Source organism: Onychomys torridus, chromosome 22, assembly GCF_903995425.1.
Source record: "Onychomys torridus chromosome 22, mOncTor1.1, whole genome shotgun sequence".
Taxonomy (NCBI): domain Eukaryota; kingdom Metazoa; phylum Chordata; class Mammalia; order Rodentia; family Cricetidae; genus Onychomys; species Onychomys torridus.
In genome coordinates, this window is record NC_050464.1 from 38,689,774 (window position 1) to 38,798,734 (window position 108,961).

The 108,961-nt window shown below is 51.3% G+C and overlaps 2 protein-coding genes across 3 annotated transcripts; one reads left to right on the forward strand and one right to left on the reverse strand.

Moving 5' to 3' along the window:
- Positions 1–21,346: 21,346 nt before the first annotated feature.
- Foxn4 (forkhead box N4) lies at positions 21,347–38,454 on the forward strand. Of its 2 annotated transcripts, XM_036171527.1 has the most exons (10): positions 21,347–21,405; positions 22,008–22,096; positions 30,704–30,849; positions 32,415–32,539; positions 32,660–32,779; positions 33,246–33,373; positions 33,863–33,959; positions 34,815–35,022; positions 36,876–37,268; positions 38,198–38,454. In XM_036171527.1, exons 2-10 carry the CDS (start codon positions 22,011–22,013, stop codon positions 38,452–38,454), a joined length of 1,560 nt encoding a protein of 519 aa, XP_036027420.1. In that variant the 5' UTR covers positions 21,347–21,405; positions 22,008–22,010. The 2 variants fall into 2 exon arrangements, with proteins under 2 accessions (XP_036027420.1, XP_036027421.1); XM_036171528.1 differs by lacking the exon at positions 21,347–21,405 and having other exon boundaries at positions 22,011–22,096; positions 32,669–32,779.
- A 9,198-nt stretch (positions 38,455–47,652) lies between these two features.
- Acacb (acetyl-CoA carboxylase beta) lies at positions 47,653–101,620 on the reverse strand. Its single transcript, XM_036171672.1, is given in 42 exon segments — positions 47,653–49,002; positions 49,608–49,744; positions 49,871–50,041; positions 50,591–50,745; positions 52,048–52,160; positions 52,584–52,761; positions 53,544–53,679; positions 54,296–54,392; positions 55,802–55,898; positions 56,928–57,048; positions 57,813–57,956; positions 59,064–59,174; positions 60,403–60,523; positions 61,522–61,619; positions 63,220–63,489; positions 63,661–63,783; positions 66,447–66,602; positions 67,464–67,667; positions 68,324–68,479; positions 69,477–69,692; positions 70,487–70,528; positions 70,755–70,811; positions 75,139–75,246; positions 75,335–75,434; positions 75,693–75,830; positions 76,829–76,947; positions 79,458–79,547; positions 80,088–80,201; positions 80,307–80,420; positions 84,042–84,166; positions 84,267–84,355; positions 85,156–85,256; positions 87,055–87,243; positions 88,127–88,273; positions 90,991–91,125; positions 92,870–93,020; positions 94,329–94,474; positions 95,704–95,785; positions 96,834–96,937; positions 97,017–97,167; positions 99,003–99,166; positions 101,465–101,620. Coding segments are annotated over 42 exon segments (5,553 nt in total). The 3' UTR covers positions 47,653–48,875.
- Between the last annotated feature and the right edge of the window lie 7,341 nt (positions 101,621–108,961).

Consider the following 108,961-nt stretch of genomic DNA (forward strand, 5'->3'; position numbering starts at 1 on the left):
TGGGACCAAAGGGATGCATCCTTCTGGGTCATTCTCTTCCCCTCCACTTCAGAAACAGAATTTCTCAATGAACCTGGAACTCACCCGTTGGGCTGGCCACTGTGCCCCAGGAGCCCTCCTGCTTCTGCCTCTTGGCCCTGGGGTTAGAGACCCACATCCAGTTTTGACATAGGTGCTGAGCATCTGAACTCAAGACCTCACAATTGAAAAGCAAGCAGTTACATCCACGGAGCAGTTGCGCTAGGCCACCAGCTCAAGCTTTTAAAAGAGAAAAGACCATTCCTTCTGATCCTCTCCACTCCTGTGTGTGCGCACAGGTGTGTGTGTGTGTGTGTGTGTGTGTGTGTGTGTGTACATGTGTAAATAGCAGTATGATAATGGTTTGCGTGCTTTGTAGCTCTGAAAAGCAGCATGCTGGCTCTTCACAAACAAAACGCACCTTCGAACGTCACATGGGTCACTAGAATCCACGGCCAGCAATGCACTCAGGAACTACGCCTATTTCTTGGTAACTTCACTGGATCACATTAGCATTGTCCGGGTCCACTGTGACCTCTGGTTATAGTATTCATCCTAAGGATTATCACCACAGCCATCAATGTTACCACTTAAAGATACTTTTTAATGCATGTATGTGTGTGTGCACACGAGTGTGCATGTGGAAACCAAAGGGTGGCCTCAGGTGTTCCCCTTGGAAACACCAACCATCTCCTTTGAGACAGGGTCTCTCACTGGCCTGGAGCTCAACAATTAGGTGCAGCTGGCTGGCCAATGAGCCAGCCCCAGGGTCCCTTGCTGTGGGATGGTCTTTCTGTATGACCAGGCTGTGAATATGTATTGCTACTATTGGTTAATAAAGAAGCTGTTTTGGCCTATGGTAAGACAGGATATAGCCAAGCAGGAAATCCGGGAGAGACAGGGAGAAAGGCGGAGTCGGGAAGATGGTGCAAGTCGTCGCCAGGGGAGCAAGATGTAATAGAACACATGAGACACATGGGGATGCACAGATGAATAGAAATGGGTCAATTTAAAATGTCAGAGCTAGCTAACACTAAGCCTGAGCCTAGACCAAACAGTTTGTAATTAATATTAAGCCTCTGAGTGATTATTTTATAAAAACGGCAGCTGCCCGGGTGGGACCGAGAAACTTCAGTCTACAATCCCTCCCGTCCCCACCCTCAGTTCTGGGGTTATGGGCATGCGCCCTCACCACCAGCTTTTCTGTGGGTTCGAGGGATCCGAATGTGGGTCCTCATGTCCAAATGTGGGTAAGCCCTTTATTGACTGCACTGTCTCACAGCCACAAAGTGGAATGCTTTTGAGGCATCAGAAGTAGCTGTGGCCAAGGTTTACCTTAGGCTTTCTGTCATCTGAAGAGCAAGGGGCCTGGACGCATTCTGTGCTTTGAGGGTCATGAATCAGAGCTTTGGTCCTTGGTTTGGCAGTGATACATTTACAAGGAGGAGCCGCTGGGCGGCAGTGGGGCATGCCTTTAATCCCCGCACTCAGGAGGCAGAGCCAGGTGGATGGATCTCTGTGCGTTCAAGGCCAGCCTGGGCTACAGAGCAAGACCCAGGACAGGCTCCAAAACCACACAGAGAAACCCTGTCTCGGGAAAGAAAAGAAAAGAAAAGAAAAAAGAAAAAAAGGAAGAGCCTAGTGGTGGCCCTTGGGTCACTGGGGGTGATACCCTCAGAAGGGGTTAAGGACTTTCTCAAGGGGGGCAAGAGGACCAGGCTGGAAGGTCCCCAGTGCTTTGGTCTCTTCTCTGGCAATGTGATCTTCTCTCCTGAACTTCCAGAGGCATGGGCTTTGTTTTATTTTTTAATAACGTTACCTAGCCTCTAGTATTCCATTATAGTAGTGAAAAACTAATAGCATCAACTTGGAAATGTGAGTAATTCTAATTGCTAGGAATGCAAGCATGACCGTGATCATTATTATAAGGGTTTTGTTTTTAATATCTGAGCAGATCAGCAGATACTTTCTGAGCCATACATACAAGGCATCATGGGAGGTACCTGGTCCCTAGAAATTTATAATCTGTGTGCGTTGTGCAAGCCTGTAGATGTGTACACATGTTTGCCTGTGTGCATTAGGTGCCTTCCTTTATCACTGTCTTCATTGAACCCAGAGCTCAGGGACAGGCTTTCCTGGCTGGACCATGAGCTCTAAGATCTTGTCTCTCCCCTCCCTCACCTTTTAAGGGAGGCTAGTGAAAGCAGGATTCATTGGGAAGTCACTTAGTGTCCTCACTTCCCTAGAGGAGATGACCCAGGCTTGCCGGGGCCTGGCTCTCCTTCCAAGTTTCCTGTGGGAACCCATTTTCAGTTTTCCTAGTGGCTTTACCCAGTAGGTCTGCATAGCAAGGATAATTGGACCACAGGCCTGAGTGCAGGTGTCTGAGGTTCTGCACTTGGCTGTGCTCAGGGAGGTCTTTTGCTACAACCCTTGGCATTTCTATAAATACCCTTGGGCAGAGACAGTCGAGGCCCGATGGATTAGGATCCAGGCCCTCTGGAGGCTATCCTGTATTTTCTGTTTCTCTCTCCTCTAATCCTAATATTTCCTGCTGCTCCTACTCAAGAGTACTCTAGGGAAATGTAGGGGTGAGAGATGCCCCCCCTCAGCTTCCACATAAGATGTTTATCTTGCCACTGAGGTCGACTGGAAGGAAAGACCCTACATAAGGATTTTCACAGCAGCTACATAAAAACACACTGGCCCACTTTAGACAGAGCTCTGCTTCAACAGCAGCCCATGGTATGGAGCGATGGAAGTCACCTTTATGCGGCATCTGCTATGTTGGGACAGAATGTACTGGGGCCTTGACAATGACAGACACTTCTTAATGATCAGAGGGGGTGGGGTGAGCACAGCCCCTATTTTCCTGTTCAGAGCTTGGCCTGAGGTGGAGCTCTTTGGTGCAGGTAACTCAGGGTTCTTCTTTATATGTAACTCTGGGCTGGTGAGATGGCTCAGCAGGTAGGGAGCTTGCCTGATGCTGCGTCCAAGGTTCCATCCCTGGGGTCCACATGGTGGGAGAGAAGAGCCAACCACTACGACTTTCTTCTGACTTCCATGTGCACGCCGGGCACACACACTCGTGATGCACACCGCCGCCCCCCTCCATAAATAAATAAAATCTAATTTTTGAAAATGTAATGTTTTTCTTTGAGGGCTATTTTAATGAAATAATCTCTCTCATGAAGATCCTTTGCTTGAGGCATAGTAGTTCTGTTTCATATCAACTACATCTTTCACTGGATTCAAGTAAAATCAAATGGTTGTTAGAAATAGCTCATCCAAATCTTAGAAATGGGTTGACTTTCTGTCCACAGCAATTCACAGCAAGGGCGATGGGCCCTGAACATAGTTGAATAGTGAGTTCTGAGTTGGGGAATCGTGAATGACTTTTTTTTTGTTTTTGTTAACCTGGAACAATTCTTTAATCCTAAACTATTAGAAATGAGGGCCGGTAAAATGGCTCAGGAGTAAAGGCACATGTCCCCAGCCTGATGGCCGAGTTAGATTCCTGGGACCCACACGGTGGAAAGAGAGAACTAACTCCTAGAAAGTGTTCTTTGCCTTCCCACATCTGTTGTGGCATGCACATTCATGTTTGTGCACATGTCATGGAATGTAAAAAAAAAAAAAAAAAAAAAAAACATATTAGCTGGGCAGTGGTGGCACACGCCTTTAATCCTGGCACTTGGGAGGCAGAGGCAGATGGATCTCTGTGAGTTCGAGGCCAGTCTGGTCTACAGAGTGAGTTCCAGGACATCTAGGATGGTTACACTGAGAAACCCTGTCTCAAAATACAAAACAAAAATACATATTATCAATTAAATTAGGCACACCACAAGCAACTGCGAAATTAAAGGTGACGCCCGCTCTGACACCTGTGAGGCTTATCCGATCCCATTATTTACTGTGCCTGTCACACACCCTTTTACTGCCTTCAAGGGAACCCTTACTAGACAAGGGACAGAAGGGCTTGAAAGAGCTGCATTAGGACCCAAGTACTCAGGACAGAAATACCTCCTCTCCATCATATGCTCGACCCACGAAGCCACAGATACAACCACGTGGTACAGAGCATACGCTGTGCCGACCGTCTCAACCTCGCTCAGAAATTAAGGCATCAATTAGGCTAAAGAAACCTGCAGGGCCAGAGTGTGGGGACTTTCATGTTCTGTTTCCACAACTCTTGTGAGTCTATAATTATTTTCAATAAAATTTAAAATCTGCTAGGTGGTGGTGGTACACGCCTTTAATCCCAGCACTCGGGAGACAGAGGCAAGTGGATCTTTGTGAGTTCGAGGCCAGTCTGGACTACAGAGCAAGTTCCAGGAAAGGCACAAAACTACACAGAGAAACCCTGTCTCCTCCCCCCCCCCAAAAGTCAAAGTCTGTTGCCTCTGGCCTGCCATGTTATAAAGTCAGAAAATATGCTGGAGCCACAGCAAAGCGTGGGCTGGGAACTCAGTGGCTCACCAGACATGGGTGCAAGTCTCCTGCTCAGTGGCTGACACAGGTTCCCAACGTCTTACCAGTTCACTGGGAGGGACCAGTCAACTGTCCCGACCCCTGAACATCACAGAAGGGCATAGAACAAGTACTTGGTAGCTGCCAGCACCTCGGCACATCGCTTGTTCCCTTGGCTTGTCTGTCAGCCGCAGCCTCACTAACACACGCGGGGGTGTGCAGGAGACCCCGCCTTACAGGGGGGTGGTGCTGTGACCTCCACACGTGCACCTGCACGCACACACATTACATATATACCTCTCAACCCAACCAAAGACATTTTAACTGTGTCTTTATCCACTTTAGACAATGAATGGTATTATCTGTGAAGACAAAAGGGTTTGGGGACCAAGGAGGCAATTTCCAGGGTTGAGAAACATGCTTGCTGGTAGAAGCTTGCTGGGACTGGGTTACTCCAGACTTGGTTCATTCCGATCCCCACTGTAGCCCTACGCCCTGGTTTCTGGTGACAAAGGCTCATTTCTAACCTTGTTCTGGGAGGGACATGGGGGACGTTTCTCCTAAGAGAATCAACACGGCTTGCTGTGTTAGGGACAGGCAGGGCTACTGCCTCTTCCCGAAGCCAAAGGTCCTCATGCAGTTTCAGCTGCAACCTGACTTTTTCAAAGGGAAGCTGGGAATCCACAAAGAAGGAGAATTTCATTTAAAAAAACAACGCAGCCACAGGGAGCCAAGTCGTACGCTTGCTCAGGGATGTATTTCGGGCTGCAGATGTGGCTTGGTAGGTAAAGCCCTCACTGTGCAAGCTTGAGGACCTGAGTTCAAATCCCCACAACTCAAGTACAACCAGGTGAGGAAGGAAGCGCTCATCTGTGAGTCCTGAGCTCCTTCAGCAATAGAGGAGACAGAGACAGAACAGACCCAGGAACTCACAGCCCAACTGGCATAGTGCATGCAGTGGGGAAACCACAGAAGAGACCCTGTCTCAAACTAGCTGAAAGGTGAAAGCTGACATCCAAAGTCCTCTGACCTCCCCATGTGTGCTGCATATACTCAGAACTCATGCGAGCGCGCACACAGCCTTCACATTAGACGCTACCTGTAACCTTGTTTGAGGATGTGCCTATCTCTTGCACTTCTGTGAACTCTCCACTCTACTAAGCAGCCGGGCTTTCTTCTCCCACTGAAGCAGGCTCCTGCCGTCACCACACTGAGATGTTTCACAGCGATGGCACAGAAAGCCATCCCCATGCACACACCTGGGTGTTCAGCCACATGACCTCAAGGCTGGTATCATATGAGTGCTGGTTGCCAAGGCAACAGTATTTGATGCTATAAGAAATGGATCATTGGCTGAGTGGATCCATGACAGGCTGGTTGTAGCTAGTGTTCCTGGTGCGGGAGGCGCCTGTGGGGGGCTACTAAACTATTCTGACTATGTATGTGAATGTTTCTGTGACCCCCCACTTTGGTCACCTAGGAAGAGACAGCCCACCCATCAATCATGTTTTCCAAATAGATGTGCTGAGGTCTTTCCTTGGGGAAGAAAACAAACAGAAAAACCACCCTTGAAAGTACACGTAGAATTAACTCCTAGACAAAGGTATCGGTTTACACTGAGGCTGTCTCTGCCCTTGGTTTTTGCTACTGCTGACCCCGGCAGTTCCGAGTTGCTGTATTTAAATTCAGTAGTGTCTCTGGGGTAAAGAAATGGCAGACACTCCTAGAGGAGGAGGCCACCATCACTACGGCTCTTTAATGAACGGTAAGTAACATAGCACTTCCATCCCCCAGACACGCCAGCCACCTTTCAAGTCCTCAGAAATGACTTGGTCTATAGTCCCAGCACTGGACAGTATGATAGTGACCACACTGTCATCGCAGAAAGTTATGCTGTCTCCGGTTTGAAACAAACAAGAAACTCTACCCTGTCTCCTCCACTTTGGTTTTAAATGGCCACACGTCCCTCGGGTGATGGAGATGCATCTACCTGATGACCTCAACCAAAACTTTTCACCAAACAAGTACAGAATTTCACAGGCTAACCCAGTTCTTTTTTGCCTACTGGAAGCCCAGGGGGACTGTCCCTTAGACCTGGTGGAAGAGAGGTCCCCAGCCCCCATGGCCACCTTTGAGCCCATTACCTTGGATTCCATGGTGCTCGGAGGGAGAGTTGTTAGCAGTACCCTGCTGAGCCGTACAGAACTTGCCTCTCAGCGGCTAGCTCTCCTGTGACATGTGACACTCAGCATCAAGGTCCATGGAGATTCTAGAAGGGCAAGTAGAGAATAGTGAATAATTCACAGTGGGAGGCAGGGACTGCACCTGAGGCTGCCCGCCCTGAGGACACATAGGCCCTTCAAGGTTATAAGAACTGGAAACTGGACTCCCATCAGATCACATTACGACCACTGCTGACCTCTGATTGGTCTCTCAGATGACTGCTGAGACCAGCTAGGGCCCTCCCTGAGCAGTGATGTCTACACCCGCAGATGCTGGCTGCAGTTAGCGAGGATGCTTGTTGGAAGGGGGCCTTTGTGGCTCCGGGTACCACCTCTACTACCCAACTCACACAAGACAGGCTTTCTGTCTTGACTGGATAGCAGCCTTGATCATCTTCTAATGGTGAAGGTAGTGATGCTCATGGTCTCCTTTCCCTGTCCTCACAACACCCCAGTCACGTGATTCCACCCCTTTCCTGTCCTGTTTGATTCAGTCCTAGCAAGTGACTCTCCCAGAGCACAAGGTCAAACGGGGCTATCGGGAAACAAGGACACTTCCTTAGAGGCATCCAGGGAAAAAAAGGGCCCAGCTGTGAATCCTTCCTCCTCTTGGTTGGTAGCACAGAGCATGCGACCCTCACAGCCATCCATGCCACTAGAGCAAACCAGCCTGCCCCAGTCTGCTCCTCTGTGGCTGTGAGAAACAACCACACTAAGTAAGCTTGGGGAGGAAAGGGTTTCTTTTAGCTTACAGGTTACAGATTCCAGTCCATCATCGATGTAAACCAGAGGAACTGAAGCCAAGACCACTGAGGGAGTACCTGTTTCCTGGTTCACTCAGCTGCCTTATACAGCCCAGGGATGGCACCACCCACAGTGAGCTAGGCCCTCCTAAGTCAATTAGCAATCAACACAATGGCCCACAGACACACTCACGGGCCCACCTGATGGAGGCCAGTTCCTCCACGGACCAGCCCTCTTCCCAGATGTGTCTAGACACGTGTCAAGTTGACAGAGAAATCTGGCCCAGTCTAAGAATGAAGGCTTTATAGGGGGATCAGCACTGAACAAAACCACTTAGAAATCAAGACGTGGACCTGATGCCCCTGTGAAAATGCTAGATCAGATTGTACCTGAAGCCCATCCTCTCTCGGGCATTTTCAGTTTTGTAAGCCAGATTGCAAACCTCTGATACACTGACCAACAGCTAACTTCAGACAGACCAACATCCCATCTCAGATGTAACCTGACAGTGTGCACGTTACAGATGGAGAGCATGGATGTAGAAGTAGTATAGAACACGTCATCCCTGCTGTCACCAGGGGTCCCTGACCAACTCCATTCTCTCTTCCGCCTCCCTGCCCTTGTTTGTGCACACCTGCCGTGTGGGCTGGCGTCCACCCAAGTTCAGGTGTTTACAAATAAGTAAACATGGTCTAGGGGCTTCACACTGTATGACTCCCAAGGACAGGCTGGGTGGGGGTGTGGCTTAGTCAGGCAATTGCTTACCCTGCAAGCACGCAAACCCAAGTTCAATCCCCAGAACCCACATTTTGACAAAAGCTGGGAATGGTAGAACTTTTGTTGACCCAGCACTGAACCACAGGAAGATCTGATCCCTGTGTCTCCTCAGAGAAGTCCGTCCGTCCGTTCTACCCACGGATGGACCAGCATCTACGCTGCAGGTATTTCAAAGATGACATTTTAAAAGGCCGCTAAAGCGTGGATTGTACCAGGCCTTTTCTTTTAGGCCACCAACCAGCTCCTAAATCATGACACAGAGACTTATTATTAGTTTTGAATGTTCAGCCTGGCTTAGATTCTTTTCTGGCTGGCTCTTTTAACTTAAATTAACCTATTTCTCTTTATCTACCTTCTGCCTCGGGACTTTTACTTTTCTTCCTTCTGTGTCTGGCTGGCTCCTGGCCCCAGGGGTCTCCCTCGTTCTCTCCTCCTTCTCTCATTCCTTCTTCCTCTCTTCCTTTAAGCCTAGAGCTCTCTTCTTATTGACCTCTCTGCCCACCAGCCCCGCCTATCCCTTTTTCTGCCTAGCTATTGGCCCGTTCAGCGTTTCATTAGACCAATCAGATGCCTTAGGCAGGCAAAGTGAAACAAATGTAACACGTCCTTTCCTGTTAAACAAATGTAACAGAAACAAATGTAACACACCTTTGCACACTTAAAATAATATTCCACGGAGTTGGGGATTTAGCTCAGTGGTAGAGTGCTTGCCTAACAAGCGCAAGGCCCTGGGTTTGGTCCTCAGCTCCAGAAAAAAAGAGGAAAAAAATATTCCACAACAGCTGCTCTCACAGAAGTAGAGGTTGGGTGAATGGCTAGGGGAGGCTTGGAAAGGTGTGTGGAGAGGGATGGAAACAGGAGCCAATGGGCTCAGGGTATCTTTGGGGTCTCCGTAACACCTTAAGACAATTTTCCTTGACATCAAGTCTCGGTGTACTTTGGAAAGTAGCTAATAGGGGGAATTTTGAATGTTTTCAGCAGGAAGAAATGAGAAAAAAAAGTTTGAGGCGACAAATATGCCCATTACCATTATGGCATCATTACACAAGGCACTCGGTTTTTAAAATGTTTCACTGTACCTCCAAGATACTGTGATTACTTATCAGTTTTAAAGAGCAGAAAAGCACCTGGAAAACTGCAGCTCCAAGGGGGATCTTATGCCCTCTTCAGGCCTCCATGGGTACTGCACATGGTGCACACAAACTCATAATAATCAGGTATGTGTACGTGTGTGTGTGTGTGTGTGTGTGTGTGTGTGTGTATGTGTGTGTGTGTGTGCGCGCGCACGCATGCACATGCATGTGTATGTGAGGAGCTGCTCAGCAGCCTCACGGCCAGTGGTACTTTGGAGGGGGTGTACAAGGAGGCTGGTGTTTGAGTGCCTGCCAGGCTTGGGGCTCTGAGTTCCTAAGTCTGGAGGTGACCAACTGCAAAGCCACTGTCTTAGTCATTCTTCAGTTGCTGTGAAGAGACGCCACGACTTTTGCAACTCATAAAAGAGAGCATTTGATTCAGGATTGCTTACTTCAGAGGTGTAGTCCATTATCATCACGGTGGGAAGCATGGCAGCATGCAGGCAGGTGTGGTGCTGGAGAAGGAGCTGAGAGCTCTACATTTGGATCAGCAGGCAGCAGGGAGGGAAGGAAGGGGGAGCGGGGAAGGGAGGGAGGGAGGGAGGGAGGGAGAGACCCCGCCCTGGCTTGAGCATTTGAAACCCCAAAGCCCACCCCCAGTGACACACCTCCTCCAATAAGGCCACACCTCCCAATCCCTCTCGAGTAGTGCTGCTCCCTGATGACTAAGAATTCAAATCTATGAGTCTATGGGGGGGGGCATTCTTATTCAAACACCACAAGGAAAAAATTTCAGATCATGAGATACATGGGGCTTATTTTTAGCAACCACATCTAGCACACACTGAAGGGAAAAAACACTAAGAGCCACTAGCATAATATAGTGTGATAAGTTACTTTAAAAGGATGAACTGTTTATTTCTGGAATGCTCCAGTTGATATTTTTCTTTTTTTTCCCCCCTTAGGTTTTTTTCCAGACAGGGTTTCTCTGTGCAGTTTTGATGTCTGTCCTGGATATCGCTCTGTAGACCGGGCTGGCCTCGAACTCACAGAGATCCGCCTATCTCTGCCTCCCGAGTGCTGGGATTAAAGGCGTGCAGGAAGAACACAGAGACAAAAGCCAGCCATGGTGTTAGAGGGTCTGTTCTGGCCTTTGTCTCCTGAGGAAGCAATGTGACAAAATGCCGTTCTTGAGTCCATTCACCAGTGTGCTCTAACAGGGGCCCTTGTCGCCAAGGAGGCTCAGGCAGTGTGTCTGAATGTTTGTCAAAGTGTGTGGGGATCTTGGGGCCCCTCCTCACATGGCCAAACTCAGAGCCCCACCTAAGGGGACACTACTCCCACAAAACCTCAAAAGGCTTTACATTGTCAGAGAAGGTCCAGTGTGTGTCTGGGGGACAGAGGGCTTACAAACAAGAAGGGTTAGTTGAAGATATACAGCACACGGTCAAAATGGGATTTCCTCAACATCACCCTGCTCTTTGCAAGGAAAGCTGTCTTTTGAAAACTGAACTTGGGTACAAGCAGAGAGAATTGCATTATGTAAATTAGTCCAGTCTCAGAAGTTTGTGTTTTCTCCCATCTGTGGGCCACATTTTATACAGATACGCAAAATCACATTATGTATTTGATATGAAAGTACAGTGAAATGTCTAGAGAGCAAAGGGAGCTAATGAGCAGGGACAAAAAGAGTGTGGGAGATATGTTCAACATATAATGCACATTTGCATGAAAACTCAAACAACAAATCAGGCTGAAGATGGTTCAGATGGCACCAGCTGCTCTTGCAGAGGACCTGGGTTCAATTCCCAGCACCCATATGGTGACTCCCAACCATCTGTAATTCCAGTTGTGAGGAATCTGATGCCCTCTTCTGGCCACTTGTGGTACAGCATGCATGTGGTACAGGCAGAATACCCAAACATAAAATAATTATTTTTAAATAAAGAAAAAATTATTAAAAGTAATTATATAATATAATAAAGCTTTTATATATTTAGTCATAAAATTATTTGCTCTCTTCAATGGTTCAGATACTTTCATCATAGAATATTAGTATTCAGTTTCATTAAATATTTTAAATAAACATTGAAATAAATAAATAATTTAACTATCAGGGAAAATTCAAAGCCCTTACTAGTGGGAAAGCCGAGCAGGGTGGCGCATGTGGGGCCACACTGAAGAGGCTGAGGTAGAGGACTGGAGCTTGAGAGCAGCCCAGACTCCATAGCCAGACCCTGTCTCTAGGCAAAGAAATAAACAATGGCCGTGGCCTCTCCAAACTGGATTTCCTACTTCTGCTGGGCACTGCTGGTTGGGCCACCAGAAGAGCAGTAAAAAAAAAAAAAAAAAAAAATCTCCAGAGTCTGTGGCTCTGGAAGAGTCACGTGTTTTAAAGTTAATTAGTGAAAATAGGTTCCTTTCAACAAGGAAGTTGGATCCATCCCACGATGCCAGGCCCACAGCCACTTCTAAATGATACTTAATTGAGCAATCTGTCCAACTGCCCAGGGTTGTGATATTTTATTTGTGAGTTCTTAAACAATGGCGACGACTGTGCCTCGAAGCGCAGGTCTCAGGACACAGACACGGGCGGGCCGACCGCAGGGCTGTCTTTAGCCTGACTATCCTGAGTGACAGAGGAGAAGAGCTGAAAACGGTGTGAGTTCTTGGAAGTCCCCAACTGCCATTTCACTATGAACTTGCCAACAGCAAATATCCAGGCATGATCTGCATGTTGTTTTCTTCCAGAACGATGGGCCCCAATTAAAAATAACGAGGCCTGGCTCCAGCCACCAGACCCAATTAGAGGAATTCAGGCCTCCTGAAGTCCCTTCATTTTTTTCTCTGACAGACGAACTGGGACAGGGATCTTGGCAGGGGTCACTGAGGGAGGCCCGGCAACAAAGTGTGGGTCACTCAAGCTTCGCAAGCCCTTGTGACTCCAGTTATTAAATAAGGAAGTAGGAAGTCTTCTGGCTTGCAGAGCTCTGGAGTCACCCCACAAGGTGTGTACCCCTCAGCCTCCGGCACCCTGCTGCACCAGATGCACACAGCCAGATGGTGTCTGCACCATGGAGACTTCTGACTAATGAGCACAGTGTCGTTGAAAGCTCTGACTTGGTTAGGGAGGTGGAGCCACCAACTGCCCCAACCTGATCGCTGTACACCGGCGTCATGTCATCACCTGTGCTGGAGATATACACACTTAGTACTGTCAGTTAAAAAACTGCCCGAGGGCTGAGCGCGGAGAGCAGTGGGAAGGCACGAGCCTGGCCAATGTGAGGTTCTGGGTTCAGCAGCAGCACCCCAGGAATAGAGAAGAGAAAACGATATAGTCAACCCTGAGCTTGCACCCCCAGGACACCTTTTCCTCAGTGAGCAAACACTGCAATTGTTATATCATTTACTTTAAAAAAACAAAAATTAGGCGGAGTGGTGGTGGTGCACGCCTTTAATCCCAGCACTTGGGAGGCAGAGGCAGGTGAATCTTTGAGTTCAAGGCCAGCCTGGTCGACTTAGAGAGTTCCAGGACAGCCAGGCCTATATAGAGAAACCCTGTCTCAAAAAAAAAAAAAAAAAAATTATTGTACTGGGAAAATTCCCAAATTTACCATCTTTAAAAATGAGATATGATCTCTGTGAGTTCAAGGCCATCCTGGTCTACAAAGTGAGATCCAGGACAGGCACCAAAAACTACACAGAGAAGCCCTGTCTCGAAAAACAAAAAACAAACAAACAAAAAAATGATATAGCATAGGCTGGTTTTGAACTTGTCATCCTCCTGCCTCAGCCTCGTGAGTGCTAGGGTCATAGGCCTGCTCTGACATGCCTGGCCTCACACCTTCATCAGTGTGTAGTTCAGGATTGTTACACACTTTCATGTTCAGTGGAGCAGCAGAGTTAGCTCAACTTATAAGTCTGAAACATCATTCTAGCCCACAGGAAGATCCCTCTTGTCCCTTCCCATGACCTTCAGAAGCCACTATTCCATTTCCTGTCTCAATGACCTCGATTATAGGAACCCCATATCACTGGGCTTATGTATATTTAATGCATATTTCAAACTGGACAGGAACAGACTTTCCAGGGCAGGCAAGATGGCTCACGGGTAAAGATGCTTGCAGCGAAGCCCAGCAACCTGAGTTCAGTCCCAGGACCTACATGGTTAGTGAGAGAACTGCCCCCCCAACCCCAACATCCACACATGTGCTATGGCACACACATACACACAAAATACATTTATTTTTTTAAAAGACTATCCAAGGAATGGATCTTGACATAATCAAGATTACTGTGTCATTGGTTTCTGAGGCAAAGGCTTTGCTGACTACTCTGAATGAGACATCATCAAGACACGTTTGCAGGGCACCGCTGGCATTAGCCTGAGATGCTTATAGGCGTCCCTTCAAGACAGGGCTGTAAGCCCCTTCTGGGGAGGTAATTAATCGGTCCAGGAGAAGGGATACTGCCGTTATTCCTGAGCTAGCCCAACACTGTCCCAAATCCCTGGCTTCGGGGATAAGCAACAGTAACATATTGGCAAACTGTCGTGTGCTATTTAACCGTGTTGAAAGTGAACTCTGGGGATGAAGAGGGCCTCCAGATCTCAGACTCCAGATTGTTTACATGTCCTCTGAAACTCTCTATCCTATGTCAGGCTGATCCCCTAACCCTGTGACAGGGAGAGGGGAAAACAGCAAGTCCCCAAAGGGTTAAAACTTTGTGTCCCTGAGAACAGGTAGGAAGCAGCCCATTTCCAACAGAGGGTACTATTTCTACTGCTTGGAATAAAAATGCTTGCTGGGGCTAGAGAGATATCTAAGTAGTTAAGAGCACTCGTTGCTCTTCCAGAGGACCCATCTGCAACTGTAAATTCCTTGGCATTTCTGATGTTGAAAATGTGTGTGGCACGCTTGGACACAAAGCCTTGAATAATCACCTTATCGTCAACTGGAGTTCCCACTTCACGGAATCCTAGGCAGGGCACCCTTAGTCCTTCACAAGGATGAGCATCCGGCTTCCTGGTCCCACTTCAGGCATTTCAGTGAATTATTTTATGTGTATGGATGTTTTGCCTGCACATATGTCTGAGCCCTGTGGGTGTCGTCCCTGAGGTCAGAAGAGAGCATCAGTTCTCCTGGGACCAGAGTTACAGATGGGTGGTAGGGACTGAACCCCACCTGCTGTAATTTATTGAAATTCCAGCTGACTATAAGATGATCTATATTCAATCAAGACTGTGTCCAAGCACGCCACGCTTATTTGCAACATCAGGACTTTTCAGCTGGGGGGGGGGGGCTCAGCTGGTTGACAGCTTCAAAATCAGGTCATTATCCTCAAGAGTCTTCTTTAGCTCAGACACCGATTAATTTCCAAGGCAATGACAACCCCACCTCCATCTACAGAGTGCAGCAGGGACTCTCCACAGACATATCTACCACATTCTCATGACAGACTTCTCCACCATACTGCTTAAACATTCTGATGCACTCTAAAGAGTTACAGCTAAGCACACCCAGAGAACAGAATGCTTTCCACACATTCACTTGAGAGATTTCAGAGCACACAGAATGGCTGGAGACTAGTAGTGCAGCAGGAGATGAAGCTGACATTCTTAGGGACTGGAGTGTCCTGAACAGGTCAGCACTGGGCCCTCCACCGTATTCTCCAGCCTGAGATGGGGAGGTCTTTTAGTCCGTTACACCCATGCATGTAATCAGCGATTGTTCCCATTGTAAACTCCAGATTCACCATCTGTATGCTCCAAAGGGCTGGGGGATTGTTAATACCCGGTCCCTGTGGGATTAATCTGCAATTTCACACTAAATGATTTTTAAGTATAATTTGTTACAATGAGACATTACCACTTCTAAAACAAACAGCCCAGCTGGGGGACTGCCACTTTGCAACAACGAGGAGGCTGCCAAGTGCTACATCCAAACAGTTCCCATGCTGCTGTTTACCTTCACTTTGGAAATACATGGAGAAGGATGGAGACAGCCAGCCTAGACCTTGGGAACAGGTTGTTAGTGAGGGGACTTTGTTCCAGGAGGGCACTGTCAGAGGGGACTCTGTTCCAGGGGAGCACACTCAGAGGGGACTCTTTGTTCCAGGGGAGCACTATCAGAGAGGACTCTTTGTTCCAGGGGAGCACTATCAGAGAGGACTCTTTGTTCCAGGGGAGCACACTCAGAGGGGACTCTTTGTTCCAGGGGAGCACTATCAGAGAGGACTCTTTGTTTCAGGGGGGCACAGTCAGAGGGGATTCTTTGTTACAGGGGAGCACTATCAGAGAGGACTCTTTGTTCCAGGGGAGCACTATCAGAGGGGACTCTTTGTTCCAGGGGAGCACTATCAGAGGGGATTCTTTGTTCCAGGGGAGCACTATCAGAGGGGATTCTTTGTTACAGGGGGGCACAGTCAGAGAGGACTCTTTGTTACAGGGGAGCACTATCAGAGGGGATTCTTTGTTACAGGGGAGCACTATCAGAGGGGATTCTTTGTTCCAGGGGAGCACTATCAAATTAAGAAAGAGCTATAAGGCTTGAGAAAGAGTTCTACTTGGTTCTTTAAATCCAGCTAAAGGTTGTGTGGTATTTGAGGGATCACACTGCTCACAGTGTAAGTACCCGTTCAGATGGTCTGTTGAACAGTGAACTATTAAAGGACCTTATGGGCAAAGGAGGAGCCCCCAATCAGTCAGTGATATTAGAGAACAGGCTCCTGGCAGGAAAATCGATTTCTTTTTTATAAAACACACCTGTCTCTACTGGGTTACAACATTGTCTACGTCGGAGGTTCTCAACCTTCCTGATGCTGCGACCCTTTAGTACAGTTCCTCATGTTGTGGCGACTCCCAGCCATAAAATTATTTTCGTTGCTACTTCATAACTAATTTTGCTACTGTTATGCATTGTCAATATCTGATATGCAGGATCATCTGATATCTGACTCCCAAAGGGGTCATCAGGGGTTGAGAACCGCTGATCTATGTATTTCAGATATAAGCAGAGAAAGAATGCCATCCGAGGCTATTTCCAGGTGCTTTCTTTGGTTCCCACGTCCTATCTTAGTGGCCCATACATTAAAAATGCTATTTTCCTCAACTGTCTATGGTGGGTTCAAGGCAGTCACATGGCAGCATTGCAAAGTAGTTTGCATAGTCTCGAGTCCACTTCTGAAAGCTACACCCTAGCTGATGGGTGAGACATGGCTCCCCAGTGCCCAGCTGCACCGTCAGCAGCTGAGCTGCCACCTCATACAGAGAGGCAGGAGGGAGGCATGTGCTATAGCGCCCCTTCACCGTCCCTAAATACTGTCAACAAGAAAGATGTGACATAGCAAAATCCACAGAGATTCAAACCAGAGGCCTCTTTCTCTTTCTCGGATGGGTGCAAATATACTGCCTTGTGGTCTTCTCAGGAAGACCCAGGCAAGGGTACAAAGTACCTGGGACACCACAGGGCAGGATAAGTTGGGGGGGGGGGAATGGAATATGAATTCAGTGATGGTCACACTTTTGTCTCATAGACTCAGAGGACGTGCATGTGAGTTGCGTGCCAGCCGTGCCCAGAGCGTGAGTCTTGAGGCAGAAGCAGTAGGTCCCTCGTGGTAGAAAAATCACACCATGAAACACACACCAAGCAGCTAAATGAAATCCTTTACGGAATTCGGAGGCAAGACAGTTGTCCCCACTGTTGACAGCCAAACGTGTTTCCTGGTGAGATCTGAAGGCAGAAAGCCAGAGCACCTCCCAGCACAGAGCCATGGTGACATCACCCTGAAAGAGCCAGCCCTCCTGGTATCAACGCTGTGGCATGCCTTCCTGGCTACCTCAGCGAAACCCCAATTTTATTGGTTGAGAAAGTTGAGATCCGGACTGGAGAGATGGCTCAGAGGTTAAGAGCACTGACTGCTCTTCCAGAGGTCCTGAGTTCAATTCCCAGTAACCACATGGTGGCTCATAACCATCTGTAATGAGATCTGGCGCCCTCTTCTGGCCTGCAGGGACACATGCAGACAGAACACTATACATAATAAATCCAAAAAAAAAAAAAAAAGAAAAGAAAAGAAAAGAAAGAAAGAGAAAAAAAGAAAAGAAGTCATTGTGTTTAAAATCATATTTTTTTAAAAGAGAAAGAAAAAAAAGTTGAGATCCTTCCCAAAACAAAGACTGGGATGGCTGCCTTTGCCTGGTAGGCTCACACTGCAGAACCACCCAGAAATAACTCCCTCAACACTAAGAGCCCAGGAAGTATTAGGTGCCCCTGTTCAGCCTCCGTCCTGCAAACTGAGGGTTGTCACTCTTTCAGGAAAGGCCCAGAAAGGAAGGCCATCTCTGCTTGCTCGCTCGGCAGGAGATGCCAAGGCATGCTATTCACTCCCTCAAAGCACTTCCAGCTAAGATTATGCCACACAACCCAGCGTGTCTGTAGAAATTTGGGAGGTGTCTCAGAAGTTTTCAGGACCTAGTGACTGCCACTTAGCAGTCTAATAATGGAGATGTGCATTCAGAAACAGCCACCAAGAGACAGCCAAGATGAAGCTGTTTTGATTGTAGGCACCTACTATAGTTTCGATGTTGATTTTAAGGTTGAGCCAAATAGGCTAACTGCTCAGTGCCTTAGGTGTTATCACAACCAAGACCGTATTCGCTGAAATTACAACATGATGTTGGTTCCCAAAGCATTTGCTCTGAACTCCTCTTTATTTATAAGGGGAATCTGCTTCCAGTGTGCATGTACTTGGTGCTGAACTTCAAGGACCTGCCGCAGTCTATCACAGAAGGTCTGATCATACCCATTTCCAGCCTGTGAATCACTCAGTTGCTGCGTCACAGCTCAGGCCAGGCAGACACACAGGCCAGGGGTTTTCACACCGACCGAAAGACTCCTCATTCAACTCAGGGTCTTAACGTTTTTTTTTTTCAAGTCCCAGGGGAAACCCCTCCCCCTTTATTTTGTTCTTTAGATCGTAAGGAAATAAAATCTCAAAAGAAATACACCCCAAAGGAAAAAAGACCACATAAGAATCCTGGGACATACAGATTGATGATAACAACCAATGAGGTTATTCTAATCTGAGAAGGAAGGGAAATTCTTCAAACTCAAACAGAAGTTCCAGCCATTTGCCCCACATTCCTTAACAGGATTGATTTTATAAATGACCTCTGCCTTGTCATGAGATGTAAACAGGACAGCCACTGAACTGGGTCTAGGTGGAGACAACAGGATTTCATAGAGATGAAATAACACTGAAGTTAGTATCAGGCCCTCCAGTCATGCCCCAGGGGATGCTGACACACGGGGGGGGGGGGGGGGAGCAAGAGCGATCAGCGCCCTCCTGTCCTCCGCCATCTCCCCCCAGAAAAAGTCCATGCTTCAGTGTTCGAAGGCTGTTTTCCGACATTTGGCAGTGGTCTTCCTGGGCTACCGAACCTTAAGAAATCAGATTCAAAACCCACCGTCACGATCAACTGTTGAAGAGGATGCTGAATAGTTTGTTTCCACTGGGAAACTTCTCTGGTCGCCTAAGTAGATTTTGTTTCTAACAGTTGACAAAGCCAGGAAAAATATACCCGTGGCTCTCAAGCACCGGTGCATGACACAGCTTTAGGGGCTGTGACCCTGGGCGGTTCTGGGTGAAGGAAGATCTTAGTAATTCCCCTCACAGGCACGCCCTGCAGTTCACTTAGCTGAGCAGCTCAGGCAGCTCCTGGGTGGGAAGAGAGAGAATTGGTCCTGATGTTGCAGCTCAGAACGCTTGGCAAGGGGAAAGTCAAGATTGACGGATTGGCTCATGACCTGTCAGGAACCTGAGCCTCTCAATCGAAGAAAACCTGCTTTGACCTTGCCGGTGAGTTAGTATCGTCAGCTGCTCAGTGAGAACGCTGTCCAAACCCGTTTCTTAGGATAAATGAATGTTCCTAGCTACCACTGAACTGGCTATGACCAGCTCAGACAACAACAATCGACAGCTGGGGCAGGGACAAATGCTTTTTCCCAACCATGAGCGCCCTAAGCTTGCTCAGAACTGACCATCAAAACGTAAGACACACAGCCCCAGATTAGGACAAACAAAACCCACCTACCCTGCTCCTCTCTGCTTCAAGACTTCCCTCTCTGGGAGGCCTTACGGGGCTCTTGCTATTGAAGAATCTTAAATGTGCAGCAAAATCAGACCCAGTCTAAGGCTTGGGGTCCACTCCCCACGTGGGAAGCTGAGGGGTCAGGTGAACTAAGAAAGGCAGACTCAAGATGGGTCACCCCATCCCAGGTGCCTGAACTCCCCTTGATTGTAGAATCTGCCCTGACACTTGTTAAAGAATAATTGTCCCCAGTTCATCCCTCCAAGGTTCCAACGTCACCAGGTGACTGAGAGCAGAGAGATGCCGTAAAGGGAGGAAATACATTAGTTTAATAAAAGAGTTTCTGCATCATCCTAGCAGTGATGTCTGGGTGTCAATATTTTTACCAACTGATCCCCAAGCAAAGAACTCAAAATTTCTATTCTTTAGTTTAAAACTATGACAGCTCCCAGCCAAAACTTAAAACAGAGAAGCCAGAGTTTTCAAAGACAATATTCTCGTTCTCTCTCTCTCTCTCTCTCTCTCTCTCTCTCTCTCTCTCTCTCTCTCTCTCTTTCTCTCTCTCTCTCTCTCCTCTTCCTCCTCCTCCCTCCCCTCCCTCTCTCTCCACCCCTGGCCTTCTTTGCCATAGCAATTTCCAGGTTTCACTGTTAATGACCACACCAGCCCTCAGAACACAGAACTTCTTTCCCAACTCCTCTAAGGAGCCATATCCCATCTTACTGGAAAGCAGGATTACCCCAAAGGGAAGTTAAGACACCCACCAATGCTTGGGATGCATACAGGCAAACAGGTGAATTAGTCGTGGGCCATCTGGGGACGTTCAAGCAACACAGACCACGTGAACTCTTTCATCTGCCTTTGTAACCAGCCCAAGTCCAGATTTTAAACGTAGGTCAGTCGGAGAGAGGGGGAAAGTGAGAAGTTTCCCAACCACAGCCTAGCTCAACATCTGGAAACTACGTTTCTCCCCAGTAAACGAAAGCCCAAGCCATCGGATTTACTCTGGGCAGAGGAGGAGGAACCGAGGGCACACGGGTGCCACAAGAAAGCCGCGGCCAGGTGTCAAGGACATAACCACCAGGGTGTCAAGGGGTGGGACATGAACAGGATGGGACCGAAACCCTGACTCTGCCTGAACTTAAGGGCTCCCGGGTCACAGTGCACACCCAACATGGGGACAGTCAGAGCTGGCTGGGGGCGGAGATGGCTGTTCCGTGGGCAGCAGTGCCACCCGAGCCCACGCAAGGGTGCACCGGGTGGGAGGCATCTTCAGGTGGAGAGGGCCCTGTAACCTTCGACCACCCGAGCGACGTTCCAGAGAGGTGTGGAGTTGCGGGAGTCCTGTCCCAGGGCCTCCTGCGCTGCGCGCCACCTTTCCCGCGGCGGGAGCGCGGGGGCGGAGTCCGGAGCAACGCGGGAGCCCCGGCGGGCCACGGTCCCCAACGGCCTGCGCAGTCCCGGGCCCTGTCGCGGTCCCCTGCGTGGCACGGGCTCAACTTTCTCAGAGCCACAGGTGGCCCGGGAAGAGTCCCGGGGATGGTGGTTGGGGACGGGGGCCAGTACAGTGCGTGCTCCTCTCTCCCCTCCTCCGCCCGCCAGGTCCCCTGTCCACAGCATCTGCATCTCAGCCCTGCCCATCATCCTCACGCATGCTCGAAAAGTTGGAAGAGGGGTGTCTCTCCCCCCACCCCACTCCGTAACCGCCCCACCCTAGGCCCGGGAACCCCAGGGCGCAGGAGCCTGAGCTACTGGGACCCGCCCGCTGAGATCCCCTTGACCCTGCCCTGTAAGTGACCCCTGGGGAAAAGGAGGGGAAAGAGAAAGCCCCCCAACCCCACCCCACCCCCGGCACTCTACCGCGCATGCTCAGAGCTGGACAGCTCCAGAGAGGGAAATTTAAAAACGGTTTGAGCTCCGACGGTGGCCAAATTGTGGACAGCGAGGGGCGAGCGCAAGGGAGACCCCCCTGCCGCAGCGCCGCCCCCAGCGCTCCCAGGACCCGCTCCAGGTACCACAGCGCAGCCCGTGCCGCGCACCCCATCCGACCCGCCGGAGCCCCAGCGGGGATGAAAGCTTCCCACGCCTGTTTCAGGCCTGGCTTGGAGGACTAAGGGACGCCCCGGGAATCTTATTGAATGCCGTGTTTGTGGGTGGCCGGGTGGATGGCGTGGTGCGTGGACTGGTTTCCCAGCACCCGTGTCTGGAGTCTCCTCCAAGGCGGGAGTCCCGCGGATGGTTCCCCGGATCCATCAAGTCCCACTTTTCTGATGATCTCATTTTTAAGCTGATCATAGCTGAATAGCGGTGGAGAATGGGGCTTGGAAGCAAACGGAGTCCTTGGGTGTTCTTCGATTTTGCCAGGGCTCCCAAAGCTCTACGTTTCCATTTAGGAGCTCTCCCTCCCCCTCCCCTGCCCCCCTCCTCCTCCGCCTTGAATTTGAAAGAACTTGGAATTTCACCCATTCTCCTCAGTTGGCTCTGAAATTCCTGTAGGATTTTCCCGGGATTGTGACTTTGTGAGTCGCATCCGACTGTGGGAGACTGTGGGTCTCGGCCCTGACCACATCGGTGCTAATGGGAACTTTGTTGTGTCTTTTTCCCCCCTCTAAGGAGATGATAGAAAGTGACATCCCACCCAAAATGTCAGGGATGATCAGAAGTTCGGGGCTCAGTCACCACCGCGCTCCGCAGGAATACAGGTGAGAGGCCCTGTCTGTGTGATGGCTGAGGCGCCTGCAGCCTGGATGCTCGAAAGTCTCAACTTCGGAGTGGCTCTTTCTGCTCTTGCGTGTCCCCTCTAAGGGAGAGTCTCTCCTGGGTTCCACTGTGGGCAGCCTGGTGACAGCAGCAGCTGTCACTTCCCACCCAGTGACCCCAGCAGGGCAGGGGCGCTAAGAAATGTCCCCCCAAACGCATTCTGGAAAAACTGGTTTCCACCCTCCGTGGGTGTTCGAGGTTGTAGGTCGGTACTCATGAGTTCTTAGCCGCGCTGTGCTTTGTGACCTTTAGCCAGCCCATTGCCCCCTCCAGGCCTGTTTTCTCCTCATGTAAATGAAGGATGCTGTTGACTTAGATGATTGCAGGGTCACTTTTGATGGGCCAACTAAATGAAAGTGAAAGGTCTTTCGAAACAGAATCAAAGTCCAGGTGAGGGTTGGGGAACATGACCAGCCTCGCCTCTTTGTGGGAAAGGTGTTGGAAGTTCAGGGGGGAAAAAAAAAACCAAACCAAACCAAAACCTTCTTTACAGGTGAGAGAACCAAGGCCCAGAGAGGAAGGAGCTCAGTCAAGTGCCTTTGGGAGGGAGGGAGGGAGGGAGAGGAGGGAGAGGAGGAGGAGGAGGAGGATCGGCCAGGAGTGCTCTGCCTCTCTTCCTTGAGATGGGGTAGCCTGACCTGGTTCCCAGGGCCCTAAAGCCAACACCATGCCTTGGTGGAGGAGTGGGGCCGGGCTGGGAGCTACCCTGGGAGGACAGGCTGTCACCTCAGATCAACCCTGTTTACCCAGGGGCTGTCTGGCCTGGGGGCCACTGCTGAGGCACCAAGCAGCCTCCAATTAGAAGGCTGCTTCTGGACACAAAGGAGGCCAAGGATTCAACAGGCTCTGTGTGTGTGTGTGTGTGTGTGTGTGTGTGTGTACGCGCAGAACACCTAGGCCCAGGTGCAAAGGCAGTTCCTGTACCCATCATTCCCAGCCTCTGCTGAGCCCACCACTCAGGGGAGAGAACTGAGGCCAGCATCACACAGCCTAGGACCCCTGGACTTCCTTCTTACTATTAGAGGTAAATAATCATGAGTGGGGGCTGTGCGAACATCTCTGGCTTGTATAAACCCAGCTTCTCTGGCACTTTCTAAACCTCAGTTTCTTCATCTGCAAAATGGCAACAAACAGCACCTGCAGCATGGGGTTGCTATGGCAACCAGCCAGCCTCTCTGGCTCCGCCGCTTGCCCGTGGTATGAAGACACCCAGCAGGCATGGCACATACCGGGACAGCTCTACCATTGCTCTCCAAGGGGGAAGACTTTGAGAGGGTCTGTTCTCTCCAGGGCTGGATGTAAGAGCTCAAAGGCATGGGTTCTGATTCTACCTCCACAGAGTCACAGAAGGGTCAATGAAGAGAGCAGGAGGAACAGAGACTGCCAGTCAGACATATGCCAGTTCCTAGGCCTTCAGACAGACGGGTCCTCTGTCTGCAGACTCCTGTCTTTAAAGTGAGCAGGACTGGGGTGTCAATGAAATGGCTCCATAGATAAAGGTGCCTGTGATGCACGGAACCCTAAAAGGTGGAGGAAGCAGAGAGTTGTCCTCTGACCTCCACATGTGTGCTGGGCTATGAATGTTCCCCTGAATAATAATTAAAAAAATTAAAAATTTAAATGGGCATAATTAGGCTGCCACAAGGATTAGTGGCAAAGCTCGGGCTGCTTCCAACTGAGCCACGTTGGAATGTGTGGGTGCCAGAACCACAGAGGGCCCTTGGGGAGTGTGGAGATGGAATCCCTGAATCCCTGGGATGCACATGTGCCACCTCAAGGAGGCTCATATGAGGCTCGGACTTCACGTCCAGGCCAGCGCAACCCAGAAACTGCCTGCAGCACTGTGCACTGCCCAGCTCTAAATCCAGGGGAAGACAGACAGAGGGCTCCCATGGTGGGGGATGGCCGGTATAGCCCACTCGCTGACCAGCTCTGATCCAGAGGTTCCTGGACCCAGCCCGGCACACCCTTCCCACCTGTGCTCATTCATCCCCTCGCACGGGACAGCTAGTGCATCCAAATGGCAGAATACCTTAACCTTCACTTCAACTGAGGCCTCCCGCTCTCAGGCTGTCACTTCCTCGGCAGCAGAGTCATAGCATAAATGGTGACCAGCTGTCCCCAAACCATCCTGTGAGGGCGGCGTTCCTCTACCAATCTGGTAAGGGGCTGACTCGAGGGATCGGCCAGGGTGAATGCTTTAATAAGATGATGTGGAAGTGACGGGCCAAGTGGGGTCTCAAACCTGAAGTTGCCACACACCGCATGAGCATTGTGCTCCTAACCCCCCATGCGCCACTAGTAAAGAACATATTGCCTCGCCACCTTGTGACACCCCCACCCCCCAGACAAGTTACTGCCCTCTCCGATCCTCTTTGCAAAATGGAACCTCTGAGAACCAATCACGGGGGTGGGGGGTGGGGGTGGGGTGTTGGTTGGTCATGCCTGCTTCAGGCCAGCAAGGCAGTGAGCCAGTTTGGGATAGTGCTTGCTCCTGGCAGGGAAATTTTCTAATTACTCTGTGCAGGGAGCCTTTGCTTCCAACAACTCCTATTTTTCTCCCTAAATAATAGCCCAGGAGAAGTTTATGGGCTTCTCATGTTGGCTCCTATGTCTCCAGGGACTGCTCTGTGGATTGGATCTCCCAGGCTGTGAATCCGGACACCTCTTGGGGGGGGGAGGGGGGGACGGGCATGCAGGCCACAAGCAGCTGCCTGGTGCTCCATCCCCCTGGGGCTGATTTGGCCGTTAGTTAACTTTCAATGCCCACATTCCGGGAGGGGAGGGCGTTGTTGGCTGCTGCAGCCAACCGCCCAGTTCTGGGGCAGCTGTCAGGGGTCAGTGGCGGAGGTCTAGACAGCCAGCAGTCACTTATTAGTCCCTCTTCCTAGTAGCTGACCCCAGAGCAGCCAGAGTGCACAGCTCTGTCCCTAAGCAGCCTTGAGTGAGCTCGATAGCTCTAGCTGACTTTCTTCTTAGCTCAGAGGGTGGGAGGGAAGCCCACTCCCAGAATGCTGAGGAATAGAGTTCTTAAGTACCTACTGGGTACTAGATGCTAGTCCCAGCAAGTGCACTCCTCATGGTATCCCTTACAGCGATGACCCTGGCTTCGTCTCCAGCTGCAGACAAGAAAACTAGGGTCAGACAGCAGCGCTTGTCCACAGGCTTATACTCGTGGAGAGGAGGGAGGGGAAAACCCTGAGCAGATAGATGCCTCAGCCTTGGGAACTTAGTTCAAAGAGGTCAGAGGTCAGACCCAGCACCTTCCCTCTGCTGAGTGAGAGGTGAGCAAGAGAGACACGCCGCCGGTGTGATCTCAGGTCCATACCCACTCATGGTGCTCCATGGAGAGTCCTTGCCCTGATCACTGACTTCCCAAAATGTCAGGGTCTGCCCTTAAAAAGGAAGTGATCCTGGGAAGGGAAGTGCCCCCACCTACCCCGCTCCCCTCCACACAGTGGTTTTCTTCAAAGGACAGAGAGTGGCTAGTTCAGTGTTGACTGGATGGGTGAGCAGACAAAATACTTCATAGTCATGGTCAACTGTACATAGCCCCCACCCCCACCCCACCCCTGCTGTGTGTGGGTGTGGACCCTTGAACCTCATAAGGGGAGGCACCACCCACTAGCCCTAACCCCTAGGTAGACTTGCAGGAAGCATTAACATCTCAACATCTTTACATCCTCCCTCCTCAAGGTCGTGTATTGACTAGCAGCCCAGCTACTGTATAAACAAGGAAGAGAAGTAGCCCTTACTGAGGTCCAGCCTTGCTGCCCTCCCAAACACATACACATGTGTATGTATACATACACACGCACATGCATGCGCACACACGCACCCCAAGTCCCAAGTCAGCTATTCTTCTAGAGGGGAACACTAGCCCCTTCTCCCCCCAAATCACATCATACCATAGTATACCACTCTTGTCTTCCAGGGGATTTTGAGCATGCTAAGTGGCATTTAATTTTCCTTTTTTCTGTCAACTGTTCTGAAGGCTATCACAAAAGCTATGTTAGCTGGGTAAACACGACCCTCAGAAGCTTAATCCTGGAGACTGGAGACAGAACCGTTTGTGCAGATGTAACAGTTTCTCACCAGCCACAGCCCAGGAGGGGGGAGGGGTAGGTGAGGCTTTAAGATCAAGGTGAGCTGTTGCCATGGGGGATACCTGGGTCTGGCCCCAAGGGAGTAGGAGCTGAGCATCTGGAAGGTGGGGTGCACTTATACTGAGTGCCTACTGTGTGCAGAGACGTGTCCTGGGCTCTGTGGCTCTTCCTGTAGAGGAGCCAAAGGCCCTTGCTTCAGTAGTGAGGGCTTCTGGGGTCACTTGCACCCAGTAGAAGGCTCGGCTCCTGTCTTAACCTTCTCACCTCTAGACCCTCAGTGTCCCCAGAAACCTGGGTGTTGCCTGCCTTAGCTGGGGACTCTAGCAGGGCTCAGGAGGACAGAGGTTTGTAGACAATCATAGCACTGGTTTTGGGAGGTCAGAGAGATGGCAGGGAGGTGGGTTGCACACACTGTGAGCGAACAAAAGGCCTAGGGGCCCCCCCAGAAAACACAGCAACACAATGGAGACATTGGAGGCCGTACCAGTGACATCCACCTTACCCAGGGACTCACAGTGTCCCTGCAGCCTCGGGGCCCATCACACACTGCTCCTGGGTCAGAGTGAGGCCAGCCAGCCAGAGGGTGACTCAACCCCACAGGACAAGGTAAGTGGGAGTCACCTGCATGTAAGAGGCTGAGCACTAACTACAGGTGCCTGAGTCCCATCCCCAGGGTGTAGTGATGGCCAGCTGGCAGCAGGTGCATGGGTAGTCAGGTGGGAGGTGGTGATTATGTGGGAACTAGATGTGTCAGTGGGATATAGAGCCCTGGATACCCCATCAGAAGGCTGGGGGGAAGAAAGGAAGGACGCTTTGCCTCTAAGGCTGTCATCCCCATTATGCAGATGTGCAAACTGAGGCTTAGAAAGGTTCAGAAGTGCATGACTTCGCCCAACAGGAAGGGTGAGGCCAGAACTTCATCCCAGAGCCTGTCAATCCCAGGGACAGAGACTCACAGATGGAGAGTGGCAGAGGGGCGCTGGTCTTGGGTGACTTTTTCTGCCCCCCTGGGAACTGGCAGGCATGTGGGCATCAGGGACAAGGTGACCCCAGGGTTTCTCCTGAGAATCAGGGGAGACAGTGGACAGGCTTGCAAGGCCCGAGGCCAGGCTTTCACTGTCTTCTCCTCTTCACGTGCCCCATCTTTGTCCGGAGAGGGAAGAGTTACTCTGAGCTGCCACAGAAGCTTGCTCTCTGACTCCTCTCTCAGTGCATTGCGAATTTCCTCTCACAATGGCAGGAGAGATGCCCAAACTGCCTCTCTGCCACCCTTACAGACCAGCTCTGTGGGTCTGAGGTACCGTTATTCTCACCTGCACCCACTTTACAGTTCGGAAGACCAAGCAAGGTTAGGGATTAAGCGTTCTCCTGAGGGCTGGTGGCAGGAGGCCAGAGCGGTTCCCAAAGTCATGAGTCTTTCCTCTAGAGACGTCCTGGACCCATAGTTCACACTCCTTAAAGCCCTGGGAGGAAGCGAGGCTGGGCAGGGGTGTCTTCTACTATGGGGGTTGGTGAGGAAATTTGGAGGGCCCTGTGAGGAATGGTACCCTGATGTGCTCCTGGCCTGGACAGTGAGGATAGTCCAGTCTCCTTTGTCCTCCCATGCATCTGTCCCTGGTCCCTGTGTGATGAAGAGAGGAGGGGACAGGGTTTGGAGCTAGTGGACTCCTTCCACAGTGCTCCGTCAAGGGAGCGCAGCAGCGTTGGCTGGGCTGAGCAGGGCTGGCACACTGAGACAGACATTCTGGCTAGGGGTTGGGAGAAGGAAGGAGCAGATGGCCTTTCGCATGCCTGAGGCAACAGGGGTGTCACAGACCCCTAAAACGAATAGCAAACCCCCAAGAATGGAGAACAGGGCCCAGCTTGTACCAAAAGGTGACTGCATACTGTCTCATTTGGTGAGAATGACAAGTATAGCAGAGACCAGATTTAAGTCCTTGTCACCTCAATTGCATGCAAGGGGACTTTTACTGAGCTAGCCTCAGTTTCCCCGTCTGTAAAGTAAGCTGCTCTGCTCTGTAGCCCTCCTGGTGCTCAGAGACAAGGAATTCATGGGGACAGAGGGCAGCTTAGCAGGGCCAGACCCGACTGACACTCCCATGTCTTTCTTGGAGTCAGTGACCTGGGCTCTCAGCACACAGGGTCCGGGTCCTGAGTGAGCCCAGGGAGGGCTAAGTGTAGAATGGTGAGCTACAGAGGAGCAGTGGGGAGCACCGCAGAGCTGAGGCACGGGCGACGTGGCTGTCCACAGACAGAAGAATCCTCTGAGAGGAGCCAGGAGCCCTAATGATCCTGCCCTGTCCTGGTTGAGACTGGGACCACAGTGTTTCTCCATGACACTGGCTTCCCTGGACCATTTTAGAGCACAGTCAGGGGACCTGTGTGGGACACCCTGGGTGAGATACCCAGAAGGCAGTTAGGATGGACTCGGGAAAGTAGGAAAGGAAAGGGCGGGGCCCTCAGCGAACAGCAGAGGCGGAAATGAGGGCCCAGGCTGTGTTGTTGGCAGTTGGGCACACTGTGGTGGCCACAGGAGAAACCAGGGGGGACAAAAGAATGCAGGGAAATGAGACCCACCACCAGGACAGCACCACCCGGCCCCACACCTGCTTCACTCCAAGCCAGGCAGCCCAGGGACTCCGTTTCCCCATATGTAAAATGGGGACAGCACAGGGCCAGACTTCAAGGGTGTCCCCGTGAGTGGAAGTGGTTAGCGGCAGCGGTCGGGCTGTGTGTTCGCTGTCTCTGAGCCTGTAATGTGAATATTGGTACTAACGGCCGAAAAAGAAATAAATGGTCACAGGGCTTGTGTTGGGAACCAGGTGCTGTGTTTCACAGGCTAGATGCTCATAACATCCTGTGACAAGGACAGTTGTCTGTGATTTTCAGATGAAAAGTTGAGGCACAGAGAGGTTAAGCAGGTGACTTGAGGGAAACCAGGATGAGAATCCCAAGCTTGAGGCTCTGCACGCTGCTTCCTGGATTCACCCCTGGCAGGTTCTAGACCAGGTTGGTGTCCTGGAGCCTGGCGGAGTTCCCTGCCTTGTGAAACTGACAGCAGGGATGTGCCTCTCCCTTCCCCTAGTCCTAAGCAGAGTGGCATGGGTGATTGGGAAGGCATGGGGCTCTCACAGGCTTCCCTGGGAGGCTGGTTGGCTCTGGGGTGAAGGCAGGAGAGTGGGGTCAGCCCCTCCCCTTGACACCATAGTCTCTGGGGGCCGAGGGGACAGATGGCATGGCCCAGGCCAGGGCCAGGACTGTCAGTCAGAGAAATGAGTTATGAGCCGACCAAAGGGGTGGCGGTCGGGAAACCACAGAAACAATAGCATTGAGACTCAGAACAATGCGGGCCACGTGCCACAGGGGCAACAGTCGTTTGTGGCACAATGGGCCACCGGGGGGGGGGGGGACAGCAGCCGGACCAACTGTTGCCACTGACACGGACCAGCCAGTTTTCAAATGATTTCCAGGCCCTGTTTTCCTATGAGGCAACCAATGGCCACGGTAGCGGAGGGTCACCTGATAGCGGCTTCGTGGGCTGCTGGCCCAGGCCTATGACAACTGAGCAGTGGTGGTCATGGCAACTGTGGCTATAGAACACAAGGGAGCAGAGATGAGAAGAGAGGGAGTGAGCTTGGAGGTAACAGGAATGTCAGGAAAGGAATGACAGGCTGGTGGGCCACATAGGAACCCCCCACAGATGCGGGGGAACCTAGAGGCTGTGGTTCTAGGACACGAGGCCCCCCTCACCCCACTCTTCCTGAGGCCTGTCTCACATTGCTTTGAACTTGAGTGCAGGATGTAGGTTGTGGCCTCTTGGCAACAGAGCAGACAGCTCTTGGTACTGAGGAGATCGGGCTGGGGTGTGGTATGGGCATCCCAGTACAGCCTACACAAGATGCCATCACAAAGCTGTTGGCCACATGGCACGTGGGACTTCAGGGATACCAGAGTCATCCTGCCTGGCGGCTCCTTTCTGCAGAAAGCGATATGTGTGCTCCATGTGTGTCTTTGTCAGCCTGCTAATGACTGTAGGCTTCATGGTGCTCCAGCAGCTGCCTGGGTCACCACACTTGGCCCTGACCAAGTGACTCATTGTGCTGAACCTCAGTTTACCATATGTAAAACCCTTTTTACATATGCACATACCTTATTCAAAGTGTTCGGGACAGAAGTGTTTTAAATTTCAATTTGGTGGTTTGCGGAGTACTGTGGTACACCCAGTGAGCCATCTTTGCAGAAGGACCTGAGACAAAAGATGGAATTCATGGGTGTCTTGTATGTCTCAAATGGCCAGCAGGAAGGGATTTATAGGCACTGTTTTCATTATATCCACCTTTGGACGGTGACCCCTCAAATGATCCAAGGTGTGGAGTTTTCCACTGTGGCAGGATGGAGGTGCTCACTAAGTTCTGGATTTTGAGGTTTTGGCTTTTGGAACAGGCTCCTGCCTCCCATGGGTGATGATGACCTTCCCGGGGACCTTCAGTCACTGTCATGGCTCACAGCCGTGGACGTGCCTCGGCTGCAGCAGATGGCAAGCGGGCGGATAGACGTAGGTGGCCCCAGTGTGCTCCATCCACACCCAGGTAGGCTCAAGGGGAGGAGGGGACCCTTGGCCCTGCCACTAGCCTGCTGAGTGGCCCTAGAGAGGTCCCTCTGTCCCTCTGATCTCTCTGTCTATATCTGTAAAATGGGGGGATTCCCTCTTTCTGGGAGCAAGTCCACACTTCCTTCGTGATATGACCATGGGATGTCTCACACTTCAGCAAACTTGTGATGGGCCAAATGCAAGCTGAGGCCCGTCCTTCCAAGTGCTAAAGTGGGGTTTAGATTTTTCTGAAGGCCTAAAGCCTTTGCTGTCTGACCCTTTAGGAAACAAGGGTACTACTGCCCTCTGTTCTAGAAGATTCTGAGGGAATCTTGGCACCTAGTAGGTGCTCTGTAAATGACAGAGAGTTGTAATCAAAGAAAGTGGACTAAAGACAGTGTTGATGGAGAACAGCAGAAAAGCCACAGCCACGTAAGAACAGAGTGGAAGTAGACATCAGGGTCTGGCAGGATGGCTCTGTGGGCAAATTTTTCTTGAGCACTGTGCACAGCAAGCGGCAGTTAATGAATGTCTTCCATGAAGGACCAGGAAATATTTACTTTTGAGACAGGGTCTCCCTAAATATCCCAGGCTGGCTATGAACTCCAGATCCTCCTGCCTCAGCCTCCCAAGTGCTGGGATTACAGGCACTTTCTGCTATACCTTTGCTAGGAATAGATTGTTTTAGACTTTTTAATTCATAAAGTATATAAGTCGAAGTAATTCAGTACTGATGTTGATGGTGAAAACCCAGCCACAGACTATATGTAAACAAATAGGTCAATAAAACTTTATTGACAAACCATGTTATGGGCCAGGTTCAACCCACTGGTCAGTTTTCTAACTCTAATCTAGATCCCTATAAGGCAGCTATGCAGTACTGGGATGATTTTGCCCCTCCAATCAGATTCCTCATCTGCAGGGTATATCCAGTGGTCCATACAGGAGACATCTTAAAATTGTCAGGGTTTGGTACATGGTAAAATAAGTCAGGGCCTAGCAGCCTCTTATAGGTCACTTTTACTTGATTAGAGGTGGTGCAATGAGAATCTGTGATGGATTAGTAATGTCTGTCACAGACCCAGCACTGGAAGCAATTGCTAATCTTTGGCAGTCTAGCAGAGCTCAGAGAGGAAGAGGAGGATATTCTTCTATCTAAATCTAGAGCTCTTAAGGAGCCATAAAGACTTTGAGGAAATGAACAATAGATTGTTTTAGCTCATAAAGGACAGGAGCCAAGGTAGTCTCTCATCATCATCATCATCATCATTGGCTCACATTAATTGGGATTTTATCACGTGCCCAATCATGTGCTAATGCTTGGTAGGCAGCATCTCATTTAACCGTCACAACTTTGTAAATAGGTAAGGGGTCAGTAGAAATGGGGACGCTGAGGCTGGCCAGGTGACGCAGGTTATAGGAACCCCACTGCTACCACCACATTCCGGAAAGTGATTTGGAAGCACTTGCTGTATGCCTGGTCTTGGGGTGGAGGGTGGCCCCCACCCCCCACTGTGGCCACCATTTCCAGCTAACAGCTTTCTCTGTACTTTCCTCCTACAGGTGCCTTGGCTGGGGCAGCCGACCTGAGTGTGGGTACGACCCCACGTCCCCTGCTCCGTGGCCAAGCTGCCATGGCTCCCAGAGGCATGCTGGGTTTGGGCCCCATAGGCAGCCACAGAGCCAGCGTAAGTTCTACTACATGGCTGGGAAAGACAGTGTGTGTGTGTGTGTGTGTGTGTGTGTGTGTGTATGAGAGAGAGAGGGAGAGAGAGAGACTATCCCTCCCTGACCTTCTGTCTCTCCAGGCTGAGCAGATGAACCAGTTACCCATAGGAAGCCAGTCATCCTCCGGTCCACCGGAAATACCACAGCTGTACTCCCCTCCCACCCAACTCCAGTTTCCTCTGCCTCCAGGGTCCCAGCAGGTACCACACGCTCAGGGATAGACTATCTTGAATTCACTCACTTGCACCCCAGGCTCGCACGCATAAGATCTCCTCCATGCCTGTGCCGTTGACACCGTTCCTGCCTTGGTGGGGACACGGGAGCATCTCCTGTGTTGAAACCCCTGCAGCTAGAAACTGGGTTGGAGCCGGGCGGTGGTGGCGCACGCCTGTAATCCCAGCACTCGAGAGGCAGAGGCGGGTGGATCTCTGTGAGTCTGAGGCCAGCCTGGTCTACAGAGTGAGTTCCAGGAAAGGCTCCAAAGCTACAGAGAAACTCTGTCTTGAAAAACCAAAAAAAAAGAAAGAAAGAAAGGAAGGAAGGAAGGAAGGAAGGAAGGAAGGAAGGAAGGAAGGAAGGAAGAAAAAAACTGGGTTGGGGCTTGTGAGTCACCTCTCCTCTGTCTCACCTCCCTTCTCTCTCTGCTGCCTGGCCCTTCCTGTGAAGTACCCTCCTGCAGGCCTCTATGGCTCTCCATTTGTAGCACGGCCTTCCTACCCACAAGCCCACGTGACTGCACATCCATCTCAGGAGCTGCACCCCAAACACTACCCCAAACCCATCTACTCCTACAGGTGAGGTCTGACGACCCAGAAGGAGGGCACAGGGGCTGCCACTGGGGCACCTTAGGCAGATAGGAAAGGTGACCTGGCTCCCAAAGGAACCCCCAGGTGGGACCCACTCTTGGGAGGGACTGGCATGTGGTCAGCTGACCCTGCATCAGACTGGTTCTCCATCCTCACGGGCTGGATGGCTTGGCCTCTGTGAGTCTCTTTCTTCCGATTAAAAAGACAGTTATAGAATGGGGGTGTGTGCCTTGGGCTTTGGGAGTGGGGTGGGGGAGGGAGCATCTTGGAGGAAGTCTCCATGGGAGTGAGGTCAAAGGGCAAGAGGGATTTCTCAGCTCACTGCAGTGGCTGAGCTGGGAGAAGGGTAGGGAATGGTCAGGCCCAGGCCCAGTGTGGAGGAAGAGCTAACACTAGGAGTGTGGAGGGTCTGGTGCCAGCAGAGGGGGCCTTAGGCTGTCACCTGAGGCCTGTGTGTGGCCCCACCTCCGGTCCCAGCTGTCTGATCGCCATGGCCTTGAAGAGCAGCAAGACTGGCAGCCTGCCTGTGAGTGAGATCTACAGCTTCATGAAGGAGCATTTCCCCTACTTCAAGGTAAGGCTCTGAGGCGGGGTGGGGTAGTGGCGGAGCCCCTTGCCTCTCTCTCCCTGGGCCTGCTAGGATCCAGGGCTTCCTCTACACTACACTGAGCCCCACTCAGCCCCCCAGTTTTATCATGCCTCATAGGAAGGATGGGTGCAAGTTACAAAGAGAACAGGGCTTTTGAACTGGGTTCTGATGGATGAAGCGGAGCTCGCCGTGCGCCTTGGTGTCAAGAGCGGACGGAGGGCCCAGCCTAGTTATTCAGCACAAACTCAGAAAGACAGCGGGATGCCAAGCACCTTCAGCAAGAGCCTTTGCTGACGGGTTCAAAAGGACTTAGGAAGAACTGTCCATTGCTGGAGCGTGGTTGGCCAACAGCCACCCTGTAAACTTCAAACCGCAAAGAACAACGGGCATCTAGGAGTCCCAGATCACAGGATCATGGGCCTGGGCAGTATCCCGAGTAGAAATGCTGGACTGCATGGGTTGGGTGAGCTGGGTCCCTGTGTCCGGTTGCCTAGCAACAAAGCGGTGAGCATTTGAAAGTGATTTGCATTGAACTTACTGGGCAGCTACATAGCCCTCAGCATCGGTCCCCACTGATCCCTACCCAGTGGGAGAGGAAGAAGGGGCATTCCTGAAGCCCTGGGCTGTGGTCCAGCTCCAGGTCTGCAGCTCCCAGGGCAGGGCCTCTTGCATGCCACAGCCCCCAGTCTTCCCTGTCATCGCCACAGCTGGTATTGTAGACGGAATCCCCTGTGTCCTGCCGTGAGAGGCAGGAGTTTGAATGTATCCAGACAGGTAAAGATTTGCTAGGGTAACAGGGGTCACCCGAAGAGTCTACCAGGTCTCCGTGTGTCTCCACAGACAGCGCCCGACGGCTGGAAGAATTCAGTAAGGCACAACCTGTCACTTAACAAGTGCTTCGAGAAAGTGGAAACCAAATCCAGCGGCTCCTCCCGCAAGGGCTGCCTGTGGGCCCTGAACCTGGCGCGCATCGACAAGATGGAGGAGGAGATGTATAAGTGGAAGAGGAAGGACCTCGCGGCCATCCACCGCAGTATGGCCAACCCGGGTGAGCTCCCGACGCACCGCTCACATGTACCCGCCACCTCCCTAGCCTCCCGGGGCTCCCTGCCCCTGTCTAGAAGCCGGCAAGTGCAGGGGCCTGGAGAGAAGTGTGAAACGCTGTCGAATCTGCCATCCCTGTGTTTCTCACTCCACAGCTCTAGGATGGTCTCAGACTGGGTGTTAGAAATAATCAGAAGGCTGCCGGGCGGTGGTGGCGCACGCCTTTAATCCCAGCACTTGGGAGGCGGAAGCAGGTGGATCTCTGTGAGTTTGAGGCCAGCCTGGTCTCCAAAGTGAGTTCCAGGACAGGCACCAAAACTACACAGAGACACCCTGTCTCGAAAAGCCAAATAATAATCATCATCATCATCATCATAATCATAACAATAATAATCAGAAGGCTGGAGAGAGGGGCGGGTGGCTAAGAGCACTTCCCGGTCTTACAGAGGATGGAAGTTTGGTTTAGTACTCACGTTGGGCTGCTCACAACTGTCTATAGCTTCAGATACAAGGCATCCAGCACTTTTTTTCTGGCCTCTGCTGTGGCACACACATGTGGCAGAGAGAGAGAGAGAGAGAGAGAGAGAGAGAGAGAGAGAGAGAGAGAGAATATGAATGAGAATATCTTACATAAAAACTGACCATGGCAGCGTGTGTCTGTGAGGCCTGTCCTGGGGAGGCAGAGATGGGAGGATCCCTGGGGCTCACTGGCCAGACAGTCTAGCCAAAGTGGTGACTCCAGGTTCAAGGGACAGGGCTGGGGTGGGGCAGCGGGGTAAGGTTTTGGCAGAAACTACCAGGAAGGCCCAGCACGGCGCTCGTCCCAGGGCTCCTGGGCCTTGGTCTCAGCTTGCTGTGCGATGCTGGGCTGGTCGTCTGGCCTTCTAGACTCTCATCTCTAAAGGAGCCCGGTTAGATCTTAGGCCCCTTATGGCCCAGTATCGGCATTGTGCTGCATCCAAGGAGACAAAGGCAACAGCCAGACAGGAGTGATTCCCGGGGCTGGGGAGATGGCTGAGTGGGAAAAGACGTAACTGCAGTGTGAGGACCCGTGTTCGGATCCCCAGAACCCAGGTAAAGCGGACATGGTAGTGTGTATCTGTAATCCTAGTGAGCCTTTGGCAAGGTGGGGTGGTGGAGAAGGATGTGAGCTGACCTTGGGAGATCTTGTCTCAAGAAAGCCAGAAGGCAAGGACCCACACCTGAGACAGTATTCTGATCTTGACATGGACTCTATGGTGCACATACATGCACACTTTTTTTTTCTGAGACAGGGTTTCTCTGTGTAGTTTTGGTGCCTGCCTGTCCTGGATCTCACTCTGTACACCAGGCTGGCCTTGAACTCACAGAGATCCTCCTGCCTCTGTCTCCCGAGTGCTGGGATTAAAGGCATGCGCCACTGTTGCCCGGCTACACGCACATTTCTTAGAAGAGTGATGTCTGTGCTTTGCTTCTTTCCATTCTCACAGAAGGGGATCCAGCTCTTAGCCCTCAGCAATGGTTTTTTTAGGGAAGGTCTCGTAAGCATTAATGTTCTGGCTGTCTCATGGTTCCTGCCTCAGCTCCCTCTTGAAGGACTGGTGAGAATTCAGTTAAAGTCTTAGGGCCACAGGTCTGTGCTGTAAGGTCCTATCAGGGGGTTATTAGGAGTTCATGGCAACTCCCGTTCCTTGAAGGCCTTTTAATGGCTTGGGATGGCACCACATCTCCATAGTAACCCTGTGCAGAGTGTATCATGCCATCTCACAGAAGAGGAGAATGTCTAAACCAGTCGCTAAATTCTCATGGGTGGTACACAGGGACTTGGGGCCTGGTGACCGCAGGGACTTCTGAGTGACATTTCCTACTTGTCTCCAGAGGAGTTGGACAAGCTCATCTCAGACCGTCCAGAAAGCTGCCGGCGTCCTGGCAAACCGGGGGAGCCTGAGGCCCCCGTGCTGACTCACACCACCACAGTGGCCATGGCCCGCAGCTGCCTGGCCACCTCCCAACTCCCACCAAAGCCACTGATGACCCTGTCCCTGCAATCAATCCCCCTGCACCACCAGGTCCAGCCCCAGACACGCCTGGACCCAGACTCCCCGGCACCAGCCCAGACCCCACCACTTCATGCCCTACCCCATCTCAGCCCAGGGCCTCTCCCTCAACCAGCCATGGGGAGGCCTCCTGGGGACTTCCTCAACATCAGCACTGACATGAACACGGAGGTGGATGCTCTGGACCCCAGCATCATGGACTTCGCTCTACAGGGTGAGGTGTAAGAGACAGGGGTTGGACGGTGTTAGGGGCGGAGATGGGAGCCCAGCAGCAGCACTCTGCCTGCCCCCACCCTTAGTATCATCACTATAACAACCACCCCCACCTACTAAACACTTAATAAGCACCTGCTGTATACCAACCAAGCACTTCCTAGGTGTCACCTGCCACAGCCCCAAGGCTCTGCCACCCCTGGTCCTCATTCCACTGATAAAGACAAGAGAAGTGGAGTCACCAGCCTAGGACCCCCGGCTACTCACTGGCAGATCTAGGATTTAAGACTACTATCTCAAACTGCTTCAGCAGTTGCTTCAAAGTTATGCACGCTAGGTCGGGGGGTAGGGGTGGGGTCACACTGTGGCACAGTGCCCCCCTTCAGTTGGTTAAGGGTGAGAAGGTGAGTACATGACATCCAAGAGCCAACCAGGGTACTGTGTGCTTCAGGAAGGCTCCCAACTCATCCAAACCCTGACGTGCACGAACCTGTGTGTTCCAGCCCTGTGCCCTGCCCCTCAGTAGCTAACAGGACCCTGTCACAGCCCAAAGGCACATGCCATGTCCCTGCCTCCCTCTCCCTGGACCAGAGAGAGTCAAGCTGGAAGGGGAGACAGTGTTGTCCTCCGGGCTTGGATGTCGGAGGTGCTGCCCAGTGAGAACCAAATACTTTCCGTTCATTATCCCTGGCCTCACCTGAGAGGTGGGTGTTCGGAGCGACTCCATCTTACACGAGACCAAAGTGGCTTTCCCAGGGACACACAGCAGCAGGAGGGAGAGCAGGATTAGAACTCTGCTTCCGCTCCTCGTAACGACACCAGGTCTCGGCCATCACGCACGGTCTTTGCTCTCGTTCCCTAAATAGGGGACTTGAACTCAGGGCTATTTGGCCCTTAGCCAGCTCACCCTAATGCTTTTGTCTTTGCAAGGTAACCTTTGGGACGAAATGAAGGAGGACAGCTTCAGCCTGGAGACGCTGGGGGCCTTTGGAGACTCCCCACTTGGCTGTGACCTGGGGGCCCCAAGCCTGACCCCTGTCTCTGGCAGCGGCGATCAGTCCTTCCCTGATATGCAGGTGACAGGTCTCTATGCTGCGTACTCAACCCCAGACAGCGTGGCCCCAGCGATGGCCACCTCTGCTCAGTACCTGGGTACTCCAGGGAATAAGCCCATAGCTCTGCTTTAGGCCGCTGGTCTGGAGGAAGGCACCGTGGCCCCAACAGTGTCTCCAGCTGCCGGTTGACGAGGAAGTCACGATGCTTAGTTCCTCCTGCTCCCCCCCATGCCACCACCAGCCACTTCTGGGGCACCCAAGTCAGAAGCATGGGAGGATGTCAAGCACCCCACCTCCCCTTCTTCTGCAGGGTCTGAGACAGGAGCATGGCCGTGTTGAGGTCTGGCTCCCGGCAGGCACTGGATGGTTAGCGACCTACCTGGGGACACAGCAATGTGTCAAAGAGACACGGGAGAGAAAGCTCTAAGCACACATGCTCTCCCAGGAAAGCAACCTCTGTCTGTGCCTCCAAGAGTGGCCCGAGGCTGGAGAAGGGTTTGGTCAGTCTTGGATCTGCCTTGGAAGTGAGACAGTTGACCTCTGCTCTGGGGTTCTGCCCACCACTCCTGGAGTTTCCTGTGCTGACCACTGGGACCATGTGTAAATTTATTTATTTTTATTGTGACCCCAGCTGAGGTTCCTGGAATGAGACTCTGGGCAGACTTCCCACCCCTCAGCAATCCTGACTCCCTAGCCACCCCGAGTTACATCTCCAGCCTGCTCAGGCAGCCCCCAGGAACCCCCAGCAGCTCCTGGGAGCCCTGCCATTCAGAGAATGAGCAAGCACTTTTGCTACTGAGAAGCACCTGGCCATTTTCCTGCTAGGTCAGATCTTTTCCCCAGCGTTTAACCATGACTCACATCTACTCCTGGGGACACCCAGGAGGGGAGGTGCCATAGCAGTGAGTTTGGAAGGGATCCCAAACTGTGGGGCTGACAAGAGGAAGAAAGGACAGGGACCTGTCTGTGCCAGGTTTGGGCTATCCATGACAAGAAGACGTGAACCTCTAGCCCTGAGCCCCCTGAGCCCCAAGGAGCAGTACAGCGTGGTATATTGGCTCTGGCTGCCCTTTCTTGCCTGTATCTTTTCTTATATTGCATTCTTGTTCCACGACTGGTTTTTCCAAGTGAGGGTTCTGCAAGCAGATGGGTCGTTGGGGAGAGGGATGAGGGCCATCCTCACCTGCTCTTTTCCACCTTGATGTTTTGTCTGACCCCATGTCTGGGAGTTCACACCCTAGGGCCAAATGTTCAGAAGGACCAGCATGTGGGCCAGCTGTCTGGAAGGGGCCATCTTTCAGGCCTTCCCCTACCTCCGTGGGTACATCCCTGTCTCTAGACCATGCAGCCCAGCCCATTTGGCCAGGCTTGCTCAGCTGCTGTGTGCCAGGGCTCTTGATAAGTCATGGTGTTTAAGTGTTAAAACCCCGCATCCAGGCAGTGCCAAGACTCTGTAGGTATAGTACCGAGTAACTGTCTACTGTCAATAAAGGCTGAACAGCAGCAGTGTGGCTCAGTATAGATGGCGGGGACCCCCCCCCCACACACACACACACACGTACACAGCACAGGAACCTGGCCCTCTGATACCATTTTTCCACTGGATCTGAGCCTAAGGGGTGGGGTTGGGAATGAGTTGTAGACAATTGTCAACTACTCCCAAGCAGCAGCTCAGAGAGTATTGCGGGGTGTTGAGTCTTCATGTGCCTCGAGTGTGGCTGCTCCAGCTGGGGACTGTGGGGGAAAGACCCCCACCTTTTCTTTTTTTTTGGTTTGTTTGTTTGTTTTATTGAGACAGGGTTTCTCTGTGTAACAGTCCTGGCTGTCCGGGAACTCGCTTTGTAGACCAGGTTGGCCTCGAACTCACTGAGATCCGCCTGTCTCTGCCTCTCAAGTGCTGGCATTAAAGTGCTGCCACCACCACCCAGCCTGACCCCCGCCTTTTCACCACCCAAGACATGCCAGGCCAGGGATGGTCACTACCATGAGCTCATGCAGCCCTTGGGGAGGCTGTGGCTTAGAAATTAGCACCCTATTTTGCTGGTGATGAAACAGCAGCTTGGACAAGTGCCCAAATAACCAGCACCTGGGACCCCACTCTAGCTTTTCAACCATGCCCTGAGACACAGGCTGAACCAACGGAGACATCATGTCCCCAACCACTCCTGTGACTCCTTGATGATCCTGCCGTCCCACTGATACCATCACCTTAGCCCAGTGAGACCCCTGGACCTCTGGCCTCCAATAAGAGGGTTAACTTGACACGTTAAACTACTCTGTTATTGAGCCATAGAACACCAATCATATGATGTTCTGGGGATAAACGGGCTGGAGAAGCTACATCTAAAGAGGACGGAGGTACACCCGTGAGCGGCACCAGGTCCCATTTATCCACTGGTTTAAAACCTGTCCACGAACTGACTCCTGGGTCTAAAGAGAAGGACTAGAGGCCTGCTAACCATTGGGAGTGGACTGGTGGGGCCAGAAAGACTTCTTCAGACAGTCCTGTGGAGTGATACCAGGCCTCGGATCTCCAAGCCTTTTAGTTCAAGGACAAGACAGACCAAATGAGAAGCCATCACGACATACAACAACTCGGTGGCTTCCCTTCAGGTACCTTGTACCCTGAGCTGTGCTCACCTATCCCTTGGCATGGCCCTCTGCTCAGCCAGCAGTATGCCCAGGGACCGGCAATACCAGGAGATGGGAACCATCAGCTTAGTTCTGGGGACTGTGTTCCCTGCTTAACATGTCCTTGGGGGAGGAGTGTTCAACCCTCACAGGCCTCCTCCGTGGCCTCTATCTTGATGCTCCTACCTTCTGGAACTGGCCAGCCCCTCTGAGTCAACATGGAAGGCTGGTGTCACTGTGATAAAGGCGTGGACAAGAGCAACTCAAGGAGAAAAGAGCTTGACTTACAGGTCACTCCTTCACTGAGGGAAGGCAGGGCAGGAACCTGGAGGCAGGAGCTGATGCAGAGGCCATGGAGGGGTGCTGCTTACTGGCTTGCTCCCATGGCTTGCTCAGCCTGCTTTCATATAGAACCCAGGACCACCTATGCAGAATCACATGACCATCCAGCAGGCTGAGCTCTCACACATCAACCACTAACCAAGAAAATGCTCCTCAGACTCGTTTATGAGCCATTTGAATGGAGGCATTCTCTTAGTTGAGGAAGCTAGCCTGGGTCAAATTGAAGGAAAACAATTAACCAGTACACCTGGGCACTTGCCGGTGACTAGTAACTCCCAGGCCCTTAGCATTCTGGGTAAGCTCCAACTTTCAGGGCTGGAGACTTTGCTCAGCAGTTAAGAGCACTTGCTGCTCTTCCTAGAGAACCAGGGTTTGATTCCCAGCACCCACAGCTATCTGTAACAGTTCCAGGGGGTCCGACACCTTCACACAGACATACATACAGACAAGAACACCAATGCACATAAAAATAAATCTTTAAAAGATAGATATAATCAGAATTGAGCAATAGACCAGGATAAATTTGTTTCACTTGGCACAGGGGCTTGCTATGTAAGCCTAGGCCATTCTAGAACTTATGATCCTCCTGCCTCGGACTCTCCGGTGCTGAGATGGCAGGTTTGCACCCTTATGCTTGGCTAGCTGAGTTTTTGGCAAGCACCCTGCTGAATTTAAGAACAAATAAAAGGAAAGGAGTGGACCCAAGGCAAAGAGCACAAGAATTCACCGGGGCATTGCTGACACACCAAGGCAGATCCAAGGGCAGCAGAGCCCAGAGCGTTCCCAAGCTCCGCCTCAGGGTAAGCCAGGAAAGAAGGACTGACATGCCACAGTCCTCCTCCAAGCTGAGGGTGAGCCTGGCTGCCCCTGGGAAGGTCTGTCTCCACCAGGCTGGGTCTGCCTTGGGAGTAGCATTATTGAATTGGAATTGAGAGGGATGGGAGAGAAGTGTGGGAGATGATGGGGTGGGCAGGAAGGTGAGGCAAAGCTCTGAGCATCAGGAGCCCCGACACAGGCTGTTGGCCTCTGTGATGTGTGAACCTGGAGCGTCTCATGTCTTGAATACTTGTCTCCCAGCTGCTGTCACTATTAAACCGTTAGGAGCTGGGGCCTGGCTGGCAGAAGGTCCTAAGGGTCAGGACATGGAAGGTTCCTGGTTCCTGGTTTCTGCTCCAGGGGGAAGTGAACATCCTGGGTCACACTTCCCACTGCCCTGCCTTGCCAGCTATGATGGACTGAAATCACAAGCCAAAACAAATCCTGTCTTTTCTGCCATTTCTGTCAGACATTGTGGCCACAGGGTCAAGTTACAGACACAGCAGGTTAAAAGGTCCAACTTTTTAAAAGCAATTCTTAAAGAAAGTGTATGTCTTGGTATTTTGCCTGCATGTTTGTGTACCACATGTGTGTAGTAGCTTCAGAGGCTGGAAGAGGGTGTCAGGTCTCCTGAAACTAGAATTGTATACAGTTGTGAGCCACCAAATGTGTATTGGCCATCAAAACCTAGGTCCTTCTGAAGACTAGCCAGTGCTCTTAAATGGTGAGCCAACTCTCCAGCCCCTCCAGCAACTTTTGAGTTTAAATCACTTTCCACCTCTTCGGATGGTTATAAGCAAACCACATAAATAAAGAAAAACAAACAAACAAAAAAACAACAACAAAAGACTCAGAAAGCATGTGCAGACCTGGCAAGGATGTGAAGGTGGAACTCTGCAGCTCTGCTGGGTACCGAAAACCCTGCAGACTCCTCTAAAAGGTAACAGAGAACTACCATAGGAGCTGGAAGCAACACTACTTCAGAATACAGAACAGAAGGAATGGAATGGGAGACCCAGGATCGGAAGGGACCTGCTCTGCTCCCCTCACCATTATCCACAAGAGCCACAAGGCAGAAGCAACCTGCAGCCTCCCTACAGGACTGTGTAAACTAATGTTTCCTAGCTACACGGTGGAATATTGTTTAGCCTTTAAAAAGGAAATTATGGTGCATGTCATACATAATATGGAGGGACCTTGAGGACATTGTGTTAAGTGAAATAAATCAGTTTGAGTTCAGTGATGAGGTTCCCAAATCCATAGCGATAGAAAATATCGTGGGGAGGGGCTGCAAGATCAAAAAGTGCTAACGAGTACCAGGTTTGGGTTACCTCCTCTGACTTACTGGCTTGTGATGTCCCGTAGATGTCCCCAACCAGATAACACAGGCAGCTGCTTTGCTCCTGGTTGCCCACTAGGACCTGATGACAGATTTTATTGTTGAAGACGCCACATGGAAGAATCAAGCTGGTACTGAACTGGAAGTGGCCTCTGCCCTGGCTAGTTTGGTCAGTGCTGGGGAAGAAAACAAAGCAACAGTATCACTCATCTTTGAACCCTGTGAGCTACAACCAGCCTGGCAAGATACCCCCAATGGTACAACAGTGGCATGGCTGTTATGGAAGTAACCAACGGCTTTCTAATCAGATTTAAGGCATGCTCCTCAAGGTTAAAGTCATGCCTGGAACTTTTAACTGGGTCAAGTACCACGGGAAGCTGAGAGGCCCCAAGGGAGAACCTACTTCTATCATCTTGCTAAATGGTCTTAGTATCAAACAGCCCTCTGAAGAGTGACCTTTACACCCATGATGAGTACAGCTGCCCACGCTCATCAGAGAAGCTTCTTTTTGCAGTGGGCAGCAGCCAACAGACTCACAGCTGGTCAATGTGCAAAGATTAAGTGACTGTGGCATGCTCAGCTCTAAGACATCTGTCACAGCTCCTCGCCTCAAGGATCAGTGTGTGTGTGTGTGTGTGTGTGTGTGTGTGTGTGTGTGTGTGTGTATGTGTGTGTGTGTGTGTGTGTGTGAGAGAGAGAGAGAGAGAGAGAGTGTGTGTGTGTGTGTGTGTGTGTGTGTCTGTGTGTGTGTGTGTGTCTGTGTGTATTGGGGATGTGGAGACTGTAAGATCCATGGGGTAAGAGGATTGTGCCAAACAAATCTTTCCCACCATAATAGACACATGACACATGTGAAGCCCTGTAGCCAGAAGTTTTCCTGTGTCCCACAGCTGCTCAGTCCCAAATAAACACACAGAGGCTTAATATTAATTACAAACTTGTCTATGGCTCAGGCTTATTGCAAGCTATCGCTCTGACTTCTTAATGTAACCCATTTCTATTCATCTATATTTTGCCACGTGGCCATGGTGTTACTGGTCTGCTGGCAGACATCTTGTTCCTCAGGCAGCTGGATGGCATCTGCCCAACTCTGCCTTTCTTCTCCCTCTCTCTCTCTGCTTGGATTTCCCACCTGACTCTTATTCTGCCTTACCATAGGCCAAAGCAGCTTTATTTATTAACCAGTGGGAGCAACATATATTCACAGCATGGAGAAAGACTGTCATACAGCAAAGCCACATGACTACAACACCAGATCAGAACAAGATCAAGCCAGTCAATGTTCTGAAGGGATGGGAGCTCAATGCCCAACCCTAGAGGAGGGAATTATTGGCAAATGATGGCCGTTAGGGGAGGGAGAACAGGACTTGTTTCTGGAATGTGGGCTCTGGGAGGCTGCCATATTTCCAGAATGGCCCCACATCCAGGTACATATGGGTGGAACTAAGTGGATACACTGGGTTAAAGAGGGGGGGGGGGGAGAGAGTGGGGAGGGAGAGGGAAATGAAGCTTGGAGGGAGATGTGGGGTGGCTCTGATAGGACCTGGGGGAGAGAGAGTGGTCATGGATTTGATCAAAACATGTTTTATGTATACATGAAATTCTCAAAGAATGAATACAAAGTCTTTTTGAAGGAGTGCTGGAGGTTGCTTCCCAACATGAATGTCCTCAGCCCCACTACACACTGGGAACTGGTTAAGGTGAGTCCCAGCTAGGAGGGAGGGCACTCCAGGCTAGTTCAAGGCTAGCCTGGACAACACTGGAAAAGGAAAGGAGAGCACAGTAAAGTGCATGGTGTATATTTTATCCAGACCACCCTGTGTGAACCTGTAGGAGCCTGCAGGCTCTGAGCCTGACTTTTTGTCTATTTGTTTTATTATTTTTCTTCTTGTTTTCTGATCTGAGAAGCAAACCCAGGGCCTTTGTGCTTTACTACCGTGCTAAATCCCCAATCTCCTGAGCCTGGGTTTTATTGAGAGAATGAGGATGGATGGCCTCCTCATTGTTGGAGCCCATTTAGGCTTTATCCAGCAGGTCTGCATAAAGAGGATGATTGGACCACAGCCCGAGTACCAGGTGTCTTAGATGGTCTACACTGGGCTGTGCTGGGGGAGGTCTTTTGCTCCACCCCTTGGCATTCCTTTAAAAGCCCTAGGGGAGAGACGGGTGGTGGATAAGGCTCTGGGCCCACCTGAGGCTACCCTGCGTTTCTCTCTGTTTCTCTCCCCTCTTTATTTCTACCTAAGTCTCTTAGCCTTCATTCCTCAAGAGTCCCTGGAGTAAAAATAAACGTGGGAGCTGGTCTCCGACACACCTCCATCTCACAGGCTTATCCATGAGCTACACCGGACAAGACCAGGCCTGGCATCAGCCAATGGCCATCTTGTAAGGTCCTGAACTGGGCTACAAGGCCTCTGTCCACACAGAGGTAGTTGGTCCTTTCTCCCGTCCCCTGGGGGTAAGTCCCCTAGGTGGAAGCATTGGCCTTGTCCAGGACAAGGGAGCTTGCAGTGGACTGCCCACAGGCCAAATATCAGCATCATTATAGTGACAGCAACTAGGTGTGTGTCTGGAATCCAGCTGGAAGTCTGCCTAACCCCCCTGAGCCTTCCAGAGTCTTCTGTTGGCTTCCTTCCCTTCCTGGGTATCTGGTGACGCAGAATGGCGTGATGGAAACACTGCTGCCTCTAGGCTGAGCCATCTTAGGATGAGGCTACTGCTTACAGCACAAATCTTAAAGAGTCTTGGAAGCCTCTGAGTCCTCATCTGAATGGGTCTCAGCTGAACTGCTGCTCAAAAACCTAAAAGCTTAACCAGCCTAGTTCCTGGTCCTCACGCCTTCTATACCTTCCTGCTCCCTGCCGTCATTTCCTAGGATTAAAGGCATGAGTCGCCATGCCTGGCTGTTTCCAGTGTGGCTTTGAACTCACATCTCTGCCTCGGGAATGCTAGGATTAAAGGTGTGTGCGCCACCATTTTCTGGCCTGTACCTAGTGGCTGTTCTGTTCTCTGACCCCAGAGAAGTTTATTAGGGTGTGCAATATTTTGGAGAACACAATATCACCACAGCCGCTCCTCTTCAAACTAGGGAGAACATTTTTTAAAACAAAAAACAAAAATGTGATCAGGTTCCCGATAGGCTCCCTGGATTCAGGCATCCAAAAATTACCAACAGGTCTGGGTCTCTCCCTCTTTATCTGGTGCTTCCCTTTGTGAGGACAGGTTCTCTCGACCCAGCCGCGCTGAGGAACTGTTTGACCGGCCTCTGGGAAAGATGCTGGAGGGATGAAAGCAATAGTTCATGTTTGAGGGTCAAGAGTGAGCAGTCCCAATGAGTAGATAAGCTGCTGTGAGGGGGACCAGGTTCCTGTTCAGCGTGGGACTGTTCAGGGACAGCCAGTTCCCAAGTGTAGTTCAGATGTCTGGACATGTCACATCCCTGTTGTTGGACAGGCGTGGGTTCATGCAGGTCAGTGGGGGGAAGACACAGTGAACTTTAAGGACGTCCAAGCCTTTCCAGTCACAGGGGGAACTCAGCCTCTCTGGGACTGAGACACCCTCCCTTAGCCAAGGGCATTTTTATTCTCCAAATTTATACTTTCAGCAAGTTGATTTCCATATCCCCAAAACATCCTGTTAGTGTGCTTCCAAAGGGACAATGCCAAATGCAAATTCTCGACCAAGGAATATCACAGTGTGCAGGATTTTTCAGGAACCGAGTTTTGCATAGGCTTTGTACCCTTTGGAATCTCCCAGACAATATTCACAGAGCACCAGAGAAACAAAAGGTGGATTAAGGCTAGGTGCTAACTCCTGGAGCCAGACCAGGTGTAGCTCAGCGGGAATTTTCCCATCGCAACCAGGTGTCACAGAAGGAAGGCGCTGGGCCAGGCAATCAGACTAGACACACCTCCCAGTCTGTCCTGTGTGATCGTGGGTGAGTGTGTTGACCTTTCTGAGCTTTGCCATGCCGCCCTCATCTGATGGGAAGGAATGGAAACCAGCTTGTAAGCTGCCCGGGCCTCCAACCCTCCCTCATGAGCAGCACAGCGTATGCACAAAGCTCTCTGATGTTTGAAAGAGGGAGATTTTGAGAACAGTGAAGGAACTTTCCATCCCCTCTACCTGTCAGGCTTTTCTGGTCCCCAGAATAAGTCAAGACCAAAGGACTTCCTTCAAAAAATAGTTTATTTTGCAGATCTCTCTCCCAGCAGCCTCTTCAGCTTACGCTGATGGTCAGGGCAGCAGCTAGTCACAGTCTGGGCTTTCCCCCAAACACCCAGAGGACCTTGCCCAGAAGAACCCTTCATCCCCCCAAATGGAAGCAACAGGCCATGTTTCTCCACTCCTCCCAACCCCCTTCTCAGCTGCTAGGGCTGTCACTGGCCGATGGCTAGACCTGTTTTAATCTGGGGCACCTCAAGTATCCTTCCTGGCTTGCAGACGGTTCCCTGGGTGACTCTGGCCTCAGTCTGGAGTGATAATGTCTTCAGACACTGCCCACAAGGACAGCAGGTGGCAGGCAACTTCCCCAGCCTGTCACTGGCACAGAATATCTCATTCAGACCCTGACGCGGCTGGGCCTGCAGGTCCTGGAAAAGTCTTCATGAGCAAATCCAGAGTGCTTGCAGCACAGTCCCAGGTTACCAGTCCAGAGCTGTTGGCTCCCGCCATCGTATCAAGGCACAAGGTGAGGAAGTGTATTGGTTAGGGGCACCATGTTTAGGGCAGCTTCTCTGCGCTCAGGCAGGAGGGTACTTGGTACCATATGGGTGGCCAATCTGCAGGAGGCATGATGTGGGGTCCAGTCCTTGCTCTGCTAGGGAAGAAAAGGCTTACAGAGCCCTGGGGGCTGAGGAAGTAAGACTCCTCCAGCTCTGCTGGATGCCAAGCATCCTATTCATTTGTCCCTTTACCTTTGGAGACAGCTTGTCCATAAGATGGTCTTCCTGTCCCACCAAGGCCACTTGAAGGACAAAATGTTGTTTTATTCTCTTAATTGAACAAAAAAAAGATAATTTTTGCCCCTGTCTGATAAGACCCTTTCTTGGGTCTCATCTGGTGTGTTGTCTTTGGCCTGTTTATTCGGCTGAAGGACACAGCTGCTGAGTGTAAACCAATGTGCAAGTGTGTTGAGATCAGACAGTGAGACCCTGGATCCCCATTCCAGGCAAAACACGAGGAACTTGGGGTGCTCGGTTCAGTTCACCTCAGAGATGCAGCAGAGTTATCCACTGAACCCTGGCGTCCCCGGGTGAAGGGAGGCTATGACCGCCTGGCAGGGGTGCAGGGGCCTTTTGTCCAGGGAGACGCTGGTTATGAACTGCAATTCACAGAGTGCTTTGTGAATTTTCCCAAAACAAGCCCCAGGGTCCTGCAAAGGCCTTCCACACAGCCATTCCCGTGGTCCAGGGTCCTGGGTTGCTCAGGGGGAAGCCGGGGTCTCTGTGGTCGACAGTAGCTGAGCCACCTGTATCCGCTCAGCCGGGCTGAGGTGCTGGCTCAGGTAGGCCACACAGTCCATGGTCACTTCTGGGTTTTCCTGCACCAGACTACAGGGAAGGGAAGAGACAGGTGGTCACTCTCGCCACTTAGTTCAGTGGTGTCTAGTGGCAGTGTCCTGGTCTAGACATGTGTCTCTTGGGTGGGCCAGAGCCCAGCATTCTGATTTCCTCCTGCTGTGCTCACTCAGAGAAGGGTAGGGGAGTGAGGGAGATGGGGGTGGGGAGGTGGAACAGGGGATGGGGGGGATGGACAGTCCTGTAGGAAGGATTCTGACGTAGGAAACAGAATGTCTCAGGGTGACATAGCCCTTTCCAGTCACTGGTTATGTGTGTAATATGACCCGAGCTGTGACACACCCAAGTCCCAAGTCCCAGCTTCACACCCAAAATAGGGTCCCAGGTATCCTTTGATCCTTGGCTACTGTGGAAAGACTGATGGGGGGAGGGGGGAAGCTAGTATCCTCAGCCCTGGGGTTTGGGGTGGGGGTCCTTCTAATCAACAAGGTACTAGCTGTAACCCAAGAAAGTCAGACCGCAGCTCTGTTGCTGGGGGATGAACACCCTGGGTTGTCACCCCACCCACAAGGCCAGGCCTGACTCTGGCACTGTGACAGGCCAATGAGCCAGAGGCTGGCCACAGGCATGCCACTCACCTTTGGATGGTCTTGAGGACAGAGTCCCTCTTCAGGTAACTGATGTTCTCACGGATGGTGGAGCGCAGGCCATCCCTGGCTGACAAGTGCTGTTCCAACCACTGGACCACCACCTGGTTGCTGTCCCACAGGTAGGCCTGGGGGAGGGGGGGTCAATGGGTACAGTTTACCTCAGATGGGGATGCTGCTGAGGGACAGAGCTGGCCATCCTTATACCCCCAGTGCTGGCACGCTACAGCTTCCCTCTCTTTGCCCAGGCCCACCTTGACGGGTCCCTCGGTCTCCACAAACCAGCGTCGCAGCATGGACTGTGTGTGCTCATGGCTCAGCTCAGGGATGGCTTGGAGAATCTCTTGCTTCACCTGGGCTTCCAGCAGCAGCCGGCGCAGCCTCCAGTAGAGGAAGGTGCGTGCAGTCTTCCACTCCAGCACGTCCTGCGGACAGGTCCAGCTGAGCACCCACAGAGGAGGGACGCAGCCGGAAATGGCCAAGACCATGCCCCAGGCTGGCTACCTGGCATATGCCCCCTTCATCCTACAAGCAGGGATATCCTGCAGAGGGGGCCTGAGCTCCTATCTAGGGAGACACAGAGCCAGGCTCTGCAGGACCCCACAGAGCCTCTGAAGCAAACTTACCTCTGCTGACCCAAAACTCAATCTCAGGCTGGTTCCCAAAAGAAAAATGGCCAGCCATGGGCATGGGCCAGTGGACAAGGATGTCCTCTTGGGAGAAAGTCGTGGGCCAGTGTTAGCACAAACAAGGCTTCAGGTCTAACCAAAGGCGCGAACTAACAGGCATGGGAACACACTCAAGTTACTCCAGCATTTCCAAAGCCTGGGCCTCCTGGGGGTTAGAGGCTGTGGGCTCCTGTTGACACACTCAGACTGAAGGCCCTGAAAACCCTCTAAGCCCCAGCTGGACTCCATCCCAAACCCCTATGCATGCCTCTGTGTCTGCAGCCCAGGTGGCCTTGGGGGACTTACAGAGATGATTCCCTTCTCCAGCATGTGGCCGGGTGTGTCGTGCAGGTCGGCGAATTGGACTGCCACCTGGTGGTAGATGGGAAACAGCAGGTCCTCTCGGGCCTTCAGCTGGACCTCCAGCTCCTTGCGGTCCTTGTCAGGGAGCTGGGCTGTGCCTGCAGGTGAGCAGACATCAGGTCAGGACTTCAGAGGCTGTGAGAGATGGCCACGTGGGGTTGGGTTAAGCCACAAAACCCAGACAAGAGGCCTTGTCCTGTGGTAGTCTGGTCTGTTCCTAAATCAAGTTGTCCTGCAGCCTAGGAAATGCACTCACAGCCCCAGGACAGCACCTAGAGGAAGGCCCGGCCCTGCCCCCGGCTTCAGCTGCTGTCTGCAGGCATATAATAAATACAGTACGGATATGCTAACTCCATGGCAACAGAAACACGAGACAGGTTGTGGAAACGCACAAACCAACACAGTTCTGCCAGGGGGAATGGTAATTAAGAAGACAACACTGTGTAACAGGGACATCCAGAGTTAGAATCCTAGTAACCAGTGAGGTGGTTCAGTGGAGAAAGGTGCTTGGTGCCAAGGCTGATGAACTGAGTTTCATTCCCAGGAATGTGGTAGGAGGGAACCAATTCTGGCAAGTTGTCCTCTGTGCCGTGTCCACACATGTGCCGTGGCGCGTGCACACACAAACACGCAAAATAAATGTAATAAAAAGGAAAGGACTCTCATAAGAGGTATTTCCAGACATAATGCCAGTTCCACACAAACCCAGAGTCATGAAGCACAGACTCAGATCACAGAGGCGGACCCAAAGGAACCACACACCGTCACAAACAGGTGGTCCGAACAGTTGCAGACATCGCCACCACATCAACATCCAGGGGGCGTGGCATCAAAGATTGGGAGTGAAGCATACAAAATCGGTAAAACTGTTTATCTCTGATTGGGGGCATTTAGAGGGCACAAAGACCTCTAAAGGGACATGGTCATTACCCAAATTCTGGTGTTCCCTGTGGGAACCCAAATGTTGTCTCTCAGTATGTGTGTGGGACGGTGAACTAACTATGAGATCACAGGATGAACGTCCCTCAGCTAAAATGTTCCTAAGCTTGAACCTCTGGGTGCAGATAGGTTGCCACAGCAGAATGTGCCACCCTGGCCCCAGAGATGGGGCTGTGGTCAGAACACAGCAGCTCTGAAAATTCATGTCATGTTTATATCTGGCCCCTTTGCCGAGACGTCTCACTGTGGACATCCAAACCGCAACTCTCCAAACTATCTGCCATCTGAGACAGCTCCTGTCCGACCACTTCCGGTGTCCCATGGAAGGAGCTGATCACCAGTGCGGGCTGGCGTTTGGATCTCAGTTTGATGGCTGTGTTTGACCTATCTCATTTTACCCTTAATACACTAGCACTGACGCCTTGGGCGACCTGGGGGCGGCACTTCTGTGACCCACTTACCCAGCTGTCCCAGGAGCTTCTTGCACACTGGGTCTATCCTTCTCATGGTCTTCACCAGATCTTTCTTCCGGAACTTAATCTCCACAGTGCCCTCTGGCTCCAGAACACCCCCCCTGAACAGAGAATAGGAAAGAGGTTGAGGGGATGGGCGGGGAGGCTGAGGACAGACACCTCAGTCCTCTCTGCTATCCTTTTTAAAAACTATTTGCTTATTTCTTTGTGTGCCTTATGACTGTGTCTGTGTTGTATATGTATTTGTGTGTGCATGCCGGTAAAGGGCATAGGTCACGTGAGCTGTCTTCCTCTGGTACCGTCCACATTACTTTTTGAGACAAGGTCTCTCAATGAACCTGGAGCTCACTGATTGGCTAGACAGACTGATCAGTGAGCTCCAGAGGCTCCCTATCTCTGCCCACGACCCTCAGGGCCAAGGTTACAGGTGCACACTGCCACACCCAGCTTCTTGCCCTTCTCCGGATAGTGTCCTCTGGGAATCTCACTAGCTCTGCGGAGAATATCCTGAGTGACACACCCACCTGCTTTCTTTGTCTGCATACATCTCTATGCACAGGGGGTTGATGGTGGAGTCGAGGACCACCCATGAGCCCCCACGGAGCTCGGCACAGGGTGGGATGTATATGAGGATGGGTTGCTCATACTGCCGGAGGCCATCCACGATGTAGGCGCCAAACTTCAGAATCTGCTCATACATGTCTACAAAGCGAGGCCTGCTTAGGAGACTTGGGCCCCAGTGACAGACTCAAAGCCACAAAGACTCAGAGAGCTGGGGCTGGGCTGGGGCTGGCTCCCTCCCTCAGTGGCCATGGGACCTTGGGCAGGTTGCTTTCCTGCATGGGTGTGTCCTCATCTGTGAAGGTAAACACAGGGACTGCCGCTTTCTGAGTCCCTTCCAGCTCTGAGTGAGACGCCCCAGCACACCCACGTGTCGGGTATACACAGGTCTCCGCTCTGCCTCACCAGGAAATCCCTCCCAGTCCCCAGGTACCCTTGGTGGTGACACTGCAAGGCTGTCATCAGTGACATGTGTGGAACCAGAGCATGGGACCCTCACCGCAGCCCTTCCCATTCACAAACAAGGGGTTCAGGGACCCAGACAAGTCACCCAGCTATCAAAGACCTACATGCATCTCTCTCCCACCTCAGCTCCTTCCTCAACAGCCCTCCGGAACCACCATCCCTCTGGACGTTCTGGGTGACTTAGAGGGACTGTTCAATTATAAGGCCAGCTCTGAGGAAGGTGGATGGACATACACCTTCCTCATCTTACCACCGAGGAAGGCAACTGCCCAGGTCACCATGGAGCTTGCAGAGCAGACCTCCCTGCCTTGTCCTTCAGGTGACCCCAGGACATCATCCGCCTCCCACGCTCAGTTCCTCATCTATAAACCAGGCGGTTACTTGACCTGCATCCTCCCAGGGCTGTTGAGAGACGGGGCTGGAGTGACACAGGGGAGTGATACAGGGGCTGGACTTACCCTTCATGCCACCGGAGAAGCCTCTCCAGTTGGCAAAGATCATGAGGGGCAGGTGTTCCCGGTTGAAGTCCCTGATGACCTGGGCCGTCTTGTAGGCGGAGTCCGGGAACCACACCTGGCCCGCCTGCTGGATGATCTGTGATACAGAGTCACTTAGGTCAGTGACACTGGGACAGTAGGGCCGGCGATCACAGCCTGGTCCTCTACTGTTCTATGTCAACTTGATACACACTAGAATCCCTGGAGAAAAGGGAGCCTCAGTTGAGAAGATGCCTCCGTAAGACCCAGCTTAATTAGTGATTGATGGAGGAGGGCCCAGCCCATGGTGGGTGGTGCCATCCCTGGGCTGGTAGCCCTGGGTTCTACAAGAAAACAGGCTGAGGATGCCATAGGGAGCAAGCCAGCAAGCAGCTCCCTCCATGGCCTCTGCATCAGCTCCTGACTCCAGGATCCCGGCCTGCTTGAGTTCCTGTCCTGACTTCCATGATGAACACTAGCTGAGACCTCACTACAGCTCCCAGCAGCAGGGGCAGAGTGGAAGTGGGGGTGGGGTCCACACAGGACCTTTACCATCCCAGGCAAGTAGCCCAGAATGGAATATTATGTGTCCCATGAAGATGTGGTGGGCGACAGGCTGAGCTCCCAGGCCGATCCCTGCTTGAGGCTTCCGCTCCCTGGCTTTCTGGAATACAGAAGCTTCTCTGGGCTGGATCCAGCAGCAGCCACAGTGGTCATGGCTCCTGGCCCCTCACCTTGGCCTCAGAATCCAGGTTGGCAGGGTCAGCAGGGACAGCCACCTCCACGGTCCGAGTCTCCACAGCAATCACCCCCACGGGGATGCCCCCCAACCTGTAAGGTGAGTGCACAGGAGCTCAGCACTGGGATGCCCCATGAGCAGATCTCAAGGCCCCAGCATCTAGCCAGTCTGCTGTGGGCATTTCCAGGTGCGCAGGTACCCTGCTAGGGTGAGAACAGTCAGGGCGGGATGGGAGCTGTTTGTGCCTCGGGCTATGCAGCTAAGATGTCTAAGATGTGGACTGTGACACACACAGTTCCCAGCACCTTCCCCTTGCTTCAGCTTCGTATTTATCCTTGGAGGTACTAGGATGGAACTCGGGACTCAGCATATGCCAGGCAGGTGCTTTGCAACCTAATCACATCCCAGCTCTAAATTATGACTTAAATCATCACATGTGAGCAGGGCGGCGGTGGCGCACGCCTTTAATCCCAGCATTCTGGGAGGCAGAGCCAGGCAGATCTCTGTGAGTTTGAGGCCAGCCTGGTCTACAGAGCGAGATCCAGGACAGGCACCAAAACTACACAGAGAAACCCTGTATCGAAAAAACAAACAAACAGGGCTGGAGAGATGGCTCAGACATTAAGAGCACTGGCTGTTCTTCTAGAGGTCCTGAGTTCAATTCCCAGCAACCACATGGTGGCTCACAACCATCTGTAATGAGATCTGGTGCCCTCTTCTGGCATGTAGACAGAACATTGTATGTGTAATAAATAAATAAATCTTAAAAAGAAAAACAAACAAAAAAGCTTAACCCGTGTGTGTGTGTGTGTGTGTGTGTGTGTGTGTGTGTGTGTGTGTGTGTTTGTGTGTGTCGGGAAGGAGAATGCATGCATGTGTATATGTGTACCTGCATGTAGAGTTCACCATCAAGTTTCCTCCTCAATCATTCTCTCCTCATTTTCTGATACAATGTCTGTCATAACCTGGAGTTCACCAGCGAGCTGCCGGGCTCTGACTCTGTAATCCAAGTGCCAGGATTCCCTGCACTGTTGGACCCGACTTTTCATGTGGGTTGCTAAGGATCTGAACTCGGGTCCTCAGGCTTACACGGCAAACCTTCTTAGCCATCTCCCTACTCCCGAAATTTGCCTTTTGCATTCAGAAAAATCTAGGGACCAAGGAGAAAAGGCCCTGGCAGCCCCAGCCTAGTGCTTGGGAGTCCCGTGTGTTGTGGGCAGGTGTGGGCAGGTGTGGAGAGGTATGTGCAGGTGTGGACAGGTGTGTGCAGGTATGTGCAGGCATGTGCAGGTGTGGACAGGTGTGTGCAGGCATGTGCAGGTGTGTGCAGGTGTGGACAGGTGTGTGCAGGTGTGTGCAGGTGTGGACAGGTGTGTGCAGGTGTGGACAGGTATGTGCAGGTGTGTGCAGGTGTGGACAGGTATGTGCAGGTATGTGCAGGTGTGGACAGGTGTGGACAGGTGTGTGCAGGTGTGGGCAGCCCACCCCCACTTTGCATTACCTTGCTCGTCCAGTTACCACGGTCTGAGCCCAGGGTGCCATGATTTCCATGAAACTGCCGTGGTCGAAGAATCCGCTCTGCCAGGAGCCCTTCAGAGCTGTGGACAGACGGTGGAAGTCCTGGCTGAGGGCTGGGGAGGCCCAGGGTCTGCCTGGTGGGGCACGCTGCTGTGGCCAGCTCTGACCTTAAGGTCCTATACCCTTTCTACTGAAGAACCTTATTCTGGTCCACCGGCTGTACAGCTCAGTATACTGGAAAGGAAACAGGCCACCATGTCCCAGAGAGACACACTGTGACAATGGCACTGTAACCACTGATGGGGGTTGGGGGGCTGGTGCAAAGGGCTGCCACTCTGACGGGAGGGAAAAGGCCTGGCAGCAGGTAACTCAAAGAAGGCAGCAGACAGAGGCTAGATGCCAGGGAACAAAACCTCCTACTTCAGCCTCTGCCTCAGGACTCAGGGCTGGCTCCGCAGGAGAGCGCACATAGTGGGTAAGAAATGGACGGCCTTCCAGCCTTCCAATGGAGCTACAGCTGGAGGAAAGGTCTCTAAAACAAAGAAGCCACTGGGATCCTTCCGCTGCTGAGAGGCCCTTGCCTCCTGCACTGCACAACTGCACAGCTGAAGCCGACTGCACAGGAAATTCTAGCCACGGGCCAGAGTGATGGGCCAGCTTAGCCAGCTTTCCCATGTGGGCGGTTCTCAGAACAAGGTATACCTCCAGGAGACCAAGGCATTCCTCAGAGGAGGAGGAGGAGGAGAAAACATGCGCACGCGCACGAGAGAGAGAGAGAGAGAGAGAGAGAGAGAGAGAGAGAGAGAGAGAGAAAGAGAGAGAGAGAAGCCAGCTTCCTTTGCGGTGGTCTAGCCAGAGGGAAAGAGGAGGGAGGAAAGCCCTGGCCTATGCTGAACCCTAACCCTTGGCTCCAGAGAGTGGAGCTGTTTCCAACCCCTGTTGGTCTGCAGCTCAGGAAAAGCAGAGGCCAGTCTCCATCCGCTCCTTTGAGCTCACATGCACCCTCCCTGGGAAATGGAAACAGAAGCTTCCACCAAAATGGCCCTCTTCAGTAGACCCAGAAAAGAACCCCAAATCTTGGGTCCTTCCCAAAACATTTTAGGACTTACTCGGGTGAGGCCTCCCTGCAAGCATCCACCTGGGGTCGTAGGGAACTTTGGATGGGACGAATTCAATTTCCCTGTCGATGGGGTCAGTAGGAGTGAGGATGGGAACTGGGCTTCGATTGTCCTACAAAAGAAGGCCAAAGCCGTCCCACTCGGTCCCTGGGGCGTGTCAGTGAGGACTACCACACCTCTGAGGGCTTTCCCCTCTGACTGTGCACATGTCTAGCTGTGCAGCGATGCCCTCGCCAGGGCTTCCGAGCCACTACACCAGCTGTAAAATGACAGGCATCTCCTGTCTACATTCTTCCGAGACCTTTTAAGAGACCCGAGTGCATTTGGAGCTCAAACAGACTCTGGGAGCTGCATGGGACCAGCATTCTCCCAGCTAGGCGATTGGAGAAACTGAGGCACAAACATCTGCCTAGTCAAGATCTGGTTAGAGCAGTCCCGTGAGGACTCCTGACAGCTAATCGGTCCAGTTCAGGGTAGCCTTGGGGAGGATCTGCAGAGAGCTGAGCCGTGGGCTCAGTCCCCCTCATCAACAACTTCACAAAGGAGGGCATGATGGTCAGAAGGACTGGGAAGCTGGCCCAGGAGGACAGTGCTACTGAAGTAAAGCCAGGAATGGATCCAGGTTGACCATGAGGTACAAGGCCCACTGTCATCCAACGTCACCCTTTTCTAAAGGATCGCAGATGGCATCCCTACATCCTTACGACACCTCAGAGCCTTCCTCCCCAAGAGCAAAGAACAGGGCTGGGTATCAGGGAGGGAGATGGGAGGCCAAGCTGTGTCCCATCCATGGTACTTCCTTTCCCCCACCCTCCCTATCACCATGAGCCGAAGCCCACAAGCTCCCAGGCTCCAGGCTGCCAGGGAATAGCATACCTTTGGTATATAGGACAGCCATTCCAGAATGGTACAGACCCCCTCGAAGTCGTCTGGCACTGTGACGTGGGAGACCCCGTTAGTGTGCATGATCTGCACACCCCCCAGCTGGTTGTTGGACGTGTAGACCTCTCTTCCCAGGACCTGAGTTGACACAGCACGGTTAGCAAGGCCACTCCATCTTGCTGGGTCCTCTGTTCTGGCTGCCTGTCAGAATGACCTGGGAGCTTCTGAAACACCTGCCACCCAGAGGCTCTGCCCAAACCAATCCCTTCAGGGCCTTCAGGGGCAGCACCAGGTACTGGTGGTCCCTGTGTGCTTAAGATTTCCAGGAAATTTCATATGCAACCCAATTTGGGAACCACCAATGCCCCTGAGAACTAGACATCTAATAGGTTCCTGCTTCAGCAGCAGGTCTGCAGTGTGATCTGGCAGTCAAATGTCCACCCATGTGGATCTCCTCAGTGGGCTCTGAGTGGACATTAAACACAGAGACTCCAGAGCCGTGTGCAAAATCCTGCAGCACACTAAAGCAAGCAGGCTGTTTGTTTTCATGCTCTTGGGGACTTAACCATAGGCAAGCTAAAATGCAAGAGTTTCCCCCAGATCATAGAAGTTGCAAAATCATGAGTGGGGCCTTTCTCAGTTTCCTGCAAAATATGGCACCTCTTTTTTATTTTTAATGTAAGCTGGAGAGTTAGCTCCAGAGGGTGCAGGGGGTAGGGTGGAGACACACACAGAAGGGGATGGGAAAACTTCAAACTAAAATAAAAAAGCACTTGCTTCAGGGAGGAAACTGGTTTGTACTGGAAATCCACAATAGCTGGTGTGGTGAATTTTCCTTCATGTGGATGAAAATGGCCCCCATAGACTCACAGGGAGTGGCATTGGGAGGGGTGACTTGGTTGGAGGAAATGTGTCACTGGGCGGGGTGAGGTGTGTGTGTACTTTGAGGTTTCGGATACTTAAGCCAGGCCCAGTGTCTCTCTCCCTGCTGCCTGCTGATCTAGATGTAGAACTCTCAGCTACCTCTCCAGCATCTGCCGTATCTGCCTGCATGCCTCCATCAGGATAATGGACTAAACATCTGAACTGTAAGCCAGCTCCAATGAAATGCTTTCTCTTATAAGAGTTGCCATGGTCATGTTGTCTCTTCACAGCAACAGAATACTGTCATGGCTAAGACAGCGGGGTCATGAGATGTCTGACTTGGTCCCCACACCACCCCTCCCCAGGCCCTGTCTACAGCACCTTGTTGAGAGCACTGGCTCCGGTGAGGATGATGTGGGAGTTTTCCACTTGGATCACCCGCTGGCCAAGCCTCACCAAGTAGGCCCCGATTCCTAGGGCACGGCAGGTCACCTGTGGAGACAAGACCCCTCTGAACTCCAGAGGCTGGTGGGCTCACCCCTACACACACACACACACACACACACACACACACACAGAGAGAGAGAGAGAGAGAGAGAGAGAGAGAGAGAGAGAGAGAGAGAGAGAGAAGATGTCTCACTGTATAGCCACAGCCAGCCAGCCTAGAACTCTCAAAAGATGATCCTCCTGCCTCTGCCTCCCAGCTATTGGGATTACAGGTGTGCACCACAGCTGGCTGGAGCCTAGTTTTCTCCCAGCACCTGCTCAAGCTTGGCTTCTGCTATTATCTGCACCCTAAACCTCCTCAGAGGCCCAGTTAAAGGCGGTGGAAACGCTAAGAGGTGGGCCCTGTGGGGGTGCCTAGGAGAGTGGAGGCCTGCCATGAGGAGAACCATGAGACCCTGGCTGCTCCCTCTGTCCCTGGCTGCCTGGCCCTAGCCAAGCAACCATGCTCTGCCACACATTCCCACAAGAGGCTCAAAGCACCAAGGCCAAGAGATCAAGTGGTCCCTCTAAAACCCTGAGTCCAAATTAACCCTTTCTCTTCATGCGCTGAGTATCCCAAAGTAAACCGTGTGATTTTTATCTAACAGGAAGGCAGTCAGTCAAAGAGAGCATTGGGAAGGCCAGCGGCACACACTGGTGCTGAGCTTCTGTGCCGTGGCCTCAGGAATGTGTAAGAACTGGTGACCCCTGAGGAAAATCTCTGCAGAGTCAACACCACTGGGTCTGGGCAGACGGCTCAGTAAAGTGCTTGCCAAACAGCCATAAGGACTTGAGTTCAGATGTCTAGCACCCATGAAAACTCAGGCATGGCAGTGTGCGCCTGCAATCTCAGTGCTGGGAAAGCAGAAACCAGAGGATTCTTGGTGCGGCTTGCTGGCCAGCTGTAGCCAGATTGGCAAGTTCCAGACTCAATGAGACTCGCTGTTCCCCCAAAAATGTGAAAAGCAATCGAAGATGCCTGATGTTGACCCCTGGCTTCTAAATACACGTGCACTCACCCCCCCCCACACACACACACACACACACACACAGAAGCATACACACGTGCATGCGCACTCAGAGAAGCACGCACACGCATGTGTACACACACACATGCACACACACACATGCACAGGTGCACACAGAGAGAAGCACACATGCATGCACACACACACACAGAGGAACATACAAACAGGGAGGAGCAAGAAAAGGAAGAGACCAGGAGGGAACACACCATGCTGATGGTGACAATTTTTTCGTAAGCCAGGGAGGCCTCTCCTGCGATCATGCCTGAGCCCCTCAGGTTCTCCACGCCCAGGCTGTCACTGTTCCCTATGACATCCAAGATGACATATCTGCAAGGACCAAACATGACTGAAGTCAAGGCTCCTCTCCAAAAGCAAAGACAGGAGGACATTTCCAACAGGTCTGGGGCAGGAGGGATGAGCAAGGACAAAAGCTGGGACAGGGAACAGTCAGAGTGAAGACAGGGGCTTAGGACCCAGGGGCACTAAGCTTCTAAAAGATCAAGGTTGCCATAGACAACAACGACTGTCCCTCCCTCAAACAGAGGCTCTTAGTGGGGTGCCACCTTACCCCACATCCCACAGAAAACTACCTTAGCCTTTGGTCTGTGGGGACACCAGGGACCATGAGGGAAAGGCACTTAATTCATGACCAATCAGCCATGACTCATGAACCCAAAAGGGTGAGACAACGCTGGTCAGATCTTGGTATTAGTGTGTTAGTGTGTTAGGGGATCTCTGCAGGCCTGTAGGAAGATGTCCTGATCTGCACATTTTCTGAGTATTTCCTCAACTTATTTCACTATGGAATTAAAAAGAAATGTTTCTCATAGCATGCACATCCCAGAAAGTCACCTAGAGTCTGCTGGTTTGTTTTATTTCACTTACTTAACTGCCCTGTGAAAGACAAACCTCTGACATTCTTAAAGAACAGACCCCCCAGACGACCACTGAATGCTTTTGGATAACTGGGTCATAAAATGTGAACTTGTGTCCCCTGAGACATCGTGAAAACTTACGTCGACTTTTCCCTGCATGAGCTGCTATCCTGAGAAAAGGATGAAGCATTCAAGGCATGACTCAGTGGTAGAGCACCTGCCTATGGTGTACAAGGCTCAGCAGAGGAAAAGGAAAGGGAGGGAGGGAGAGGAGGGAGAGAGGGACAGAGGCAGGGAGGGGTGAATCATTTGGGGATGACCAGGATGAATTACCTAGAGGTTGTCCCAAATGGTTAAGTCATTAGCACCCACATGGAAGCTCGGGGCCCTCACCGGCAGCTGGGATGAACTGCGGTTATACTAGGCCTTGGCCGTCAGTGTTGTACTTACCTGGATTCACCTCCATCCTCAATATGCTTGCAGTGCACGGAGTTCTGGGCGCTGATTTGGGTGTAGTCTTGGGGCGTCAGGTACAGGTATCTAAATCCCTTAAAAACACACTCCAGTGAGTCTGCGAATCCAGTTCTGTGGACTCGACAGCCACCAGATGTCTCAAGGGGTCAATACCGTCCAGGGTGGCTGGCTGTTGATATCACTGCACAGCTGCACACCTCAGGCTCAACACCTGCAAACCACGAGGCCACTCTGAGCTCCTGACTCTTCCTCACACACAGCCCCATGCCCTGCCTGGTTATTAATGCAGTATGTAAGAAATGTGTGTACACTCGTGTGTGCGCATGTGTGTCCAAGTGTGCAGGTCAAACAGCCCAAATGACAGGGACCAGAAGTGCTTCACATGTAAAAATACATCTGAGCTTTGGAATATCTGCTTCTGCCTATTTTGACATCTTAGGGATGGGACCCATGTCTAAATGTGAGGTCCATTCATGTCCTGTAGGCTCCTATGGGCTAAGGGTAACCCTATAACATACTGTCATGGTTTGTGGTTTGGTGTGTTTTCACTGGGCCCCATCCCATGAGCTGAGGTGTGGATAGAATTCGCTACTTTAGGGATGAGGTTAGTGACCAAAAGGTCTCAGATTACAGAGCGTTTTGAATTTTAGATGTTTGGGCTAAAGATGTAGTAAAAGGAATAGAAAAATAATTTTTGACACCCAGAGTGGTTTTCGTCTCCTCTAGGGAGACAGTGTCACTGTCTGGGGAACATGGTCCATGGGAAAGTGACCGCTCCACTGTCTCCCATTAGTGGTGTGTGTCTACAGCTCCAGAAACGGGAGATGGGCAGTGTAGACAGGCGGTTCCCGGGAAACTCACTTGCCAGCTAGCCCAGAAGACTTGCAGATTGCAAGCCACGCACGCACGCACGCACGCACGCACGCACGCACACAGCCATGATCTAAGGCCTGGGTGCGGGACATCATTCACTTGGCATTCTGGGTACACCATGGATTTAAAACCCAGCACGTGTCACCTACATGTCTACAAGTCTCTCATTACCGCCTCTGGAGGGTGCTTTTGGCCGTTTCTGATCATCACTACGTCCCAAAGCATTTCCTTTGTTTCTTTTTCTTTTCTTGAGACAAGGTCTCACCACATAGGCCAGGCTGATCCTGAACTCTCGCTCTCTCTCCTCCTGCCTGGACCTCCGAGTGCCAGGAGGGCAGGTCAGTAAATGTGAATTGCACAGTATGTGGTGGGCTACTAACGTCACTGCGCATCTGTGCACACAGAGATCCCTTCCCACAGCCTTTGTGGGAGCCATCCCATGCAAGGCAGGGAGTGTCTCTCACCTGAACTGTAACGGGGCCAGAAGCAGTTCAGATTTTGACATTTTTTTTCAGACTGGCATTATTTGCATATCATAATGAGATGTCCTGGGGATGGGCACCAGGTCTAAACACAACATTCACCTATGCTGCACAGACACCTCACACACAGCATCTTCAGGCCTGTGCTTTCTGACTGAAACTCAGTGAACAAGGTCAGGTGGGACTTTCCACTTGGGGCATCATGCTGATACTTAAGCTTTGGGTCTGGAAGCCTGTCGGAGGTGGGGCTTTTGGATTGGGGTGCTCCGTCTCTTCTAGGTAAACGCCATCACGCTACCACCCTCACTTCATGACGTACTTTGTGGGGATCTTCGGGGTCCACCCAAGCCACTTGGAACAGCTGTTTGATCTCCTCAGCCAGGCCCATACGGGCCCCACTGTTAGCTGCCAGGAAGATTTGGGGAATGCCCTCTGCCCGGGCCATCTCAGATGCCCGCAGATACAGGAAGTCTTCCTGTATGCCGAAAGAGCCGATTTGGAAGGTGATGTCATTGCTGATGACCACGACGTCCCGCCCTTCTGGATACTCCGGGGTCTTAAACCTCATTTTGAAGGCCACCATGCCCACCTGGGAAAGACACAAGTGCTGAGCAAAGTGACTTTGGTTCTTCCAGGTGAGGTGACAGGAAAAGCAAGCTGAGCCCAGCTGGGTTCTGCCCAGGTCCCATCTCACACCCACCTCCCACCTCCCACCCGCCTCCTCCTCACACCCACCTCCCACCTCACACCCACCTCTTACCTCATTCCCACCAGGAAGCCGGTTCATCTCCACCAGCTGGTCCTGGGAGTCCAGCACCAGCTCTGTGTATGTCAGAATATCTTTGGGGTACTTCTCTGGGGAGCCCCACAGTTTAAAGAGAGCCTGGGGTAAGGAAAAGCTTGGAGTCATGGGGAAGGAAGATGACATGTCAGAACATTGGGAAAACTGCCCTGTTCTCACCCTGTCTTTAAATCATGAAGTATTTAAAGGACACACATATTCATACACACTCACACACATATACAAGCATACTCCACACAATAATAATAATTAATAATAATAATAATAATAACGGAGAAGGATAAGATATTCTTTTTAAACCACCTGAGCTCAGTTTTGGTGGAGGTAATTTTTATTACATTTGTGTGTGTGTGTGTGTGTGTGTGTGTGTGTGTGTGTGCGCGCGCGCGCGCACGCGCGCGCCACAGGTTGACATCAGGTACTGTCCTCAATCACTTTTGACCTCTTCTTTTGAGACAGTGTCTCTCACAGAACCCAGGGCTCACTGACTGTCTAGACTGGCTGCCAGGAAGTCCCAGGGGTTCCCCTGCCTCTGCTTCCAAGTGCTCAGGATTACATGTGTCCAGCACCATGCCTGGCTTTTTAAAGTGGGTGCTGGGATCATAACTCGGGTCCTCATGCCTGCATGACAAGCCACTGAGGCACTTGCCCAGCCAGGTTATACTTTTCGAAGTATTGATTCAACTTGGTACTGGATAGATAGCTCAGTGGTAAAGAGGGCTTTACTGCTCCTCTAGGGGACCCCAACCCACATTAGGCAGCTCACAACTACCCATAATACAAGTTTTAGGAGGATCCAATACCCTCTGGCTTCGGTGGGCACCTGAACACAGGTTACATGGTACAAATAAACTCAGGATGTACACTTGCACATAAATCATAAAGAACTCCTGGTTGTTTCCAATTATGTGCTTATGTGTGCCAGAGGAGCTGACCCCCAGAGCTGGCTGGTGAGTCACAGATATTATATTGCCCTTATCCCTCAGGAAAACCTAACAAAACATTATTTCCCTCCCTTCCTTCCAAGACAGAGTCTCACTATGATATCCAGTGCCTCTACCTCCTATGCTCAAGTGATGCCCCTGCCTCAGCCTCCCACATAGCTGAGAACACAGGCAGGTGTGGTGGTATTGTGTCCCCCACAATTTTGTGCACCCTAATAAATTTATCTGGGGTTAGAGAACAGACAGCCACTAGAACAAAGCCAAAAATGGTGGCTAGAAAATGGGTCAGAGCAAGCCATAGCAGAAGTTGGGTGGTGGCGGCGCACACCTTTAATCCCAGCACTTGGGAGGCAGAGATAGCCGGATCTCTGAGTTCGAGGCCACTTTAGAAACAGCTAGGCATGGTGACTCAGCCTTTAATCTCAGAAATCCAGCCTTTAATCCCAGGGAGTGATAGCAGAAAGCAGAAAGGTATATAAGGCCTGAGGACCAGGAACTAAGTTGGTTAAGCATTTTGGGTGGTTAAGCTTATAGGCTTTGGAGCAGCACAGTTCAGCTGAGAGTCATTGGGATGAGGATTCAGAAGCTTCCAGTCTGAGGAAACAAGACCAGCTGAGGAACTGGCGAGGTGAGGAAGCTGTGGTTTGTTCTGCTTCTCTGATCTTCCAGCATTCACCCCAATAACTGGCCTCGGGTTTGATTTTATTAATAAGAACTTCTAACAATTCTACTACAGGCAAGGGTCATTGTACCCAGCTCCCCAGACTGTCAGACTGTCAGAGAATGGGTAAAGATTCCTTGAAGCCAGTATCAACTGCACCAGGATCAATCTCCTGTCTTGGTAACACGTGACCAGCCAGAAGGCATCACTGGGGACCTGAACACAGGAACGCTGTTGTCACTGGGGAAATGCCTCATGGGAATGCTGAGTTCAGTGTTTTTTGTTGTTTTTTTTTTTTGGGGGGGGTACTATTTTTATGACTTCTTGACTACTGTGAAACAATTACTTTAAGACAAAATGTACATTATATGTGCATACACACATATGCACACATACACTTGCCCCTCTTCTTCTCCATGGTCTGCCTAGCCTCAGAAGGGGCCTGGCAAACAGCAGCTAACTTACAAATGAGCAAACAGATCAGAAGCAAGGCCTGGAGGTGACAGCTCAGTCAGTAAAGCGGGGTCCTCACAAACGCGGGGACCAGGGATCAATCCCCAGCCATGGAAAAGCCTGCTGGGGAGATGCAGAGAGGAAGAGCCTGGAGCCTCGCTGGCCAGCCACTCCGGCCAAATCGGCAACCTCCAGGTTCACTGAGAGACCCTGCCTCAAAAACTGGGGATGAGAACAAATAAAGAAGATGCCAGACGTTGACCTCTGGCGCGTGCACACACACACACACACACACACACACACACACACACATGCATGCACGCGCACACGCACGCGCGCACGCATGTGCACACACACCAACACATACACACACATGCAAAATACATAAACCAGAAGCAAACATTAAAATGTTGAGCAGTTTGTCACAGGTCATAGACTATGAGTTGTTCTCTCTCTTTTATTCCTCCCAATTCCCTTTGTTTTCTCAAGCTTTGTAGTGCATCACTTATCTACAGGATAAAATTAGGTTTATTTCGGGGGAAGTACCATGAAGTCGTTCCTGCACTAATTCACGTGTCTCCAGGAAGACCTCATCCAGAAGGAATGACTTAGGACAAGGCATGGCTTCTGGTGAAATCGGGGAAAGGGCCCCTCGAGGGGGTGCACACCTGAGCCCCAGGACTTGCCTGCCTGAACATCTCCGGGAAGTCGTACACGTAGGTGGTCCCCAGGGACTGCGCCTGGAACCGCTTGGCCTGGAGCAGGTCCTTGGTGACGTACGGCGTGTTGATCAGCATCCCGTGCAGGCTTCCTTGCTTGTTGCCAAAGGAGTGAAACATGATCTGGACGGAAAGAAGGAAAAAGGGGCTGGAGAGGTGGCTCAGAGGTTAAGAGCACTGGCTGCTCTTCCAGAGGTCCTGGATTTGAGTCCCACCCCAAGCTGAGTCCTCAACAAAAGTTCAATGGAGAGGCAGATGCGCAGTGCAGAACTTAATGCCCTTTGCCCTTTGCCACCAGAGTAGGGCCCGTGGGAGACAGGGGACAGAGCTCCAGCATGAAGATGGCAGCAAGACCCACCCCCAAGGTATACAGACAAGAACCATGGGGAATCACGCCATCAGCACTACACCTGTGTCACGGTATGGTTTGAGTTGCGTACTATAGTCAACTGAAATGTGTCCTTGAGAGAATCTGAGTGAGGGGTACACCCCATCCAATACTTTGTTCTGTACTGTTTTTGCAACTTGAGAGTTTTGGGTCTCATCATGTCAAAGTAAAAGTGCATATATACATATATATGCAGGTACACACACACATATACACATATATATGTGTGCACATGGGAAATAGTTTTGGGTTCACTTACAAAACTCTTTTTCTGCAAGGTGGTTGGGGGGAACATGTATCTCCAGGAGGACTAGTGTGAGTTCTGCACGGTAACTGCCACACACTCCACCTTCAGCATGGCCACAGGTCCTGTGGCTGAGGATAGCCTTACTCCTTTGGTACATAGGCTACATAGCCCTGCCTGGCCCTGCCTGGGAGGGTAAACAGACAGGAAACTACCATGCCTATCACACCCTGAAGCTATTTATTAGAGGCTGCCATGACCCGAGACAGAGCGAGGTGAGGGCCACAAAGGTGAATTCAACCCATGTCTTGATGTCCAGGTAGCTCAAGACACTTTGGTGGCCCACCCTTACGTTTCCGGATCTGGAGTCGGTCACTTCTTTGTAGACGCTGATGTCCAGGTAGTAACCGGACTCGTTGGTGATGAACAGGCGGATGGGGATAGCGCTGCCCGTGGTCGTCTGGTGGATGTTGATCTTGACCTCCGCCTGCAGCACACGGAGCTTCCACAGCCGGCTGCCGTAGCGCATGACCATGTCCCGCACCGACTCCTCAATCTGCCGAGAAATGCAGCGCTGTCAGAGCCTACCCCGCACACCAAGGCAGTGCTGGACAGCAAGGGGACAGGGAGGTATGTAGGAGGCAAGGAGTCTGGCACCCAACACAAACTATTAGCTGCTAACAACCAATGAGGCTGGAACCCAGGGCCTGGTGTATTCCAGGCAGATGCTCTACCAGTGAGCCACATCCGCGGGTGGCGGGGTGATGAGTAACAAGCTCATCTTCACGTGTCACCCCATCTTTGTGTGCCTCTCAGGCCCACGCACAAGTTTTCTTCTGGACTGTGTGAACTAGCCAGGCTAGGGCATCAGCATGGGTCCTCACGGGTTCTGTGAGCCCTACAGATACTCAAGTCTTCTCTGGTCCCTAAATCAGCACCGACAAGGTCTACCTACTGCAGAACCGGCCTGCACACAATGCCCCAGCCTCAGACCTCAGGCTCTCATCCTGCCCGACAGAGCCTGGAGAGGATACAAGCTCTGCCAGGCCTTCTAGGTACACGTGTTATCTGACCCCATCTGGGCTGACTGGCAGGTTTGTTCTCTGCTGAACCTCAGGGCTTGAGGACCAGGAGACACAACCCCAAAGCAGTGTGGCATGCAGGACCATGGGAAAATGCACCTAGAGCCCAGGAGGGCCCCAGCGGTACAACCTTGAGCGGGTCCATGATGACAGTGGGCACGAAGTTGAGGAAGATGTGGTTGCAGTCGGTGCGTACGCTGGTGTTGTTGAACGCCACCTCCAGCTCGTCCATGGCTTCCAGGAGCAGCCGCTCACCCTCGTTCTGCAGGTACTCGAAGGAGGCTTCCTGCCAGAGGAGTAAGGCCAGCCTCAGCCACAGGGCCTGCGCCTGGCTGGTGGGGAGCCCACGGTCCCCACCTGCTGCTGGGGTGTCTGGTGAGATGCAGAGGGCAAGGAGAAACTGAGGCTGTGCGTCACAGTCAGCCCTGTTGTCTTTTGCTCCCTGATGCTCTGACATCTGGGGCTGTGGCATCAGGAAATGCTTGGGAGACGGCTCAGCAGAGAAAGGTGCTTGCTGCCAAGCCCTGATGGCCTGAGTTTGATCTCTAGAACCCACACAGTAGAAGGAGAGAATTGACTCCCACAAGCTGTTCTCTGACCTCTACGCACGTGCGGCAGTACTCCCGCCCCCAATAAATACATGTGTATATGTAACTTTTAAAATTGTTTTTTAAAATCCATCAGTGGCAGATTTGATTTTTTAAAATCATCACACACACACACACACACACACACACACACACACACCTGCACAGAGTATCCATAGGCATGTAAAGAAATGGAAGGCATCATGAACGGGTCTTTGTTCACATAGCATGGTCGTCAAGTAAAACATCCCGAAACATCAGAGCTCTGGGCTCTGAACCCTGTTCCTCAGGCTGCCATGGCAAGTACTTTATCTACTGAACCGTCTATCTCCCTTACCCCTCACCTGACTTTAAAATGATTTGTAATGGTATTTGAATTTTCACAATGTGATCACCAGTGGTCAATCTGCAAACAAGAAATTTCCTGAACAAACCGGTATCTTTCCATCCCTTCAGCTCTCTTCTCACACAGAAAACATCACAAAACACAAGAATCTGACTCAAGTGCCCCTGGCTGGGGTGTCTCCAATGGTGGGGCCTATGCACTGAGGACAGTTTCTGATCCCCAGCAAGCAGGGCCCTATGTGCTGAGCATAACTCGAGATCCCCAGCAAGCAGCTCAGGTGTGGACTTGGGGAAGAGGAGGTCAGAGCATGAGGAAGGAGCTCAGAGCAGGGTAGAGCCATGCCACCTTACCTTGGTGATCAGGTCCGAGTGCCGGATGATGGCGCGGATGAAGAACCTGTGGTCGGTCACCTCCAGCCCTTCCCTCACCTTGGCGGCACCCAGGTAAAGATGCATCTTATGGTTGGCACAGGGCACAGCGGTCAAGTCAAAGTTACGCATCCGGCTCAGCTCCAGCTGGAAAGCCAGGGCGGGCTCCAAGTGGCGATAAATCCGGTCCTCTGCAAACTGTAGGCCGGCCAGAGAGAGGACACGCCTGAATGGTCCAGGCTCCATGTTGCCAACCCCTGGTACTCAGAAATGACCCATTCACTGTAAAACCTCATCATGAGCAACCTCTGAAGCTCAAAAGATTTAGAGGTCACAAGCATTGTAAGACCAACTCTTGGGTGCACCCTGCTTGCCCCCAGGACATGCCAGAGCCACAAGACTGCTATCTGTCTTCAACTTCTGAACACGGACTTCTTTATAGAAATAAGTCCCCCAAAGGAACCAATTGGTAGTTCTGGAAACTGAACTAGAGAGAAAATGAGACGTCTTCCCCTGTATCACCCTAAAAAGGATGCTGTTTAACTGAGTGCAGCAGAGCCTGGATCAACCAAAACGCAAAATGCTGGGCTTTGCTGGGCTCTTGAATCTGTGCCGGGAGTGACGTCACCTGCTCTAGATTGGAATCTGAAAGGGCTGGGTACCACATGTCTTAGGGTGATGAACCGTAACAGACTTGGTGACAGTGTGACAACCATGGGTGATATCTAATCAAATGGCTGTTGCTGTGCTCCAATATTTATATATAAAGCAGGCAGCTGGGAACCAGCTTGAGTACAGCATCAAATGCGGAGCTTATCAAGTGAGTGGGAGTCCTGTGTTGGAGCTCACTGCAGGAGACACGGCTCCTGCTGGCGGTGTAGATCCAGGGAAATGTGAGGGTCCACACCTCAGGCTCTGAGCATGCCCACAGGGTGTGAAGGGTGCCTGGGAAGGAATGCCCATGGGGGGAAGTGTTAGCACTTCACTCATACCTCGTCTCTCGCTCTGAACGTGAAGAACTTGGGGAATTCTCTCTGCAGAAAGAAATCTGTGTAAGAGGCGATTAAGTCAGGCAAGCCTCTGGACCCTTCCCTGCCTATTTTGTGATTATTACAGACGGTTCCGTCTACTTCCAGAATGAGTCATCCCGAAAGATTTTTCTAGAATCTAATTGCTTCTACCCCACCCTAGAGAATATCAAATACCTGGCCTGGAGGCTTGGAGAACAGAGAAGACAATGAACTAAGGCTTGGGACTAACCTCTTGGGCAATAAGGAATGTGATTCTTCGGAGTCCATAATCCACAAGGATGTGTTTCTGCATTAAAAAAAAAACCACAGACACAGCGGAATATTATTTGGTCAGTAAAGGCCTGGTGTCCTGACGCATGTTGCTATGTGGATGAACCCTACAAGCATACTAAATGCAAAGGGCCAGTCAAAAGACCGTCTAGCAGAGAATGTTCAGAATTAGCAAGTCTACAGCAGTGGTCAGCGGCTGCCTGGGCTGGGAAGAAGGCTCTGAGAGGGCTTTGGGTTCTGATTTTCAGAGAGGCTATGCTCTAAAGATGACAGTAGTATGAAGGCCATGCAACTCTGCGAAACGTAAAAAGCATTAAATTGTACACTTTGTGATTTTTTTTTTCTTTTTTGTAGTAATGGGATTTGAACCTAGCATCTATAGTACGCCAGACAAGAGCTCTACCATTGAGCTACATCCTCAGTCTGAATTATACACTTTCAAAGGTTGTGTTATAACACTAGGTGACCTATAGCTTAATAAAGCAAAATGCTGTATGCACTACAAGTTACGAGATGTGTACAAGAGTGTGGACTGCGAGCTATGTATGGAAAATCCAAGAGCAGATGGAACTCCTTCAGGTCACAGCCACACTGTCTTCTGGGGGACCAGGAACATCCACTTCTGCTCTGAATGCTGACCAGCAGGGTGAAAATTCATCAAGCTATATCTACACACGACATATAGTTCTTTAGATCTAATTAAAACATTACATAAAAGAAGTACAGAATTGCTCTCAGCTGCTCCCCAAATGGAGCAAATAAGACAGGCTGGGTGGTGGCGCATGCCTTTGATCCCGGCACTCAGGAGGCAGAGGCAGGCAGATCTCTGTGAGTTTGAGGCCAGCCTGGTCTACAGAGCCAGTTCCAGGAAAGGTGCAAAACTATACAGAGAAACCCTGTCTTGGGGAAAAAAATAATAAGAACCAGTACCTTCTATGAGAGCCAAAGTAATGTTTTGAGCTGGAGGGATGGCTCAGAGGTTAAGAGCACTGACTGCTCTTCCAGACGTCCTGAGTTCAATTCCCAGCAACCACATGGTGGCTCACAACCATCTGTAATGTGATCTGGCGCCCTCTTCTGTATACATAATAAATAAATCTTTAAAAAAAGAAAGAAAGAACGAAAGAAAGAAAGAACGAAAGAAAGAAAGAAAGAAAGAAAGAAAGAAAGAAAGAAAAAGAAAGAAAGCTGGGTATGGCGCACATATGTAATCCTGACACTTGAGAAGCAGAGACAAAGGGATTATCCAAGGCCAGTCCGGGCTACATAGCAAGTTCTAAGCTAGCCAGGACTACAACATGAGATCTTATATCAAAAAACAAAACACAAAATCCCCAGCAAAACAAAATAAGCTAAAGAAACACACATGCACCAAGGACAGCTGAGTGACAGACACACAGGGATTTTTTTGTTTTGTTTTGCTTTATTTGGTTTGGTTTTTTTGAGATAGGGTTTCTCTGTATAGCAGTCCTGGCTGTAGACGAGGCTGGCCTCGAACTCACAGAGATCCGCCTGTCTCTAAGCCAGACATGGTGGTGCATGCCTTAAATCCCAGCACTCAGGTTTAAAGGAGAATAGACTAACGGCAGTGCAGACACTAGGGCTGGAGACAGGCTCAGTGGCTAAGAGCACTGGCTGCTTGTCCAGAGGACCCAGGTTCAGTTCCCAGTACCCACATGGCCACTCACAACCACCTTTAACTCCAGTGCTAGGAGATCTGACTCCCTCTGCTGGCCTCCAAGGGCACTCACTGCACATATATGGTACACGGACACACATGCAGGCAAAACACCCACATACACAACATTTTAAGTTAAAAGAAAAACTTTTTAAAAATAACAACAACGATACCACAGTGGGTATTAATTGGATCATGAGTTCTTTGCTAAGGAAGTTGTATGTGCATCAGTGAACGCACATGGATGTGTGAACATGAGTGAATGCATGTAGATGTGAGTACACATGAGTGAATGTATGTAGACGTATATGCATGAGTGAATGCATGTAGATATGAGCGCATGAGTGAACACACATGGATGTGTACAGACATGCTTAATGCAAAATGTCTCGATGAAAATGTACACACGTACCCCACTAGGCACATACCCTTCTAACTTGCCTCTTTCCAGTGCATCAAACCTAACACATAATCACTCTACTATCATGCCTAGCCCCCTGGAGTGGCTCCTCTCCACAGCCATGCAGCACCCATGATACACTGTGGGATTCCTCACTGCCCAGCCTTGCAAGGATGAGCCTCCCACCTCTCCTTACCACCCTCCTTAGATAAGAACCCCAAGAACTGTTGAGCTGCATTTGATGTGGTCAGGCAAGGTAGCCCCCAGTTCAGAGGTCCCTTCACATAGTGGGGCAGCAGCTGTTCAAAGGGTCCCTTCACCCAGTGGGGCAGCAGCTGAAAGCCCAGGAGCAAGCACTGTCAGCTGGGTCAGGAAGAGATTAGCAGAGGAGTGGAGATAAGATCCTCTCATCCGTGCCTGGCATATGGGGCTGTGGGTTTGTTTTTAAACCTGCTTTCAGAGCTCCGCAGGTAAAGGCACTTGCATCCAAACCTGACAATCTAGGTTTGATCCTCAGGGCTCACATGATGGAAAAAGAGAATCAACTCACACATGTTGTCCTCTAACCTCCACAAACACATAAAGGCAAATAAATAAATAAATAGATAGATAGATAGATAGATAGATAGATAGATAGATAGATAAATAAATAAATAAATAAATAAATAAATAAATAAATAAAACCTGCTCAGATGTGTCTGCATTGGAAATGTTTCCTTCAGTGAACAGCCTTAACTGCTGATTAAAGAGATAAAGGCTAAATACACCCACAAAAACAACGACTCCGTTAACGGAACTCAGTTAACTGGCATTCCTTCCCTGAAAACAGCAAAAAGCATCCCCTGAAGGGTGCCTAGCCCAGTGGAGGGGAGAGGTCCCTCCTACAGACACAGTGCAGATAAGGACACATGTACACAGACAGATGGACAGTCAACAGCTGGAACTCCTGACATGAGGTTAGACCAAGTCAGGAGGGTTGAGGATTGACGTTCAGACAGCCTGGCTGGAGGAATCTTGGTGTCCCATTTCACAGATAAAGAAACCGAGGCTCAGAGGGAAGTAACCTGCCTGAGGTCACACAGTGATGAACTCCCGCCTGCCTGGCAATGCCATACCCACCACTCTGCTCACCTCTGTCTGTAGCTCTAAGTCTTGGAAAGACAATGGCTGACCCTGCGTGAGGACATCTGTAAGGGACAGCCACCACAGGCTTGCACATACCTGTGACCACTTGAAAAGTTTCCATTCCCCCAAACGATTTCTTATCTCTGCTTCTAACTAGGCAAGTGTGTATAACCTTGGTCACTCAACCACTAAATCATCCTGGGAGAGAGAGACTCTCTTCCTGCATCACTGCTGAAGACGCTGAGGTCCGAACATTCAGTGACCTCCCTCCGCACAGGGCACTGGTTTCAAGGACTAGCAGAGTTAGGGCCGGCCGTCTGTGCCTCTGAAACTCCCCCAGCCCACCTCAGGTGCTCATCACCCCCCACCATGCCCAGACCTCCTCCTGAAGGAACCTGTCACCTCCATGGTTACCGTGGAAACCTGTGCCTCTGGTATCACGGAAACTGACAGGCTTAGTCCCTTGCAGCGTGAAAGGCATGAGGAGGTGTCGCCTCTAAGTGATGTCACTGGGTCCTGGAGACAATACCCTTGGAGAGGGCCAATGGTCTCACAGGAAGGGTCAGTTCAGTGAGGGGGTGGCGATACCAAGAGCAGGTGCCGCCCCCTCCCGCTCTTGCATGTGAGACAGCAGGGCTGTGGTGAGAACCAGACACAGTTGCTGGTACAGCCTACAGAACTGTGGGCTACATAAGCTTTAAAGAAAAGAAAAAGGATTAGATTTATTTCATGTATACGAGTGTTATGCTCCTGTGTATATCTGGGTCCCACAGGGTTCTGGACGGTTGTAAACTGTCATGTGAGTGCGGGGAATTGAACCTGAGTCCTTTGTATGAATAAGAGCTCTTGGCCGGGCGGTGGTGTCACACGCCTTTAATCCCAGCACTGGGAGGCAGAGGCAGGCGGATCTCTGTGAGTTCGAGGCCAGCCTGGGCTACAAAGCGAGTTCCAGGAAAGGCGTAAAGCTACACAGAGAAACCCTGTCTCGAAAAACAAGAACAACAACAAAAAAAGAATAAGAGCTCTTTAACTGCTGAGCCTTCTCTCTGGCCTCCCATAACCTTTTTACTTTCTTTCCAGCCTCGGGTATTGTGTGATAGCAACACAAGCAGGTGACGACAGCCTGTCCTCTGGGAATACCTTGGACTGTACAAAGGTACGGAAAATCGGCACCAGCGCCTCGTCCTCCAGGTGGTCGGCGCACTGGATGGCCACATTCAGGATGTGGATGGGCTCCTCTCGAAAGTTCTGCAAGAGAAAAACCGAGGGCTGGGGGCCAGAGGGCGGGGCTACAGCCTACCCCTCCCCACTGCCACACACTATCTACTGGGCTTACCTTACCATCGTCCTCAGAGTACAGGGAGGTGCGGGCCTTACTGAAGAGGGGGGTGTCTGTCGGCACGTTGGCAAAGCAGGAGATAACTTCATCAAAGTTCCTGTGGTGTGGGACAGAGGAGAGCTGAGGGACCCCTGCCTCTGAAGGATGGGGTCGGTCCTTGCGGTGCAGCAGCATGCCAGAACTTGGGCTCCTTTCTTGCCAAGTTCCTTAGGACCATGGACCAACCTTTCCCGTCACTCCCTAAGGGGTCTGTAATTCTTAACTGCTGTGCCTATGTCTGGGTCTCCGGGAGCCCCAAGTGTTCACGAATGAATGGCTGGGGGTTGGGGAAGGCCATGCAGCTCCTCCACCATACCTGGTGAACTCTTCAAATCTCCTGAAGGCGACCATGGCCCCCATGCGCTGGCACAGTGGAGAGAAACCACTGTCCATGAAGAGTTCTGTACTGTGCCTGAGCAGGTCGGGGTTAGAGATGCTGATGGGCATGGCCATCCTGCGGGGTGACAAGAGAGAGAGGTTGAGGCAGCTGCCGCCGGCTCGGTCCAAGAGCTCTTCTTGTGTAGGATGCTTTGGGAAGCCGGAGCAGGATAAGAGCCTTCCCTAGGTGGGGTCTGAAATGGGGACTACAAGGAGAGACTGCAGTTAGGGGCAGGTGCTGAGGGGTCGCATCGGAATCCTTGGGACAAGGAGTAGACAAGGAGCCCAGGACGTGAGTGAGCGAGTGAATGAATGAATGAATGAATGATGCATTCAAAGTCCAGTCCCAACAGAGGTCCAAGGTCAATCCAAAGAGGTGAACATAGACACACAGAGGCAGCAAGCTCCCAGCCTCAGCTTCCCCTGGAGAGCCCCAGCTCTAGGCAGCTGGTAAGGAGGCAAGTTTGGTTCTGGGATTACTCCAGGCCTCCACCTCTTCATTCTCCTTCCATCAAATCTCTCTCAGGATAAAGTCGGTGGCTGTTCAGGGTGTGGAGGGCCACTGCTCCCAGGAACCAATCCAGTCTGGTCCCGTGAGGATTCTGGACTCGGGTGTGCGAGGGGTGAGTCCCTGAAGTGTGAAAAAGGATGTGCACAGAGGCCAGGACTGCCCTGGCTCTCCTGGGAAGGAGGACTGTTGCACGGTGGCCCTTAGCTGGCCTATGAGAACTCGGACTCGGGAAATGTCCTCCTGTCCTAAATGACAACGAGTGTGGTGTTGCCATCTCGCAGGCCCACGCCGAGCACTTTTTTTAATTGCTGCGGCGTGACCCAGAGGCTACACTGACACCTCATGTTCATTCACTGTCTTTTAAGGCAGCACACGGGGGCCAAGGAGCAGGAGACGGACACAGGTGATTCCCTCCATTCTAGAGATGCGTGTGCCAGGCTCCGGGAGACCTGCGGGTGGGGAAGGTTCTCCTTTGTGGCTCCCCAGCCGCCGGGCACGCTGCTGGGTCCTTCCCGAGATAGGTAGGACAGGGAGGACAGGAACAAGGAGAAACCACTCCATACCGGTTGGGGTGGGAGGATGGCAGCATGAACTGGAACTCCACCACGCAGGTGCCGTCTGGGAGCTCCCGGTGCTGCAGGCTGTTCAACTCGTAGGCGATGTAGCCTCTCCGCACATACACCTGCCAGAGCAGAAGGACAGTGGGCATTCACGGAGACCAGCGGGTTCTGAGCGGGTGAAGAAGGGCTGTGTGCACAGGACCTCTGCGGGCTCTCGAAGCTGCATGACAGGGGATTTCTCAAGAGACTAACAGCAAACGTTTCAGACCTTGGGAGACATCGTTTCTGCCGCAGTCCTATATTCTGCTGTTGCAGCACGGAAGCCGTCATGAGAAAGTGTCTGTCTGTGTTCCGATAAAACTTTATTTAAAGAAGTAAGTAGTGGCAGTGTCAGCCCATGCCTGTCAACTCCACTCAAACCAACCGAAATGTAATGAGAGCCACATAATTTTAATTAATTCCTAGTAGCCACTTAGGAAAAAATAATCTATATTTTCTCTTTCCCCAGATACCCCAGAAATTTTCATATCAACATGCAATCAATGTAATACAGTATTGGGGTGTCTTACATCCTTTCTTCCACACTAAGTCTCTGGAGTGGTGTGTAATTTATACAGCACACAGGCTCAATGCAGACAAGCCACGCTTCAAGTGCTCACTAACACAAATGAGTGGCGGCCATATTGGCCCATGCAGTCCTAGACCTTTGCAACCGATGTGGGAATCAGAGAGCCGTGGGTAGCACAGCAGGCCTCAGTGCTGTCCTGTGGGAGGCTGCTGCGGGAGCTTGGATTTGAGGCAGATTCCTACTTTTCTCCAATAAAGCTCCTGGGGCCTAAACACCTTGATGCTCCATAACGGACATGTGCTTTTAGCCTCATAGTTCTGATGTTACCACACACCAGACAGAGGGTGACGGTGCCAAGTCCCCACTAAAAACCCCGGATGTTAAAACCACCTGGTGTCTCGTGAGCCTCCCAGGTTACTACACTGCACACGTGTCAGCACTCACTGTGATCCCCCGGGGAGGAGACCTCAGGAGACCCGCCCTGACCCCATCAGCATCCCCCTTGCTACCTTCCATTCTGTGCGACACACTTGTGACCATCATGGCCTGAGTCCCTGTGTGCCCTTGTAAATCACTGAACTGGAGTGTGTTTGGGGACCCCAACCCATTTAGGGATTTAAAAAAACCAAAATCAACGTCTGTCTCATCAAGAGACGGAGCCTCCACTGTACATTCCCAGTGCTCCTGAGTCACGAGGGAAAAGCTGAATCGCGTTCAGTCAACGTGCCTGATAGAGAACCGGAACATATGGAAGTACATCCTGGAGCCACAGAGACAGCTCACTGGGGAAAAACAACTGCCGTGCAGGCCTGACCACCTGAATTTGACTTTCAGACCCCGGGTAAAAAGCCAGATGTGGTGGCCCATATCTGTCATCCCAGCATCCCTACAGTGAGAGGGAGGCAGAGACAGGAGACCCAGCCAGAAGCTCAGAGTCTAGTACACAGCCTGGCAGCAGAAATGAGAGACCCTGCCTCAAAAAGACAAGGCGGAAATGGAGAACCACACCTGAGCAGATGACCTTTAACCTCCATGAGTGTCTCCGTGGTACACTCTCTCTCTCTCTCTCTCTCTCTCTCTCTCTCTCTCTCTCTCACTCACACACACACACACACACACACACACACACACACACATGAATTTAACTAACTAAAAGTTTTTAAAGTGTATATCCTAGAAAAAGCCCTCACAGACACAAGCAGGCATTAACACTTGTCAGAACCACGTCTGATGGGGTGCGCTGGCCTTGAGAGTGGGGCCTCAGAAGAACTCCTTATAAAGTGACAACTGCCAGCCCAGGGCCCCCTGTGGCCACCACGTGCTCAAAGGCACAAACTAGTCTTCCTGGAAGACCTAGGCAGACCTGGCATGGCAGAGGGAGGTGGGGAGAGTCAGGATGCAGGGCTGGTGACCCATGGGATCTAAAAAATGCAGGAAAAGGTAGGGGGCTCATGAGGAGTGGAGACTTGAAGCTTGAGGGTCAAGGGTGAGATAAGACTGTCAGTCACTGGACTCAGTCCAGGGTTAAGGAAGGTTCTGAGGGCGGGAGTCGAGCCTCCTGTGGGCAGAGGTAGAAGCAAACGGCATTCCCGAGAGGACCTGAACATGGCTGGGCTCTTGTGCTCAGGGAGCCCAGAGATGTCCCACAGGAGAAGCCCTTCCCTGCCCCAAGGGAGCCGCCTTGGGTTCTCTGCTCCAGCCAGCAAAGTCTTTCCGAGATACCGAATACTCATGAGTAAGAAGTTTGGACAAGGTGCGTCTGGCTCGGCACAGGGGTGTGGCATTGAGCTGTGCCCTGTCTGGAGGAGCCTTTGGTGCCACAGGGCACGAGAGTATTCCTGGCATGGACTTTGCAAGAAGATGGATAAGGTGTGACGCTGTCTCTGGCTATGTGGCCTTGAGAAAGTCACCTCACTGCTCTGAGCTCAGTTTATTTCTCTGTGAGAGGAGAATAATAACCCCCTTCCCTGGAGAGAAAAGGTCAAGTTTGCAAGGTGCATGGCTCAGGGTCGGGCCGTGGGGTGGGCAGGCAGCAAACACTCTAGACGGCCTGCTTCTACGTACCTCCAGTGACGCCATACAGACGACCTTGTTATCGTGGTAGAAGAAAGTTGGCAGGACGTCAAATATAGTTGTTTCCGAAAGTATTAATTTCTACGGGAACCAGAAGGGGCCAAAAAGCAAACAGGACATGAGCGGGTCTGACCCAGGAGCTGGCAGGGGGCAGGAGGCACAAGTGGGCTGTGTCCCAATCACTACTGTAGTCAGTGTCTTCCAATGCAGGGGACTCCTTTGCACACAGCCTTGAGAGATGGGACAATGCAGGAGTGGGGGTGTGTGTGACTGTGCCCAGGGCAAGGTCCCAGTTTCAAATGCCAATGGGTGCCTAGAAGCTTACAGTAAGCCAGGGCCCTGGCAAGAGCTTGGGAAGAGGAGGCCCAAGTGTCTCACCCCTCACCCCTACACAAAGGGTTCGTGCCTCCTGGAACGTTCTAGAACACCTTAATTCAAACCCTGTACTGGCCAGGAATGCCTAAAGCCTGTTGCCCCATGCAGCCTGTGAACAGGTTTCCACTCCTGCAACTCCTAGAGCGTGCAGATGTCTCCTGGGACCATCCTAGCCACCCTGGACTTTATGTCATTAAACTGGGGGCTCCTCGAGGGTAAGGAAAACCCATGGTCCCAAAGACTCACCTTGAGGTTTTCTGGGCAGAACTGGTGGCCATACATGTCGATGGCAGACAGGAAGATGGATTCCACCTGGTTGTGCCGCAGCTCGTAGGAGGGGAGGTGGGAGGCGATCAGGACCTGTAGGGAGGAGAGAGGAAGGAGGACTGGGGAGGTGAGAGGGACACACACACACACACACACACACACACACACACACACACACTGACACGCTTTGAGACCCACCTGCCTGGATCTGAGGGCCACTTTGCAGTGCTCGGTCCTGCTCAGCTGCGTGAGCTCGTTGAGGATGGAGGTCAGCTCGTCTGACAGGGCAGGGTCTGGGCCACAGAGCTCATCCTTCAGGGACAACGGCAGAACCCAGGTTGGCTTTGCTTTACCCAAGGGGATCTGGCCAGCACTTGGCCGGTCAGGAGTGGGGTCTAACCTCAACTCTCTGGATACATCCAGCCAGCTTTGAACATGGGTACCTGTCACTCATTCACTCACACATATTTGTTCACTGACTCATGTACCTTCACGTCTGATGGGGAGAGCAACACAGCAGAGCCCTTTACCATGTACAGGAGGGCAGGGGAGTGCTAAGTGTGTGTTGGTGAGCACACACATACGCACCCATGTGGGAGCAAGACCAGACCACCTCATATGTCTCCTTCCATTACCCTCCACTGTATTTTCTGAGTCAGGGTATAGTGATATTTTATTTGTATTGAAATGTGATTTATTTGTATGTTCATAAAGTTGCCTTGAGGTCAGAGCAAGCCAGAGCAGAAGCTGGGCGGTAGTGGTGCATGCCTTTAATCCCAGCACTTGGGAGGCAGAGCTAGGCAGATCTCTGTGAGTTCAAGGACACAGCCAGCATGGCAGACACACGTCTTTAATCTCAATACCAACCATAGAAGACCTGGAGGTCTGTACAAACAGGCAGTAACGAGGAGATCATGTGGCTGGGTTTATAACCAATGGGAAAACAGAACAGAAAATCTATAAAAAAGATAGGACACACAGAAGTAGGTCCCTTGCGGAAAGGAAGGGCAGCAGAAGCAGTGGAGGGTAAGGTTTTCCGCTCTTGCCTGACCTCGTGGTTTTTAACTCTGCAATTGGTTCTGTGTTTCTTATTTAACAAGACGGTTACATCTACATCAGGGTCTCTCCTGAACTTGGAATTCGGAGCTCACTGATTTGGCTAGTCCCCTAGGCAGCTTGCCTTAGGGATCCCTTATCTCTATCTCCCCTGGGACTACAAGTGGGCCACCATATCTGTTGGCTTTTTCTGTGGATGCTGGGAGTCCAAACTCTGGTCCTCACACATGTGCAACAAGGTTTATCCACTGAGCCATCTCCCTGGCCAGGCACGCATCCCAGTTGCCAAGCAAGGAGCTATTCTGCTGCAGACTGCTGTGTGCACATGGCCCCTGTGTCCCCCCTTGTGTCTTCACTCTAAGAGGGGCTTGGTGGACAGCTCAGAGGAGGGGCTCCCTACACAGCCACAGATCTGCGATGGGAGGAAGCAGGTTTGCCGAGCCACCGGCCGCCACCGCCTGCCACCACCCATATCAGCCCACATTGTCCTCTAAGACACCTTGCTACCTACAGAGTGGGCTGAGTCACCTCTCACCTATCCGCATGCCTTGTCCCGGTCATAACAAGCGCTCGCTGCTTTTGTAACTCCAAGAACAGCCTGTCACTGTCTCCCTCTCAAGTCCTAATAGGATCAAACAGCTGTCCCCTTCCTGCAAGGAGAGCACAGAGCTCAGGAGCTGTCCAGCAGCTAGGCTTTCTAAGAGGTCCAGCATTCAAAGAATACTTTGTATGGGCTGGAGAGCTGGCTCAGTGGCAAAGAACGTTCAGTGTTCTTGCAGAGGACCTGAGTTACATTCCTAACACCCACGTAAGTTATCTGTAACTCCAACTCCAAGGGATCTGATGCTCTCTTCCGGCCTCTCTTCCTGCCTTCAAGCGTGCACGTACACATGCAAGCATTGAAATACCAGGTCACAGCCTTCCACACACAACAGCTTAAAATACCCTCTCCTTCTTGTTCACTTCTAGGAAGCAACCAGTATCCTACACGTTTGATGACAGCATTCTGTTCTGTTTTCCTAGTCACTAACGTCCTGTGACCGCTGAACAACACTGAGAACCAAGACCAGGGACGGAAGTTCATTAGGGGGTCATCGTTCCATTGGGAAGTCTCTGATGCAAATGATCTATATTGCCATCCTGACAGGATCTAGACTCCACTAGGAGACAAAGCTCTGGGCCTGTTTCTACACGAGGTTAACTGAGGGGGAAACCCCATCCTGAATGTGGGTGACATCATTCCCTGTGCTGCAGCCTTGGACTGAATGCACATGAGCTGAGCGCCGGCATTCATTTGTGTCTGCCAAGACTTCTTGTTATGATGAACGCTCAGGAGAGCCATAGTGACCCTTTCCTTCTTAAGTGGCCTCTGTCAGCTAAGTCACTAATCCAGCTCCCTGAGCACCAAAATGCATTAGGTATGAAAAGTCTTTATTTTCTAATGAAAAGAATCAAAAGCTGGAAGGAACCATGGATCTCATCTGTGCCGTCACTACAACATGACTGGGGCTATCCCACTGTTCTTGCCAGGCTGGATTATGCGGCACATAGGGAACTCATGGCCAGGAGAGTCAACATGCACACAGGAGCCAGCAGCATCAGGATAACCCACAGACCAGGCCTGTCTGTCTGTCTGTCCATCCGTCGGTCTATCCATCCATCTATCTATGTATCATCTATCATCTGTCTGTCCATCCATCCATCTACCTATCATCTATCTACCTACCTACCTACCTATCTATCTACCTACCTACCTATCTACCTATCTACCTATCTATCTATCTATCTATCTATCCATCTATCTATCCAGACACAGTTCTCACTCACCAAGTAACCCTGGCCGGCCTAGATCTCACTATGTAGACCAGGCTGGCCTCAAACTCACAGGGAGTTTAATTCAGAATGCCCACCACCACATCCAGCTCTGACCTGAGCCCACAGATTAAACAGAATCTCTTTGGGCATAAGTTTCCAGTCCTAGCTACATATTACAGTCCTTTGAGGAACCCTGACCCAAAAATGAATTTTGAAAAACTTCAAAACTGTACAAGTAATGAGAGCCTGTGCTGAAGGCTCCTGTGCCAACCTTGAGCCCCCAACCGCTGGACTTTATCATACTGGCCTGGTTGCTTTTGTGTTAAAACACAAATTATCAAAGGGAAAGTCTTCAGTTGTGAAAGACTGCCAATTAGCTCCCTGTGGTCTGCCGAAGGACAGTGACAGCAGTCCACATCCCTTGGAGTTGGAGAGAACTTAGTAATAATGGCATATGGTGATGCACTTCTCTAGTCCCAGCTGCTTGGGAATCTTAAGTAGAAGAATCTCTTTAGCCAGGAGTTCAAGACCAGGCTGAGCCACATAGGGAGCCCTAATGTTAAAACTAGCAACAATAATAATAACCAAATGAATTTAGCATATTATCTTTAAAACTAATTAATATTTGTTCAAAGCCACCAAGAGGGCCTGGTACAGAGCAGGTGCTCAGTGTCACCGCCTATTGTTACAAACAAAGTTTTATTGTGCAGTCACACCATAAACAGTGGCAAATTCAAGCAGTTAGGTTGGAGACTAAACCACTTGCCAGTCTAAACTTTTACTTCCAGCCCTTTCTAGAAAATAGTTGGGGACTGTTCTGGGGATGTGGCTTTGTGGCAGAGCACTTGCCTAGCAGGACTAGGACCCGGGTTCCATGCCAGAACGGAGAACAGGGGAAAGAAGAGGAGAGAGAGGAGCAAAGAGAGAAGGAGGAGGAAGAAGAGGAAGAGGAGGAGGAAGAGGAAGGAAAGCCCCGCCCCCGCCCCGCCACGCCCCACCCCGCCCCTGCCACCGCGCCACGCCCCCGCCACGCCCCCACCTGGGTGCTGGTCCCCATCTTACTATCAACATGATCACCAGCTGGTTCTTCTTGGCCACCTGTGCGTGTGAGAAGATGCAGTCCAGCACCTGGGTCATGTCTGGCTTGAACTGCTCCCTCAAGTTGATCACACACTTGTCATAGTGGGCTGTGGGGGAGACAGGAGACCCCGGAGGGTGAGGCTGGCACTTCCCCCTTGCCCTGCCCAGAACCTGTGGCTGACCCCAGCAGCGGGTAGCATCTCTTGCCTTGCTGAAAATGATGCTCCACGTTCAGATACCGCCGTAGGAGGTCCAGCACCACAGCCTTCATGTAGCCACGGGTCCCGCTGCGGTACCTGGGGGAACCAAAAGCAGCCACTGCCACCATGCCCACCACCTCCTGAACACCTAGATGTCTCAGCTAGAGCTATTATGGCTTCCAGAAGGGAAGCACAGGTATGGTGGCCCATGCCTGCCAGAGCACCCTTCCTACGAAGGCTTCGAGTTTGAGGATGGCACGATACAGAGAAACCCTGTCCCGAAAAACTAAGAGCTGGGATGCAGCTCAGTGGCGGAGCGTGTCCCCAGCCACATGTGCAAAGCCCTGGTACAATCAGCATGGCAAGAGGAGGAGGGGGAAAGGAAGGGGGAGGGGGAACGGGGAGGAACAGGGGCACACTCCAACTCCTCAGGCCTAGCAGAACATGGAGTGGGCTCTTAGTGCCAGCGGGGCAGGTCAGTGGAGCCATGACTTTGATGAATTCTTGGTTCATCAAGCCAGAGGCCAGGCTGGCCTGGTCCCTAGGATCAAGCCTCTAAACAGGCCCAGAGAGAAGGAAAATTTTAAGAGTTGAGCTACTAAAAGAGGAAGGCTGATTTTAGCAGATTTTAACCATGAAACAAAAATTTCCAATGACCTATGTGACACACAAAGACGTTTTCAAAAGCCGAACTTGAAGATGTTTGCCAAAATACTTTTTGTAAATTTCCCTTCCTTCTTGAAACAAATGCAATGCGGTATTCCTCTCCATTTTTTCTCTTCTACAGTATTTCTAACATGGATGGATTTCATTTTCACCCTCTCAACCTGTGCAGGGAGTGGAAGCCAGGGCTTCACACATCTGCTCACAACCCTGGAGGACCAGGATGTACTTGCCTCTGGACCAGCTGCACGATACTTTGCGTGTTCATGAAGAAGACCTCACGGTCCGCCTTCCGCTGCAAGGTGGCTGCATGGCAGTCCAGGATGGTGGCTATCTAGATAAGAACACAGAACAGGTTAGCACACTGGCAGCCACGTGATCATGAGGGACCCACCACAGGCTCCCAGGGAGGCCCCAGACTGCTTGTACTCAAAGACCCAAGCCACCTGGCCTCTTCATAACAGCCCTGTTCACCCTTCAATGTCTGGGCACTCAGGAGCTCAAAATGGCGACAATCACACAAAGATATGAATGAATGAAAAGTCGCCTCCCGCCCACTCTGACAGGACCTGGAGGAGGAAGGAATGTCCAGCAAAAGTGTGGGCGCAGGAAGGGGGAGGGTTCCACCTTTATATTAAAGTTCATGTGATCGGCATGTTTCCTTTTAAAATTACTGTGGGGTGTGTATACGATGTATGTGGGGATGTATGCACCATGTTGCATGTGGAGGTCAGGGGATAACTGAACTTGGTTCTCCCCTTCTGCCTTTACGTGTGTCCTGAGGATCCCACTCAGATCTCTATGCTTACTTGGCAAGCGTCTCTACCTACTGAGCCATCTCACAGGCCCCCCAAATAAGGTATCTTTAATGAAAACTGAAACTAAAACTTGCACTAAGGAGAAATTTCGGAAAAGTCCCAAATGCATGCTTCCCTCCACGGGTCCTCATTAGTTCTAGTGGGAATGTGTTGGGAGAATTCCTGCAGAGCCCCAGGTGGTCTGATTCCAGGAGTGTTAGCACCTAGCTTTAATCTGCCTTTTTTGATGGATATTTTTGTATCAATCCTCCTCCAGCTGTGAGGCATGCGCTCAGCGGGAAGCCCGTCACTCAAAGGCACCACTACACTTTCCTCCCCTCCCCCCACGCCTCCCCTGGCAGCCACTAATCAACTTCCTTTCTACACTGATTGCCTGTTGAGGACACTGTGGTCTTTTGACCCGGCTCCTTTCCCTTAGCATAAGGCTTATCCATGAGGGAGCAAGAATCACAACACCATTCCTCTGACATGGCTGAACAACAATCCAACCTTCTGGAGCTCGGGATGTGGCTCAGTGGTAGAGTGCTTGCCTAGCATGCCTGAGGCCCAGCACTGCAAAAAACAAAACACACAGTTTCAACCTTTAGAGTTATTGACCTCTGGGAAGGGCCTGATTTAGCTACTCAATCAGCGGCGGCGAAGGTGTGTGTGGGGTGATGGGTAAGGGCAGCAGGAAGAAATGGTGAGGGCTGACAGGAAAAGGACCTTCCCAAACTCAACAGCACAAAGATCGCTATACAGGCCAGAGAGAATGAACACTTTTATACAAATGGGACATATAGGGGGCTGGAGAGATGGCTCAGAGGTTAAGAGCACTGACTGCTCTTCCAGAGGTCCTGAGTTCAATTCCCAGCAACCACATGGTGGCTCACAACCATCTGTAATGAGATCTGGTGCCCTCTTCTGGTCATACATGCTGTATACATAATAAATAAATCAATCTTAAAAAAAAAAATGGGACATATATACTGATGGTTTCCATTCCCAGGACCCATGAGGCCCACAGCTACAGACTTCCAAAACCTGTGACCCAGGAACAAGGTTTTATAGCTAACGATTTGAGCCAGCCTGGGCTAAGGCAGTTAGTTCTATTTGCACCCGCGACTTTGCCCCTGAACCTGAGCTGTTGGAGTGAGGCCTGGGGACTGGGGTATACATCAAAATGCCTGACCCTTGGGAGAAAATGCTGGAGTCCTACGGTAAAAGTTAGAAAGAACCACAGGCCAACAACACTTGGTGCTGGCCCAGCTTATGAGAGGTCAGATAAGGGAGTGAGCATAGGTGTGGCTGGCTGGAGCCCGCCGGGGCACGGACCTGTTGGCTGGGGAACTGGCATAACACGGAAGTGATGTTGCTGGCATACTGGGCCATCACCCTGCGGACTGCCTTCTCCACGGGTGCTGGGATGCGGCCCGCCACACTCGTCATGATCTCCTGGAGCTACAGGAGAGGTAGGGTTGGGTGCCGGAGCGTCATCATGAGCTTCTGGACCCACTCCTTCAGCTGCAGAGGGACAATGACATCAGTCACATATGTGTGGGCATCTTCATCTGTCACGGATGCCCATGCAACCCAACCCACTCAGTCCACACCTTACAATGCAGAAGATCTAGGCCCAGCAGCCTCTGGGGCAGCCTGGAGTGGAACTGCTCAAGTCATAGAGAGGCCCCTGTGTCCCTCTCTGGGTAACAGACCACCAGCACGGCATGGGAAAACAAAGAAGTTCATGGGACAAGCTAATGCCTGTGGGGGGCACTTGATTAGAGAGTGCCAGGTAGAATCCAAGGGTCTTTCTTTACCCGTATTCTTTTTCAGTTTGTTTTTATTACTGTTAAATTATGTGACTGTGTTTGTATCTGCATGTGGAGTATGGGAGTGAACACTAGTATCCTCAGAGGTCAGAAGAGGCATTTGATCCCCTGGAACTGCCCCATGTCGGTGCTGGGAACCCACTGGACCCGGGTCCTCTGGAAGAGCAGCACATGCTCTCAATCCCTGGGCCACTGAGCAATCTCTTCTCCCTCTTTATCTACTTTTCTTTTCTTTTTCCAGAGACAGCCACGGCAAGCTGGTAGAGTGATTATTCCCCCACTCACAATTGAAATGAAAACAGAGAGGTCATTTAAGTCACCCAGAGCTACTCAGCGGGTAAGAAACCCTCCTGGCTTGGAACAGGGCCCTGTGCATACCAAGGTATTACAGGCTCTTTTTTGTTTTTGTTTGTTTGGTTGTTGTTTTTTCAAGACAGGGTTTCTCTGTGTAGTTTTGGTGCCTGTCCTGGATCTCGCTCTACAGACCAGGCTGGCCTCGAACTCACAGGGATCCACCTGGCTCTGCCTCCCAAGTGTCGGGATAAAGGCGTGCGCCACTGCCGCCCGGCTCTTACCTTTACGCTGAAGATCGGCTCGGGCAGGCAGTAACCACTCATGACATTGGTCAGATTTTCTAAGACGCTGTGGAACACCTGATGCAGCTTCTCCCCGAGGATGGGCAGGGTCTGCTGGGTAGGGAGCTCTCCTGTGAATGGCTGTGCCTGGAGAGACAAGAGGACCGGTCACAGACAGACCATAAGAATCAAGGACAGGTCACAGACAGACCAGGGAACCTGTGAGACACGAGGACCAGTCACAGACAGACCAGGGAACCTGTGAGACACAAGGACCAGTCACAGACAGACCAGGGAACCTGTGAGACACAAGAACCAGTCACAGACAGACCAGGGAACCTGTGAGACATGAGGACCGGTCACAGATAGACCATGGAGTCTTGGAGAAACAAGGACTGGTCACAGACAGATCAGGGCAGAAGACTAACCCAAAAGCCTGAGAAAGAACAAGAGATGTGCCGGGCGGTGGTGGCGCACGCCTTTAATCCCAGCACTCAGGAGGCAGAGCCAGGCAGATCTCTGTGAGTTCAAGGCCAGCCTGGGCTACCAAATGAGTTCCAGGAAAGGCGCAAAGCTACACAAAGACACCCTGTCTCGAAAAACAAACAAACAAAAAGAAGAAGAACAAGAGATGTGCCATCCTGAGAACCCAACATTACTAAATTCAAGTCTGGGTCCAGGCTTTTCAAATTATCCCCTTTGCAAATGGCACAAATTTGGCAACTTACACTCCAAACAATTTTAGAGGAGGTTCTGTTTTTATTCTGATTTTCTTTTTCATAAAGATCATCTCCCTATTCTCTGTTTGGTCTCTCTTTGTAGGGCCCTGCCCTGCTCTGTTTTGAGGCAGGGTCTCATTACACAGCACAGGCCAGCCTCCGACTCACATTTTTCATGCCTCAGCCTCCCAAGTGCTGGGATTGCAGGCCTAAGTTACCATGCCTGACTTAATTAATGTAATTCATCAATTTCTTAAAATTTATTTTGAATATAAGATTTATTTGAATTGTGTCTATTTTGGAAGTTGGGAGGGGGTGTGTGGGCATGCATGCCAGTGCCCATGGAGGCCAGAGGCATTGGTTATGAGCTGCCCAACATGGGTGCTGGGAATCAAAACCCAGGTCCTCTGCAAGAACAGCAAATGTTATTAATCACTGAGTAGTGATCTCTCCAGCCCCAATATTTTATATTTTATTTACTCATTTATTTATTTGTTTGTTTGTTTGTTTTTGTGGCCCTGGGACTTGAACCTAGGGCCTTGGACATGTTATGCACACACTCTACCACTGAGCTGTACGCTAAATGAAATCAGCTATTGACAAACTGGCAAGTACTGTATGATCCCTGCCATCCAAGAAACCTGGAGCAGTCAGGTCCCAGGGAACAGTGCAGACTAGTGGCTGCCAGGGGCTGGACAAGGAGGGAGTAGAAAGTTGGCACGTAATGGGCACGGTTTTAGTTTTGTAAGAAAGAAAGTGTTCTGCGCAGAGGTGATGGTTGCTCAACAAGGTAGGCTTGACACTCTGGCCAATTTCAAAATGGCAAAGGCAGGGCTGTGACAGAGAGCTGAATGGTAGATGACGCCAGGCATACATGAAGCCCTGTGTTCTAACGCCAGCATGTGGACGGACGGACGGACAGACAGACAGACAGACAGACAGACACACACACACACACACACACACACACATACACGCACACACACACAGAGGTAAAGATAGTTATATATATTCACCCACATCTTAGCATCTGAGTAAGGTATGTCTGTTAAACACATCAGTAGTGGTTCATTGTGACTAGTGGATCTTATGATCAGAATGGAAAGTACATGAGTACTAACTAGTAATAAATACAGTCAAATTAATAATAAGGGAACTGGGTACATGGAATATGAAAGCCCTTTAGAGGATCTGTAATCCTGCAAATCTAAAGCTGTATGAAAGACAGAATCTGGTTTATATAGCACGTATTAATTGAACAAAATAATAACGATATTTTAAAGGTAGTCCCAGATAGCTCACAGAGCCAGGCATGATGGTATACACCTACAGCTTGGAATATGGAGACAGAATTCAAACCCAGACTGGGGTTACATAGTGAGCCAAGGCCAGCCTGGGCTACACAGCTGGACCATGTGTGTGTGTGTGTGTGTGTGTGTGTGTGATGAGATAGCTCAGCAGGTAAATACAGGTCTAAACCACAGTAGGAGAGAACCAATTCCCCAAAGTTGTCCTTTGACCTCTACTCACACTTGATGGCACACAAGCACACACACACAACAACAACAATAACTACTACTACTACTGCTGCTGCTGCTGCTGCTGCTGCTACTACTACAACTAATAACAGCAATAATTAATAAATTAATTTTTTAAAGCCAAGGGCTGGGGATGTAGCTCAATGCTGAAGTACTTGCCAAGCATGACCAAGACCTTGGGTTCACCCCCAGCACTGAAAGGGGGGAAAAAAGCCAGCTTCATGGGCTGGGGTGAGAAATAATGAGCTGAGGCACTGCCTGTCGCAGGTCCTCCCAGCCAGAGGGAACAGGCTCCAGGCGGGAGGCTTGTGTGACTCATGAAGCTGCAGAGAGGGTTAGAAGGTCACTGGGAGCGGTGCTGTCCTTGGGTCCCGGGAAGAACCTGGGCTTTGCTCCAGGCAGGACTGGAGAGCCGTGAAAGGATTGGAGAAGACAGGGGCAAGCGGCTGGGGGGCTTCCACGTTACATTGTCACCAGGGCTGAGTGTGCCCACAAACGACATGGACAGGTCCAGGAACAGAGAGACTCCCGTCTGCTCCCTCTGAACGGGGTGACACAGTGGGAGCGTCTGGGCCAGCCAGAGCATCCAGGACCATGTGTCACATACCGCGTGCACTTTGGAAGGGTCATCGAGTTCGAGCCTCGCCACCACGCAGCCGGCCTCCAGCACGACCCCTGGACGCTTGACGTACCTCACCCGGCCACTCTCCTGCACGTTCAGGGCCATGATCATCTTCATCACCTGTTTTGCAGAAAGAAGAATAGGTCAGAGTTCCCTGGTGCCGGCACCCACAGTCACTCAAACTAGGGACTGTGAAGCAGGGGGTGCATCACGGGACGGGAAATCTCTGGGCCTACTCAAGCACAAGAGGAGAAACCTATCATCTCTTCCAGTGTGCTGTGCACCAGGCATGGAGCTGTGCACCAGGGGTGGGGCTGTGCACCAGGGGCGGGGCTGTGCACCAGGGGCAGGGCTGTGCACCAGGCACAGGGTTGTGCACCAAGCACGGATGCCATCCAAGAACCATCTCCATCTCCAAAGCCAGCCAGGGAGGCAGGTGTGAATGCCGCCCATTTCACAGACATAGGAACTGCTTCTGCCTTTTTGATTCGTGGTGCTGGGGGTGGAACCGAGGGCTTCATGCACGCTGGACAAACGCTCTCCCATGGAGCTGCACCTCCAGCCCCCTCCTGACCGTTTGTTTTCAAAGGAGGCCGTCTCTACCAGAAACTGTCGCACTGGTGGTCAGTGACAGACAGATGCCGGTGTGCCACAAGACTCTAAGGACGCTGACCACCTAGCGACACTATAGCCATGCCCAAACTGTGGTGATCTAGTGTAAATGAGTGGCAGCATCTTGCATCTCACACTTAGAGGTCGAGTCAACACCTCAAATGACTGAACGACACCTTCCAGGTTGTGCAGAAACACTCTATGATGTCCACGGAACAAAGAGGTTGTCCAAGGACACATGTCCCAGAACACATCCCACTGCTGAGCAACACGGGGCTCTCGGCTTCCCACACACCCCCAGCTGTCTAAAACAAACATTTAACATCACGCCCATGGCTGATGGCGCCCTCTGGGGAGTGGGGGGGGAGTTGTAAAATGAAGCACCGGCTTGAAATTCACCCTGTAACTCACTTGCCTAACCCAGTGTCTGAGGATGCCTAAGACCTGAGATCTGTGACCACGGCACCCACTGTGAGCCACGGCACCAACTGTGAGCCACAGCACCACACTGCTTCCTGCTCAGCGGTTCACCACCTCCATCATCTCTGTGGATTCCAAAAACTGCCTTCCTGTCTCTGAGCCTTGGTGTCCCCATCTGTAAACTGGGAGCAAATCCCTCCCTTACAGAGAATAACTGAGGTGGATAGTCCAGCCTGTGCAGGAGGGGGGGTTCTCCGGAAGAGCCACCCACTGTTCTCACAGCAGAGAGGAGGGCAGGCTTGCAGCTTGGCTCTCTGTGCCCTCAGGCAACAACATCCTTAGCCCACCTTCCTGGGTCTGATCTCTTCATGCATACCACGGGAATCACATGTGTGCCCGCCTCATGAACTTGCTGAGGTTATAAAAGCGGAACCCTTGCCTAGCATGCTTTAGGGCTTAGAGTCCATCCTCGGCACAAAGTGAAGGTGCATGGATCAACACCCCTGGATGGTCAGTGCTCGGTCAGTACTGGCTTGTGGTTTTAATCACTGTCACCACCATTACTAAGCAGTTCTTACTCCCTCCAGGAGATGCAGGCGATCGGAGCTCTCTTTTAAAATATTCTTTGACTAGCCCAGGTTTAGGCTGAACCTACCAGACCAAGGACAGAGGCAAGGCCTGATGGCTGAGGGGCGGGGTTTCGGGGGGCCTGATAGCTGAGGGGCGGGGTTTCGGGGCCTGATGGCCGAGGGGCGGGGTTTCGGGGCCTGATGGCCCAGTGGTGGGGTTTCGGGGCTACAGACCCACAGCCCCAGGGTTGTCTCTTCCTCACCTCCATCTCGGCGTAGCTACTCCCAGCTTCCACGTGGTCTCCATCCTCCACCGTGTACTGGGTCAGCTTCCCAGCCGAGGGAGCCCTCAGGACCGTGGGGTCATTCTCCTTCTCAAATACGCACGTCTTATTGCCAATAGTGATCCGGTAACTAGGGGCCGGAATAGTGGGGTGTGGGGGACAGATGAGGCCCAGCAAGAGAGCCAGACTTCGGGGTACTTTCCCTCTCCTAGGGCAGGCATTCCATCACCCTCTGTGAGGCATTAGAGCCTTTATTTCTTTTTCTTTCTTTTTTTTTTTTTATTTTAGATTTAGAACAAAATTTTTAAGATTTATTTTTATTTTATTTTTATTTTTTTGCCAGAGTTGAGGACCGAACCCAGGGCCTTGTGCTTGCTAGGCAAGCGCTCTACCACTGAGCTAAATCCCCAACCTCTGTTTTGTTTTTCGAGACAGGGTTTCTCTGTGTAGTTTTGGTGCCTGTCCTGGATCTCGTTCTGTAGACCAGGCTGGCCTCGAACTCACAGAGATCTGCCTGGCTCTGCCTCCCGAGTGCTGGGATTAAAGGCGTGTGCCACCACCACCCGGCTCAATAACTCTTAACTAATTCTAACTCCTTCCTTCAACTGAACTGGGGAAGACAGGTTTTGGGCAGAGCTTACAAGAATCTTGAATATTCTTAGCAGACAGGACATAGTTAGAAGGCAGAGTAAGCGGCACTGAGGTATAACTCTAACCTACCTTCTTCTAAAGTATTGGGGACTGAGAAAAGGGTCCCCCTTACTGACCCAGGAGTGGACTCCAACACATGTACATATCCCACACTTTGATCTGTTGGCCAGGGTCTGAGTGGCCTCCCCTGCCTGGCCATCTATGTACCACTGTGACCTCAGCATGGTCAGGCAAACGGGAGCTGGAAGTATCTGGACCCATAGCACCATGCCTGGAGCTTCCAGCACCCATCAGGACACAAAGCTAGCTCCTTCCTGCCACTGTCTGTTCAGTGTGTCATCTTCTGCCATGGGCTAGAAGCCTGGGAGTGATGGCATCCTCACCCCTAGCTGAGCACACTGTCCACAGTAGCTCAGTGGCCAGCCGTTGGGTGGGGTTTAGCTTGTGCTCATCCTCCAGGGCTGTGGGCCCTGTAGCTCAGACCCAGAGCAGCTGGCACCTCCTCCCTTACCCTACAGACCATGGAGCTGGTTGTCAAGTCCTGTTTGGCCCTGTATCCTCTGGTAACTGGAAAGGGTAACTGCCTGGGAACCCCTACCCTCAAACACATGCACATCTTCCAGGTGCATGGAGCTCCACCCAGGATGGTGACTCTCTCTGAATGCCCCAGAACGGACCAAAACAGGCTTTAGCTAGAACCTCAGGCCTGCAGAGGACACCTTTGCCTTTCAGCTCCTTCAGAGAGCTGCACATCCTCCACGCTGCCCATGCCCCGGGACTCACGCACCTGTCCACTTCCTCCTTCATGTACGTAGTGTAACTGCTGCCATTGTAGGACAGGAGCAACCCCCCATCGTTCAGCCGGTGGGCATCAATCTCGATGTGGCAGTCATTCATGATAAGAATGAACACAGTCAGGGACTGCCGGGCCACCTGTGGGGACATCAGAACCCCCATGGCTCCTATGGTGACCATGAGCTAGCAGTCTACTCCTGCCCTGGCTGTGGACAGATGGCTTCAGGCTGCAGACACAGGCCCTGTGGAGCCATCCCTGGCTGAGCTGGGTTTCCTGGGGATTTCAGTTTCCAAGCATCACTATGGCCGGTGGGGACTGGGGCTTGTGCTCTGCTGGGGTAGCATGGAGGCCTCGCCAGGGACCTAGTGCCCGGAGCTGTATGTGCCTCCCAAATCCCTACGCCAAAACCCAGCCTCAGAGATCTTAGTAGGATGTGGGACCCCTGGTTCAAGTACACGTGTCACGTGGGCGGAGCCTTCTCAGCACCCTTAGAAAAGGGACCCAGGGCTGTAAGATGACATAGGTGATGGCAGTTGCCATCAAGCCTGACAAGCTGAGTCTGGGCTCCACATGGTGGGAAGAGAATCAACTCCTGAAAGCTATCTTTCTAACACACACACACACACACACACACATATACACACACACATTGTTGTACTCTCATACACACATATGCACACACACACACTTGTACTCTCATATACACACACTATACATACATACATACAACAGATTCAATGTAAAAGTTGTTAAAGGAACTCCAAAGAGCGCCCTGCCGCCTTCTACCAGAGGAAGGCACGCAGTGAAAGAAGGTCCCCACTAGAAACCAGGAAACGGGCCCGCAGAAGATACTGAATTGGCCCGTGCCCCGACCCTGGGTGTCCCGGCCTCAGAACTACAAGTAGTGCCTCCTGTGGTTTACGAGCCTCTGGTCTATGTATTCTGCTATGAAAACCTGAATGGACAGAGATGCCTGAATATGGTCTACAGCTTAGGAGATCCGGGACCCTGGAGGGAGGCGTGCACACTGGGCTCTGGCCCAGGCTCTACGCTTCCATTGCAATGAAATATCAACCCAAACCCGGCCCTGATCCATCATATCTTCATAACATACACACAGGTGTTACAGCACACACAGACAAGTGTTGTATGTTAAAAGATAGTGAGAAATGTGTTTCAGCATTCTTTGGGTACCACTCAGCCTCCCTCTCCTAAACTCAGAGTGTTTGGAATTCAAGGTCATGGACCACAGAGAGCCCTGAGGGACATGCTGCTCACACCCCCACATGAAGACTCCATCTGGGTTCACAGAAGTCAGGCTCAAAATGGTAGGAACTTCTGAGACGCACAGAGGCTGCGCCTTTACCTTGAGAATGTACTTGACGCCTCCGTAAATCAACTCAACATCCACAATGTTCAGCAGAGAATCAGCCGGGAGGACCTGACCCCTGATGGAGAAGATGGATATGCCATCAGTCCAGGGAGGAGCAGAGATCCCTACAGCACCTCTTGGGCTCAGCGACATCCTCCATGGTCCCCCAGAAGGCTGGATCGGAACTCAGTGGCGGAGCGGATGCCCCTATGTGTGAAGCCCTGGGCTCCACCCCCAGCATCATCAAGCAGTCAGTCAGCTGGCTTTCTGCCCTTCATAGACACCAGCAAACCCAAGCCGAGACTGATTAAAGGTTGGGACACAGATCCCAGAGTGGAACTGGCGCCCACTGATGAACGGGACATTTTAAAGTAGCTTCAAAACCTTAACAATGGCTTCTCCTAGGAAAAAGTCCCACATGGAAGTCAGGTATGGTGGCATGGGTCTATTAACCTGGCACTGGGGAGGGTAAGGCAGGAGGGTAAGTCAGCCTGTGATATACACCTAAACTGTCTCACAAAAATATAAATGGGAGAAAGAAGGGGGTCTGCCACCCTCTAGCACATGGGCTGTGAGTATACTGTCACTCAATGGCAGTGAGCAATCACTACTGTTTATTCTTTGACACTTTTTGTGGTCACACCGTTCATTTGTCATGGTTCTTCTCAAGAGAGGACACTTGGTTCTTATTGCTGGGCCACACAGGGAATGGGCCCACCTTAGCCTGTAGTAGGCAGGAGTCACTGATTCTGCCGCCACCCTACAATACACAGGACGGTCCTCCCAAACCATGATCCAGGCAGAAGTTGCCTTCACTGCACCCTACGGACCCTCCATACCCACAAACCTCTCTGGCTCAGGCCCAGCCTCTTCCAGGCAATACAGGCTTAGCCACAGAATGTCAAAGGCAAGCTCAAAGGAGAGGCAGCCTCAAAGCACATCCCACCTGGCATGGTGGCACAAAAGTATAATCCCAACGCTCAGGAGGCTGAGGCAGGAGGATCCAATTCGGATGCCATCATGAGCTACTTAATGAGTCTATTTCCAAACACCACAAAAAGCCCACCCTGCCCACCACGCTGCCCACACACCACAGGAGGGAACAAGAGAACTGTCTGCCCTACCTTTCCAAGGAGTGCAAGAAATCCGTCATGCAGGTTCTGAACATTGCATCTGCCACGTTCAAGGCCCCACACACCACCCCGAGCATGATGTCCGGCTTCTCTGCCTAGGAAAGACTCCAGGTCTTGGTACCTGCCAGAAGCATGAATCTCAGCCACCCCCGGGGAGACAACATGGCTTCCTACCTGTACCCGCTCAGCGATGAGGTGGTCCAGCCACCCTGTGTCGATGTCGTTGTTCTGGAAGCTCTCGGTCTCCAGAAGGTTCACGAGATATTCCACAGTGGTCCGGAAGTCACCCCGGATGGACAGTTCCTTTAAAGCCACTACCATGTTGCTGGAGAGGAAAGACACACGTGATTGGTTTCCACACTTACCCACATTTGCTGTGGATGTCCAGGATGTGTTTCTCAGAGCACCTGAGAGCTTCTGGATGGGATGACCAAGCTCAGTTGCACATAGACTGGCTGAGTGATCACACATGAGTAACTTACCTACCTGGGCCTCAGTTACCTCATCTGAAAAATGGGGGGATAACCCTGCTGCCTGGAGTACTTGAGGTTTGCAAAGAGATGCTCCATGTAAAGCAGTTCCAGTTAACACCGCTGTGTGATTAGGCCCCAGCGTCTAATCATTAATTGTTCAGATACATAACGATCCATAAAGAGGGGCGTGTCTCTCTGTTTCTGGCTCCCCTTGGCCTAATCTCCTATCCTCAAAAGAACCACTTCTGCCTGTTTCCTGGCTGCTCTGCCCAGGTGTGTCTGCCGCCCCTGGCTCAGCAGCTTGGCGAGCTGCAGGGCTGTGGGACTGCAGTAGACGTTTCTGGGGACAGGTATTAGGATGAGCAGATTCCTAGAGAGAAGATTCCCACCAGCGATAGTGTCCCCAGGAGCCGTGAGTAGCTATGGGCTGACAGCAGTAATATATATAATAATAATAATAATAATAATACACAGTCAAATGAAGATGTCAACAGGCCACAGGAGCAGAGTCAGGACCCGGATTTGAATGTGACATGATCACGTGACTGAAGCCCCGGCATGGGAGAGCCAATCCCAGACTCCAGGCAAGTGCCTCCCTCTGCCAGACTCTGGCAGCGGTGACAGCTGGAGTCTCCTCCCAAGCCCACTGCAGTCAGCACCACAGTTCAAGACTCGCCTCAGGGTTTTCACCTGGAGCAGGCTGGGCATACCTCCTCCAGTTAATTAAGTCCAGTGTGCCGCAAATCTCCCTCCATACTCTCCAAAGACCTCAATTTGCCGCAGAACGTGATTAAAATGAATTAGTCTAAGCTGACAGAGGAGTACCACCATCACAACTGTCAAACTGAGCTAAATTAATTCATGGTCAATTAGGCCAGTCCAATGCTTTTTATTTATATTTTAATGTGCATGGGTGTTTTGCCTGCATGTTGGTGAGGGTGTCAGGTGCCGTGAAACTGGAGTTACAGACAGCAGTGAGCTGCCAGGTGGGTGCTGGGAACTGAACCCAGGCCCTCTGGAAGAACAGCCAGTGCTCTTAACCACTGAGCCATCTCTCCAGCCTCTGAGTCCAATGTTTTATTGAATGAAACAATCCCTGACGTCTCTGGGTTCTTGTCACTCTGGAGAGCAACTACCTGCACAGGGGTGTTTATAACAGACTGGATTTTACCTTCCCAGGCCCATGTCAAGGCAGCCGGGGAGTCCTTGGTTAACATGAGTTTCTCAGTCTGAAGAAAATACTGTGGCGGCATTTGACTAGGCGGGGAACAGAGGCCACCATCACGGCTTGAGGTGGAGACCGGGGAGCAGCAGGACACCCCCAGAAGAAACGAGTCTCAGGGTGAACATGGAACTACTTATGAGGTGACATGTTAAGGTGCCTCTGCCCTCCTCAGAGCCTAGTCCTCAGCACCCAGAGACCCCTTTGTGTCTCCTTGAGGCTAGACCTCTTGCGTGCTCAAGACCCAGTGGCCCTGGTGAGAGCTCTGCCATCCACCAGTCTCCAACAAAGAGACATTGTTCTCGAACTTCAGCCGCCTTGTGAGATCTAGGGTCAGACCTGTATATACAAGTATTTCTGAGTGTTTGTTTCTTAAAAGAGGGAGGCAGGGATGGAGAGAGGGAGGGAGGAAGGGAAGGGAAGACAGAGGCAGAGAGGGAAGAGAAGCAAGCAGGAAATACTGACGAAATGGCCTCTTCACGGTTCTCGCCCCAGGAGAAGCAGTGCCCGAACTGGGAATCTGCGAACTCATGCAATCCTCCAGCAGCCGCTACGCTGAAGTAGCCCCAAACGTTCTTGTTGCTGCGGAAGTTCAGCTCCTGGACTGTCCCCGAGCTTGGCTTAAAACCCTGGAGCCCAGACAGACAGAAAATGAGACAGAAGTCGTTACTCCCAAGTACATTGTGTCTTCGTGGTGATTCAATTCTGGGAAAGCCCTGGAAAACCTACCAAAAGCAAAAGTCCAGGGGTATCAACAGACATACAACTTTGGCAATGGCTTTGGGCCTTGTCTATCTGTGGGCGTGTCTATCTGTGGGCGTGTCTATCCGTGGATGTGTCTATCTGTGAATCTGTCCAGGTGAGCACCTGGTTAGGGAAATAACCCAGTCCATAATAGTATTGGCTTTGGAAGCAAGAGGGCCTAGGTTTGATCCCCAGAACTCACATAAAAAAAAGCATCATGCTCAAGTGATCTCAGCACTGCCGGGGCAGAGACAGGCAGATGCCCAGGGCTGACTGGCCAGCTCAGCCTAGCCTTTAGCATACTTGTGAACTCCCAGCCAGTGAGAGACTCTGTCTTAAAAAACAAGGTGGCTAGCCAGGCGGTAGTGGCACACGCCTTTAATCCCAGCACTCAGGAGGCAGAGGCAGGTGGATCTCTGAGTTAGAGGCCAGCCTGGGCTACAAAGCAAGTTCCAGGAAAGGTGCAAAGCTACACAGAGAAACCCTGTCTCAGGAAAAAAAAAAACAGGGCTGGAGAGATGGCTCAGTGGTTAATAGCACTGACTGTGCTTCCAGAGGTCCTGAGTTCAATTCCCAGCAACCACATGGTGGCTCACAACCTTCTGTAATGTGAAATCTGGTGCCCTCTTCTGGCCTGCAAGGATACATGCAGACAGAACATATGTATAATAAATAAATAAATCTTTAAAAACAAAACAAAACATAGTCTTTCGCCAGGCAGTGGTGGCACACACAGATCTCTGTGAGTTCGAGGCTAGCTTGGGCTACAGAGTGAGTTCCAGGACAGGATCCAGAGCTACACAGAGAAATCCTGTCTTGAAAAACCAAAAAAAGGGGTTGGGGACTTAGCTCAGTGGTAGAGCACTTGCCTGGCAAGCGAAAGGCCCCAGGTTCGATCCTCAGCTCCAAAAAAAAAGAAAGAAAGAAAAGAAAACAACAACAACAACAACAAAAAAAAAAACAAGGTGGCTGGGCGGTGGTGGCATACGTCTTTAATCTCAGCACTTGGGAGGCAGAGCCAGGCAGATCTCTGTGAGTTTGAGGCCAGCCTGGGCTACAAAGTGAGATCCAGGACAGGCACCAAAACTATACAGATAAACAGTGTCTCGAAAAACAACAAACAAATAAACAAACAAACGAACGAATAAATAAATAAATAACAAGGTGAGTGGCCCTTAAGGAATGATGCCAGAGGATGTCCTCTGACCTCCACATACTCACTGTGGTTCCCATACATACAAACAATAAATATTAAAAAGTTTATTTTTTAAAAAGTGAAGATGTGGGCTGGAGAGATGGCTCAGAGATTAGGAGCACTGGCTGATCTTCCAGAGGTCCTGAGTTCAATTCCCAGCACCTACGTGGTGGCTCACACCATCTGTAATAATAAGGTCTGGTGCCCTCTTCTGGCAGCCAGGGCACTGTATACATAATAAATGAATCTTTAAAAATAAAAAAAACTCTTGCTAAAAAAAAAAGTGAAGATGTGGTGCTGGGGGTGTGGCTAACATCCTACCCTGTCGTCTACCACATCTAGCAGACAGATCTCTTGTGAGTTCAAGGTCAGCCTGGTCTACAGAATAGCCAAGGCTATACAGAGAAACCCGGTCTCAAAAAATAAAAAATAAAGTAAAACATAACAATGAAACCAGAGCAAACTGGTGATGAGTCCCAGAAGAATGAGCAGCCAGATGTGTAAGCAATTATGCCAGCCAATTGCTTTCAAGACCCCAGTAAGAACAAGCCACAGGGGACCTCCCACAGGCTCCCTAAAAGACCACAGCAAAAAGCACACAGAGCCAGAAATCCAAGAACTTTGGCTCCAAATCTGGCTGCACACACCAAAGATGGAAACCAGGTGGAAAGTTGGGATGGGCTTTGTTGACTCCAGCAGGCTGCAATATGGACCACCAGCACCATGAGATCATGTGAGTGAGGAGCTGTATGAGGGCTTTCCTGAAACCTGGCATATACTATGCATCCAGCAAGCCCAAAGCCATGGCACACAGCTCCCACACTCAGCTTCTTGTGTATACTGAGAAGCCTGGGTGCTGGTGCCCTCCCCCACCCACCACCCACCACCCACATCCCCCCATCCCACCCCCAGCTCCAAGGCAAAGACCAGGGGCCCACCCTTCCCTGGGAGTCTATGGTTAATGGAAACACAGGGGCCCCACACTTGCCTCATCTGGGTTTTCACTGGTGATCCTGGCTGCAATGACGTGACCTCGGGCAATGGGAGGACTCAGAGGGGTCTCAAAAGAAATGGGGGTCACTCCCCAGGGGGATTCTCCATACAGAAGCCGTATGTCCTTCAGCCGGTGCAGGGGCACACCCATGGCAATCTAAATGCAGAAACCCATCCCGCATGTCAGTCTGCTAGGATCCTGGCCCTGAAACATGGAGGGCAACATTACACCAGGAACAAGTTTGTGCTGAAGTCAGAAGCTAGCCTCTTGGAGCTACAGAAGGAAGCCACGGAGCTGGCTAGGTTGCCAAGGCTTCATGAAGGCTACAGGAAAAGCAGGAATGAGAAGCAAAGCCCAGGCATGTTGGAGCAACCATCCACTTAAGCACCTGAAGGAATTCAGCATCTCAAAAGGCTATCGCTATATTCTGTAAAAAATATCCACTGTGGCCGGGTGGTAGTGGTGCATACCTTTAATCCCAGCACTCAGGAGGCAGAGGCAGGCAGACCTCTATGAGTTCAAGGCTAGCCTGGTCTACAGAGTGAGTTCAGGAAAGGCGCAAAGCTACACAGAGAAATCCTGTCTCCAAAAACAACAACAACAACAACAACAACAACAACAACAACAAAAAGCAAAATATCTAGTGTGAATCAAACCAGGAAGAAATAATCAAGCAAATGCAAACTGAGGGGCCTTCAGCCTGAACGCTCAAAAGCACTGATGCCAGTGAGATGGCTCAGCAGATAAAGGTGACTGCTGCCAAGTCCAAAGACCTGAGTTCAATACCAGGACCTACCTGGTGGAAGGAGAGAGCCTATAAAACATCTTCTAACATGACATGACACAGCAGGTCATGGCATGCTCCCATTCCCCCACATAAAAATCAATGTCTTCCAAATAATCATCAAGGTCACATGAGGCCCTGGGTTCCATGACCAGCACCCCTCAAAAAGAATGAAAAGGAAAAGACTTGGGAATGTTCCAGACTTAAGAGGATACATAATGATGAAAGGGAATGTACGTCTGAGTTGGTCAGGATTTGTAAAAACAAAATAAAAACTGCCATAAAGAGAACTATTGGGACAATTAGGAATGTTTACTATAGACAGTGTATCACTTAAACACTGGCTCGATGCTGTATTTCCCATGGGCTACAAATACATTGTGACATTGTCCCAGACACCCTGTGCCTTTATACGGCAGTATTCGAGACTGGTCACAAAGGTTCAGTCCCACCTGTGTCTTTATAACCCTCTCTGCCTGTCTCCCAGAAGTCAGACCACACACCTCCAACTCAGGCCCGTCCCCAAAGCCTCGTGATAAATTTATGTGCCCATCCAGTACCTGGCTCCTTGGCATATATGCTAGGCTAGGACAAACTCTGCACTAATGAGGCTCAGATATGCTTAGCTTCCGAGATGAGGTCAGTGGATTCAAGGTGCCATGGCCGCAGACAAGGTATCTCTTCAAGAGAAGGGTCTCTCTCTCTCTCTCTCTGTCTCTCTCTCTCTCTCTCTCTCTGTCTCTCTCTCTCTCTCTCTCTCTCTCTCTCTCTCTCTCTCTCTCTCTCTCTCTCTCTCTCTCTCTCCCTCCTCCCTCCCTCGCTCTCCCTCTTCCTTCCCCCACCTTCTCTCTCTTCCCTGTACCCCCACAAGGTCCCCTCATGCTGCACTCTCCCATATCAAGGTTCCATCGTGGCCCCTGTGGTCATGAAAGCCCTTGCGCGGTGGGGTTTTTGTGGTGCGTGCCACAGCACACCTGTGGCGGTCAGGACACCTTGCAGGAGTTGGTTCTTTTTCCATCTGTGGGTTGAAGGACCCAGACTCAGGTTGGCAGGCTTGTGGCAAGTGCTTTTAACCTGCTGACCCACCTTGAATTAATTTGGCTTAGGCTGGCCTTGAATTCACAATCCTCCTGTCTCTGCCTCTCAGGTGCTGGGATTTCAGGTGTGCATCGCCACCCCCTGCTTCAGATCTCCTGAATATTTCATTCTCTGAGAGGAGGCACAGGGTACCAGAGGGGTGTTGCAGGGACATGCAGGCAGTAGGCAGCTGATTCGGAAACAGAACCTCGCTGGGGAGGATGGCTCTAGGCCAGTCAGGTCTCCCAGCTGGAGCTCTGATGGTGCTTGGGGCTGCCCTGTGCATTGTACTGGGCTGAGCAACATCTCTGATTTCAACCCGTTAGGTACCACACTTCCTGAGTTGTGACAACCAAGAAGGTATTGCCACACATTCTCCTGGGGAGCAGAAATGCCCTGCTTGACATCTCCCATGCTCACACTCTCATTTCCAAGGTGATGCAGGATTTATCTTTACACACTAATCAATCTTTCCTGCCTCAATATTAAATTCTGAGGTTAGATAGGGTTGGATTACCCACCCAGCTCTGCTGCTGGTCAGCTGCGTGACTTGAGCCTCCCTGAACTCTGTCTCGTTATTAAGAACAAACATCAGCCTCTCATACACAGAGCAGTAAGAAGTCAGAAGGTCCAGGCCATTGTACGACCTTGACAACATTGATTTCCTCCCAGGACAGCACTGCCTGGTCTTGTGCCCCAGCAGCTGGCTGGGCTGGCACCTCTGTTGTTGATTGCTACTTGAAGCCATTTCCAAAGCCACCGTGGAACATTTCGGCCCTCACCCTTGTCCTTCTGTGTAAGGTCAGGGCTTAGCGTTGGGCCAGAGGCACAGCACTTAGGAAGTTCCCCTTCAGTTGGCTCCAGTGCCAGGGAAAGGTCGTCTGTCTGGAGCCAACGTTGGTTGGCCTCCAGCATTGTCAAAAAAGAATCAAAATAACCCTGTGCCTGGAGGCGGTGCCTGGAACAAGGCCACCCCTGCAGCCTTGCCTGTTTCCTTGATGGTATTCAGGGATGCTTGTGGCCTGTCTGATGAAGAGATTCCGTCACCAGCCTAAAATCAAAGTGATGTCACAGATGGTTCTGGTCCTCAAATGGAGTTTTTCTTTATGTGGCGTTTCTATTGACTCACAGGAGCTGGAAGGTCTGTGTGTCTGTGGGAGGGGTCAGGCTTTCTGACGCAGGATGACGCCAGCCTGTCAGGGAAGATCCAGAAGAATTGAGTTCAGATGGGGGCTTCATGGAGTGGGCTTAGTGAGTGGCTAAGGAGCAGATGGACTGATTTTTCTGGTGTGGTTATTAATTTGGTGTGCATCACATGTCACACCGAGCCCTTTTCTTTCCCTCTGCTGATGATCTGGACAGCCTCACTTTTGAGACAGGGTTTCTCTGTATAGTTTTGGAGCCTGTCCTGGAACTTACTCTGTAGACCAGGCTGGCCTCAAACTCAGAGAAATCCTCCTGCCTCTACCTCCCGAGTGCTGAGATTAAAGGCATGTGTCACCATGACAGCCTCACTTAATCTTAGGTAAATGTGCAGCCCTACCGAATGAGGTGAATGTCACTGTCCCCATATCCCAGGTGGGGAACCTGAGTGCTTCAAGGGACAATGGAATGGCTGCGGCTTTGGAAACACCAGATGTCATTCAGGAGAGAAGTGCTTGAAGCAGGGGCCACGATTGTCTTCACTGGGGTCAGCAGGCCATCATGTGTCAAGGAACAGGATGCTCTAAGGAGGGGACATTTGGGTTGGGGACCTGAGTTTGATTCTCCCAAACCCATTTAAAATTCACTAGCAAGGCTGGGGGTGGCAGAAGCAGGAGGATGTTAGAATTTGTAGCAGCGATTGCAGCCTATTTGGTGAGGTCAGTGGCAGACTGTCTCAGGAAGTGGATGGTGTTCTGGAGGATGGCATCCAAGGCTGTCTACTGGCCTCCACATGCATGTGCCCACATACCCTGCACACACATGAGCACACATGAATACACATGCTCTATGAAAACCAAAAGAGAATATTCACATACTCACAAACAAACCCTGGGATGTTGAAATGTAAGGGCCAAAAATTAAGAATTTTGCTGTGTGGATTGTTAGAAGAGAAGAAGGCTCAGGGCGCTGCTCAGAAGAGAGAAGAAAATGAATAACCTCATGGGTTAGTAGCAGGTCTTCAACAATATATATAATGTAGTGGGCTAGCCTCTGAATTTCAACATCCAAACTTCAGGATGTAAGAGTGAAGAATGCCGGGCAGTGGTGGCGCACGCCTGTAATCCCAGCACTCGGGAGGCAGAGGCAGGCGGATTTCTGTGAGTTTGAGGCCAGCCTGGGCTACAGAGTGAGTTCCAGGACAGGCTCCAAAGCTACAGAGAGAAACCCTGGTCTCGGCGGATCTCTGTGAGTTCGAGGCCAGCCTGGTCTACCGAGCAAGTTCCAGGACAGCCATCAAAATGACCCAGAGAAACCCTGTCTCAAAAAACAAAAACAAAAACAAAACAACAACAAAAAAGAGGTAAGGAGAGATTTGAAGACAGAGTCCAGTGTGTTAGTTTTGGGTTTGTAGAAGGTGGGTTTGGGGTCTATCTCAGAGTCCCATCGTAGCGTGTGAGCTTCAGGTCCCATCCTGGCACCGGGAAGAAACAAGAGAGAGAGGCCTGGCAAGTCCACAGCCTGACTGACAGAAACAGACATATTTGTGCACACTATGATACCATCAAATACAGGGGACAGAAGATCACGGAAGCTTCCAAATGTGGAAAAAACGAGGCCACTGACCAAAGGTCAAAGATTAAAACCCACCAACCAGAAACAAACCAAACCAACAAAACAAACAGCAAGAAAAACCACCCAGCGGCCCTGACACCGCCTCGGCCCAGGCTCCCCAAACTCCGGAGAAAGTTCTCCTTCCTACAAATGATGGGGCTGAGCCCAAGGGCAGAAGAAAACACTTGCCTGACACGTAGGCAGATGAACTTTTACCTCCCTTCCACAACTTTCTCAGAAAGCTCCTTGAGGATTTCTTCCATGGAAACCACAGGGACTGTAGATGGAAATGTCTCCTGTCCTGCCTTGCCCAGCAGCCGCTTATAAAATCACTCAGAGACTTATATTAATTACAAACTATATGGCCTCTGGCTTCAGCTTCTTGCTAGCTAGCTCTGCCATCTTAAATTAACCCATTCCTATTCATCTATATGTTGCTGTGTGGCCGTGGCGTGGTGGTCTGCTCCTCTCTGTATCTCTCTTTGCTTTCCCACCTAGCTGTAAGCTTTCTTGCCGTAGGCCAACACAGCTTTATTTATTATCCAATGGGAGTCAGCCATGCTCACAGCATACAGAAAGACATCCCACAGCAGGGGACACCAGGGAAAGCAGCAGTGTACACAGCAGAGCATCCAGCGTGTGTGGTCAGGACTCTGGTGGTGGTGACCAGGAAGTCAAGGGGACCTGGGAGTGGGGGTGGTGGTGTTGTCAGTGGGTCGATGACGTCATCATTACACACTGCTGTTAAACACACTGTCTTGTTGCCCATGTGAAGCTACTGGCAGATACTTGCCAGCAAAACAAGGGAGCACTCCGAGAAAGAGGGGCCCACCCGTCACCCCAAATTAGAATCTCACTCTGAGGAAAGGCGGACAGAAGGACAGACATCCATGGTGCCAGTCGGGTGAACGGAGGTAAGCCTCCGTGAGGGATGGCACTGAGGAGTTAGCCTCCTGTCTGAACGTCTTTGAGGACAGTGGGATGGACCAACAAGAAGGAACACCAAGTGGAGGTTAAAAAAAAGTCTGCGCCAGGCAGTGGTGGGACACACCTTTAGTCCCAGCACTCCGGAGGCAGAGGCAGGCGGATCTCTGTGAGTTCAAGGCCAACCTGGTCTACAGAGCGAGATCCAGGACAGCCAAGGCTACACAGAGAAACCCTGTCTGAACAAATGAACAAAAACACAACAAAAATCATCTGTTCCAGAAGAAAATAAAGAACAAATGATCGTGGCGTCTCCCTGCCCTCATCTAGGAAATGAGCAGGCTGAATGCAGCATCGCTGTGCAGGAGACTGGGGAGGGGCCTGGACAGAGCAGCTGTGTGACGGCTAAGCCTCCCGTCTCGAGATGGGAAGGCCACAGGCGGCATCTCCGACAGACGGCTCAGGATAGTGGGGTGTGTGTGTGTGTGTGTGTGTGTGTGTGTGTGTGTGTGTGTCTGTGCGTGAGACAAATGATGCTGCTTCAGTCAACAAACAGCCTCGTATGTGACGATCAGTTGGTGGTGATCTGACCCCTGCTCTGTGGGGTGGCCCAGGCCTGTAGGTCCCTGCTACTCATGAGGCTGATGCAGGAGGGTCTCAGTTCTGGGCTAGCGTGGGTTACATAGATACTGTTCCAAAAAAAAAAACGAGAGAGTGCAGACCTGTGATGTGGCTTTCTTAAGTCAGATGAGCACGTGCTAGGTGTCCCCACAGTGTCAGCTAACTACACTTCACTCAGAAAGCATCTCTGCCATTCAGCAGCAGTGTCTGTGTATACAGGTGGTGTAGGACCTTGAAGATGTGGAATGCCAGAGTCAACAGGGATTTCCTTTCCTGGGGGTTACTGAGGAGTGAGGCAGGGGCCTCCGCTGTATTGTGAAGTGCTTTATGTTTTAATTGTATGTATTTGTTTAGTGTGTGTGTGTGTGTGTGTGTGTGTGTGTGTGTGTGTGTGAAGGTCAGAGGACAACTTTTAGGAGTTGGTTCTCTCCTTTCACTATAGCGGTCCTGGGAATTGAACTCAGATCATCAGACTTGGCTGCAAGTGCCTTCATCCACTGAGCCATCCTGTCTCCCTTGTCATATGTTTTTCCTTTTGTTTTCAAGCTTTTAAGTTTCTTGAACTCTCAGCGGTGGGTTTTTTTTTTAAGCTGAGGATCAAACCCAGGGCCTTGTGCTTGCTAGGCAAGCGCTCTACCATTGAGCTAAATCCCCAACCCTCAGCAGTGGGTTTTTATCCACAGTGTCTATATAGAGGGTTTTGTTTTGTTTTGTTTTTTAAAAGATTATATTCGTTTTTATTTTACATGTACCAGTGTTTGCCTGCATGTGTGATTGCGTACCATGTATGTGCAGTGCCCACAGAGGCCAGAAGAGGGCGGTAGAGCCACGGAGTTGGAGTTACAGGTAGTTGGGAGCCACTGTGTGGGTGCTCAGAATTGAGCCTGGCTCTTCTGCAAGAGTAGCCGGTGTTCTTTGTGCCTACGTAACAGGCCACCACAGAGCAGACAGTGTGGGTGCCTCCTCATCCTCACTGCATTTCCTGCACAAATGCAGAAGAACCGACATGGATGAGTCCGTCTTCCTTTGGCCCAGAGGCTTCCTTGAGTCCGCCATTAGCGTGTGCATCTGGAGCCCCCATCTCCTTCACACCAACTTCCCTGAGTTCTTTGAGTGTGTGTGTGTGTGTGTGTGTGTGTGTGTGTGTGTGTATGTGTGTGTGTGTACATGGGGAGGCACTTCCTGAAGCCCCCTCTGTGGTTACGCCTGCCATTGCTGACTGGTGATCTCGGGTCACTACCTCACTGGTGATAGATTGTCCCCTCCTCTTCTCTTCTTGGCCAGAACCATTCTTCTCGGCCCAGGTTGGGAAGGAAGGGCGTGGGGCG

Excerpts from the sequence above, each read along its gene's own strand:
- Foxn4 (XM_036171527.1), top strand. The coding sequence starts at position 22,011 with ATGATAGAAAGTGACATCCCACCCAAAATGTCAGGGATGATCAGAAGT. Across the intron at positions 32,540-32,659 it reads TAGGCAGCCACAGAGCCAGC|GCTGAGCAGATGAACCAGTT; the intron begins GTAAGTTCTACT and ends CTGTCTCTCCAG. Across the intron at positions 33,374-33,862 it reads AAACCCATCTACTCCTACAG|CTGTCTGATCGCCATGGCCT; the intron begins GTGAGGTCTGAC and ends CTCCGGTCCCAG.